The sequence below is a fragment of the Coptis chinensis genome, chromosome 9, assembly GCF_015680905.1.
Source record: "Coptis chinensis isolate HL-2020 chromosome 9, ASM1568090v1, whole genome shotgun sequence".
In the NCBI taxonomy this organism is placed as follows: domain Eukaryota; kingdom Viridiplantae; phylum Streptophyta; class Magnoliopsida; order Ranunculales; family Ranunculaceae; genus Coptis; species Coptis chinensis.
In genome coordinates this window covers 64442135-64586313 of record NC_141464.1, presented here as the reverse complement: position 1 = coordinate 64586313, position 144179 = coordinate 64442135, and the positions used below count along the sequence as shown (strand labels likewise).

At 36.6% G+C, this 144179-nt stretch overlaps 5 protein-coding genes and 5 long non-coding RNA genes across 11 annotated transcripts; 5 read left to right on the top strand and 5 right to left on the bottom strand.

The window, feature by feature from the left end:
* Nucleotides 1-33656: 33656 nt before the first annotated feature.
* Nucleotides 33657-46138, bottom strand: LOC147477336 (protein GAMETE EXPRESSED 2-like). 2 transcript variants are annotated; one of them, XR_015208193.1, is made up of 7 exons: nt 46059-46138; nt 45704-45862; nt 44879-44989; nt 36271-36570; nt 35903-36027; nt 35104-35321; nt 33657-34966 (listed from the first exon to the last, which is right to left on the bottom strand). XR_015208193.1 is itself a non-coding variant. In XM_086583286.1 (7 exons), the coding sequence occupies exons 4-7, from the start codon at nt 36391-36393 to the stop codon at nt 34382-34384; spliced, it is 591 nt and encodes a 196-aa protein (XP_086439412.1). In that variant the 5' UTR covers nt 36394-36570; nt 44879-44989; nt 45704-45862; nt 46059-46138; the 3' UTR covers nt 33661-34381. The 2 variants fall into 2 exon arrangements, 1 of the variants encoding a protein (XP_086439412.1); XM_086583286.1 differs by lacking the exon at nt 35903-36027 and having other exon boundaries at nt 33661-34441; nt 34777-34966.
* LOC147477337 (uncharacterized) lies at nt 42820-43610 on the top strand. Its single transcript, XR_015209333.1, has 3 exons — nt 42820-42906; nt 42988-43086; nt 43175-43610. It is a non-coding gene; the product is annotated as an uncharacterized LOC147477337 (long non-coding RNA).
* A 10645-nt stretch (nt 46139-56783) lies between the features above and the next one.
* Nucleotides 56784-60923, bottom strand: LOC147477335 (uncharacterized). The gene is made up of 2 exons (XR_015209415.1): nt 60661-60923; nt 56784-57022 (listed from the first exon to the last, which is right to left on the bottom strand). It is a non-coding gene; the product is annotated as an uncharacterized LOC147477335 (long non-coding RNA).
* A 1893-nt stretch (nt 60924-62816) lies between these two features.
* LOC147477334 (uncharacterized) lies at nt 62817-63161 on the bottom strand. Its single transcript, XR_015209433.1, has 3 exons — nt 63108-63161; nt 62947-63027; nt 62817-62865 (listed from the first exon to the last, which is right to left on the bottom strand). It is a non-coding gene; the product is annotated as an uncharacterized LOC147477334 (long non-coding RNA).
* Nucleotides 63162-67243: 4082 nt separating this feature from the next.
* LOC147477333 (uncharacterized) lies at nt 67244-69313 on the bottom strand. The gene is made up of 2 exons (XM_086585978.1): nt 68341-69313; nt 67244-68241 (listed from the first exon to the last, which is right to left on the bottom strand). The coding sequence occupies exons 1-2, from the start codon at nt 69311-69313 to the stop codon at nt 67244-67246; spliced, it is 1971 nt and encodes a 656-aa protein (XP_086442104.1).
* Nucleotides 69314-71889: 2576 nt separating this feature from the next.
* On the top strand, nt 71890-73642 carry LOC147477332 (uncharacterized). The gene is made up of 3 exons (XM_086585977.1): nt 71890-72274; nt 72368-73395; nt 73541-73642. Exons 1-3 carry the CDS (start codon nt 71890-71892, stop codon nt 73640-73642), a joined length of 1515 nt encoding a protein of 504 aa, XP_086442103.1.
* A 20801-nt stretch (nt 73643-94443) lies between these two features.
* On the top strand, nt 94444-95317 carry LOC147477331 (uncharacterized). Its single transcript, XR_015207350.1, has 3 exons — nt 94444-94805; nt 94870-95136; nt 95232-95317. It is a non-coding gene; the product is annotated as an uncharacterized LOC147477331 (long non-coding RNA).
* Nucleotides 95318-107747: 12430 nt separating this feature from the next.
* Nucleotides 107748-108416, top strand: LOC147477330 (uncharacterized). The gene is made up of 2 exons (XM_086584856.1): nt 107748-108072; nt 108168-108416. The coding sequence occupies exons 1-2, from the start codon at nt 107845-107847 to the stop codon at nt 108366-108368; spliced, it is 429 nt and encodes a 142-aa protein (XP_086440982.1). The 5' UTR covers nt 107748-107844; the 3' UTR covers nt 108369-108416.
* A 2901-nt stretch (nt 108417-111317) lies between these two features.
* On the bottom strand, nt 111318-112114 carry LOC147477329 (uncharacterized). Its single transcript, XR_015209404.1, has 2 exons — nt 112076-112114; nt 111318-111980 (listed from the first exon to the last, which is right to left on the bottom strand). It is a non-coding gene; the product is annotated as an uncharacterized LOC147477329 (long non-coding RNA).
* A 7500-nt stretch (nt 112115-119614) lies between these two features.
* On the top strand, nt 119615-124831 carry LOC147477328 (uncharacterized). Its single transcript, XM_086585976.1, has 4 exons — nt 119615-120176; nt 120244-120314; nt 122337-123491; nt 124754-124831. Exons 1-4 carry the CDS (start codon nt 119615-119617, stop codon nt 124829-124831), a joined length of 1866 nt encoding a protein of 621 aa, XP_086442102.1.
* Nucleotides 124832-144179: the final 19348 nt, after the last annotated feature.

Sequence of the window (144179 nt, the reverse complement as noted above, 5' to 3'; positions counted from 1 at the left end):
AGAAGAGACACTGCATGCAAAAACTGGAGGAGTATCACCAGATATTGCAAAGACAGTACAACCGTAGGGTCAAGCTGAGGCAGTTCTGGCTGTGTGATCTGGTGCTCCGCCGAGTGACGCCTAGTACCAGGGAGGAGAAAGATGGGAAGTTGGGCCCAAACTGGGAAGGACCATATACGGTGGTGGATATCGGAGGGGCGGGCACATACAGATTGCGGACGCAGGAAGGCAAGCTGATTGAGAAACCGTGGAACGTGAGGATGTTAAAAAAATTCCACGCTTGAGCGTAAGGGAAATGTAATACATGAATTTGTGGCTGTATGTAAATATATAATACACCAGCACTTTTGAGAAGAAATCGCCATTTGCGAAAATAGGAGACTTAAATAAAACCTGAAACTGAGGAGGCCAGTGAGACAGGGGCGGCGCTGGAACAAAACCAAATTTGAACCCAGCACCTCCCGAAAGCTATGAATTCCACGGAGCGGGGCGAGAGACACGAGACACACATGGGGCATAGAGCCTGAAGAAGGGGAGAGACAGCGGAGGAGATGGGGCCATTGCTGATATGAGGCTCGGGAGGAGACGGGGGCAAGAGGAGCGTCCCCAGGAGACCTGCCGAGAATACCGAGACCGCAGAGTGGGATGAGCCCTCCGCGGGGGAGCAAATCACACGTGGGGCATTAGAACCCCGTGTGGAGAGAGACAGCGGGGGGAAAGAGCCCTTCGCTAACATGTATCTAGAGGGAGTCGAGGGCAGGAGGAGCTGCCTCATGCGACTCCTCGTGGTTATAATCTGCGGAGTGGGAGGAGCCCTTCGCGGATTACAAAGACGAGCCCTTCGCTGACATGTAGCTAGAGGGAGTCGAGGGCAGGAGGAGCTGCCTCATGCGACTCCCCGTGGTTACATAATCTACGGAGTGGGAGGAGCCCTTCGCGGATTGCAAAGACTAACGACCAATGTGGGAGGAGCCCAAACATAAAGAGAAATATTGGGGAGGGGGAGCACTCCGCAGAGATGCTCACCCACCGCGAGTCTATTACTAATACGATGAACCATTCGTGGAGCACATAAGCCGGATCACAACTGAGGGGATAGCCAGACTCATAGGAAAGGGCTGAGGGCGGGTGACAGGAGAGAGACGAGAAAGAGAAGAGACACAGGAGAGAGACGAGAAAGAGAAGAGAGTGACTGGAGTTTCTGGTAACATAAGCCATTATTAATCAAGGGTAGGAGACACAGGATTGGTTGGGCACATATACAAATCAGAAGAGATAGAGATGGCAAACATGCTGAGCAAAATCGAACTTCATAGGAAAGAGAGTAGTGTGCAAGCATAAACGTAAACATAAACACAAAAAGAAATGATCAAACTAATGTAAGGCCGTAATTGGCTCGAAGTGGACAAAGTGACTTATTAAAAAAGACAGGGTATTTCTATTGCTTTTAGAGTGGGGAGTCAGCGGCGGTACGGACAACCGACACGTCTTCAGAAGGTTCTGTAGGGAGGGTCACAGCAGCATGCTCCAAGCTTCTAGTATGGGTCTCTTCGGTGGCCTCGGCTGTCGGAGAGTTTTCTTCGTGCACGGGGGAGGGGTCAGCGGCTGGGGTGGAAGGCTTGTCAGGCAGAAGCCGCCCTTCCTGGGTGAGTCGGGCAAGCTCTTCTTGAATCTTCTTGGCTACCCTTTTCTCAGCCAGGGTCTTGAAGCGTTCGTGGAGAATACCCATGTCGTCTTGATGTTGCTGCAGCAGAGTGGCGGTAGCAACCTCATGCTCTTGGCGGAGTAAAGTGACGGCGGCTTGGTGCTGTTGGGACAGATCAGATAGGTGTAATTGATAGTGTTCAAGGAGCTGTTCCCGCTGACTGCTGAGACGATCATTCACCGAATCCATGTAGGATTGATAAGATGACTCTGTGGAGTGCAATTCATCTTAGGCTTTAAGTTTGGCCAGATTAGCAGTGGCTAACTCAGCTTGCAGACTGGCATGGGAAGCCTTCAGACCACAAGGGCCATTGACCTCTTTCTCCAAGGCAGCAAGTTTGTTCTTGGTGCTGAGAAGGCCGCGGATCATGAAAGAAATGTCCAAGCTCACCTAGAGACAGAAACATAGAGATTGGTATAAAAGGAGGTGCGGTGGGTGTCAAACGAACCCCCATCGGCATATGCGATGTCCCTAGGCAGATGGGAGTTGTAGAACAAGGAAGAAGCTACAGCCGCATTATCTAGAGCGGAGTCAGCCGTGGATACTCGGCGGTTCCGCACATTGAAGACGGGGCAGAAGTCTTCGGCAAGAGCCAGGTTAGAAACAGTGGAGGCTAGTGGAATCGGTTCTTTACCAGGCCGACGAATGCCAGGGGAAGAGACCGCGGACGGAAGAGAGGGGCTAAGGGTGGAGGGTGCGTCGGGCACAGAGGACCGCAGAGGGATAGGGACGGGCCCTTCAGAAGTTGAGGTCTGCTGCCTCTTGGACGGGGGCATTTCGGCAGGTGCCACCACCTCAGACGGGGAGACTTCGGTCACCTCATCTTCCTCAGAGTCACTGTCGAAAAGTTTCTACTTGTGTACATCCATGTCGTCGGTAGGAGAGCTGGGAGAGATATACTGGTCGTCCCAGTTGGAAATGGATCGATAAGAGGGGATGTCTTCGGGCGCGGAGTCGGCAGGAGAGTCACCAGATCGGGGGCGTTGAGAGGAGGTGCGAGGACGACGGCGGTGGGATGAGGAGACGCGAGATCTTTTTCAGATAGGGGGAGATGCTCTGGGTTTCCGTTCTTTGGGAGGAGGGGGGCGGTAGAAGGGATAAGAGAAACCACGGAAAGTGTGCAGACTGGGTATTTGTAGCAAAGGGGTAGCGGTGGTAGGATGGATGCCTAAGTGACTGGCTTGATCGGGTCCGAGATCGCGGAGTCTTTGGAAAATGGGACAAGACACGTCGAGGTAAGTTAGGGATTTGGAATCTGGCCGCCAACCTGCTTAACAGAGAAGATCAGAGCATTAGAGCATAACGTTAATAATGCAATAAGAGAGAAGGGAAGTACAAAGATACTCACCACGGGGGATGAAGGCGAGGTGGTTAAGAGTTAAATCTGAAGGGAGGTCCGTGGACAGAAATTGTCCCGATACGTACAAGGGGTAATGGTGCCATACTTTGTCAGAAGAGGTAATACGGAGTAAGAGGGGCAACTTCTGAGGACGCACACAAAATGATTGGTAGCCCACACCGACATCTTTAGTGCTTTTCTTAAGGAAATAATGGGAGAAGATATCGCGGCTGGTTATTTTTGGCTCGCCAGTTCTATTGTAAGCGTTTGCGGTATACATAGTTCTCCAGAAATTTCCTATACCTTGGCAAGGGGGAATGTTGAAATGATTACATACCTCGACATCCAAGAGAGTGAGGGGTAGCCGCAGCCCGGCAATAATTTGCCCCACCGTGATCACAAGGTGCCCGGGTCGGTGGGGAACAAGATGAGGGTAATGGGTGGTGGATGGCACATGTTCTAGGGTTATGTTGGCCGGAATGCCATATGCAGCCCTAATCAAACCTAAGTCAGGTATGGGCGCATCGTGAGGGGAGGTAACAAAAGAGGCTGGGGAGGAGGTGGAGGGGCTGCGGGGGCGGGGAGGAGGAGGGATGCCATCTGAGGTGAACGGGAAGGGGAAGAGTCGTCGGAGTTAGAACCCGACATCGAAAAAAATGGAGGGACAAGTGCAAATTATGGAAAGAACACTATATCTAGTTGAACAAAAGTAATATAGGCCTAGAAAACGTACCAAAGAGAGCAAGGAGAGTAGATACACCGTAGTTGAAGTCCGAAAGGAGGAGAGAATCACCAAGAAACCAGCAGTGAGCTTGCAGACCGGAGGATGAGTGGAAGAGGGTGAAAAGCAGTGGAAAAACAAAGAAGATGAAAAGTGAGGTGAGGAAGGGGGAGAGGGAAGGGTATTTAAATAGGGAGGGGCAAAAGAGTACTTTCAGAGGTCGTGGAGCTCGAGGAGTCAGTGGAGCAGCCCAGCCAGTACGAGACACGTGGACGCACAAAGATCGAGAGACGGCTGAAATTGCACGTGATGAGTGCAATAAAGTGCACACGCAAACCAAGGAAAAGGAAGGGGCGGTGGAGAGAGAATAGCGAAGAGTGTTCTCGACCCCGGATCCGTTAACAGGACCGCGGAGTCGAGAAGGGGCATTTGTAATAGCATGAGGTGCACCTCTTGGACCGAGTCCGCGGTGCAGCTGATAGGGAGTAACCTATGCAAGGGAGAGGAGGAGCAGCGGATCAAGGCCGCGGAACCCTAGTCCACGGTGGCAAGTGTACGGTCGACTTCGGGTCGTAGGATGACATGACAGGTGGACGGTCCTGAAGAAGGAAAGGGGAATATAAAAAGGAGAAGATGTGGAAAAGAAAGGGAGAGGCCGCTGGAAAAAGAGAGAGAGGAGGAGGAACAGAAAGAAAAAGAGAAGAGTGAGGGAAACATTTAGGCATTCAAGGAATAGTGATTTAGAGGTCTATACATGTTCAAATTATCTTTGATGTGTAGATCATGGTCTTCTGGTTTTGCTATTTACCTTAATCTATTCAAAATTCTGAACCATTTTATAAAGAAGTACTAGTTTGATATGAAGAAACACAAATGGTATTGTACTCTTTGCATAAATGATATTTTCTTGATACTGCAAGCGACTTCGATAAAATGTGTAACGGCTAAACGCCTAAACAGAGGATTTAGAAGAAGAAGCAGAGTTCCTGTCGAGGGTTGGAAATAAAAGAAATTTTTTATAGTGTCTGCAGAATAATCTTGAGATGTAGAATATGAACTTTGACATAATTGTGTTTCATTGTTTGTACTGTTTGGTGAAGAACTACAAATTTCATTCAAGAGACAAAGATGCAAGTGTATATGGTTGTTTCCATTCTCTGCCACTAACTTGGTATATTAGAATGTATTCATGACTTAATATAATATATATAATCTACTAGGGGTGTAATACGGGCCGGGTGGGTCAACTGCGGGTTAAATAGTGATGGGTCGGGTCAGGGCGGGTCTAGGGGATACAAATCCAGTGGTCCGGGATGGGGCGGGTTGAAGTGTCATGTCTTAGTATCATCACCCGGCTTGTTGGGTTAGCTTACGGGGTGGGTTTTGGGCGGGTCATCCGGGTCGGGTAGAAATTATCATTTTAACCCAATTTCACCAAAAAAAAAAACTTTCAAATTATGCAATTAACATATTTCCAATTCACAACATAGTGAAAAAAATGGATTCAATCAATGAAAAATAAATAAAAATAAAAAAGTTGAACTCGAACCCAAAACCATATCTACAAATTTGAAACTTCTTTCTCGTGATTTACCATGGTATTCGTTACTGCTGAACCCCATATTGTGTTGGGCAGACCCCAAAAACAAAAACAATTATTACAAATGTGCCATTGGCCCCAAAAGTTGTTTTGTATTGGGCACCTCCCAAACCAACGTGAATTTCACTTGTTGCAACATTTTCAGCCCTTCTCTTCTCTTCTCTTCTATTCTCTTCTCTTCCACCATCCTAAACCTTAAACCATAAAGAAAACTATATCCTAACACTAACACTAAACACTAGAGCTGAATATGCATGTGTACAGGGCTGAATGAGAAAATTCGAACACCCTAGGCTTAAACGACTTGGCTAGGTCTTTCATTGTGGACACCAAACGGTATGGTCACACCATCTGGACTGAGTCCAAAACGATGTGTCCATGTCGTTCGGGATTTGGACTTAGAAAAAAATTTACGTTTGTGGTCACACCATTTGGAGTAAGTCCCAAACGATATGGCCACACCGTTTGGACTAAGTCCCAAACGGTCTTGCCATATCGTTTGGAATTTGAACTTGGAAAAAACATAAAGTTCTGTTTTTTGGCCTCTTTACCGGTGTGTCCATGTCGTTTGGGACTTAGTCCAAACGGTGTGGCCATGTTGTTTGAACTGAAATTTGGCGAAGTTCGGATTGTTTTTTCTTAACTTCCATATCTTCAAACACACATATTCTTCAAACACGCAAAATACCAAAAATCAAAGTACAAGTGATTCAAATAATTCATTCCCATATCATTCCCAAAAATCAAAGTAAGTGTGTCAGAATTTGGAGATGAAGGGTATCGAGACGGAGAAACAGTATCAAGGTTGCCTTTTTCAATCAAAACAAAGAAATCTAGAGTTCAATTGAGCGGTAATCGAAATCGAGGTTTAAGCAGTAATCGAAATCGAGCGGTTCTCGGGTTTTGAGTTTTGAGTTTTGAGTTTTGAGTTTTGAGTTTTGATCGAGCAGAAAAATTGAAATTGAGGGGTTTATTGGAGATGAAGGGTGATTGCTGGTTTCTCGGTTTCTCGCGTGTTTTGGTTGGGGGGTGTATTGTTGCAGGTTGTGCCCAACACAATGGGCAGGCCCCGGTCCAACTCGGGGTCTGCCCAACACAAATCGTGGTCTGGCAGTAATAGGACTCTTTACCATTTGTAAATTGATTATTTTCCATAGCATGATAAAATGAAGATGGGAGCGAGGATCTATGGTACAAAACAATAAAATATTATAAACTAAAAGAATTCGAAATTAATACAAGGATGAATAATTCATCTTCTCCAAAATTCAAAAGTTGAATTTGAACTTTTGATATTTGTCAAATGTTCAAACTTGAATATTTGAAATTGATGTTGAACTCATAAGTTTGTGTTCATATCTCCCAAATTCCTACAAAAGTTAAAAGAAAATATAAACAAAATACAAAAATATTATACTTGAGTCTTGAAATTGTGCGGGTCAACGGGGTTGGGTCAATGGCTTTTGACACGGTGTGGGTTGGGCGGCTTGACGGGTCGGGTTTGAACATAGAACCAACACCCATAGCCTGACCGCGTAAAAATGGTGGCAGAGCGTGGCGGGTATGTTTTCGGGTCGGTACGGGTTTGGGTGGCGGGTGAAGACCGGGTGCCCTACCGGATGATGGGTTAACGGTTTTTTTTACACTCTTATAATCTACTATCTATATACTAAAGTAGAGACCTTTAAAGGAAGATTTTCTCTCTCATACGTGCCACTCTAATATAAGAGTTAGCCTTTTCTCTATCATATGTGGCACTCTAATATGAAAGATAGTATTTTCTAATAGCCTACAATTCCACGTACATGGAACCTCTTTGGAGAGCTTGAGTATATTTCTAATTCTTTTATTTTGAGAGTTTGAGTGTATTTCCAATTCTTATATATTTGATCAAATAAAAAAAAAAATTGTTAAGAAATAGGTGATTTGTAAAAGGTAATTTCCTATTACGAATCAAAAAAATTTAGTGTTCCAATTCTTATATATTTGATCAAATAAAAAAAATTGCTAAAAAATATGTGATTTGTAGAAACTAATTCCCTATTACAAATCATACCATTTTAATGTCAATGATAAAACACCGACTTATTTCGAATATATCCTTAACACGGCCTTAAAACATAGTTAAAAACAATTATACAAAAAATAACATCACAAAATATATAATAGAAAATGAAAAAAAATAATAATGGTAAAGCAATAATGATAAATATTTTAAAAAATATATAATACTGAATGAAACTAACGTCAAAAAATAAGTAATGGGAAACCGAAAACTGGATGCAAATGCATCAAACTAACCTCAAATAATATTTAACGGAAAATTGGAAACTGGATGCAAATACAAGTATTAAACTAATCTTAAAAAGTAATTAATAGAAAATTGGAATATGGATACAACTGCATTAAACTAACCTTAAAGAATAATTAACGGAAAATCAAAACTTGGATGCAAATACATCAAACTAACATAAAAAAAAAATTGTCAGAAAATCGAAAACTGGATACAAATGCATTGAGCTAACCATCAAAGATTAAATTAACGGGAAATCAGAAACTAGATGTAACTGCATTGAACTAACCTCAAAGAAAAATTAATTATAAATTGGAAACATGATGCAAATGCGTGGAACTAATCTTAAAAAATAATTAACGGAAAATCGGAAACTGGATGCAACTGCTCTGAAGTAATCTCAAAAAATAAACTAGATGCAAATACATTGAACAAACCTCAAGAAATAATTAACGGGAAATCAGAAACAGGATGCAAATTCATTGAACTAACCTCAAACAACAATTAACGGAAAATCGGAAACTAGATGCAAATGCAACTTTATCAAATAATAAACGAGAAATAAAAAACTGGATGCAAATGCATTAAACTAATCTCACAGAATAATTAACGGAAATCAGAAACTGGATGCAAATGCATTGAACTGACCTCAAAGAACAATTAATATGAAATTGGATGCAAATGTATTGAACTAACCAAAAAGAATAATTATCAAGAAATCAAAAACTGGATGCAACTGCATTGAACTGATCTCAAAAAATAAATAACGGAATTTGGAAATTTGATTCAACTGCATTGAACTAACCTCAAAATATAAATAACGGAAAATCATAAACTGGATGCAATTGTATTGAACTAACCTCAAAACATAGTTGGGTTATATGTTGTGGGAATGTCTCGATAAATATAGTTTTGTATTTAAAATGGTGTTTATCTTATCTCTTTTCGTATGATTGGGAACTCCTTGCTATTCAAGTAGCTTATATATATATGAACTTCACCTTATTAGGTAATCTCACAAAACTTCAATCAAACTTCTTTTATTAAACAACAAAATGAATTTGAAGGGTTTTATCAAAGGTGAGTGTTTTTTTTTAATGGAGAGTGAGGTTTTCACGTTATAAGAAATTTGGTTGAGTGATCAATATAATATTACTATATAATAATTTTGTATATTTGCAAATATTTTTTAGAATAATTAATATAACAACACCTGTTCGTAGATAATCTTTGAAGATTTCACATAGTGAGTCATGCATAATTTAAAGAATAAATAATGGGAAATCGGGAACTGGATAATCTTTGATGATCCCACATAGTAAATCAAGCATAATTTACTTTTTATGTCATGTTTGCAAGGACACTATAGATGGATCAATAGAAGTTGAAGTTGGTATTACACACCATATTGGATAATTAAAAAGAAATCGGAAACTGGATTCAAATACATAACTAATCTCAAAGAGTAATTAACGGAAATTGAAAATTTATGCAAATGCAATAAACTAAACTCAAAAAGTAATTAACTAGAAATCGGAAACTAGATACAATTGCATTAAACTAATGTCAGATAATAACTAACGAGAAATTAGAAATTAGATACAAATCCTTGAAAAATATTTAACGAAAAATTGGAAACGGTATGCAAATACATCAAACAAACCTCAAATAATAATTAATAGGAAACCGAAAACTAGATGCAAATGTATTGAACTAAACTCAATAAAATAATTAACAGAAAATCAAAAATTGAATGCATCTGCATTGAACTAACCTCATAGAATAATTGATGGAAAATCGGAAACTAAATGCAAATGCATTGAAATAATCTCAAAGAATAAATAACAAGAAATCAGAAACCAGATATAATTGCATCGAACTAATCTCAAAGTATAAATAATCAGAAACTAGATGTATTAAACTAACATTAAAGAGTTATTAACGGGAAATAGGAAACTGAATCCAAATGTTATGAATTAATCTCAAAGACTAATTCATATATATTTGATCAATTAAAAAAATGCTAAAAATTAGGTAATTTGTAGAAACTAATTCCCTATTACAAATCATACAATTTTAGTGTTTATGATAAAGCGCCGACTTATTTTGAATATATCTTTAACACGACCTCAAAACATAGTTAAAAACAATTATACAAAAAATAACATCACAAAATGTATAATAGAAAAAAATAAATAAATAACGGCAAAACAATAATGACAAATATTTTAAAATATGTATAATACTGAATGAAACTAACGTTAAAAAACAATTAATGGGGTATCGAAAACTGGATGCAAATGTATCGAACTAACTTCAAATAATATTTAACGGGAAATCGGAAACTGTATGCAAATGTAAGCATTAAAGTAATCTTAAAAAGTAATTAATAGAAAATCGGAATACGGATACAACTGCATTAAACTAACCTCAAAGAATAATTAACAGAAAATCAAAACTTGGATGCAAATACATCAAACTAACATAAAAAAATAATTGTCGAAAAATCATGAAACTGGATACAAATGCATTGAGCTAACCCTCAAAGATTAAATTAACGGGAAATCGGAAACTGGATGCAAATGCGTGGAACTAAACTTAAAAAATAATGGGTTAGTTAGACTTTACTCCCCAATTTGAGTGATCCAACGGTCAGGGTCAGATTTCTTCATCTGAAAAAAAAAATTCATCTCGTAACCGTTGGATTTTGCAATTGGGGGGTATTACTAATATTTTTGAAAACGGGGGGGTGGGGGGTGGGTTCGGGGTAAGTCTAACTAACCCAAAAATACACTGGATGCAAAACCTTAAGAAATAATTAACGAGAAATCGGAAACTGGTTGCAAATTTATTGAACTAACCTCAAACAATAATTAACGAGAAATCGGAAACTATATGCAAATGCAACTTTATCAAATAATAAACGAGAAATCAGAAATTGGATGCAAATGCATTGAACTGACCTCGAAGAACAATTAACAGGAAATTGGAAATTGGATGCAAATATATTGAACTAACCGAAAAGAATAATTAAAGAGAAATCAGAAATTAGATGCAACTGCATTAAACTGGTCTCAAAAAATAAATAACGGGAATTGGAAATTGGATGCAACTGCATTGTACTAACCTCAAAATATAAATAACAGAAATTCAGAAACTGGATGCAAATGCATTAAACTAACCTCAAAACATAGTTGGATTATATGTTGTGGGAATGTCTCGATAAATATAGTTTTGTATTTAAAATGGTGTTTATCTTATCTCTTTTCGTATGATTGGGAATTGATAAAACATTAATTTTCACGTTTTGGCTTTACTTTAGTCCGAGATCCACAGTCCGAAGTCCGAAGACCAAAGTCCAAAGTCCAAAGTCTGTTAGTCGTCCGTTTAGTCAAATTACCTTACTCACGTGGGTTTGGTAGGATAGGTCGAGTAAGGGATCGTCCATACCTTAGGGCTCGACAAGGTTTACAACTGGATTTACAACTTTTGGTGAGTAGGATTTTAAGTTATTTAGTTAGGTTAAGTAAATTAACGGTAATGCAAGTAATATAAATTAATAACGGTGATTTTGACGTAAATAAACAAAGATAGAGAAATAGGGAAAGGGTTAATCATACTCATACAAGAATCATTTTCAACAGTTTATACTACCACATCACTACAGCTCTAATCCATCTCGAGTTCATAGACAAACCCGAGACGACGACGAGTATCGATCCCTAGTGAAATACACGCATCTCTGAGTGCATCTCACTAGCATAAGGAGTTGAACTAATATTTCATCTCTGGAATATCATTTCAGCTATTGGTTCGGTTCTACATCAGCTGGACAAATTGGAGAGCTGTCTGACACCATAGAGTCGTGCACGAGACATTTTGGGTCTCTCGCGAGACTGTTCTGGAGCATTAGTACTCCAAACTTGTACAGTCTCAATCATTTTGGGACCGGATGTATAATCTATACGTAATTCCTAAGTAGTGATTCTAGAACATTGAAGTATCAATCCAGATTCTCACACGAGCAGCATAACCCTCCCCGGGGGGATTTAGCTCATGGTCATTGGATGAATAATTAAATTTGTTGTATACAATAAATAAGTAAATGCAGAACATGAATTAAACTTGAAAAGAAATGACTTTTATTAAGAAGAAAGACTTACAGTACTGAAGCTGCTGGAAGGAAAAATGACGGAATGTAAACTACATACTGGAATGAAAGCTACAGACTATATCTAAAACTAACTAACTAATGAGCCAAAGCTAAAGAAAAAAAAGGTAAGGTCCCCCTTCATATATATAGGCTCCAGACCTCTCGTGAAGCCCCCCTTCATTTTAAGTTTTGGCCTTTTCTCAAATTGAATTCTTCAAAACTTTGAAATACAAAGTTTTGTCTTGACATGATTTAAATTGGTTTTTGTCTTTTTCTTGTTTGTATTCTAACTAAAGTTTTGTTTATGAAACAAAACTTGTAATTAATGTTTTGTCTTTAGCCAATTTAATTCAAACATTGAATTTATACGTGTTTTTTCCTTTTGCAAGGTGGCACAAAATTATGACCATCACTTGCCACCTGCCTATGCTGACTCGTCAATCCTTTTGGGCCCATAGAATGGGTCCACGTGGTGTGTCCAGTGGTGGCGCCGATTTTGGCGTTTTTACAACTTTTTGTCTTTGCGTAGAGTTCGTCGTCGTGGTTGCTCTAGCAGTTCACTAGCCGAAGTCGGCATCCAGGTTTGAAAGATGTGAGCTTCGGAAGTTTGCTGCTCCGTTACATGTGGACCCGTTCTGTACTGGTTTTGTTCATTTGGAAACTTCGGCTCCAGTCAGACTTTGTTGGGCTTCACTGGGGCTGAGTGGGAATACTTCAAGAATTTCAGTATTCCCATACTTCGATGCATGTTTTATTATTATATTCACGTTAACTGTGGAAACTTACAAAAGTACGTAAATATAATTATTTCATAATTATTAAACACATAATTGACCAAAATGTTATGTCTCTCGGGGTTTAATATTACAGTTTTAGGTGCTTATCACACCACCCCCAAACAGCACTTTGCTTGTCCTCAAGCAAAGAAGAGACATTAAAATGATCAGTGGCCAAAAATGTGTTGTCCTAAGCTAAGTCTCATTTCGCACAGTGCGGTTGCATTGACTATATGCAACAAGGCCTTGAACCACTAGGAATTCCCTAGTGGACGAGTTATAGCCTCGTGAGAGTTTTCCAGAAAAAATACTCACAAACTTCATTTATACTACAACGAGTTAGTAACAAAGGCATGTTTTCTTAATTAATCTCAGATATCTATACATCTCACTAGCGGGGGAAACAAGAATTAATTCTTTCGAAATTCAAGTTAATATACATACAATAATCAAAACATCTACATATGAGCATGCATGCAGTGATCTTTTACAATGAAATGTATGAGCAGGGTCGTTTCTGGATCCTTTGGATAACGTCCTTAATTAGGTTCTCACAGGTATGTGTCGAAACACAATTTCTCTCTTATTTTTCCACTCAAGTTTTGCTAACTCCAGTGTGCAGTAGGCACATGTTTCCTCACATACTCAATGATAGTTAAAGGAGCCGAGGTCGAGAATTCACATCTACTACTTATTATCATACCACCCTACTCTTAATTGAGCTAGAGGTCTTTATTAGGTTTTATGGGGCTTAGGTGGTAGTATAGAAGAAATTGGAATGGAAAATTCAAAAAATGATAAGTATGAGAGAATAAGGTCTACGAGATATTTATATTAGAGAAATCCTTATTTTCTTTCCTGCTTCTAACATGTGTTTCCATACTTGGCTTTTTTAAGCTTTTGTATTCCCTTTTGATTTGATTTTGGAGGAAATTCTAACCTTGATATTTCTTTTGATTTTTGGAAACATATTTTTCTTTTTCTTTTTCTTTTCTTTTGAAGCAGGTAACTGATTTTGATTTGTAACAAGTTTTTCTCTTCATTTTTCCGTACTTCATCCTATTTCTCATACTCATCATCTAGCTGGGTTTATTTATTTGTGGTTAATAGATGGGTAATGAATTTTTTTTTGGTGAAATAGAAAGGATTAATGAAAGGTTCAGTGGGGCGACTAGCGGTAAAATTTTTTACAGGTGTGAATTTTTGGCTATATCGATCCAAAGAAGGCCTAAATTCTCACCTAGGATTCGGGTAGTGATCAAATAGACGTGTGAACTTCTCTATTCGGAAAAACTACTCCTCTGTATCATTACTCACATATCACACATTTTGAGGCTTTTTGGTTAGATTCTTACAGGATATGAAAATTAAGTTGTCTAACCGTGGGTCCCAGAAACTTACTGCTGTGTACATTTAATGATCGTCAGTGCATGAATGCTCATGAAAAGATGTAAAAACTATTGCATACGTATTAACTTAAGTTTCTAAGAATAAGTCCTAATTCAAATGCTAGGGTGAGATTTCTAAATATTTTTCATCACAGAAAGAAAACGAGAATTTGTTACTAAATACATTTATTTAGACATAAAATAAAACTATATACAACTATGCATGCTTAAATTTTGCGAAAGGTTCTCACCACCCCCAAACAGTCGGACGATGTGTCCTCAAAGTGTCAAGAGGAAGAAAGAATATACCTGAGAGACTTTTAGCAAAAATATAGCTGACATCTTCCACAGAAATTTATGGTAACACACTATATATTATACATCATAAAAGTGAAAGCACACTGTTAGGTTATTTTTTTTTTAACATCAAAACAAAAGACAAATATGTACATCAACTCACATTGCCCCAATTAGGAACTGGGGGTAGGTCCATCCTTGCTTCTTCTTTGTAGAAATATCATTCCTTTGCATCACGCCAATCTATCATAGCCTTCCAGACTTCGCTCCACTTCCTCTTTTTTGAAGTGTTCAGATGAGCTATCATTTTATCGTCATCAGGGAAGCAACGAACTTTCTTTAGATACCTTGCAGGGCGCCACCATACCTGAAATCGCAAAGAACGAATTATCTTATTTGTTGGACACATAGAGGCTACCTTTATCCAGTCATGAAAAGTGGCCGCAAACTATGGGAAGTATGTCCTAATTATCCTGCATGCTGTAACTGGCAAAGTGATATAGTGTTGCCGTGTAGGATAGTTGCAAACATCAGATGATTTATATTGTCAAATGGTGAATCCTGAAGGTGTACCCCCTGGTTCGTAATGGGAATTTGAAGTACCTTGGAGATGATTTCCATAGTTAATTCACGCTCGAATCCGTTTGCACGGACAAAGAATTGCCCGTTTTGGGAATAACCGTGTTTATAGAATAGCAGGACCAATTCTCTAGAATAAAATGCCTGCTTATGATGTAATAGAGGGAACCATCCTCGATGTAAAATTTATGTGTCAAAAAAAGGATGAAAAAGACCGTTTTAGAAATTTTTCATAAAATTTTGCTCTGGCACGAAAATTCGAGTAAGGGCCATTAAAGATGGAGTGATGACGAAAATTTAGTGGAAAAGAGAAGTTGAATTTTAGAGGTGTCTATCCTTGCTATAAATAGGCACCAATCCGAAGATACAAAAAATACGAATCGAGGTGTCACAGGGTAGTTAGACCACGTGTATCTTCTAAAACATGGCACAAAAGTGGATGTAGTGTGGATGGGAAGAATGGGGCATGTGACTACAAGGAGTTTTTTTTTCCCGTAAATAGCGTAAGTAGAAGGACAAGGAAGATGTAGATATAATATCATAATAAGATGTAACAACGTACAGAGATGTAAAAATACACCATAATGACACGGGGAATAAAATGCAAACTTAAATATTAGATAGGACTATATGTCACATTAACAACATTACTATAATAAAACAATCGAGCATGAAGACTTGAGTAGCATATTCAATCTACTGCTGCTCAAACTTTTCTAGTGCATCCATGAAACTTGAAATTTGTATTGAACTAAAAAACGGTATTTAGAATAAGAAGTGTAAAGGGAAGAAGATGAAATGAGTGAATGTGAAGGATGTGTTGAACTTATTTATAGAAAGAAAATTTAGCCGTTTTCTGACCGTTTTTAGTGCGTTTTCATGACCATTTTCTGCCCGTTTTGCAAAACGTTGGTTGACGGTAAAATTTGTCGTTAAGTGTAACATCAAATATATATATATATATATAATATTTTTACATTAATATTATTACTAATATTATTATATATGTTTCTACCTATATAATATAATATTGGAGATAACTAATATACTATTTGACAAGGCAGAAACTTTGGAAAATGTAGAAAATAACAGACATCATAGGTTGAAAAATAAAAATGCAAACACGTAAATAAAATATCCGACATAAATAATATACAAGACCAGGAAAATAAACTGTCTACTGAGAATCCTCGAGGGCTGCAGAAGAATCCTCGAGGCTGTAGAAGAAGAACCAGGAGTCTTGCGACAGCGTGCAGTACGAGCTCCCATGGAGGCTAACTGCTCCTGGATATCACCTAGAGTATCCATCACCTGAGCTTGAAACTGGTGCTGGTTTGCCATTAGCATTCGCTGGAACTGGTTATGGTGAATAGTCATATGGTCCTGAAATGCATTCATGGAGGCTCGCATTTCTTGTTGAAATTCGCCCATGTTGTCTGTCAGCGACTCGTGGCGAGTGGTCATATCCATCCTTAACTCGCCCATGGTATGTTTCATCGATACCAGGCGAGTGTACATGTCTCTCATGCCACTGTTCATAGCATGTAAGGCATCCATAAGATGGCTCATCTTACTCATAGCAGTCTCATCAAAGAAGGGTGGGTAAGATGGACCTACGTTAGCGTGCTCAACTGTCATTGATGATGTGGGTTCCCATGGGGCCAGTATGCATTTCTTGAAGACAAGCATATTCTCATATGGTAGCATAGGGAGTAACGGGGTGGGAGACAGGAAACCCAAATTAATTATAACCTGCGTTACAAGAACGGCAAGAGGGGCTGACTTGAGAGTGGCATGCGTAATGATATCAAAAAGAAAGGTAACTATGTAGAAGTTACCCTTGCGCTCCTAGAGGATCTAGAGTAGGTGGAGGAATGTCTTGTTGATGTCTGATGGCTTCGAGGTGCCAATGACGTTCTGTCCCAGCCATTGAGTCATGGCCAGCTGGTTTCGTCGCACCGAGCGCTGATACGCGCATTTCCCATCCATATTGTACTCTCCCTCAATTAGCATGTCGAGCATTAGGTCGTAAATCCGTGGATACATGGACTGCTCCTGAGTCAGCATGTGGTCGACCAGAGGTATGCCCGTGATCTCGGAGATCAAAGCGAGTGTGACTTTACGGCGCACACCGTCGATGGTGACCCAAAAATGGTCGCCATTAAAGTTATCATTGTTGTAAAACTTCAACACCAAATCCTTTGAATATACTCCGCCATTTGCATACAACAAATACTCCCATCCTCTAGATTGTATTTCCGTATCAAAAAATGGCGCAAACATTCCACTTTCAAATAGTGATCCAAAACATTTTCCACCGAAATTTGCCTGTTTCCGGCCATTGGGGGTCGTAGGAAGAGGATGGGTATAGATTTGAGATGAGGGGAAGAATTAGAATTGGCTGATGGAAGGGAATTGGATTCGGAGTTGTGGTGGTCGCACGTGAGACCTGGATATAACTTGGGCTTGTCTCGTGCGAGACTTAAGCGGGGGGCAACTAGATCCGATTTTTGTGGGAGACGAAGGTTGTAAGTGTGATGCGTGTGGTTGGGTGTCTCAGGTTTAAATGGGCCGAGAATATGAGATTTGGTTGGGCCCAAAAAAATTTCCAAGCCCAAGTCAAGCCTAAAGCCCAATTTAAGCCTAAAAAAATCTAAATGCTCACCCACGACTCGTTCGGACTCTGAATTGGATGAATGAGCTATTGAACTGATCAGCACGAAAAATGTCATCCAATTATATGAGTCATTCTCAAAGGTCACAAGAGTTTTTTATAAGAAGGAGGGGTGTTTTATTTATAAACAAGGTTTTTATTTATATACAAGGGAGATTAATATGAACAACACTTGATGTCCAGAAGAGTCATCATCTAAATTCATAGGCAACTATCATGTCGGCTCTGGAGCGAACCCAATCTAGCCAGACTGTGGCTTTACCTCTATGGATTATGGGGTTAGGGGCAGGACGGTACCATCTTGGGTCGTGCGTGCTACAGTCTAATAATATTTCCCTTATTACATATGGCTATCCTCAAACTGCCCCAAAGGGAACTCAAACTAACCAATTCTAGGGGTTGGTCTGGTGGAATCCATTGCCCGTACATGTTCCAAGTATGCAACATCCGAGGTTGAACACGAATCTCTATGTGCACAACTTAATGCACGGGGAATTTTTAAAAGGCAACAATATATACATATCTACAAGATGAGTCTTTTAACGTCAGATCATCAAGACGAATCAAGTATTTTAACATCAGATTCTCAAGACGTTTATGAGTCTTTTAACGTCAGATTCTCAAGACGATTCCCAACCTGTAGGAGAAACGGCGCGGCGACGAAGTTTATCCTGCGCAACTGGTGTTAGACAAAAGTATACCATATACTGGCTAGTATCGGATAGGAAGTCAAGACCTGGATGGAAAGGTGTTTGATAATGCATACACCACCTCATCCTTCATGCACATCGTTTATGAGCAAAAGTACTACGACCATTACCTATTCGTGATGGGTGAGACTTACACCAAATGATTAGCTGAAGTTCGTGAGGCAGAGAGTAGAAAAGGGAAGAGAAGGAAGGAGTTGAAATTTTAGGTACCCATCGTTTACCAGTAGGAACGTTTGCTCGTGTTGCAAAAGACATTTATACTCAGTTCTGCAATAGAGTTTTTTGTGGACTATGGTTCCGGCGCTTGCAACCACACACTTCAAAGAACTTTTGAGAGCATAAAATAGAAGATGGCATGGCTACCAAAATGGCATACCCTCTACAGAAACAAGATTGAGTAAGCCAAACGAAACATCTAGTCTATGTAGACCGGATCCTGAAGAAGAGTCTGTTCAACATTTGGGGAGCGTAATTTGTGGTAATGTTTGAGGCGTTGTCCATTTACTTGAAATTTACTATTATCTTGTGGATTAAGCAAAGAGATTGCCCCATAATTGGTCACAACAGACACAATGAAAAGACCAGACCATCGTGTTTTCAATTTACCAGGAAAAATGTGTAATCTGGAGTTGTACTGTAAAACTTTTTAGCTAATTTTGAAATCTTTACGCAAAATGTGCTTGTCGTGCACTCTTTTCATATTAGCTTTGTTGGATTTTGAGAGATCATAAGCATCACTCCAAATCTCCTCAAGCTCATTTAATTATAGTTTTCGCTTCTCGCCTGCCGCGTTGATATTGTAATTGAGGCTTTTGATGGCCTAAAGGGCACGATGCTCAAGTTCAACTGGCAGACGACAAGATTTTCCAAAAATAAAGCGACAAGGAGACATCCCAATAGGTGTCTTAAATTTTGTTTGGTATGCCCACAAGGCATCTGATAAGCAGAGAGACCAGTCTTTTCTTGATGGATTGACAGTTTTCTCCAGAATGGACTTTATCTATCTGTTGGAGACTTCCACTTGGCCACTCATTTGTGGGTGATATAGAGTAGCAATTTTGTGAGTAACTCCATATTTCTTCATTAAAAACTCAAAAATTTTATTACAAAAATGTGTACCCCCATCACTGATGATAGCTTTGGGGACACCAAAGCGAGTGAAAATGTTTTCTTTTACAAATTTCATGATAGTCTTATGGTCATTTGAGCGACATGCGAGTGCCTCAATCCATTTAGACACATAGTCTACAACGACTAGAATGTAGAGAAAACCTTGAGAAATAGGGAAGGGTCCCATAAAATCAATGCCCCAAACATAAAAAATTTCCACAATTAAGATAAAATTTAGGGGCATCATATTGTGTTAGGTAATTCGACCTAGGTGCTGACAATGAATGCAAGTTATGCAATATTCGTGTGCATCGCGAAAAAGGGTAGGCCAGTAAAAACCACATTGTAACACCTTGGCCACAGTTTTCTTTCCACTGAAATGACTATCGCAAGATTGTTCATGGCAAAAAGATATTATGTTGGTGTGTTCCTAGTCGGGAATGCAGCAACGAATGAGTTGGTCGGAACAATACTTAAAGAGGTAGGGTCATCCCAGAAATAATAGTTAACAGTCAATAAGAACTTTTTACGAACAGGACGTGACCAAGAGGAAGGAACTTCCTTAGTAACTAGGTAGTTAACGATATCCGCGTACCATGGAAAGGAGAAAATAGAGTACAAATATTTGTCTGGGAAGGAATCATAGATGGCTTCAGAATCACTATCAATGTCACCCACCAGCCTTGATAAATGGTCGGCCATGACATTTTTGGTTCCTTTCTTGTCTTTGATTTCCAGGGTGAATTCTTTCAAGAGAAGGATCTAGCGGAACAATCGTTGATTTCGCATCTTTTTTCGCGAGTAAGTACCAAAGTGCGGCATGGTCAGTATATACGATGGTGGATGATCCAACTAGGTAAGGGTGAAACTTATCCAAAGCATAGACAACAGTTAGGAACTCTCTCTCAGTTGTTTTGTAATTACGTTGAGCGTAATTAAGAGTTTTACTAGCATAGTAAATGACAATGGGTTTGTCATCACATCGTTGGCCTAGTACGGTGCCAATAGCAAAGTCGCTAGCATCACATATCAGCTCGAATGGTTAAGACCAATCAGGGGGTTGAATGATAGGAGCGGTAGTCAAAGCGGTTTTTAAAGTTTCAAAAGCTTGTTTGCAACTAAAATTGAAGTCGAATATCGTATCCTTAAGTAGGAGATTGGTTAAGGGTCGAGCAACTTTAGAAAAATCCTGAATGAATCGCTTGTAAAACCCCGCGCGGCCTAAAAAGGCACGGATATCACGAACTGTTCGTGGGAAAGGTAGCGAAGCAATTTTAATAATTTTAACTTTATCAACCTCTATCTCGTCTTTTGAAACAATATGACCTAGAACAAGTCTTTTGGTAACCATGAAATGACACTTCTCCTAATTAAGTACCAGATTTTTCTCTTCGCAACACGTTAACACTTTAGAAAGGTTGGATAAGCAGTCGTCAAAGGAATTTCCATAAATGGAAAAGTTGTCCATGAAGACTTCCATATAACGTTCCACCATATCACTAAAAATGTGAAGCATGCAGTGTTGGAAGGTGCCTAGGGCATTGCAAAGACCAAAAGGCATTCGTCTGTATGCAAAGGTTCCAAAGGGACATGTGAAAGTTGTCTTTTCTTGATTGGCAGGATCGATGACAATTTGGAAGTAGCCGGAATAGCCATCAAGAAAACAGTAGTAAGCATGACCGACTAAACATTCTAGTATCTGGTCAATGAATGAGAGATGGAAGTGATCTTTACGGTTTTGGTATTAAGTTTGCGATAGTCAATGCAAATTCTCCATTTTAATAGAATGCGAGTGGAGATACATTCACCATTTTCATTTTGTACAATTTGCATGCCGGACTTTTTGGGAACAACGTGGACAGGACTAACCCAGTCATTATCAGAGATAGGGTATATGATACTCGCATCAAGTAAACGTAAAATTTCCTCCCTCACCACCTCTTTCATGGCGGGGTTAAGGCGACGTTGCGGTTCTCGTGATGTCTTTATGCCGTCATCCAGATGTATGCAATGCGTGCATACACTAGGGTCTATTCCCTTGATATCATCTAAGGACCAACCGATAGCGGAGCGGTGTTCACGAATGACACGAATCAAACATGCTTCTTCGTCGGTAGTCAAGTGAGAAGAAATTATTATAGGGTGACTACCATCGGGATCAAGATGCACGTACTTCAAATTAGAGGGTCGAGGTTTTAAATCCGGCGTTGGAGGAGTGGGGATCAAGGATTCATGAAGGGCCATCTCTTCAATGGAAAAGAGCGAGTCTAGTTCTTCTAAATCAGTTGGCAACACAATAGTAGGGTCAAATAGTGGTACTGCATCTAATAATGTGTGGACATCCTTAATGTACGAGTCATCATCAAACTCAGGATTATCAAAAGAAAGAAATTAGTGTACCTTGTCTGGGGGAAAAGAGTTTGCAAAATATTCCTGTGCCACACTATCAACCAAGCTAATCTCACCCTCCATTATAGGATCGGAAAATTGTTTCATTAATTTGAACGCGTTGACTTTGACAGAAAGGTTCCCGAAATACAATGTCATTGAATCATCTTGACAATTTATGAGAGTGTTAGCAGTTGCAAAAAATGGACGACCCAAAATGATTGGAATGGAGTCACAGGCTACTTCGGTATCTAGAATGACAAAATCAACTGGGTAGTAAAAATCTTGGACCTTAACTATGTTTTTTTCTACTATGCCCTTTGGGTACTTGATGGAGCGATCCGCGAGTTGTAGAGTCATATTGGTAGGTTTTAATTCATGAAGACCTAACTACTTAAATAAGTAGTACGGAAGTAGGTTAACACTGGCGCCTAGGGCTAAAAATGTGGTAGCGGTATACTGGTCGCCCAACGTGCATAGTACAGTTGGTCGACCTGGGTCTTTGTATTTAACCACACCATTGGTAGTAGTAATCGAGAAAAACTACTCAGTGAGGAACGCTTGTTGAGAAACATTCGTACGTCGTTTGTTGGTGCACATGTCTTTCAAAAACTTGGCATGCTTGGGCAAATGCTTAAGCGCATCTGGAAAAGGTAGGTTTATGGTCAAATTTTTAAAGGTTTCACAGATCTCATCGAAATGTTCGCCAGGTTTGTTCTTTGCCAAACGGGCAAGGAATGGAGCTTTTGGGCAAAATCGCGTATATGGATCAGTGGCGTCTTTCCTGAGGGACATAGATGTAGATTTGGAAGGAACAACTTTGTCTGCTATAGGTTGCAAGGTAGGAGTTAGAAGGACGTCAGTCATGGCTTCCGTCGATTCGACGTCTGGTATACGTATGTGATTGTTGATGGTTCGGCCAGAATGAAGAGTGGTGATGGAATTTACCTCACCTTGACTAGGATTACTAGATCCTGGTGCATTGTTGAGTTCAAAAGCAGTGTTTATGGGCTTTGGGTTTGGAACTGCTTGGCCAGGAAACACGCCCTTTTGACTTTTCTCCTGTGCTAATAGCTGAAGAGACTGTTGGATAGATGCTAGGATTTGATTTTGTTGATTCATGTAAGTCAGAAAAGTTTCAGCTGTTTTATCGGTAGTGGATTGTACCAGTGGAGCAGCAGGAACAAGTTCACAGTTATTGTTTACGGGTTGATTTTGGTAGCCATATCCTTGATTAGCGGGAACAAGGCTGCGGTTGTTTTGGTACCCTATATTTGCGTTGTTGGGAAAATGATTTTGCCCTTGCTGGAATTGCGGAGGATTTCCTTGACGGTAGGAATTGTAGTTCACGGGTGGTCGTATAGGAGCGTTGTTGACACCCGGAGGAGCTTGTTGTTGAGCAAGGGGGCCCCAAGCCAAATTCAGATGTTGTCACCAAGGTGCATTAGGGATGTTGAAAGAACAAACCTCTTCGGATGGTTGGGGAGGGCACTCGTATACCAAAGGACAATAAGAATCGGCGTGCTCATAACTTAAGCAAAGAGGACATGGGGAAGCGTTGGCAACCATGACCTGTTTGGGTTTTTGATCATTTACTTGAACCAAAAGAGCATCGACTTTTTTGGTTAGGGACTCGATCAGATTTTTTAATTCTGGATCGGGTTTGACCTTGAACATAGACGTAACTTTGGTAGGAGTGTCTTTAGAAGATCTGGAAGAATCAGTGTTACCCCAATGGGTGCTTCGTGAAGCCTGTTTCTCAAGAAAAATGTATGCTTCAGTAGCGCCTTTGCCCATGAAACAACCGCCGTTCATGATATCTAATGTTTCCTTTTGATAGTCAGAGAGACCATTAAAGAATGAACGGACTAAGACAGCGATGTCGAGTTAATGATGGGGACATTCGAGAAGCAGATCAGTAAATTGCTCCATGCTTCCGAAAAGGATTCCTAGGGGTGCCAGCAAAAGAATTGAATCTTTTGAAGCATTTATGTAGTTTTCTTCTGAGTATAGAACTTTATCATGAATGCTTGTACGAGTTTGGCCCATGTGTCAATGGATTGCGGCGCTTCGCCTGCGAGCCAAACTGAAGCTTTATCATCTAAGGTGAAGGGAAACAACCTAAGCAAGACTTGTTCATTGGTAATGGTCGGATGGCGAAAAGTGATAACTACTTGTTGCATCCGACAAAGGTGATTGTACGGTTTTTCATGGTCTAGACCATGGTAAACAAGTAACAAACCGAAAATGTTTGGTGGAATGCAAAAATCTCCTGCAATCTCATCGAGTTTAATGCAGGAAGTAGGCCCTTCTTGTAAGGCAGTATAAAAATCCAAAAGGGGTTTCTCGACTGTGGGATTTTCTTAGGCCATAATTAAGGGAGATAATGGCAACAGAGATACTTGACGAGGTTCGCTTACGGAGGAAGAATTATGTCTAGGAGATAACTGAAGTAGTTGTTTATTGTATTTCCGACGACGATATGTAAGTTATAATTCCTTATTAGTACCAGACCGTAGTCTCATACAAACACGAGTTTTAATTCTAGGCTCATAAGGAACAAATTATGACAGGGGGATTGAGAATTAAGGAAGGAGGGAGGTGAATCACATCTTCCTGAGCTGTTGCTAACTCGAGCAGGTAAGCTAGAATAACGTGTGAACATTCCAGCAGTCAGGTCACCTGAGAGAATTGAGGGAGGTTGTTCGTGCTAGCACGTTCCTTAATTAGGCAACCTCAATCTTTTCAAGTTTCCTAGACACTGATGGAATAGGATGATTATTTATGATGGTGTATTATGCGGGGTATTATTAAGATGATTATGATGAAATTTTAAAATATATATATATATATATATATATATATATATATATATATATATATATATATATATATATATATATATATTTAATTTTTAATTTTGTAATTTTTTTAATTTTTTAATTTTTTTGTTTACGTAATTAATGTATTATGGAGACGAAATTACGAAACATGCAATTAAAAACGATAGATGCCAAAATAGAAGACTAAACGTACAATTAACACATGCTAGTTTTACATAGGAAGTCTACACATGCAACTCTATATTACTTATACGTGAATAGAAATACGTCCTACACATGCAATAATCTAGAGCTACTGATACATGTAATTATATGCGAGCTAGGGGAATGTCGAGAACGAACTCATGCAAAGTAATACCTTGTACGTGAATGGATGTAATATACACATACAAAAATAATCTAAGCACATGATTTGAAACTATGCAGACATCCAAATATATTCGAATCATATTAATCGTATTAACGTGAATATATAATGACGAACCACATTTACATGCAAAGAGTTCTCATGCCAACACACAAATATGAGGGGTAAAACAGGTTATAGCAAAGAACCAAATAATATCGTCGACAAAGTTTAAGGAGTTTAAGAATTCAAAACTTGGTGTCCCGCGATTCCTCGTACAACGATCGAATTAACTCCTGAGCTTGTGAACTTACTAGATGGTGGATAAACAGGACTAGAGAGTCCAAAATAGTACTGAGAAAGAAAGTAACTTATACCTGAAAATCGGAGTGTTGATACTCCAGGTTAGTCTCGCACGTTACTAAAATAGTCTCGTCTGAGACTGTTTTATTAGTTCAGTACTTTAACTTCCTACGGAATACTTAGACTGTACTAATAAAGATAAACAAGATCTGGTTCACAAATATATGTTAGAAGAAAAAAGAAAAATTGGGGCAACAGGTATGTAACACGTTAGTATCGCAAAAGAAATTGAAATAAAAAAGATGAGGTGGTAGGGGAGGGGGTTTTTATGTGATGTATTCCAGTTATTACGTTAAATGTCCAAAGTCCTTCACCGTGCAGCGGCGCCATTTGATAAAACGTTAATTTTCACGTTTTGGTTTTACTTTAGTCCGAGATCCACAGTCCGAAGTCCGAAGACCAAAGTCCAAAGTCCAAAGTCTGTTAGTCATCCGTTTAGTCAAGTTACCTTACTCATATGGGTTTGGTAGGATAGGTCGAGTAAGGGATCGTCCATACCTTAGGGCTCGGCAAGGTTTACAACTGGATTTACAACTTTTGTTGAGTAGGATTTTAAGTTATTTAGTTGGGTTAAGTAAATTAACGGTAATGCAAGTAATATAAATTAATAACGGTGATTTCGACGTAAATAAACAAAGATAGAGAAACAGGAAAAGGGTTAATCGTACTCATGCAAGAATCATTTTCAACTGTTCATACTACCACAACACTACAGCTCTAATCTGTCTCGAGTTCATAGACAAAATCGAGACGACGTCGAGTATCGATCCCTAGCGAAATACACATATCTCTGAACGCATCTCACTAGCATAAGGAATTGAACTAATATTTCATCTCTGGAATATCATTTCAGCTCTTGGTTTGATTCTACACCCAATTTGGACAAATTGAGAGAGTCATCGACACCATAGAGTCGTAGCAGAACATTTTGGGGTCTCGCGAGGACCGCTCGAGCATCGAAGACTCCAAACTTGTACAATCTCAATCATTTTGGGACCGGATGTATAATCTACACCTAATTCCTAAGTAGTGATTCTATGACATTAAAGTGTCAATCCGGATTCTCACACGAGCAACATAACCTTCCCCCTGAGGGGGAGGGGGGATTTAGCTCATGGTCATTGGATGAATAATTAAACTTGTTGTATACAATAAATGAGTAAATGCAGAACATGAATTAAACTTGAAAAGAAATGACTTTTATTAAGAAGAAAGATTTACAGTACTGAAGATGCTGGGAGAGAAAATGGCAGAATGTAAACTATGTACTGGAATGAAAGCTACAGACTATGTCTAAAACTAACTAACTAATGAGCCAAAGCTAAAGAAAAAAAGGTAAGGTCCCCCTTCATATATATAGGCTCCAGACCTCTAGTGAAGCCCCCCCTCATTTTAAGTTTTGGCCTTTTCTCAAATTGAATCCTTCAAAACTTTGAAATACAAAGTTTTGTCTTGACATGATTTAAATTGGTTTTTGTCCTTTTCTTGTTTGTATTCTAATCAAAGTTTTGTTTACGAAACAAAACTTGCCATTAATGTTTTGTCTTTAGTCAATTCAATTCAAACATTGAATTGATATGTGTCTTTTCATTTTGCAAGGTGGCACAAAATTATGACCATCACTTGCCACCTACCTATGCTTACTCGTCATGCCTTTTGGGCCCGCAGAGTGGGTCCTCGTGGTGTGTCCAGTGGCAGTGACGATTTTGGCATTTTTACAACTTTCTGTCTTTGCGTAGAGGTCGTTGCCCTGGTTGCTCTGGCAGTTCACTAGCCGAAGTCGGCATCCAGGTTTGAAAGATGTGATCTTCAGAAGTTTGTTGCTCCGTTACATGTGTACTCGTTCTGCACTGGTTTTATTCCTTTGAAAACTTTGGCTCCAGTCAGGCTTTGTTGGGATTCACTGGGGCTGAGTGGGAAAACTTTAAGAATTCCAGTATTCCCGTACTTCGATGCATATGTTATTATCATATTCACGTTAACTGCAGAAACCTGCAAAAGTACGAAAATATAATTATTTCATGATTATTAAACACATAATTGACCAAAATGCTATGTCTCTCGGGGTTTAATATTACTGTTTTAGGTGCTTATCAAGAACTCCTTGCTATTCAAGTGGCTTCAATATATATGAACTTCGCCTTATTAGGCAAATTCACAAAGCTTCAATCAAACTTCTATTATTAAACAACAAAATGAAGTTGAAGGGTTCTATCAAAGGTGAGTTCTTCTTTTTTAATGGAGAGTGAGGTTTTCACGTTATAAGAAATTTGGTTGAGTGATCAATATAATATTAATATATAACTATTCTGCATATTTGCAAATATTTTTCAAGATAATTAATATAACAACACCCGTTCGTAGATAATCTTTGAAGATTCCACATAGTGAGTCATGCATAATTTAAAGAATAATTAACATAAAATCGGGAACTGGATAATCTTCAATGATCCCACATAGTAAATTAAGCATAATTTACTGTTTATGTCATGTTTGCAAGGACACTACAGATGGATCAGTAGAAGTTGGTATTACACACCACATTAGATAATTATAAGGAAATCAGAAATTGGATTCAAATACATAACTGAGATTAAAGAGTATTTAACGGGAAATCAAAAACTTTATACAAATGCAATAAACTAAACTCAAAAAGTAATTAACTAGAAATCGGAAACTGGATGCAATTGCATTAAACTAACGACAGAGAATAACTAACGGAAAATTAGAAATTGGATGCAAATCCTTGGAAAATATTTAACGGGAAATCGAAAACGGTATGTAAATACATCAAACAAACCTCAAATAATAATTAATATGAAACCGGAAACTATATACAAATGCATTGAACTTAACTCAAAAAATAATTAACAGAAAATTAAAAACAGAATGCAACTACATCTACTATCTATATACTAAAGTAGAGACCTTTAATGGAGGATTTTATCTCTCCTATGTGGCACTCTAATATGAAAGATAACATTTTCTAATAACCTACAATCTCACGTACAAGGAACATTTTAGGAGAGTTTGAGTGTATTAACAATTCTTATATATTTGATCAAATAAAAAAAATTGCTTAAATATAGATGATTTGTAGAAAGTAATTTCTTATTACGAATCAAACACTTTTAGTGTTCCAATTCTTATATATTTGATCAAATAAAAAAAATTACTAAAAAATAGGTGATTTGTAGAAACTAATTCCCTATTACAAATCATACAATTTTAGTGTCTATGATAAATCACCGATTTATTTCGAATATATCCTTAACACGGCCTCAAAATATAGTTAAAAATAATTATACAAAAAATAACATCAGAAAATATATAATAGAAATTGAAAAAAAAAAATAACTGCAAAGCAATAATGACAAATATTTTAAAATATATATAATACTGAATAAAACTAACGTAAAAAAACAATTAATGGGGAACCGAAAAATAGATGCAATTGCATCGAACTAATCTCAAATAATATTTAACAGAAAATCAAAAATTAGATGCAAATACAAACATTAAACTAATCTTAAAAAGTAATTAATTGAAAATCAGAATATGGATACAATTGCATTAAACTAACCTTAAAGAATAATTAACGGAAAATCAAAACATGGATGGAAATACATCAAACTAACATCAAAAAATAATTGTCGGAAAATTGAAAACTGGATGCAACTGCATTGAGCTAACCTTCAAAAATTAAATTAATAGGAAATCGGAAACTGGATGCAACTACATTGAACTAACATCAAAGAAAAATTAATTATAAATTGGAAACATAATGCAAATACGTGGAACTAATCTTAAAAAATAATTAACGGAAAATCAGAAACCGGATGCAACTGCACTGAACTAAGCTCAAAAAATAAACTGGATGCAAAACCTCAAGAAATAATTAACGAAAAATCGAAAACTGGATGCAAACTCATTGACCTAACCTCAAACAATAATTAACGGGAAATTAGAAACTAGATGCAAATGCAATTTTATCAAATAATAAACGAGAAATCGGAAACTAGATGCAAATGCATTAAACTAATCTCACAGAATAATTAACGAGAAATTAGAAATTGGATGCAAATGCATTGAACTGACCTCAAAGAACAATTAACATGAAATTAGAAATTGGATGCAAATGTATTGAACTAACCGAAAAGAATAATTAATGAGAAATCAGAAACTTGATGCAACTACATTGAACTGATCTCAAAAAATAAATAACAGGAATTGAAAATTGGATGCAACTGCATTTAACTAACCTCAAAATATAAATAACGGAAAATCAGAAACTGGATGCAAATGCATTGAATCAACCTCAAAACATAGTTGGATTATATATTGTGGGAATGTCTCGATAAGTATAGTTTTGCATTTAAAATGGTATTTATCTTATCTCTTTCCGTATGATTGGGAACTCCTTGCTATCCAAGTAGCTTCAATATATATGAACTTCGCCTTATTAGGCAATCTCACAAAACTTCGATCAAATTTCTATTATTAAACAACAAAATGAAGTTGAAGGGTTTTATCAAAGGTGAGTTTTTTTTTAATGGAGATTGAGGTTTTCACATTATAAGAAATTTGGTTGAGTGATCAATATAATATTAATATATAATAGTTCTATATATTTGCAAATATTTTTCAAAATAATTAATATAACAACACCCGTTCGTAGATAATCTTTGAAGATTCCACATAGTGAGCAATACATAATTTAAAGAATAATTAATTGGAAATCAGGAACTGGACAATCTTCGATAATCCCACATAGTAAATTAAGCATAATTTACTTTTTTTGTATGTTTGTAAGGACACTACAAATGGATCAGTAGAAGTTGGTATTACACACCACATTGGATAATTATAAGGACATCGGAAACTGGATTCAAATACATAACTGAGCTCAAAGAGTAATTAACGGAAAATCAAAAACTTTATGCAAATTGCATTAAACTAACGACAGAGAATAACTAACGAGGAAATTATAAATTAGATGCAAATCTTTGAAAAATATTTAATTGAAAATCGGAAATGGTATGCAAATATATCAAATAAACCTCAAATAATAATTAATGGGAAACTAAAACTGGATGAAAATGCATTGAACTTAACTTAAAAAATAATTAACATAAAATAAAAAACCGAATGCAACTGCATTGAACTAACCTCATAGAATAATTTGTAGAAAATCAGAAACTAAATGCAAATGCATTGAAATAACCTTAATGAATAGTTAACTGGAAATTATAAACTGGATATAATTGTATCGAACTAACCTCAAATCATAAATAATCATAAACTAGATGTAGATGTATTGGACTAACCTTAAAGAGTTATTAACGGGAAATTGGAAACTGGATCCAAATGCAATGAACTAATCTCAAAGACTAATTAACGAAACATTGAAAAATGGATGAAACTGCATTGAACTAACCTAAATGAATAATTAACGGAAAATTATAAATTTTATGTAACTACATTGAACTAAGCTCAAAAAATAATTAACGGGAAATCGGAAACTTGATACAAATGCATTGAACTAACCTCAAAGAACAATTAACATAAAATTGGGAATTGGATGCAACTGCATTGAACTAACCTCAAAGAATAATTAACGGAAAACCAAAAACTGGATGCAACTGCATTAAACTAAAATCAGAAATTAACTAACGGGAAATCAGAAATTTGATGCAAATGCATTGTAATAACCTCAAAAAATAGTTAACTAGATATCGGAAGTCGGATGTAACTACATCGCTCTAACCTCAAAGCATAAATGACAACTTTTTTTTTAGCATTTTCACAATAGTAATTACGAGTAATTAGGAACCCAAAACGAAAGTGAGTTTATAAAAACAAACTCTTACATGTATGCAAACTGTATAAAAATTGTAAACTATCGAACTAACCTAGAAAAACAATTAACGGAAAATCAGAAACTGGATACACATGTATTGAACTAACCTCAAAGAGTAATTAACGGGAGATTGGAACCGGGATGCAAATGCAATGAACTAATCGCAAAGACTAATTAATGAAACATCGAAAACTGGATGCAACTGTACTGAATTAACATTAATGAATAATTAATGGAAAATCATAAAGTGGATGCAATTGCACTAAACTAACCTCAAATAATAATTAACTGGAAATCAAAAACTTGATGCAACAGCATTGAACTAACCTCAAAGAATAATTAATGAGAAATTGGAAACTGGATGCAACATACTACATTAAACTAAACTCAAAGAATAATTAATGGAAAATCAGAAACTTGATGCAAATACATTGAACAAATAACCCTAAAACATATTTATATTATATGAACAATTATTGTTCATACTCTAATAAGTGTTCTTATTGATCATATATTATGTTTAGGTATAAATATTGATTGTTCATACCCCAAATAAGTATGAACAATCGCTTTTCATACATCATGTATAAAGTGATTGCTCATACCCCAAATAGGTATGAACAATAATTATTCATACTCCAATAAGTGTTTTTTTTTTATCATACATTATGTTGAGGTATGAACATTGATTGTTCATACCCCAAATACACTACAAGAATACTGAGCATTTGCCACGGCCATAGACTGTGGCTAAAGCCCTTTTGCCACGGGTTATGGCCGTTACACGACCGTTGCCAATGCGCCTGTGGCTAACCTTTTGCCACAGCTATTGGCTGTGGCCAAAGCTTGGTTTTTGCCCACGGTTTTGGACCGTTCCATAGGCCGTGGCAAATACCCCTTTTGCCACAGTTGTTAATCGTGGCCAATGCTTAAATGAACCGTGGGGATTGGTTTTCTTGAACTAGATCAATACTTTAGCCACGGTTCTAAGCCGTGGCAAATATTTTGAATTGGGTAAAAAAAATATGATTCCAGCACCTTTATACAACACCTGTAATTCATACAAAGATATATTATTCCATTCAAACCCACAAAAATCATAATTCTTCACAATTTAACATTTCATACACAATGTGTACTTGACATGAACGTTTTTACATCATAGATTCCATTTGAAATCCAAACTAACATAGAGAAAAAAAATATAGTACTCTTTAAGAAATTTGAAATATTATTAGGACTCCCCCAAAAAAATGAAAACATCACCAGACATAGCGCCCAAACTCGATAGACTATATTCCTAGCCATCTAAACAGCACCTCAACTTCTTTGGATCAAAGTCCCAGATATTCGGTTAAGCTTGCTTGTACCTCATCATGTTGAATGATGGGGCCGAGGCATTGAAGATATAGCTAAAACCATATAAAATCAATCATTAGAACTTGAACTACACACACATCTTCACAGAAAAATTAAGTCGATATTTAAGATTTAGTCATCATCAAATAGAAAGATTAATAGTACAAAACACTAATAAATATCAGCACCAGCCTCTGCTCACTAGGAATGGTTTAGAGCCTCTGAAGTTGCTCTTGTAAAGGCCTCACATGAGTTTTATATACATGAGCATCCCCAATAACATGGATAAAATCACCAGGAACAACATTGGGGTGTGAAGGAAAACAAAGCCAATTACAGAAGTAACTAATGAAAATTATCACATTACTAAACCAATCAAAAGTGTACTCGACAATAGTAAAACTGGGAAAGGAGAAAAGGATCTCTTCAACCCCTATATCTTTCTTCTCTCCTTTTCGTTAACTTGTTCTCTACCAAAACTACCAAGCCTGCTTTTAGATGTGTGATTGTTAGGAAAGTGCAAAGAGTACACAACATTACATATGCAATATCATCATTGTAAAAGAGACCATGCCTAGCTATTCTAAAGTCGATTATTTGGGGACTCCCATAAATAATTCTTGATACTACTGATATTGTGATACATCATTAGTTATCGCACCGATCAGGAACATGCAATAAGCTTAAAATTGCTGACAAAATAAATTCAGGTTTTAAAGATGAACAACACATACCACAAACACGAGCAATCATGCATGTGAGAATAGCATAAGATGCAACGTACGTTGAAAGGCACACCAAGACCCAGGTCTCAAGATCTCTAATACATTTGACATGATAGCTCTTCGTTGGCCACATAAAACTGCCAAAAGTCTAGAGAATAAAGGAAACAATAAGTAAAAATTTACATCAATGTAATAGCCTAGAAAAATGACCAAGTCCAAGTAGGGATAACACATTGCAAACATGTGGCAAGGTGGAAGGGCCATCAATTTGAGATCAGCAGGATTCCAATTTGTGAGAATAATCCACCGGTCGTTAGGCTTATTCTTTACCCCTCTCAATCATGTTCAAAGAACTGATCAAATCCTTGTCGTGTAATCGGCATGCATGTTAGTATACCTAAAAAGCAACTCCTTATGAGGATCCATGCAAATAGGAAAGTGAAAACATACAAAAGACTCGGGTTGCTCACCTGGCACCAAAGTGTCTCCATTGGAAACCATAAATGGGGCTTAAATCACCATCTTCCCAATCACATAATATTTTTAATGTCAGTACTTCTATATCCAAAGTTCTATTCTCTTTCACCAATCACATAATATTTTTAATGTCAGTACTTCTAACCAGTTGAAATGAAAGCAGAGAATAAGTTCATATCAAGACCAAAATATTATCTATCCACGTTGTACATGTAAGAAAAGTGTAGTTGATACCTGGTCTAATGTGCAACATTTCCTTAGTATCGGACCAACAGGTAGACTATCATCACTAGGTAGTTCTTTCATTTCATTTCATCTTTTCCAGAAAAATTTCCATTTCAGCAATGAAAGTAACTAGATTATCAAGAACAATTATTTAAAAAAAAAGTACATATTTCACAGTGAGCATAATTATTTGCTATCTGAATTATCAAGATTAATATACAAACTGCACAGTCACTTCTAACCTAAATTATACTCGTAAATGACTCAATATAACTCAATCAAATTATAAAGAACTCAATCAAAATAGTATAATTTGATGAAGTTCTCTAAATTCAACCTTCCTGATACTTAGAAATGCCACTTCTTTCGCTATAAAGAGAGGTTTATCTATTACCCACACTTGTGTTTCAACATCCAAGTCCTTCAGCCAGTTTTATAGCACCTATCATGTTAACATTGTGTCAATACCAAGGTTTGTTGGAGACGAAGAGTCAGGAAAGGCTGGAGGACCTGGGGTAATTAGCTAAAGTCACATAACCAAATTTTTGAAGGAAAGTCAAACTTAAACAACATAAACATGTAATGAGAAGAAGATAAAGTAGCCAACAAAAAAAAATGGAAGTAGACAATAGAAAGCTTTTGTGAGATGGCTCAATCCACAAGGGTTACATTAAAAGTGCCTTGTGGTTGAAAATCAACTTTTAAAGGATATGTTAAGTATTATTAACAGTTCAAGATTCCATAAAACATCTAAGACAGCTAATTTGATAAAGTTCAAGACAAGAAATATGATTGAGTGCATACTACCCAAGATATTTAATCGATTGAAGGACAAGGTTAATTACTTCAACACAGCCTATTAAGATCAAACTCTTCTCTTCTCCATTCCCTCTGTCAAGGGAAAGTTCACGCCAAGTAGGCTGCCAAAATTGCATTAGCATGGGAGAGAGAAAGACGGTGCCATTTTTTGCACTCAGATTGATAGAGATATTCTCTAGAGGATCTGAATAATATATCTCAATACCAGCGAAACCACTGCAAAAGAGCGGAACTAGTATAAATATAAGGACATATAGAAAAGTATGATTCTGAAATAAATTGAAAGAGTACTAAATCGAACTGGACCTCGAAGTCTAAGGAAGATGCTTTCATACTTTGACACAAAGACTTACCCAAATTTAGGACTCAGCACATCTTCAGTTGCTTGCAATTGAACAGGCAATGAAACAAATTGGGGTGCTGTAATGAGGACATCAATAAAGACAGTGCCAGAAGCACTGTTGTTATTTATATCTGAAATTATGTAAGAGAAAGTATCATTCCCGAAAAATCCTTTGAAAGGAGTGTATCTAAATAGCCGTCCATATTGGAGAAGCGACCCATGATTTGGCTGCCAAAATTTCAAGTAACAGCTGTAAGTGCTAAATTTGAAGCATTGCATCATCTGCCTAAGGGTCCATAATTGGTACATGTACTTTGCATTAGTATTTAGTAAATATTATGTATGTGATGAATACACAAAAACTATAAGTCTATTAGAACTTTAATAATAAAATCTAGAAATGTAGAAAATCCTCGCAACTAAATATCATATCATCATAAGTATAAAAGAAGCATGGCCAAAAACACTTGACAATAATTGGAGAGCATCCTGGTTTTTGGACTGCAGAGGCTTCCATTGTTAGAGGTGCCAGGTGGAAGGTGATTGTTTCTATTCCAAAGAACACTTGATAGGTATGGTAAAAAGGCAGTCAAATTAGTTTCAAATAAAAGAAAAGAACCGAAAAACAATAATCAGCAGTTCTCAATTTGTTTAAAGAAGCCTCCACTCAGAACAGGGGAAACAAGGTTCTAAAGTGGTTGCAAGGTGCATAGCCTACATGCACCTAAGGCACCTGGTACCACTACCAGCATTGTTATTTGAACAATGTCACCACTTCTATCAAATTTATGCCAACATTGGAAACTCACCATTGATGTTTCAACAATTCTTGCACTGCTATTAGCATAGTGATCATTTCCAATGACATCAAAAGAAACTGATTCATCCTCCTAAACAGTTATTGTGTCATTGCTGGCTTTCAGAAAGTATTCGCCTAAAATACACCAAAAATCCTAGTTGTTAATATCAGGAAAGAGAATAAATGCAATTTACCTGATAAAATAACAACGTCAATGGCCAAGAATTATTTCAAATTTCAATTTCTCTCTTTTTGAACACCTATTTAGTTGTGATTTTAAGTATGCCCTTTAATTATTAGGTGGGGGGTATCTCTTACACACCTGAAAAAGGAAAATAAAAAATGCTAAATGATCACGCAAGTTTTATAGGAACTTACTTCCATAAACATGGACCCAGAATGGACAAGGAAGCAATTGATTGCCATCAAACGCAACGTACAGCTCATATACACCAACCTCGTTAGTTGTATAGTGGCCAATGTACAGTCCATTCTCAACATCAAACAACCAGAGTAAGAAACCAGAACTAGAGCTGAAATGAAGAATCAACTTTTCCTGTTGGAAAAGAACGGGGTTGGAAAATGGATCCACTAGCTGTACAACTATTTCACTTTCTTCTAACTTGGGCACTTGTGTAGCAAATTGAACTACCTTTGAAAGAGTCACATCAACCCCACCTGCAGCATTTAACAATGACAATCATCATGAAGAAAGTAGGAAAATAGCTCTGTACTTTTAAATGCCTGATGTTTTTCTGGAAATTGAACAAATATCATCCGAATGCAGAAGAAGGAAGTAAATGTCAACAAGAAATTTATTTCTCACTACTACATAAATGCTCATTAGCCACGGTAGGTCAAAGCGCATATACCACTGTTTCTCTAATAACAGTGGCTAATAGGCATATGCCACGGTAAGAAAAACTTTTCTAATTTCGGTACAAGCAAAAGCCACTAGTCTCGTAAAACAGTGGTATATAGTATGTCATATACCACGGAACAAACCAATATCGCCTAATTTGTATTTTGATGTTCATATACCCCACGATGTGAACAAAAAAGGTGGCTAATGTCTGCAAAAAAATAAGCATACCGTGGACAAAGTCGGTATACCAAAACCCCACGCAAAAAATTAATATTAGAAAGTAGGGCCAAAAACCGTCTCGCGCTCAAACTTACTCTTTTCAACTTCCAAAACTCTCTCTAAACTTCTAACTTCAGACTCTCTAAACTTCTATCAGTCTCTCTTTTTTCTTCAACTTCTATCATCTACTAGTGTTCTTCTTCAACTTCTATCTCTCATCGTCACCAGTAAAGCAGCAGAATAGTAGTGATTTTATTCTACAGCTCTCCCCAATTTCGGCTATCAGGTATTGTTTTTTGCTCTATTTAAATTCAATTTTGGCTGTAAAGTAATTGTTTTTGCTTTATATCATTGGTAGCTATTGATAGGGTTCACAAAAAAAAATAAGAAATTGCAATTTTTCTTTGCAAAATTTGGACTCGAAAATTTGGGGATTTTAGTATAAAAATTGCAGACTTGTTATGGGACTTTAAAAAAAATCAGAGAGTAGATAGGTTATGTTCTTTTGTGATCGAAATTCCTTGTCGCATAAGTAGCGACCTGCACGAATGGTGTAACGACTGCCCGAATAGAACATTGATACCTTGTACTTTTTAAAAAGATTAAGCATTTACGGGCATATCTGATTTAGTGTTGGTCTTTGTCTCTCATTCCCCTACTATTGATATGAATTGCCATACTTGCCTTACGCTATTGGCCTTGAATTGGATTATGAGTATTTTCTTAGAATGGCGGAGGTGCCCCTTCCTTAGTCGATATGAGTATTTTCTTCAAGATGCATCTTCAATTGGATTTTCTATTATTGATAATAGTTGATTCATATAAAAATGACAACCATGCGGTGTGTCTATACTTCCGTACGGTGTTCACTTGGGGTGGTGTATTGTCTGGTGATAGTGGCTGATTGTGAAGTATTGTGCGATTCCTTAGATTGTGAAGTATCTGGTGATACTTCTGGTACCATTCCTTAGACTGATTGTGAAGAGTATTTGATAGTGGATAATCTGAAGACTGAAGAGTATAGATTGCACATTCTAACAAGTGCCTGAAAAGTTTGTAACTCCTAATGAGAATTTGTAAGTCCATAGGAACTAGCAACCACTAGCATATAGAGACTCTGACTTGAACCATGACCTCCTAGGTTCTAGACAGCATGAACAATCCCCTACGATAAAGATGGATGATATACTTTTGGCTGTAAATTGTGCGAGTCTATGCGTCAATCACAATTGTAGTAGAAGTTCTTATTAGAACCCGCTTAAAAGTAAACAAACAGAAAATGGTTTGTTGCAACTGTGTGGAGGGTGTGTTATGTTATGGAGGGTGTGTTATGTTATGGAGGGTGTGTTATGTTCAGGAGACACAGTTTGTTGCAACTGTGTCTATACTGTGACAGAACTGGTTTGTTGCACCTTGATATGTTATGGGCCATGACCAACTAGGTGCTAGGCCAGGTGAATATAGCATCTTAAGTCTTTTGATCTCTATCCCTTTAGAAACAGATAATGATTAGTTGAGGAGTTATCATATTATCAAGCAAAAAAAATATATATATTAGTTTTGGAAAATAAAGTTAGAACTAGAACTAAAGTACAAAATAAGAGAATCCATCCACATGTTTGGGCTGCCGAAAGGTGAGCAAAACGACGGAATCTGAGAGATAACCCAAAAAATGTAGTCGACTAGCCGGGATATGGGGCCATTCGTAAGCCAAGGACTGCCTTCCTTGCTTTGGTTGCTGCTTCATCAACAGAATCTGCTTCAACTAGAGTGACTGATGAAACTAGATCAACTACTGAAACTCGCTCTATTGCATCTCCTGAACCGCGAAACCTATCGCATTCTTTTTTTAAGGCTAGCGACACAGCTAGTTCTAATAAAAAAATATCTTCTTGTGCTGGCACCTTGGATGAAATCCATGTTCTTTCAAGGGTTCCAGTTTCTTTGGTAGCTTTGGGCAAGGCAGTACCTTCCATAGCCCCAAAAAGGCGAAGGAAGAAATACATTGAGAGGAAGTGAGCGAGGGATACAATGTGTTTTCACTTCCGGAAATCACCTTAGTTCTTGACCTTCGGCTTGGTTACCCGAGAACTAGTCTCGTCGTAGTGCTTTCATCAGGCCCGACCCGAGCTCAATCCCCCACTGCCCCAGGCTGATCCAATCCATCGATTGCTTTCCTTAAGAAGCAAGAGAGAAAGAAAGAGAAGGAAGCCGAGTTGAACATAAGATAGAGTTTTAGTTCCAGTGAAAGCCCCTACTCCTAACAAGTTGGAAAGTGAAGTTCAAGTCAAAGATAAGTTTCTTATTTCTGATTTTTTCTTTTGTTCAGTCATGGGCTGTTAACTGATTGGTCATAGGTTCGAACATTGATGGCTTCTAGCGAAGAGTTGAGGAGAGATATCCAATTCCCTCCCTTTTAGTTCTCTAGGGTAAGGTCCTCTTGAATGGTATTACTGAGATCCAAGGACACAGGAGTATCATTGGCTTGGGGGCGGTGCATGTGAAGGATGTATCTATCGTCCAAGTGCTTCTCTTTGAGACTCCATCGCCTTCGGGGAGGTATCTCGCACCAATGGCATCTACCCGGTTCCGTGACTTTGCCCATATTGTCTCGGAAGATGTATGGGGCTTAAGCCACTTCAGCGTCATAGTAGGAACATTTTCCTCCGTCGTCCACAACGATAGTAGCTGGAAAAGAGTAGCACACATTATGCAATGTCTTCTTATATTCAATCGTTCTTTGTTGTGGGCGGGGGAGCGAAAGACTTGTCCGCAGGGCATTGGGTCCAATAAGTTTACCTTCCGAAGCTAGTCGGCTTGTTAGCGGCGTCTTTTGAATTTTGTCAGATCATTATCAACTGTTTTGGCCTTTGCATATTGTCTATCAAGACTCATATATATAGTCATATTTTATTCACAATACATGGACAACAACATTACATGTTCATTCCCCTCTACGCATCTTGCATTCCTGCTCCAAGAGTTATTATCAGCTTTTTTTTCTTTTCTCATGAGGTCTTTAGTCCTGCTTTGGTCATCATAGCAGCAGTTTGCTAAATTTAGATTTAAACTGCGTCTCCGTTAGTGTTTATAGTTTATATTGAAGTCAAGAAACTCTGTTACATGGTTAATAAATATGTGGATTGCTTCCAGCATGACATGAGCATTCGAAGGAGTGTGCGGGGAGGAGGGATTCTCACAAATCTCTCTACTCATGCCACTCATTTATGAAGCATAACTTCTACTACTCGGTGTTCTCCATTAAACCCATATATTATTTTTTATTCCTACCCATATATTGTTTTTTATTCCTAAAGACAACTAATTCCATGTTTTCCAGGAAATTAGCAAACTTAATTCACAGCGGCGAGCATCAAAAGTATATAACCACAGGACGGGCAAGACGGGATTTGCTGATATTGGAGAACAATTGGTGAGTACATTGTCTGTCTCGACATTTATACACGTAGGCACTTTGTTAATTTGTTTGGGTATGATAAACCTCTAAGAGTTTCGAAGACATGCACCGTATTAATCCTGTCGTTTGCGTGATTATTTTGTAACCATAGAAAAAAGAGTTGGGACCATCCTTTAATGGAAAAAATCGAAGGCCTTCAATATGGAAAAGAGCTTACTCAAAAAAAGGAAAATATATTGAAGTAGCTACAGAAAGAGTGCATCCTGGTCGCACTCTAGCAGTTGGAAAGGGGATCACTCCCACCACATATTTCCACGTTAACAAACGTGGCTCAAAGGAACATGTTACGAAGTTGGAATCGACAATTCAGGAGCAACGGGACCAAAACTACCATCTTCAGGAAGATGTTAGGTTGTTGTTGGATAGAGTCAGAAGGTTGGAGGACAACGATAATTCCTTACCATCTGAAAAAATCTCTTCAAACAGCAATACGAGTGTCAATATTGATCATACGATACACTCATCTGGCAAACATCAATCTGGTAGATTAGTTAAAAATGCTCAGCAAGTAAGTTACTACTGTGAATGTTTCTTTTATTTTTTTTATTGGTAACCTGCCATCTATTTGCGCATCCTTCATCGTTGCATCTAGTGTTTGTGCAACAACAGTTTGACCCAACCATTTTATGCATTCCGACCTTCTAACTACAAATTTTATTTTTCTGACTAATAGTTGAAAAAAATTGGGAAGGCAGCCCAACCTCCATCAAAGCCCAAAGCAGATCATGGTAACAAAGCAAATAAGAAAACACAAGAAGGTCAAACACCATTTTCGAGGCCAACATCTGGTCTAGGACAGGCAAGTAGCATTTTACACGTGATATACATAATTTTAATAATGTTGCGTGGTTCTAAGATTATACTTCAATTGTAGGGCCTAGAGTGTAATTTGGCTCAATCTGATCGTGTGAACAAGGCAAATAAGAATAAAACACGGGGTCAAACACCATTTCAGGGTCTAACATCTGGTCTAGGAGAGGTAAGTAGTATTTTACACGTTATATATATAATTTTAAAATGGTTCTAAGATTTATACTTCAATTGTAGGGCCTAGAGTGTAATTTGGCTCAATTTGATCATGTGAACAAGGCAAATAAGAAAAAACACGGGTCAAACATTTGGTCTAGGGGAGGTAAATTGTAGTTTATATGTAATATGTTATTAAAATATAATGTCGTGTGCTTATTATGATACTTAGACATTTATATAGGAAAAAGAATGTTATTTGGCTGTGGTTGGCCGATCAAATATTGTTGCTGAAGGCTTGGTATACGAGGGAAATAAACGAAAAGAAATTCACGGTTACCCTTTGGGACTCGATAATGTTCGTGTTGCGGTTGTATCGCTTGTTTCTGAAGAAGCTGGCCATCTTGCTCTTCCTATACAAGTGAATGAGGAGCTTAGATATATCGCAGATGCTCTTGGCGCACAAGTTCCTTGGCCAAAGGACCATGTCTATTATAAAGACGACATTGAGGTAAATAACAAGATTCTTTTATATGAAGTTATATGATCGATTTCTGAATTTGGCTTCTCTTTTAATAATTGGTTGTTCTGAATTTTTAATTTAGGGAAGTAAAAATCAAACTAGTGATAGTCATAATCAAGGTGCAATAGATTCGTTTGTGGGATTCCTCAATATGGCGCTTCGAGGGGGACCAAGGTTCGATACATTTTCCAAGGAGGAGGAGAATTGTTTGGAGATAATATGGGTAGTTTCATTATGGAGAAAAGCGATATAATGGATGTATGTAACATGGGTTGGTTAGATCTTTGCTATTTTGGTGGTATACATGAGGTTAGAATATCTACAAAAATTCATTGTTGGTGTTATCGTAAATCTTAGATATTCATCTTTAGTTTTAGTAATTGTGATTGTTTTTTTTTTTTTTTTCTCTAGGATTCTTTATGGCTAATTTGTGAGTTGTCGTGATGTCGCCGGATTTGTAAACCCTTTATCTTTCACAAGAGCTAATGGGAATGAGAAAACTCAAATTATCGTGGAGAGCTTGCAGAATACAAGTGGAAAAAGAGTTGTTCTTATCCCTTATAATCCAGGGTAAGGATATTGTCTTATATTTTTAATACTATCCATGTTTTATCATTTTCATTGAAATGTATATTGTAGTTTTAATGTCTAATTTTTCTTTTTTAACCACACATGCCTCTGATCTTTTTGTAGTGGACATTGGGTTTTGATTGCCATTAATTTATCGCGGATGACTTTTAATTGGTTGGATTCGATGTATAATCTACCCTCTAATGATATGGATATCTATTTTAACAGGTTTGTCATGAGTGTGTATGTATATGAAATAATTAGATCATTACGTGCTTATCTTTTACTTGCTAATTAGGTTTTACATTGATCTTATTTTGAAGTGCGGTCATGAAAATAGAAAGACTTGAAGGGAAAGGAAGTTAAGGTCCAGTGAAGTGGGAGAATATTATGGTAATAAACAAATTCTTATACATACATACTGTGTGTTTGGAAAAATATATACTTATGAATATTTTTCATGTTTGTACTTAGGGCCCGTACCAACATGGTAGTAAAGAGTGCGGGTATTACGTAATGAAGTTTATGAGAGAAATAATAGAAGCTTGTTCAGATAATTCTTTTGAAAATAAGGTATAATTCGTCATACACTAGCATTCTATATTTTGTGTTACTCTTCCTTATTTAGTTATTATATACTTTTTGATTTTTGATCGTGTAGATGACAAATCTATCCCTCAAAGCTACATACACACAAGAGGAACTTGATGTTGTTCGACTTGAAATTCTTAGATTCATCCAGCATAATGGAGTGTTTGAGCCAAGCGTCGAGTCTTAGCTAGGTTTTGACCCATTCCAGTTAAGGTGTGGTGCTTGGTCTCACCATTTTTTTTTTATATTTTAGATAGAACAAATAGATTGCTTTTTTGATTGATGCAACAAGTTAGGTCATTATTATTTTGATAGAACAAGTAAATTTGGATGTTTCTTTCATTATTGATGACTCAAAAAAGTTCAAAACTCTTTTAGCAATTCAATGTCTTCATGTTGGATGTCTAAATTTATTTATTTTGTTTGTGTTGCACTATGAATTGTTCATTTGAGCAATGTGTTTTTAAATCCAGAGTGGATATATATGGTGAAAATGGGCAGGTTGCAGGTTGAATGAATATGATTAGAATCAAATAATTAGGGGCTTTTATTTTATTTTTTTTTTAAAAAAAAAGACTATAAACCACGGTTTGTATCCAACCGTCGTATATATCATATTTATTTCCCACGGTTTGCAATGACTATACACCACGGTTTAATAAGAACCGAGGTATAATCAGTTTATATAACCCACAGTTTGTATCCAACCGTGGTATATATCATCATATTTCCCACGGTTCACATCGAATATAGCAGACTTTTTGGGCTATTAACCACGGTTTGTAAATTCTAATACCACTGTTTTACTAAAAACCGTGGTATATAAGAGATATTTTTCCCCACGGTTTTGTTAGAAGTATTTGTCACGGTGGTTGTTACCACGGTATGAAAACAGTGGCTAAAGGCTTTTTACCACTGTAAATAACAGTGGTATATGGGCTTTTCTGTAGTAGTGTCTGAAGCTTCTCTAAGTCACAAAACAGTAACTTCCAAACAAAATACTTGAAAAAAAAACATATAATAAGAAACTATTAGAAAAAAAGAATGTGTATATAAAAATATAGGAATACAACATAGCACAAAAAGGGTGTTTTACAAGTTAGTAGAACAATAACTATACTTCAGTCAGAATAATGGAAATTAGAAGAAACTATACAATTGAATAAAGCATAGTACATATGTTGACGTCAAAATGGCTAAGACAAGGCTGATTATAGAAATTAACAGGAGTACCTGGTTGTACTTCCATCAAAATGACATCATTTATTGGAATGTTTCCACAAAACACTCGAATCTCATAAGTCCCAGATTTTTCAGGTGTATAAGTGACGTCAAAATCACTAAAGCAAACCTCAAACAAATGAATTAGAGACCAACTTACACACAACAACAGGTGGTAACGGTGATATGTGCGATAGTAATACCATAGTCTCCAAACATCTTTTCAAAAGATAATTTCCAACAAAAACAGACCAAACAACACTAGAATGCTTTTTTAACCAATGACACAATTCATCGGTATCTTAGTATAAAAAAGTGTACAAGACATTCGTTCAAATTATCATCTTCAATAGAAATCAGAGAAAACAACACAAGTACACCACATTTCCACATTATCGTTTCTTTATTGAGATTCACGCAGACACATTTCCACAAATCAAATAATTTTTTATGTTAGTACTTCTAACTTGGAAATGAAAACTGAGAATTTGTTCACGTTAAGACCAAAAGATTATGAAAGCACTTGTGCATGTAAGAAATGTGTATTTTGTACCCGGTCTAATGTGCAACATTTCCCAAGGAAAGGACCCACAGGTAGACCATCACTAGCTTGTTCTTTTACATTCTTCAAGTCTCGTTGCATTTTTGAAAGCCCCTTAAAGTCCTTCAAACAACAATCAGAAAAGTAGTAAGCAAACCTAAACGAAATGAATTCAACCAACTTACACACAAACAATTGACTAATTGTAAGAAGTAACAGCATACTCTCCACATATTGTCTAAAAGATTATATCCAACAGATAACATATCTTTTTTACCAATAGAAGACAATTCATTATTATCCTAAAGATAACTATATACTAAGAGTTTATCATGCTTTATAATAAAGACCATTGCAACCAATCAAATTACATTCAATACTATCTCGCTACTAAACACCAACAAACAGCATAGTAGGCTTGTTGTTTTGTTAGCTAAGAAATTGCACAGAAGCTTATAAATAAGACCATTGGTCCATCATATAACTATGGAGAAAAGGAAAAAAGATGATAAAAGAAAACGTGGAGAGAGGATAACCAAGATTCTAAAAGTTTCTCCACGAAGATGAAGAAGCCAAAATCGACTTCGAATGCTCCAAAGATGATTTAGAAGAAGAAAAGTGGTGGGGTAAAGGTATGAAAAATGTTGATGGAAAAGCAGACAGTAGCAATGGTGGGTAGGGTGGAGGTTGCAGGTTACTGGTGATGGTGATGGTGATTGTGCACGCATTTTAGATCCTAGTTATATCTATTTTGATATTCACTAAAACAGGTAAGTTACTGCATCGTATCTCAGAAAATGTTAAAAAAAATATGTAAAACAAATGGTAGAAACATACCTCCTCAAAATTGAGATTTAATGAAATCGATAGAATATTGATCAGCTCATCGTCCATAACAACACAAGACTTGCAAGACGCGAGAGATAATATGAAGCGCTCATTAAAGTGCCCAGTTACTTCAGAATGGGATTCGGTTTGAAATCTCTCATGAACATCCTGAACAAGCAAGGTTCTATTGGTAACAATGTCGGGTGGCATAAGAAACATCATAACAACATATAGTATTCATGGCACTTATTTCATCAAATGAATAGTATATAACAACATAAACAGTTAAAATTAGAAAACCCTAAATTAGCATCTAACCTCAAAATAAGTAAAAACGAAAATGAATATGAGAGTGAAATCGAACCTGGTACACGTGACCCTAGCGTGAGAGAGAGAGTACGTGAGAAAAAAAAACTAAATGTTTGTCCTCGATCTTTAGCCTGGGTAAAAGAGATAGAGAGGGGAAGGGAAGATCTATTAGAGGAGAGAAGAGAAGCTCATGTCTATAAAGGAGAGAAAGAAAGGAACAAACCTGGAGAATGACTCGAGTCTTCTTCTTCGATTTTTGGTAGTTGTTTCGCAGCTCCTCCTTATTTTCACGAGGGTTTTCATTAGATCTTAACCGAACATCAAAAGCCAAGTCTAATCTAACGGTGGACGAAACTATGGACACAACCGTGGCCAAAATGCAAAATAAACCCAAACTACACAAACAATACCCGACGGCCACTTAAAAACTTGGCCACGGCTGTGGGCCGTTGGACCCTGGCAACAGCTAATAACCGTGGCTAAACCTAGGTTGTACCTGTGGCCAAAGCTCAATTTTCTTGTAGTGATAGGTATGAACAATGATTGTTCATAGCTCATGTTGATGTATGAACAATGATTTTTTATACCCCAAATAGGTATAAACAATGATTGTTCATACTCTAATAAGTGTTCTTATTGATCATACATTATGTTGATGTATGAACATTGATTGTTCATACTCCAAATAGGTATGAACAATGATTGTTCATAGCTCATGTTGATATATGAACAATGATTGTTCATACCCCAAATAGGTATGAACAATGATTGTTTATACTCCAATAAATATTCTTATATATTGATCATACATTATGTTGAGGTATGAACATTGATTGTTCATACCCCAAATAGGTATGAACAATGATTGTTCATAGCTCATGTTGAGGTAAAAACAATGATTGTTCATACTCCAATAGGTGTTTTTACTGATCATGCATTATGTTGAAGTATGAACAATGATTGTTTATATGAACAATGAGTGTTCATAGCTCATGTTAATATGTGAACAGTGGTTGTTCATTGTTCATACTATATACACTGGGTCGTTTCGGTTGGGCCAGGCCGTTTATTATTTCGTACCAAGAGTATACTTGATATTTCATCTACCCGAGTCGTTTTTAATTTCCCGTCAAGAATATACTTACATTTCATTTACCCGGTCCGCGATTGAGTGATAAAAAAAAAGGTGTTCTCTGAAGTTATTTTTTCTCTGGATTTGTCCTCTAGAGTTACTATGTGTAATTTTATTACATGTTGCCGTTATCAGTTTTCATCTTCAGCCTTCTAAGTTTATACGAGTATGCGAACCGTGCTACGCATCGGTGTTTTTTCAAATTTTTAAACCTGTCGCTCTAACATTTATCTGATAGTATGATTTTTTGAATTCTAGTTATAATCTAAAAAATAATATAAAACATTAGGAGGGGTTGAATATAATTTGAGTGACATGAATGAGGTTTTCTAAATTATTTTAAATAATATGAAGCTAAGTATAATTTCAATAAAGTGAGAGAGTTTTTGATAAATTATTTAAAAAGGAGGGAGCTTATTAGAATAATTAAGGGAGGTGGTTCTAAAATCATAAAATAGAGAGATTACAAATACACAGTTCGGTTGAGAAATTTTGCTCCTAAAGATCCGGCTATCAGATAGTGTAGATATTTCCATGTAAGTTGAAGAATCCAAATAGAAGGAAAACTCTATAATTCTAATTTTGCTTTCATGCCGTGATACCTAAATATCAAAAAATATAAAAGCTGCCTTTCTAATTAAGATTCGTGAGACTCGAGTCACCAGCGCTGAGTATACTGTATATATAGGCTAAATATATGCTAAAAAAAGGTCATAACTTTACCCTGTCAATATGAAGGTCATAGATTATTCGGGTCTAAAGAAGGACAGGATCAGCTATTTGCCAGAATCAATTCGAAATCACGTTGTCTATTTCCTCCCGACCAAATATGCAATTCGTAGCGTGATTCTTTCACACCGATGGCGATATATATGCTCTTCTCTTTCAAATTTGCAAATTGATCAAAGGAACATTGGTAGAGAGAAAGGAAGCCTGATTTTAGAAATTTTGCCGATAGGATACTATTTCTTAATGACGGATCAGATATAAGAAGGTTCAGCCTCACATGTACTACCCTTGATGACGAACTTGTATCTCCAGATCAAGTGAATGCGTGGATCTCTTTTGCTGTACAACACAATGTCCAAGAGTTGCAATTTTGTTTTTTGTACAGTTCAGTAAAACTTAAAAAGCTTCCTTGTTGCCTCTTTACGAGTAGTACCTTAAAGGTATTGAGTTTAAATGGTATCTCTGATCTCAACTTTCCCACTATCATAAAGTTTCCAATGCTCAAAACTCTCAGAATTGTAAATGTTAGGTTTACTGAAGAAAATGTCACTACCAAACTTTTCTCAATTTCTATCTGTCCTCTGCTTGAAGACTGTCAATCACAAACTGCCAATGGAGTGGCCGTTTTGATACTCTTTCAATCTCAATCCCTGGCCTCAAGTACTTGGTAATTTCTGATGTTCGGATGGAACTGCAGTACTTGCTGCCAGCAGTTGGAAGATTAAAAGGTGACGTCCCCAACGTGAAGCTGCAGTCTACCCAAAATCTTCGGAAGATTGAGTATTGCCTCTCTGTAGCACCAAGCATTAGTCCCTTTAACCTTATGTCTTTGGTCGATGCTGCTTTCAGTTTTTCTGTTCCATCCAAACATTTGTTCTATAATTTGGCGAGTAAGATTCTAACAGGGCTGCATAATGTTGAAAAGCTTTGTTTGTGCAGTGGCTTTATTGAGGTATGGATCATTCTCATTTCTCTATATATATATTATAGCTCTCCCCTCCTCAATTGAGGGAGAGTTTTGAGAGTGTCCACGTGGGCAAAACTAATTACGATAAAATAGGGAGAAACTTTTTTTTTGTCTAACCCCAAACTTAAAAAAAAACTGGGCGATAGATATCTGAAAAAACCCACGATTCAATTTTACGCCATCCATTCCGAAAACCCCAAAATCCAACTTCCAAAACCCCAAAACTTTCGCATTTTAATTCTTTGAGTCTCCAAATTAAGAATTAACTAAATTAACCAAGCTAATGCTGATAAATATTAGTGCTGGCTACTCGAGGTTGCATGGAGCAAAAGAAATTGATATTGAGAAGGCTGCTCAAGTGAACAAGGGTTCTTGGTTAGTGCATTTCAACTTATCTTTAGTTCTCCCAACTCTGTTTGCCAACTTATTATCTGCAAGCTACTTGATGTAGAAGTGGAATTTAATGTTATTTCTCTGTTCTCACTTGAATTGTAGTTTGGTTTTGTCTCGGCTTTGTTCTCTCTATCTCTAAGATTATAGTCTAGAAATTAGCATTCAAATTTATTGGAATTCTGATATCCGAATTCTTTCCACTTAATTTATTGGATTGTGTTTTTTTTATTGGACTAAAACATGAAATAGCAGTATGTATTAGAGTTCAATTTCGACTTGATCGGTCTCGAGATGTATTGTTTCCTCATTAACGTTTTTAGTAAACATTGTTTATCAATCGAGCTTTCATAAACATAACGCACCAGCATGTCCACAATGGTTTCAATATCTCGGGTCACTTTTTTGTGATGTACGTCACATTAACCTAATTAACCGATAGTTAGAAGTGGCATCAAGACGACATGTTATCCTTAATGTCAATCCAGATAACAAAATCAGGTGACTTGGTCAAGTCCCTTTTATTGTCATTGACACCCCCTCAAATTCAGAAAACCAAGTTTCACTTCACAATGAGTTGAAATCTGCTGATGCTATTGTTTTGACATATGCATGTGACCAACCTCTTTCTTTAGAGAGTTTGTCTTCTTTTTGGCTTCCATTGCTTAGGCAATTACAGGTAATGTTTTATTTATTAATAATGTGTTTTTTTTTAGAGAAGGGTATTTGTTGTAATTATGTTTTGATGTGTAGGTGAAGGTGCCAGTGATTGTTGTTGGATGTAAGTTGGATGAGGTTGAGGATACTACGGGTAGACAGGAGAAGTTGTTGTTGTTGATGCAAGAGTATCCCGAGATTGAGGCGTAATCTTGAATGTTCGGCATGGAATCTTTTTGGTGGGTTATGTTGTTGACAATGTAGTTTTTTTTTAAGTAGTTGGGCAGTTTGAATGATGTGTTGTTAATTTACAGGTTTGAAAGTATTTTATTATGCTAATGTTGCGGTCTTTGTTCCCGACGTCACCGTTATTTGATAAGAAGAAACGTAAATTGAAGCCTAGATGTGAGAGGCGTTAAAACGGATATTTAATCTATGTGATCATGATAAGGATAATACTTTTAGTGATATTGAGTTTAATGATCTTGAGGTTTGTTTTCATCGGGTGATTCCTCTACCGAAAGTACCTTGAAACCCTTGCATGACAAGCCGTTGTTTCAATTCTGCATAGTCGGCCGATAAGATTGTCCCGAAGGAGGCTGCACTGTTCTATTTAGTTGCATTGATGAACCTTTTAACAGTTGTTCACTCGGCTTCAGAACTGTCTGAGAAACTGCTACAGGCGACCCAAGAGGTTGAAAAGTGAAATCACCAGATTGTTGTGAAGGAACTAGAGCAGACCTCACTATTGATCGGTAAGGTGTTGGCCCTATTGGCCCAACTGTTTGATTAGGTGCCAAAGGAGAAGACTGGTTTGATATGATATGTAGGAGTAGAAGCGCGAAGCCCGCGCGATGATTTTAGGAGTAGAAGCATAACTCCACCACATGGTTTATGGAGTAGAAGCGTAAGTCCACCATATGGTCTTAAGCGTGGCTACAATGAATGGGATAATAGAATCGAGGTGGATCGGGGTTTCAGCCCCCGCATGCAATGATTTTTGCGATTGGGGAGATGTAGGCGAGGCGATGAGTTCAGGTTTCTTCATCAAGAGAACAATGAATCTGAGGGCGAAGGAATCCAGGTGGCATCCCAGTGAGAATCTTGGGGAAGTAGACATGAGAGGGGAGGATCGTATGGGCATCTTAATAATGTAGAGTGGGATTACTCAAGAGATATGCTTTCTCCTAACAAGAGTCCGAAAGGAACAATAGATCTTCGATCGGTGTGTAAGTTTTTGAGAGGCAAATGTCACAGGGGCTCATCATGCACATACATCCATGATGATTCTATAGCGATGGCCGTGGAACGGTGAAAGGATCCATGAGAGGGACACGGATGTATACTCGGGGCGTGACCATAGGCGTGACCCACCCAAGAACAACATCACTCTTTGTATTTTTTTTTCTTCCGAAATTGCCGTAGGGGATAAGTTGCGCGGGTTTTCTCATGAAGGTGAAGTTCTTGATAAACCCAAAGGAAGGTCTCATGAGACCCGGCCGGGGCCATAATTTGGGTGATGAGAATAAATCATGGGGAGGTCCAAAATGGGGTGACGAAGAACCTCTCACCACACGTGGTAATGTAGAAGGAAGTTCACTAGACGAATCTGGCCGTGTCCAGGGTAATGGATGGGGTGATCAGAGGTATAACTATAAACCAGTTGTTTCGACTTGGGATGATGAAGCTGCGAATGACGTACTACAAGGAAGGTCTGCAGATGTAAAGAGGCAGAATAGTTTCGGTTATGAGAATAAGTCCGGACGAGGTCTGAAAGGGAGTGATGAAGTAGGTGATTCAGCTCATCATACTGTAGGAGGAAGGCCACTGAATGAGTGGTCTACACGCATTGGAGATAGCGGACCGGATGATCGGTATAAGCATAAACCTGATTTGGGGTGAGAGGAGCATCTGCATTTCCCTTTGAATATAGCATCGCAACAAACAGTGATTTCTGAGTTTCTTTATTGTGTTTTCGACTTATTATTGGATCATCAAAAAAGGTGTTTGTAAAGGTCCTAAGGTGGATGGAGGCACACTTGAAGGTACAGATGCTGGGATAGAGCCGACTGGTACATTGGCCGTAGGAGTTGATGGCAATGCAAAGCCTGGGAATGGCAGTGGAAGTGTTAGACCAGGACGTAGTTGCACCTTTTTCCCCCATGCATATAGATTTTAATTTGCATTGTTTTGATGTTAACTTAGACGTTTCCCTTAGTTTAATGTAAATTTGTTTTTATTCTTTTCTATATTTTATAGCATTTGTCAAGACTACTATTGTTCCTCTCGGTAGCAACAGCTTTTTCTGATCAATCGAGAATCGGTGAGAGAACTTCGGATGCTAGCGGTGATTCTCACCAAATTCTGAACCATTCTCGAGAGCGGTCTTACAAACAAACTCAAGATATAAGGTCCGAAAGGTGAAGGCTTTTAAGCTATATTTGGTTTTCAATAATCTTGAATGAAGAAGTCGAACAGGGGTGCTTCTATAGTAGGTAGTAGGCAAATATATTTAAAGATAACAGTTTCCCAAAGAAGTATTGTCTGTTGAGTTGGCATGTTCTTAACAATCTTAAATATATATATGTAGACATGTAGTGGAAGTTTGTAACATGAATGCGTATGTATGTATCATAACGGGTTCTTTTCTTTTTGAATACAATCAATTCATAAAGCAGGTTATGAGAATTTCCTTTTTTTTTTGCTATGCCTTACTCTTCAGACATTGTCCCGTTGTCTAAGCCACATACAACATGGTTGGTAAGTATGGGGACACCATACACCTCTAAGTTTTACTCTGTTTGATGTTTAGAAGACGAGATAACAGATGAATCCAGCGTGGGTAGGCATATATTCTTATTGTTGTTGTGGCGCTGTGCTAATCAATTTAAACTCTAAACTGTCTGGATAAGTGGTTAACCATCTTTGATCCCAAACCAAAAAGTAAGCATACCAAATTAGCGGATCACGAATTTACATTTTCAAAACTTGATTATTGCATATTGTTAAACTAACAAATTGCATTGGATATATGTACGTTATTTTGATAATCATAATCAAGTAACTAAACTAAGTAAACCCTGCCGTTCTTTTTACAAAACAAATGAAATGAGATGCACAAACATAATCGAAATATACGTGTAATACAATTGTCTATAGTTGCCATTAATGGATTACTAAACTAAGTAAACCTCCCGTTCTTTTTACAAAACAAATGAAACGAGATGCACAAACATAATCAAAATATACGTGTAATACAATTGTTTATAGTTGCCATTAATGGATTAGTTAATTGATATGTATTAGTTATTGGATATAGATATGGATATGGATTAGTTAATAGATATGGATACGAATTAGTTAATGGATCAACAACAGAATTCTTATGCTATACAACTGCTGTCATATTAAAATATATATAAAGACATCAATATTTATGAAGCATTCAACAATAACCTATTGAAACCATACGCCAATATAGAGAAAGAAATCCTAAGAAAACACATCAATATTCACGAAGCACACACCATCATCCTTCTACTGCAAGTTTGTTTTTTTTTTACTGGACTGGAGGTTTTTCCCTGGTACACATCTTTCAAAGGACTCCAAATTCTTTCCACTAAAGGTTAGTATTTTTTTACTGTTAGTATATATTTTTTTGGTACATAAGAAATACAAACACACTTAATCAAAGTTACTTTTGCAAAGGTAAAGTAGAATATTCATGTAGCAATTCAAATTGAAGAACTTTCTCTTCTTAATTGCCTTCCTACAGCTCTGATTTAATATAGTTCCAGAGGGACACGGAAACAAACGATTGAGGTTTTGGATCTCTCTGTTGTTTGTTTGTTTTGAATACTTTAGTGTGTTTTGGTCAGCAAAAGCGTCCCTTCTTTTTGGGAAGCAGGTCAAGGACCGTAGTCAAACTCTTTCAAGCGGCTACTGCTTCTAGAATGAAGGAGGCAGGCTGAAAAGACTACTACGACTACTGTCCATTGTCGTCATCTCTCTCTTGCCAAGATAACAGTTTCCCAAAGAAGTATTATCCTGTTGAGTTGACATATTCTTAACAATCTTAAATATATATATGTAGACATGTAGTGGAAGTTTGTAACATGGTACATATGTATGTATCATAACGGGTTCTTTTCTTTTTGAATACAATCAATTCATAAAGCAAGTTATGAGAATTTCCCTTTTTTTTTGCTATGCCTTACTCTTGGACATTGTCCCGTTGTCTAAGCCACATACAACATGGTTGGTAAGTATGGGGACACCATACACCTCTAAGTTTTACTCTGTTTGATGTTTAGAAGACGAGATATGAGATGAATCCAAAAATGGATAGGCATATATTCTTATTGTTCTTTGTGGCGCTTATGCTAATCAATTTAAACTCTAAACTATGCGGATAAGTGGTTAACCATCTTTGATCCCAAACCAAAAAGTAAGCATACCAAATTAGCGGATCACGAATTTACATTAACCTTCACAAAGAAATGGTTCAAGAACCATGTATAAGCATTAAGCATTGAACGGGGTTATTAGCTTTAGTGATAAAAAGTAAATGTAACACTACCACGTGCACAAGAAATATCACTAAATTCATATATTTGTTTGATTCTCTACTTTAACTGACTCCTTTTCTTTCCAGGCTTCCAGCAGTATTCTATTCTACATGATTTCGGTTGACGAGAATTTATCCAGCAGAAAGTGATGGACACCAACAACAATCCAACTTGAAAAACTACATCTAGTATTTGATCAATTCAATGGAAGTCCAAATAAAGAGATAATTAACAATTTGAAAGCTGAACTAAATTAACACGGTAATGTTTCAGAAAAAAACATAGTTACTTGGTTTCGCAACATGCGTGCTAAGTTGAAAAGAAAAGCACTGATTAACGCAGAGAATGATTTGGATGAAATTCAAGTAGAAATTCAAATTTCTCCAAAGAAAACCAAGCCTAATAATATGGAAGAAACTTTTGGTGACATTGTTCCTTCACAAGAAAGTATGTCTTAACTTACAACGATTCTGACAAGTACTTTATATATTTATCATACTAATGTTACTCTTAAATTGCGGTCAAAGATCAAGTATCAGTTAGAAAAATAACAACTACAAAGTCTACCCCAGTCAAAAGAAAACAGAGGAGGAAAACACAGAAGAGAAGTTATAAATCTAATCGTCTTAGTAGAATGAAACATTTTGGTAAATATTTTGTTCTTATGTATTCAATTTATTGTTCTTATAGCATCAAATACTTTATTAAATGACATATTATTATTTTTTAAACAGTATCTATGCCCGGAACAAGTGAAGAAGAAGCTAAAATAAATAGAGCTAAACGAAAAGAGATGCTGAATTTGAAGAGCATTGGAAACAATAATTACATTGACGATGAAAGTGATGATGATTACCTATCACAAATGAGTGGATAAGATTCCGACATTAAAGTGGACAATGAAACTGAAGTTTCCATTTCATGTGGAATAGATGTCTCACATAAAAGTAATTTTCTTATAACAATGTTTTATATTCTTATTATAATTAAATTATTTAATTTTTATTAACTTTTTGCCTTGCAGGAAGTTGCTTTGAGCCTTTGGATTTTGGATGTCTAACATCCATATGTTCTCACTGCGGAGCTATTGTCTGGTACGAAGAAAGGAATGATAAGAGCAAAAAACCTATTAATCCTAAATTCTCAATATGTTGTCAGAATGGAAAGGTTCAATTGCCTCTTCTAAAAGATACTCCAGAATTTTTGAAGAATCTTTTGGATTGCAATGGAGGGTCAAAATCGTTAAATTACATGGAAAACATCAGCATTTACAACTTAATGTTCGCGTTCACATCTACTGGTGGACAAGTTCAGAGCTCAGTTAATGATGGAAAGGCACCCTTTGTTTATAAAATAAAAGGGCAAAATCACCACAAAATTGGAACATTGCTTCCAGCTGAAGGAGTACGTCCAAGGTTTGCACAGTTGTACATACATGATACTGAAAATGAAGTCACCCATAGGTTGAACTCTCTTAGTAAGAAAATTGTTAAGAGGAATCCAAAATATGCTTTAGATTCTAGCATTGTTGAAGGATTGATAAATATGTTGAATGTTACCAACGAACTCACCAAGACTTATAGAATGGCAAGGGATAGATTTAAAGAATGTCATGTGGCTGACGTCAGCATACAATTGATTAATAGAAGACAGAAAGATGGAAGACTTTATAATTTGCCATCATCAAAAGAGATAGCTGGTCTAATCGTTGGCAATGGTGATGAATTTAACGAAACCTGAGAGATGTTATTGTGGACAAGAAAGGATTTGGCTTGAAGAGAATCAACGAATTGCTTCCAAGTTTCATGGCAATGCAGTATCCACTTTTGTTCCCCCATGCTGAAGACACTACTAAAAAAATGACTTGTGATGACGGCTTTTAGCCGTCATGAAACAGGTTTAATGACATTTTTTCATTAAAAAAACTACCGTCATTATAGAGCCCGGCCATAAAAGTTAACCAAAAGCGTCATAATTTTGATGACGGTTCTAGAGAAGCTGACATCAAAGCTCGAATTTAATATGACAAAAACTCATTTATAAACATCATAACTGGATCCTTTTGCATGACATGTTTTACTTAACCGTCATAATTTATTAGAAAAAGTGTCAAAAATAAACCTTCATTTATGACTGTTTTTATTTAAGTGTCATCCCGAGAAACAAAAGTGTCAAGAAATTAACACTAAAACTGTCAAGAATTGGTATGCCACACCTACGGTTCTTTGGAAGCCGTCATTTTTTTTTTTTTTTTTTTTTTTTTTTCCTGTAAAATCTGAAAATTCCTATAAACCAATACATTCGACACCACCAATACATTCAGACACTTGACATCTAGAGTCCATTACGGAAACAAGAATCATACTTTTATTACTAACATAAATCATTCCAAGAACTTGTTCATATTACATGATTTATTCACGGAGAAAAAATTTAAATAACTTAAGCACTTGATTCAAAATCAAGTCTCATAATCCAACAACAATGTAATTTACATAACCCATCCAACAAATTGCTAATCAACCGATCCATCTCAAACAAACTTAATTGAGCTACCGTGTTATCTCACTTATAACCTAAAAAACAATATGAAGAAGAATGTGTTAGTTTGTTTAATAACTAAACTAAAAATATAATCATATAACAACTTCTACACAGTATTAAAAAAATACACAAACAATGTGTTAGCACACTAAGTCAATAACTACTAAACGAAAGAGATACAATCAACTATGACAGAGAATCATATTGGTTAAGCCCCAAATAACGTACACTATTGTAGGATATATCTGATATGTACTAACTAGCCGAAGCACTAAAAGGTATAGGTGCTACCACTCGAAAAAGGGAACTCAATCGCTAAAGCAAAGAATATAGGCAAAACCCGGAGGATACTTAAACATGAACCTCATTCTCCTATCTTAGGCCTTTAGGTGGCATAAAAGCCTTGGAACGGCTGCCGCGCCTGATTCGACTCACCATTATTAGATTAGGCCTCTTTGTCTGTGCATTACCCTACTTCCTTAATCCAAATAGCCATAGGAGAAGCTGAGCTAGCTAACCTAAGTCCGTAGCTAAAGTTTTCAAACAAGAGTTCCATTCCCCTTACTCGTATTGCAGGCAAATCTCGTTACTAGTAGTTCGGGTTAGACCACTTGCTCTTGGAGTCTAAGACTTCTAACTCTTTAGCCTCATTGGACTCAAGGACATATCAAAGATGAAGTAACCGTAAGAAGGAAAAAAAAAACCTAACTGGAGGTAGTAACTCTTTTTTAGTGAAATACGACCCGATACTAGAAGAGATGGAGTAAGGAATTTCCAATCGGAAGCATTAGAAGAAAGGATGACTCACTCATAGGGATAGAGGCAATGAGAATGGTTCAATCTAAGACTAGCAAGTGAAAACAAGAAGCTTACAGGCCTTATTACACTCACTGGGAAAGAAGGACGGAAAGGAAGCAAAGCAAGGAAAATGGACAAGAACTAGATCATTACCCCCAAGAGGGGCCATCTCCCTCCTCGCTAAGAGTCCAATGGATCGGAATCAAGATCCAAGCAAGAAGGGAGGATCTGTCGGACTCGGGCTAGCTACCTATTACAATCTCTTACTACACGAAGGAGGAAGATAAGAGCAAGAAGGCTTTTTGACTCTTCTATAAATGGTTTGCTCACGGGTTAGTTAGGCATAGAGGAATCAAAAGAAAGAGCTAAATACGCCGGGATCCCCACCGGGAAGCCTTTCACTCCTTCGGATAAGAAAGAAAAAGAGGATGAAGAGACAGAGTGAAATTGGCTAACCTATAGGCAACTGTTAAGCCAATCGAAAGGAAGATCAAGAAAAGCAACCGTTCTCCCACTATTCGCCCTTCACTCTTTTTCGCTTCTAATTTTGCAAGGGCATCCTTTAGGGTCCGAACTTCGGCCTCAAGATTTCTTCTGCTCTTACCGACTCTGCAGCTACCTTTGCCTTTAAGATTCGGCTCTCGGAGTCCATTCCGTCATCATCATGAAAATGGAGGCCTTTTTCTAACCCCTTCCTTCTCCCTCGATCCAAACAACTCATTGAGCCGCTTCAATCCCTTTTGCTTATAAAGTGATCGATTCATCGAGTATGCCCCATTTCTACTAACAGAGGTAAACTGGGGCGATGGCGGACCAAAGCATCCTTCGTAAATCATTAGGGTCAAGGAACGCACGCATGTGGGGGTCATCTCGGGGAGTGTGCGGTTCAGTCTCGATTTCGCGGAGGATGGTGAATCATCAGCAAAGACAAAGGGAACTTGGTTGGGAAACACTTCGCCATGGTGCGATGGGCGACGGAGTGCTCGTAGCATGATCGTATCTTTTTCGCTAAAAGCACGATAAGCTCGGTAGAACTCTTCGACCGAGTTCATTAGGTGCGGACGTTTCTTGTAGTACATCTCGCCGCTTCTCGCAAAAAAGAATCAGATCTTCTTCAATGAGCTTGAACATTGCTTTGACCTTGGAATCCATATCATTAAAGTGAACATCATTGATCGAAATCCATTACGCATCCATTACGTGCATCATTGATCGAAATCCATATATGTTCTGATGAACATTACTAACCCATTATCTACGATATGCCTTTATGGTGCAACCGAGCAAGTATATAAAACCAAAGTGTGTTTTGAACCTTGATACAAAAGAATACAAATTTCCAAGAGGTACCAATTTCATGATAAAAGCGACTTGAGAACACAACAACCTGGTTTCGATGATGAGAGAGCAGATGGAAAGGACTGACAATGGATAAAGATAGACAAACTAATGCATCTGAAACCTCTCGCAGCTAAACCTTTGTATCATATAATCCTTTAGCAAGGAAAAACCTCGCGACTCGCTCATTAGAAAAAACAGACAAATGCATTTTTTTTTTTTATCTATATGAACGTAACAAGGATCGAGAACACGCAACATTCTCAAATAGAAATGTAGTCAAACCGGTAATGGGAAAGCAATACCGTAAGATTTTCTGAAGCCATTTTGAATTCTTTGGTATATGGGCTGTCCCACCACCATGAATACTTTGCGTCTTGAGTCGATTATTGAAGGAGTGCAGCTGGCTCACTGTATTGAAGGAGCGGGCATCCATCCAATCTTCACTTATAGACATCAAATGGCCTTATTTCCGTTTGCTAACTACTTCTAACGAGCAAGTTAGTAGCCTACCAATTTGGATGTTGGACAAAGCGGCAATAACCGTGCTTATCCTTCTAATAAAAAACTAAGCCTAATAACCTAAGAAACCGATTCACCCACTACTGCTACTACTAGTATAGAAGAAGATCTATTAACACGCCACAACTACCTATATAACAAGTTGCCTCGACCTCGTCTCCACGACGCCAAATAGAACTCAGTAGCTTCATGCCCCGACGACGACTGAACTACTACTGCCTTAGCTGCCTAGCTACTAATAACTTGGCACCCGTCCTGCCAATATAATAGAAAGAGTATAAGTAGGATTCCACTCAGGGCACACTTGTTAGCTACAGTTCCCATCTGTCTTGTAAAGAACTCGAACTCCCCGCAGTTATGGGACTAGCTCCCCTGGCTGTAGCAACTACAGTTACTCTTGCTCCTAAGCTTCAAAATCCTTACTTTAGGGGATTAAGGTAGCGTTAGCTACTTACTTGTATTAGAGTCGAACAAGGCCTTTATCCTTCCTATTTCATATCATACTTGGGAACTACTATCTCTAAGTCTGGAATAGCGGCCTTGGTTCAACTCCTAGCTCGAAACGCTGCCAACTCCTTACTTAGATTTTCGGGGGTTAAGGTAGTTTACTTTGTCGGGCTGATAAGTCGGTGTGAAAGCCTAAGATTACTAGTTTGTTTAACTGAGGTTCCCTGCCTAAGTCCCATATCTTAAAGACTATAACTCAATAGCAAGCTGCCTTTACTTGGCTTCAAGTCCCATAAGAGAAGGAAGAATAATTTGGAAGCTAGAGAGTAGTGCCTAGCTACAAACTCAAAAGCCTGGATTTGGCTATTAGTCCCTATTATTCTAAAGTACCATTAGAGCTCCTTTTCCGACAACAAATAACCCTTTAGCTAATAAGCAAAAGAAAGAACAACATAAAAATCAGACCTAAATTCAAAATGTATGGTGGAAAAATTTCAGACTAAAGCTTTATATACAACCCCCAAATACCTATCAAACATAAAAGATATATAAATGGTGCACATACCTATGCCGAGATAAATTTCTCGATGTACTCGATAAACTCCAAACGAATTTCAATAAGGTCTGCGCTTGCATATGTCCTAGTGTTAGCCAACTCCATTAGCTACATAAGTCAACAAAGAAATTACAATCATCTCTGTTCTTTTTATATACTTGCAATTAGTATGAGAAATAACAACTATTAACCTTTGTTTTAAGTGATTGATTAGGGTTCTTCATAAAGTGTCTCATGAACCGCATGACATAATATCCACATTCAAAATCTCCTAGTTGTTTTAGGGCACTACACACCAACATCAAAAATTGTTGATCAACATTCGATCGATAATGGACTATAATTTACATTGTATATTCATGTAATGCTTATTTACCTGACACATTTGCCATTTTAGTTCCACTCTCTTTCCTTCACCCAATGCTAGTGTTTTGATCCCACTAAAGAAGAATTTCAATATGTTAAAAGATGTAGGCATATATCAGTATCATACAAAAATTAAAAGTAAAAGTAAAAATCAACTCACGTGTTCACCATCACTTTTAGGTTTATATTCGGTTCACATCCAATTGAATCAAGATAATATACTTCTTTTGCACTTACGTCAATCATTACCAAGACCCAATGATTCCTAAAATCATATATAGAACAATAGCATCACAAAATAATATAAAACAAAATTAATGAGATCCAACATATCTTAATTAACATAGCCAACATGTTTACCCTGGGTTATAAGGAAGGAAAATAACTTGGTCTCTTTGTCTTGCCTGTAATCTATTCAAGACAAAACGGCTCATCTCTTTCTTATCAAAGATAACGGCTGAAATCAGGGATAGCAAAATCCAAACCTTTGTTGAGAACTTTCATATTTCTCAAACAAATATCTAAAAAGGGAAAGTAAACATTAGTACATCTACACATCGAAGAGGAGTAATCAAACAACCCATCAATCAAAAATATTTGACACACGATATAAGCAATAATGCAATTGGCATTCAACAAATTCTTAGGTTGACAAACATCCATGATCTCATCTTTGGCGATAAAAATTGCAACTCACGCTCAAAACCCTAGTGTCCATTTGACTTATGTGATTTCCTTTCATTACACTTCCCACCAAAACCCCAAACTCTTTCAGCGTACATTCATCGAACTCATCACATTCAACTTCATCAGTCTAACAAAAAAAAAAACAACTCATAATAAGAATAAATAGTTATAGGAAAAAAAAGAATAAATAGTTATAGATATATGTAAAAAGTGTTAAATGTTTTACCATATTTTCAAGCAGCACAAAGTCACGAGGCCAAGCCACATGGTACCCAACCGCACCTCCAACAGTGGTAATGTCATCATAAAAAATCGGTCTTGGCAAAAGGGCAGTTGCAAAAATTGCACGTATAATTTGAACACGCACATAACCTTTCCCCAATCTAACATCATTTATCATTTCATCTGCTCCTGACCTCTCAATTAGACTAGCATCAGCAACAACATTGCCTTTTGACTCCAAAATTAACTTACACATTGGAAACTACGACAAACATAGCGATAATAGTAAGTTTGGGGACAATAGAGTACTATGGTCACTAATTATGGACATTACACAGAGTTTACCTTCGCATTTCCTGATTTAGACTTAGAGATTGGCATGTCCTTTTTGGCTTCAAGAACCTTTTTATTGTCCTTCTTGTTTAATAGCCTAACAAGCATAATAATAATGTTTTTAATAATATGGTGAGTGTATAACCTTTAGTAAACATGTTAATATCAAGTACCTGCTCATTTCTCGACTTAGGTTTTGATATTGCATTATCACAAAGTAGCACAAATTCCCGAGGCCAAGCCACAATGTAACCAACCGCTCCTCCAACAGTGGTAACATCATCATCAAGAACTGGTCTTGGCAAAATGGCGATTCTTGAAATTGCACATTATAATATGAACACGTACATATCCTTCCCACAATGTAACGTTATGGATCTTCTCGTCTAGTCCTGACCCCTCAATGAGACTAGCATCAGCAACAACATTGTCTTTTGACTCCAAAGCCAGCTTACACTTTTGATATCAATGACAAATATAACAATAATGATAAGTTCAAATATCCTAGAATACCATGATAACTCACTATAGAAATTACATAACATTTACCGCCACAATTCCTGATTTAGGTTTTGGGATTGCCACATCACATTTTGAGCCCATAGCCTAATAAACACACAATGAAAATCATACACTAATATTGATAGTACAACTATTTATTGTAGTTTACACTAAAATAACAAGTACCTGCTCATTTCCTAGAGTAGGTTTCACGACCGCCACTTTGCATTTGGTTTTAGCAACACTCTTGTTTTTCAAGCCCATAGCCTAACAAAAAAATAAAAGTAAAATTGAACAATTATATACATAAAACAACATTTACGGTTTAAACATTAAGTAACATATACCTGCTCCTTTCCATATTTAGGTTTTGAGATTGCCTCGTCGCTTTTTGATTTAGCACTACTCTTTGTCTACGCATTGGATAGTTTGAGTTATTAAATATAATTACCTATTTGCATTATATAATCACAAGTGTAAAAATTTACCTGTTTGCACTTCTTTCTCACATTTGCTTCAAGTTCAATGTTAAGACATTCATAATTTGTCTTGTTGTTAGCACCATTAGATAGTTGGTCACCCAATGGGCTTGACATTCGCTTTCTTCCCTCATTTTTAGAACTGTTGGAAGCAACTTTCTCTAGTTCTGGCACGTTGGTGGTAATTCCTTGTATAATACCTAATTCCTCTAATTGTCTCACTCTTTCCTTTAACTCCTTGTTCTCATCTTCTTTCTTACGGATCCTGGATTCCATCTCGCTCTATGTGCCTTGACCCCCTTTTCGGGATATTGAAGTAAGTTGTTGGAGTGACATACTTTACCTCCTGCTCTTACCCTTCCACAATGTTCTGGAGTCCCTAGTGCCTTCGCAAGAACATCGTCGCTTCCTTGGGTTACTAATTTCCCATTAGCCTCTTCTTTTTTTAGTTGGTCCTGCACGTCAATTGAACTTTTACTTAATTAAAGTGACAATCGGAACATAAAAGAAACTTAAGGGGGTCTTATACTCTATCAGTCCAATATATATCATCGTTAGATAAGCCATTGATCAGAGTACTTGTGCAACCTCTGGAGAAGGCCTTTATGAGGGCCTGGATTGGCTATCAAACAACATTGCAAACATTTGACCATTTGACCATCAGAAAACAACAAGATCAGAAAACAAGGACACAGGAAATCAAGACCAGAAAATCAAGGACACAGAAAATCAAGATCAGAAACTGGATGGGAGTCTCCCAGCAAGAAACATAGATGTCGAGCTCGAAAAAATCAAGGGGAAGGGAGCTCGCGGACTGTTGATCAATCTACTTCCTTCATGATGGGGGAGAGAATGGCAAAGAATCTAAGGAGAGTGCAGCAGCAAGAGAAGAGCAAACGGAGAAGCAGAATGACAACATATGTCAACCCACCTCAGTACAAGCCATAGGCAATAAAACTAAGGAGATGATGCAAACAGAGAGTACATAAGGTAGGGACTCAGGTGAGACAAAGGAGCTGGGAAACGGTGTTAGAAATACCAGCACACACCTACTACATGTTTGCTATATCTAATAGTATTACTACACATTACACATAAGTACATATACTCAAATATCTTTAAAAGGATATAAACAACTTACAATTTTTTCTGCCACTTCCCTCATATCATCATCATAATATCCACCATTCTTGTCTTGACGAGCTAAAAGCCACAAATTAGCTCTATCATCCTCATCAAAAGATTCTCCCAACTCTTCTTTCTATTATAAAACATATAAATAGGAAGTCCAATTAATTGTAGAGTATATGTTACGTTCAATATATAAATTGATATTTAAAAGATTTGTGCAAGTACTTACCAATTTATCTTCTAGGCCAGCATATCCAAGCCTGCTAATTTGATGGTTATACTTATTCATTTTCCTTCGTGCTGATTGTAATTTGCTTCTCTCCTTTCAAAAATGGTTTACATGCATTCTTAGTATATATATCTCACAAGTACGCATGAATAAACATAACCAATTTACTGAAAATTCTATTCTAATAAAATTTATGATATACCTGGAACTCTCCCGTTAATCTCGATTTCACAAATGCATGCCAGTCGGGTTTCTTTATCTTATATTTTTTAGGTGGATTTGTAAACGCATCTTGATCATCTTTAAAAGGGAAGATAAACTTCTTCGTAAGCATATTCTTGAAGGTCCTCCAACGAACTCCAATTGATTTCAAAACTGCCTTCCTATACTTAACATCTATATTGAATCTAATCTGAGTAATGAACAAACCAAAAGAATTCAAGATACAAGCATGATAAGAAACAAACCAAAAATAAGGAACTATACAAGATATATTTACCAGAATGCCGGCCCACAAAAGATTTAGAAGCTCCTCAGGTGCTTTTTTCCATGTTTGAAAAGCACTTAAAGGAATTAGGGCCCTCGCAAGAGCACCTTCCCAACCAGAAAGCTTGTTGCGCACCTTTTGACCTATAGGCTTACCTTTTCCATTAAATTCAACAATAATTATTATGCCATCCCACTTACGAGACAAGGCATGCATTATGGTCGCACCTCTCTCACTTAGTGCTTCAGTGTCACTTAGTGTTTCAGTGTCACTTAGTTCTTCTTCGTCTTCGGAATGGACAACCTCTTCTGGATCCATCGCTGAACTATGAATAACATATAGTAGTAATTAGTACGTAAGATAAACCATATTATCCACATTCAAACCATATTATCTACATTCAAACCATATTATATAGAGTAGTAAATTGAATGCAGTAGTAAATAGACGATTAAAATGAATAAATAGAAGATGGACTAACCACTTTTAAAAAAAAATCTCAATCACTTGAAATTATTAAAAACACTTAATAAAAGTCTTACAACCAAAAAAATTGCAATAAAGAGAGGAAAAACAAACACTAGGTTTTAGAAGAATCATTCTCGACCCATTTTCCCTCACAGTCTTTACGTGAGAAAATTGGTTGAGATTCATCATTCACATCAAATGAATCAACACTTGGCACGACTTCAGGCTGAACCCTATCTCCAATATCCCCATCAAACACGTCATTACCAATATCACTAACATTATAACATCTTTTAGGAGCTGTTAGAGCAATCGACCATTTAGGATCAAGTTGATCGGGAACATAAAAGACTTGCTTGGCTTGAGAGGCTAAGATAAAGGGATCAGATTTATGCCCAACTCTACCAAGATCCACTAGTGTGAAACCCAGATCATCGGTCTTTATGCCATTCCCGCTGTTAACCCAATCACACTTGAACACCGGAATGTGAAACTGAAAATAATCAAGAAGCCATATTTCAACGACAACACCATAGAAGGACATGTTGGAAAAGTCCGGATTTTTGTCCTTTGCACTTGCAACTTGCATTGCTCCCCGCCACCAAGCTTACACCACTATTTTGATTCACTCGTGAAGCATCACGACCTTTGTGGAAAACCGATAACCATTGATGACATAACTCTCATATTTCAATGCATGCATTCGAGGTCCCTGAGCTATCCAAGTTAACACACTTGAGATTTTGTTATTCCGGGATGCTTGGCTCTTTTGAAAGCTATATATTATGTTTAAAGTTAGTAACCAAGGCGTACACAAAATTATTACTTAACAATAGTTTATCTTACCCTTCCTTTCAGCCAATCACTAAAAGTACGGATGTGTTCTTCTTGTAACCAAGTTGGTTTCTTTGAGGAACGGGGGTGTTTTTTCTTTAGGTACTCCATGTGCTCCCTATTAAGTTTTAGAATGAATTAGTTATAGAATTTCTAAGCCAATGGAATAATCAACACGGAAACACTTAAAGAAATTTACCCAATATAAGGTTCAACAACTTTTGTGTTTTCAAGTAAGACATAAAGATGTGCTTGCTCTAAGGCAAGCGCATTACCATCAACTGCGTAGTGGCAACACCCCAATCGGAGTGATTCCTTCCGAAGCATATCATCGGGTGTGATTTTAGAGTTGGCGGGGAACTCCAAGTGGGTCCAAATCAGATAAGAATTCACTACAAAACTCAATTGCTTCCTCTGCAATATAATTTTCAGCCATGCAACCTTTACGGACGATTGCGATTTAAATTTACATAACCCCTTCAACACACTCATATACCTAAGACATTATAAGACAAAAGGATAGGATGATTCTCCATTTTTCATACATTATAAAGACAAAAAGTGGGATAAAGTTTTTTACCTCTCAAATAGGTACATCCATCGGAAGAAAACTGGACCACAAAGTTTAACCTCTCTAACGAGATGGGACAGTGAGATGAACCATGATGTCAAGAACGGCGGTGGAAAGTATTTCTCCAACAAACATAGTGTGACGACGACATCCCTTTGAATTTTACTCAACTGCATCACATCTATTACTTTCGCACAAAGTGCATTAAAGAAGAAGCACAGTCTAATAATTGTATACCTCACATGTTTCGGCAAGACAGACCGTATTGCCACTGGAAGCAATTGCTACATCAAAACATGGCAATCGTGTGACTTCAGCCCTTGTAACTTCAAGTCTTCCATTGAAACACGTGTCTTGAAATTAGAAGAGTATCCTTCTGGGACTTTCATCTCATGCAATTTTTGGCAAACCCTATGTTTTTCAGCTCTAGACAATGTGTAACAAGCTGGGGGTAAGAATGTCCTAGTTTTACCAATCTTTGGTGCTAGTTCATCCTTTCCCATGTCCTGAAGGTCAAGACGACCATTAACAGTGTCCTTTGTTTTCGAGGGAATGTTAAGCAATGTACCAATAATGTTGTCACACACATTCTTCTCAATGTGCATGACATCCAAAATGTGTCTGACAAGCAAAAACTCCCAGTAGTCCAATTCAAAAAACACTGACTTCTTCTTCCAACATTTCTTAACAACTTCGTCGACTCCATCATCAACCTGTTTTGACCTTGGTGTGGTTGACCTCTTTGCTTGCCCTCCTACACCTCGTCGCTTTTTTTTACCCACTCGCTTTACTGATTGTCCTCCTGTGACCTTTTTTCCCCCTTTTGGCGTTACTGATTTGCTTAAACCTGTGTTCTTCACTTTTTTCCCCCAAGAGACTTTGATCATGCTAACCTTTGCTTTTACTTTATCACCATCCAACACTTCTGGCTGTAACTCAAACTCTTGCTTGCCATAAAACGCCTTCCTTTGTTTTCTAAATGGGTGGTTCTTTGGGAGGAATCTTCTGGTGGCCATGTATACATTTTTACAAGAATGCTTTAATCTAAACGAACGTGTTTTTTCACCACATACAGGACAAGCATAATACCCTTTAACACAACAACTAGATAGATTAACAAACGCGGGGAAATCATTTATTGTCCATAATAACACAGATCTCAATGTGAAGGTTTCTTGTCGATAAGCATCATAAACATTAACCCCAGTATTCCATAGAACTTTTAAGTCATCAATCAAAGGCTGCAAGTATACATCTATATCGTTTCCTGGTTGTCGTAGACCTGATATTAACATAGTTAACATCATAAACTTTCTTTTCACGCACAACCAAGGTGGAAGGTTGTAAGTGATCAACATAACAGGCTAACAACTGTACTTACTGCTCAAAGAACCATGTGGGTTGAATCCATCTGTAGAAAGGGCTAGACAAAGATTCCTTGAATCTGCTGCAAACTCTGGCCACATAGCATATACAGACTTCCATGCTGGGGAATCTGCTGGGTGACGAAGTTTGTCATCAACTTCTCTTTCATTGGCATGCCATGTCAAATCCTCAGCAGTTTTTACAGACTGGAACATCTTTCTGAACCTCGGGATGGGTGGAAAATACCACATAACTTTTGCGGGCACACCTTTGCTTGTCTCAGTCATATTCTTATTCTCCTTAAACCTTGACACTCCACAAGTAGGACATGTAGTGCGATCCTTATTAGCATCACCTCTATATAGTATGCAATCGTTAGGACATGCATGTATCTTTTCATACTTCATTCCATAAACGGACAACATCTTCTTCACCTTCCCCATTGAAAAGGGTAGTAAATTACCTTCAGGAAGCCCGTCTCCAAACAATCTCAACAACTCAGAAAAAGACTTGTCAGACCACCCACCCTTCGCTTTTAGATTGTACAATTTCACCACCATTGATAACTTGGTATACTTGGAACACCCTTCATATAATGGTTCCTCAGCATCTTTAAGTAGTTTTCCAAACTCTCCAGGATCCCCTGGATATTGTTCAAGTCCAGCTTGTAGCAATTTTTTTGTGCTCGCTACATTGTCTGGAGTTTCCATCCCGTGAACGAAGGCATCCTGTCTATCAAAACAAGGAGTTGCACTAAGAATTTGCTCCCCATGAAATACCCATCTCGTGTATTGCTTATCAATACCGTGATGGAAAAGGTGATTTCTAACCACCTTTTGACTTAACTCGCACAGATTGACACAGTGCTCACATGGACATCTCATACAAGTCTCCTCATTCTCTGTGGGGTTTGCAAATAAAAGAAAATTTGCAACCCCTTGAATATATTCATCTGACAACCTATCCTTGGACATCCACGATTTGTCCATTTAGTATCTAATAAGTATGTGACAAGAAATTCTCAAGACATCCAAACAAAGCACTCAATTTTGCTAAACATATAAATAAATAAAAATGCAAAAGTATATAAAGGAAATAACTTAGATGAATTATGACCTTTAAATTAAATGTTTTAGGATAGTTTCACCTACAGTTTTAATTGACCATATTAGCTTAAATATGAAACCAACACTAAGAACTAAAAGGTTAATAAAATCAACCTCAAGTAAGATATACAATAGCAGCTCAACAATTAATCTTTCCACGTGTGTGGTCTAGTATACAATACAAGTTATCAATTAGTCAAAATTCAGAAACCTTACTTTTAGAGTCAAGGGAGAATGGTATAGAGGACATAGATTTCAATTAATTCAATTTTTTATGATAAAGTTAGAGTCACACAAAAGCTAACAACAAGAAGGATTTCTCTATCAAGGTGAAAAAGTTCCTCACTACCTAAACTAAAGCTTAATAATATCAATACCTTATCACGTCATTAACTGTTACTCATGTGGAGAAAAGGATATGTAGAGAAAGAGAGAGTACACCATATTTAGGAATTCCAAGCAAAATGAACGAACGTGGTGATTGACAAGAGAAAGCAGTTCCTTTTCAGAAATCCCAATTACACTAGACATAATGCGCATTAAAGTAAGAAAAAGGCACTTTAGTGGCAATAATAACTGAACCCGACATTACATACATTTTAAAGAGACTCTATCTTTCCATGATCCAGCCCCACCTTCTTTACAACCTTCTATGATTTATAGTTCCACTGAAAAGCTAAAGCTGTCACTCACATGGGATCCCTTTTTACATCTTAATGGATTGGTTTTTCTGTGGTATCATCTATTAGTCTATAGTCTATTACATTGCTTTTTTAGAGATCATAGTTTTGCATTTTGACGAGCCAGATTAATAAACTCACAAGACCAATGTACATGGAAAAAATTGCACCATGAAGAGTTGGGATCAAGTTAACAAATTCATGCATATCCTATCTGTTTGCTAAATAAAATGAATCACTACATTTTTTTTTTCAATGAAGTTCATTCGGCAAGTTTAATTGTGGAGTCAAATACAAATACGTTGGGTGCAACTGTGTTTCTCTTGAAGTTAGTGTTCTCCGTTAGTGTTTTCAGTTTCTAGAAGGCAAAATACGAAATAAATACGAACATAGATTAATACACATTGAAAGAGCTATATCACAGTATGAAAGTATCAACTTACTAAGATGATGGAAGTAAGCATGTAAACAAGAACTTAACCAATTTAAACACAACAATAACATGCGTGCAAATTTGAAACAAGAAAAAAGAAACTTACTTTTAGATTTTAGAAACCTTCTGTTGTAGCAGTAATCAGACTGATCCCTTCTCAAGCAAGTTTAAGCTCCTCAAGCAAGTTTAAGTGCAGCGAGGAAGTGAGTGTGCGAGAAACCAATGAGACAAAGAAAAAGAAAAAGGCGTAACTGGTAGGGTTTGCAATGGAAGGGGAAGAAATATAAATAGGCAAACCCTAACATCAATCCCTTAATATCCGGCGAGAGGGAAAAATAATTGGGGTGAGCGGGAGAATTTTCATCGCGAAGGGAACTTGGATTTGTCATTATTGCTGTTTCCATAATTTTTTTTTTCGATAAAGCTGTTTCCATAAGCGGGAGTCTATTGACGGTTAACTTGTTGATGGTTTAATAAATGGTCCAACCCAGCCCAACCCATCGAGTCCCCAAAAAATTGTGAGAATGGTGACGGTTTATTCTATTACTAATTTGACTGTTTTAGGAAACACCATCATATTTTTTTGACACTTGTGTCATACACGACATAATGTTCCAACAGCCATCATAAAATTATTAAATTTTTTTGACGTTTGTGTCATACATGACATAATGTTGCAACAGCCATCATAAAATTATTATATTTTTTTACGCTTGTGACATACAAGACATAATGTTACAACAGCCGTCACAAAATTATTATATTTTTTTGACGCTTGTGTCATACACGACATAATGTTGCAACAGCCGTCATAAATTTAATATATTTTCTTGACGCTTGTCTCATACAGGACATAATGTTGCAACAGCCGTCATAAAATTATTATATTTTTTTGATGCTTGTGTCATACACGACATAATGTTGCAACAGCCGTCATAAATTTAATATATTTTCTTGACGCTTGTCTCATACACGACATAATATTGTAATAGCTGTCATAAATTTATTATAATTATGTGACGCTTGTGTCATACACGACATAATATTGTAATAGCCGTCATAAAAATATTACTAAATCACCTTTCTTGACGGTTTTTAACAAAGCCGTCAAGATAGATAAAAAACAAGCGTCATAATATGTCATTTTTTTAGTAGTGAGATGGATACAGACTTGACATTCCATATAGAAACAATGCAGTAGTTGGAAAAAGAAAAAATATTAGCATGAGAGAATTCTATGCTTTTAGATTACAACTCAGACGCAATGAAGGCTAGACTATAGTTCGTGGGAAAAATTGAGACAGTAACTTTGTGTAGATGCTTATACAGCTGTTGAACAAAATAGAATGGATTGGGTTCAAAATAATCAACAAACGATTTGGGCAGAATTGTATCAAGGATTAGTAGATGCAGTTGTTGTTGGTGACACGAGGCCTGGTACTGTAGGCAAACGGTTAGTTCTTCCTTCATCTTTCACAGGTGGTCTGCGGTACATGGTACATAACTATCAAGATGCCATTGCAATATGCATGCACACAGGTTCCCCAGATCTCTTCATTACTTTTACATGCAACCCTAAATGGCCAGAAATCCAGAGATGTATTGACATGATAGCTCCTGGTTATAAACCAGAAGACTTTCCCAATATTGTTGCAAGAGTTTTTGAGATGAAATTGCACGAACTGATGACTGATTTACAAAAGCGCAAGAAATTTGGGAAGGCTTGGGCAGGTAACCTATATACTATACTGTTTTAATTAATTTAAAAATTCATAATATTTTATGAAAATATTAATAAATACGGGTTTTGTTAATGTTTTGCAGCATTATACACTATTGAATTCCAAAAGAGAGGCTTACCGCATGCTCACATTTTACTTTTTCTAGACAACGCTTCGAAGCCTACTACTCCTTCACTAATCAAGAAGCTCATATCAGCAGAGTTACCTGACCCAATTGGTGACAAAATTGCCTATGATTCAGTATTAGAATTCATGATACATGGGCCATGTGGAATAGAAAACTTAGATTCCCCTTGCATGAATGAGAAAAAGTGTACTAAGTTCTATCCAAGACCGTTTAGTGAAGAAACAACTATTGACGACAATGACTTCACAGTTTACAGGAGGCGAAATAACAATAGAAAGGGAATGAAGAAGAATATAGAAGTTGATAACAGATGGGTTGTTCCACACAATGTTGATTTGATAGTTAAGTACCAAGCTCATATTAATGTGGAACACTGCAACAAAGGAAGATCAATCAAATACCTTTTCAAATACATTAACAAGGGAAGGGACAGGGCTACTGCAATTATTATTGAAAACATGGCTACAGACAAAGATAGTACTCATCAAATAGTAAAGGACGTTGATGAAGTTGCAAATTTCTTAGACTGCCGATTCTTATCTGCTTCAGAAGCGGTTTGGAGACTATTGAAATTTGATATTCAGTACAGAAGACCAGGCGTTGAAAGGTTACCATTCCATCTTGAAGGTGAGCATTTGGTTTATTATAGTGAGAGAGATGATGCAAGAGATATAGTAAACAGGAAATCTTCATCAAAAACCAAGTTCACAGAGTGGTTTAAAGCAAATATTGAGTATCCAGAATTAGCTAGGGGTCTTACGTATGTCGATTTTCCTACTAAATTCGTATGGGATAAGAAGGAAAGAAAGTGGAAGCCAAGAAAAAATGGGAAGAAAATTGGACGTGTCTACTACGCACATCCTACTTCAGGAGAGAGATTTTATCTGCGGCTGTTGCTGAATATTGTCAAAGGTCCTTTGTCTTATGAAGATATTAAAACTGTTAATGGAAAAGTTTATCCAACTTTCAGAGCAGCATGTCAGGTATATTTTATTACATATTCCGTATTAACTTTTTTTTTTATATTGTTTTCTTGCCTAACTTTTAGAAGTTCAAATTGATTCATATGTATTGAATCTATAGATACACTTGGTATTAAGGATATTGATTTGGAAGATGAATCTATAGATGTCGAGATACTTATACAATGAGCAAACTGACAGAAAATTTGATGATGTTTCTTACAAGTTTGATAATCTTATCAAATGTGCAAAACAGAAACTTGAGTGAGTAATAAATTATTATTAGCAGACATATATTTTCTATTTATACTACCATACATTGAGAGTGAAATCCCACCTTTCGCCGGAAAGTTCACTTATCGGACAATCGATCGCGCTTTTGGACCTCACGGAAGTGCAATACGTTTAATGAGAATCGTCGGGATCTATCCCAACAGAAACCGAAGAACAAAAGCAAAACAACCAAGGAAAATAAGAGCTGGGAATAAATAAGTAGATATTCCATATACCATTTGAAATTCTTGAAACATGTTAGTTCCTTTATAAGTAGAACGGCTATTAAAAAGAAATTTGATCATAAGAATCATAAACAATCGAGGAAAGATGTATCTTGAACTTCTGCTGCCACCCGAAGTCGGTTTCCCACAATCGTCTACTCCTTCAGGTGTGCCTTCAAGCCCAAGAATACGATTACAAGCACTTACAAAGTGTCTTGCATAATCATATGTCTGGTTCTCTAATGTGTTGCTTTTCACCCTGTTGTCCCTAGGAGCGTGTGACTCCTAAACTTATTTTGCTAAATTGTAAAATAGACAAAAGAAACAAGTGAATTCTGTTTAGTAACTGATAGATGGGCAAACAGACAGATATTGTTACGTGTTTCAAATATAAGTAAAGTCATAACAGAAAACCGGGGTGACGAGTATTTTTATTTCTTTACAAGAAGCACTTGCTCTAATGTTTCGGCAGTTTATTGTAGACATTTGCTTCTGTGACCATAGTAGTGTTTGTATAATAGAAGCGTGACTTCAGTGTTCAGATGATGCTTCACCTCTGCAGTTCTTAACTATCTCACTTCCGAATGAACTGTGTACCTTTTCTCTAATGTGCCAGCACAAAGCTCCATCAGTTATTTCTATCTCAAGCTTGCTACTACGAAGATCTTCTACAGTGACCAATCTCTCCTTGGCTATAGACTTACATGCCATAACCTCTCCAGTCAACTTATCAGAGATAATACCAAACTGCCCCCATCCCAATTGATCTCCCAATTCGTATCCAAAATTGTGTCAACAAGATTTGTGAGCTAATAAAAAGAGAGAACCCCGGTTGAGTCACCAGTGAACGTGAAATAGAAATCGAGAATGTTCTCTGTCCAAGTCGACATATTTTGCATGATAAAAGCTCCTAATGCCCGGTCTAATGGGATGTCTTCCACCGATTCGTGAAACCAATCCCAAAAAAAATAGTTATTCCAATTAAAAGGCCATTAAATGCAATGAATATTTGAATACATTAGAAGAAAAATAATAATAACAAGACAATATTATATATATATATATATATATATATATATATATATATACAACACTTCTTACTTTTTTTTGTTTTACACGTTACATGGGAGATTTGATTAATGTACTACTGCTGAATCTAACATTCTAATATATGCTGAAAATCAAGGACTCTGCTGAATATATCCTCATTATATAAGTACACGGTTGGTTGTGAACTAATATATATGTATCCTCATTATCGAGAATTCATTTAGATGTAAAAACATTTCATCTGAAAAAGATATTGAAAAAAAAAATAGTACGTATTAATCATAAAACCTCAGCTTATTTATCATTAATATATGCATAGTTGCTAATTTTTCATTTTTATATCAAGGCACATGGATTACTTGAGGACGACAGCGAATGGGATGACGCTATAGAGGAAGCAAGTCATTGGCAAGTTCCAAAATCTTTGAGACAATTGTTCGTCACATTGATTTTGTTTTGTGGGGTGACATATCCTGAAAAACTTTGGGGAAACATCAAAAGCACCTCGGAGAAGATATTTTGTTTCGATATAGAAAGAAGAACAATAATGAGAATCTCCAACTCACTGAAGAACAGATTAGAAATGAGACTCTCTGTGAGATTGAGCAAATTATGGCTGAAAAAGGATTATCTCTCACAAATATTCCTGATTTCCCGAAATTTAATATGTCTTCAAGGATCTCCACAGATAACAGATTGATTGCTGAAGAATTAGACTACGACTGCAATGAGTTGCGAAAAGAATATGAGATTCTTAACAATGGAATGAACGCTAATCAACGTGAGGTATTCAACTCTGTTAATGATGCAGTTCATTCTCAATCAGGAGGTGTTTTTTTTGTGTACGGATGCGGAGGAACTGGCAAAACATATCTTTACAAAACAATTATATCTAAACTTCGGTCTGAAGGAAAGATTGTTCTTGCGATTCGTAAAATGCAGGATAGCTGCGCTCCTACTTCCAGGTGGAAGGACTGCTCACTCTAGGTTTAAAATTGTTATTCCGACTGAAGAAAACACCAATTGTGACATCTCTCAAGGGACATTATTACACAACCTTATCAGACGGGCTGATTTAATAGTGTGGGATGAAGCACTAATGACTCACAGACATGGATTTGAGGCAGTAAACCGTACACTGGAGGATCTTTTTAAATCACAAGGCAAAGAATTTGGTGGTAAAACATTCCTAATGGGAGGAGATTTCATACAGATATTACCAGTCATTCCAAGAGGCACAAGAACTAATGTTGTTGATGCTTCTATCAACAAGTCAAAATTATGGAAAAACTGCAAAGTTTTTCACTTAACTGAGAACATGCGACTGAAGAATGGAAATATAGAATCAACTACAACAAAGTCTATTGAAGAGTTTAGCAAATGGGTTTTAGACCTTGGAGACGGAAATCTTCCTACTTCTAAACTGAGTGACGAGGTGGAATCAACTTGGATCAAAATTCGAAGACACCGCTTATATTCGGATAGTGATAATCCAGTAGAAGATATTGTGCCATGCATATATCCGGATTTGGTCAACAAATATACAGATATTCAATATCTTAAAGAAAGAAGCATTTTAGCCCCGAGGAACGAAACAATTGATGAAATTAACTCCACAATAATTTCAAAACTCCCAACAGACCTAAAGAGATACTTAAGTGCAGACTCATTAAGTCCAATTCAAGGTAAAAGTGCTGAACAAGATGTTTTATACCCGACAGAATTCTTAAACACTCTAGAATTTTCCAGCATACCGAACCACAAACTGGATTTAAAAGTTGGTGTTCCGATAATGTTAATGAGAAACCTTAATCAGAGTCGAGGACTGTGCAATGGGACTAGGATGATCGTCACAAAATTGGCTTCCAAAGTGATATATGCGGATATTATTACGAGGGAAGTAGGAGGTCCATTTTTATTCCAAGAATAGTTTTGTCCCCAAGCGATACGAAATGGCCATTTGAATTCAGAAGGAAGCAATTCCCTGTTAAAGTTTGTTTCGCTATGACCATAAACAAAAGCCAGGGACAAACATTCGAAAAAGTTGGAATATATTTGCCAACGCCAGTTTTCACTCATGGCCAGTTATATGTTGCAGTTTCAAGAACAAGCTCACTAGAGGGACTGAAGTTTTTAATCAGAAGGAATGGGGACGAGCCCGAAGGACATACACAAAACATTGTATATAAAGAAGTTTTCAATTCAATCTGAAGATTATTAAACTCAAAGGTATTTTCTTAAAACAAATGATTATAATATTTTATGGTTTGTGATGAGGTGATAAAACTTTCTTTGAAACTTTACAATGCACTGTATGCAGGACATAGAGATGGCAGTGGTAGATCAAAGCAGAGCAGAAGTGAGAAAAAGAGTCGCAAGGCAATGTTGAAACTTGGAATGAAAGCCATCCCTGTTGCGAGCTACGTCACAGTCAAGAAGAGCAACAATGTTGGTCACTGATAAGAGCCCAAAACTGTAGTTTTAACCCCTTAATAATCATACTGTTAGACCAATTATGTGAATAATAAGTAAGAGTTAATACTGATTACGCGTTTTTATGCATTTCAGGCTTCAAAGTCCATTATGTGCAGAAATGTGCCACTTTAGCGAGATAAAGGAGCAAAAGTCAGCAGAACTTCCGAATGCCATATCTTTGGACTCAGACCTCGGATTGAGGCCTACCTTATGTCAAAATGACCGGCTCGGAAAGAGCTTTGCAATGGTCTAAGCCTTGACCCAATCAGAGGAGCAGAAGTGGACGAAAAGTCTATGGAAAACAACTGCAGCTGAAGAGGCCTTTTTGGACTGAAAGAATTGGGTTTTGGGCCTGATTCTCTGGCCCAAAACATGGCTCCAAGCCCATGCACGATTTTTGGATCTGGATGTATAAAAACAAAAGCTTGACTCAGTGTTAATGGCAGTCAATAGTAGTTAGATAATAGTAGATAGCTTAGAATAGAAAGTAGCCATTAAAATAGCTTCTAGATCTAGTTTTATTTAATTGTTTTTGATTAAGTGTAGTTTCAATATCTAATTCATTTTATTAGATTAAACCTTGAATCTTGTTCTTCATTTGATTAGATCAATAAAGTAGTATTCTTTATCCATTTCAATTTTTGTCATTCCAATTCTAGATCTAATTTCAATTCCTGTCCTTATTTCAATTTAGTCATTAAATTAGATTTCATTATTGTTAAATTAAGTAAATTTCAATGCTTTATATTATGTTTAGTTTTAATATGAATGGAAATGATTGCGGAATGATTCAAGGCTAAACCTCCATTAGAGGGGGTTGTGAAGCCTTGATGAAAGCTTGATTCCGATTATCGTAAATTAAATTCGTTATTTTCTATTCCACTCTAGAGGCGATTAGTTCACCATGAGAATGGGTTTAATTGTTCACATGCTAGTTATGAATTGGTAGAAATGCCATGTATAATTAGGGATTAGGAATAACCAATTGTTCTCGAAGGCGATTCAATTCGGATTACTGACGATTTCGTCGTTAGTGGATTAAGTTGAGTTAAGGTGGAATCAATCCCCTCTAACTCCTTATCATAGAATCAACGTAGCATTCCCTTAGTATTCGATAACCGACTAGTTGCATCTTGTGGGTAGTTGCATCGTAGTATAATTCCCTTCGTAAAACTCTCATAGACTTAAAAACGACTAGTTAGATTAGAAAACATCCATGCTAGGGAACTAGGAGTGGAACGAACTTCGTACTCCATTTAGTGCAATTCGCATTGAGAGTAGAAGCTTTGATAATCAAACACGTAAAAGAATAGTTCTAGTTTACTTACGTTGTGAATTCATAGTTCATTTCGTAGGTAGACTATTCATTTTATAGTTATCAAATGGCGCCGCTGCCATCTTAGTTGCACTTTAGCATTGTTTTCATAATAGAATTAGTCATTTTTAAGTCCCATTTCACCCACCCACCCTTGTTTGATTCATACTGTGGTTGCCGTTTCAGTTTTGGAAAAATTCGCGAGGAAATACACCGCGCCAGCAAAGCAAAAAGCGCGACCACCCGCTAAGTTCTTGGAATTTGATCAATCAATACGCCGCCGGGCGCTACAAAGAAAGAGAGCGACCAGCTAAGTTCTTGGAATCTCGACTTTGACCGAAGCGCGCCCATACAAGATAGAGGCGCTTTAGCGCCTTAGCTGAAATTTCCGGATTTCCACAGTTTGATTCGAACTTCGAGTTGTCAAGTTTTTCAGTGTTCTATTCTCTTATATACACTGAACACGCGTACACAAGACGCTATTCATAAGCGAAGCAAGGACGCAATCAGGTATTCCTTTCTTCCACACCTCGCATCTCCTGTTAGAGGTTTATACTAGTACATCAGAATTGTTTGGAGTGTTGCATGTTTAGTTAAGCTCGACTTAGTCTTGCATGAGATTAAGGTCTGGCCGAACAAAAACACCTAACGTAAATACACACCAACATCAACAAACAAGTCTATCTAGTATACCACAAACTACACCTCTAGCTACTATTCCACACACACCACCTGATATAATGGGGAAGAAAGAGACTCTCTCTCGGACTTCTACAAAGCCTTGGCGATAGCCCCAAATCTTGCATCGTTCTAGCGGACCCACCGGGGATTTGAGAATCCCTCCAAATATTTTTAATTTGTTACCCATTTTTCATGGTTTAAACCATGAAAACCTTACCAAAGACACATCGTAGGATTGAACAAGTCCTAACAACATTCCACCATCCTACGGTTGGTTGGTTGAACAAATTAAATTAAGGGTATTCCCTTTCACCTTAGCCAATAAAAGGCGTCTTGGTTAACTGCCCAAAGCCTAATTATGGGACTCGTGGGCTAAACTTGTTCATTTGTTTATGGAACATTTTTACCCACCCCTAAAGACGGATGAGATGCTTTCCAAGATTCATTTCTTTTCGACAAAATCCTCATGAATCATTTTCAGAGGCTTGGAATCGTTCACCGATCCGCTAATAGAGTGTCCACACCATAACTTAGCAAAAGACACGTTAGTTCGCGTGCCTTTTCAAAGGACTTCAACATCACCATAAAGAAGTCCTTGACATTATGAATGGGGGTAGTTTCTTAAGTAAAGGAGCCTCGAGGCTTATAAATTTTAGAAGACCAAACTAAGAGAAATAATAATTGGGGGTAGTGATGATATCCCCCATTTCGCCTAGTTCTTCTTCAACAGTTAAGGCCGCCAAGATGTTTGAAATTAAACACGATTCGAGCTTAAAACTCTAATCGAATCACTCACTAAAAGGTAGAGGCCATTTTACGTACAACAAAAGCCTATCCCCGTCATGAATGTAAATTCAAACCCATGTAGTTTCTGTTGGAGCCCCGAGCATCCCGATTCCCATCGGCCCTATAGCCTATGAACGGGCTTGTTCCATTAATAGTGAACCTAACGCCCTTGGAGACAAAATCCCAACCGGTTGGCGGAATAACCAAAACGTCACACCTCAAGGGTACAATCATCAATATGTTAGGCCAACGCAGAGCTTTAACCAAGCTCCACTACGACAAGGGATGTGGTCGGGGTAATTTTAATAATTATAACAACCAAGTGCAACCTCGACAAGGTCAAGCACAAGGTCAAGGTAATTATAATAATTATAATGCTAATAGAGGTATCGTTCGGTAAATAATAACTATCAAAATCCACCAATAAATAATTCAATTCGGAAATAGTTCTAGTAACACCACCCGTGAACACTACACCCACCCAACCGGATCGTCTTGACACCTTCATACAAGTGAGCCAAAACTTTTCCAAACCATGGCTCAATCTAACCAACGGCTTCTACAATCCATTAATAATTTAACCCAACGGTTGGCTCAAGATAAAGCCCAACCCAAAGGTGTGTTTTTCAGTAACGCAATACCTAATCCTAAAACAACAAACACGAGCCTTTGAGGTCACCGATAATATTAGTAATGAATATGAAAATGTAGGTGAGATAAATGCCATCACCACTCTCCGTCGGGCAGAGTGGTTGATAACAAGGTAACTATGCCTATAGTTACCCCACCAAGATAACCCTACACCTACTATTTTACTAGATACCGAAATAGAAACTGAAGAGCCTACCACCGTAGAGGTACTAGTTACAACACAACCTAAGAAACGTAAAGCCACGGTTAAACATCCGGTGATACCATTGCTAAATATAGAGCGAAAACCACCGTTTCCACAAAAATTAGCCATGTTAACTAGAGATACAAATTACGAGGAGATTAGGGGCGTTTTCAAGAATCTAACTATAAACCTTCCTTTCCTCGAAGCTATAAAAAGCTACCACACCATGCTAAGTTTCTTAAAGAATTGTGTACTACTAAAGTAAGACAAATATACCAAAAGGCGCTTTTTTAGCGAACAATTCCCAACCTTATCTGAACATAATGGAATTGTTAAGTACAAGGACCCCAATTAGATCCTCTTGCACAATGCACCTTAGGAGATTCCTATATCGACGACCGCTTTATTAGACACGGGGGCTAGTGTTAACTTACTCCCATTTTATTTGTATAGACAAATAGGTCTAGACAAGATGCAACCCACTAAAATGGCGTTGCAATTAGCGATCGGTCTATTAAGTATCCTAAGGGTGTAGTCGAAAAACGTGTTGGTAAAAGTGCAGGATTTCTACTATCAGGCTGATTTTGTAGTCCTCGATATAGAAGTCGCTAACGACTCTGTCCGATTATTTTAGGGGCGCCCTTTCCGGCAACTGCCAATCGCGGCTCATTAATTGCCGTGATGGTTCAATGTCCATGTCTTTTGGCCATCTTGTGTTGAAGTCAATGTTTTTAAAACAAGGACACACGATTACCCGATTCGCCTCTATGGATGGAGAGGTTAGCATGATCGAGAGCTTTGCTCGAGATTATTTCAACAAACACGTTCCCGATAGTCATATGCCCAAAATTCTTTCCTTTGGAAAGTCGGACTCCAACATTTGCATTCCTACACTAGTCAATACACATATTAGTGATGAGGGCCGGGATAGATGACTTTCTCAAAGATGTAGAGGACTACCATAGTAATGTGGATATGACCAATCTTGATGAGGAATTTGATGAGTTTCTTCAAGTAGGTGACAATTCACCCTATCAAGAACTAACTTGCACAACATCCACCTCGATTCCCCTCCTTCCACCCTTTCAAAGGAATCTCGAGTTTGCACTCGATCCTTTTGTTTCTCCCCGTGCTTCATAATTTTTTAAATCCTCCTAGCAAGCGGATACTTCAGGAAGGACAAACTACTTGACACCTTCATTTTCAGAATTGGGGAGGTCCCTACACACACAATGAATGAATGAGTTGCTAAAACCACATCCTCGATTATTATGCGGGGCTGTCTTTCTACAACTTTCCATATCCACCATATTCTCCACAACCATTCACTTTTCCACACTTATTTACTAAAACACCCACGATTCAAAAAGTAAAAAGAAGGCATGATAGGTTATACAATAGGGTTATCCGACTTGGCTTTCATTTCACTAGGTTGAGTCATAGGGAATCTTGGTGTTTCATTGTGTTTGGATATGTTTTCTGTGATATTTATTTATGGAATGATCCACAACTATTTAGGTTGTTGATATATGATCATTTGCATGTTCATAGATATGTTTTAGATAAAGTCTTGAGTATCGACTATAAAGCGACTCAAATTTCTGTGTTGGTGCATTTCCTTTCATTCCAATATATTGGTGAGTGCACCATTAAGGTAACGGGCCCTCCCTATGGAGTGTGTGGCTGTAAGTACCGGATCCTAAGTCCACGGTTCACATAGTTCACGTTTTCCACTCTTGCATGTTTTTTCGGATTTTTGAGTCATGTTTCTCTATGGTGTGAATTATGTCTTTATTGCTTATTGTTTTTCCTTCTAAAAATAAAATAAAAATAAAAAATAAAAATAAACATAGTAATCTAGGGAAGTCGGGAATCGACTCTAAAAGACCCATTGCTAAAAACAAATTTTCTAAGCCGTTGTAAAAAATTTGTTTGGGGTGGGGTGTTAAATGTTTTCGTACTAAAATGTTTATGTGCCATTAGAGTTGCTTAGGCCGTTTTATTGTATTACGATTTGGATTGACATAATCTATTAATTTAGATTTCATTCGTTAAGCAATAACTTACGTCATGCACGCACTCGCCGAGGCGTTTTCCACTATCTCGTATGTCACCCGAAGTCGGAATAGAGTGTTTTATGGATCATTGGATAGGAAATTCTCTCCTGATCATTTCCATATCTCATTCAAAAAAATCGGACCCGTAACGGCGGGAATTTTGATTTGAAATTGGGCGAAAAAAATCGAAAAAATCAAAATTTCGATTTTGGGCTTGGGCCCAACCCTGCCACAGCGCCCATGGAGAGCTGGCCACGCTCTTACCTTCTCACAAACAGTTCATCGTGCGTTCTTCATCTTCCACCGCCATTAACGCCAAGCTTAAAGCTTAAACCTAAAACAAAAATCAAATAAAAGAAAACTAAAACAACCCACGCCAAAAATCAAATCCCAACCCCAATCGACTTCAAACACCAATCAAAACAAACTCCACCAATTTAACCCAAGAAAAACCACGAAAAAAAAAAAAAATTGGTGTCGCTGCCACCACCACCACCACCACCACCATTTCCTTGGTCGGTCAAGTTAAACCACCACTACCACACCTCTACAAACCCCAAACCGTATTCAAACTTCAAATGGCTCAACAACGCCGAATCATACCGGAGCAAGTTTTCACTGCCGACCATTTCGCGCCGTTTTACGGTGACAAAATGGCTAGTAGAGACTGGAATAGTCTCTGGTACTCGACCGAAGATTTCTACCATGAAGACTTGGTCCGACGGTTCTACAACACCAGGGAGTTGGAAGGGAGTAGGATTTTTGTGTTGGTGAAGAAGAAGAAGGAGGGAGTTGACTCATTGGGTTGTTGGCTGAGATTCTAGGCATTCGCCTAGAATCCATCCGAGGCCACCTTTACAGAGCCCCGTTTGACGGGTAGAGCCGTTGATGGGCGCATTGTCATCAATGGGAGTTACAATCCAAACTCCCATTGTGTTCGCCAGCATCCTCGGGACCAACCAACTGGCCTTATTCGGTGGATTGGTCGGAATGTCCTAGGCAAGGACAAGGTCGGTGACATCGGTCCGACCTGCCCTCCGTCCTATGGGTACTCCGGGAGCGAAGTATGATTTCTGCATCCGGAGTTTTCTTGAACATTATTAGGGGTTGAGGAAGGTCTTTGGCACCTCTCCCCGTGCTTATTACTAAGATCATGCTGAAGATGAAAGAAACTCCTGCATCTGAGAGGATTTACATTACCCTGCACCGTAACCCGCGTATCTATAGGGAGTGTGTCCAACAAGTTTGGAGGAGGGATGAGGATAGAGAGGAAGAAGAAGAGGATGGTGGAGCTGGGGGACAGCAGGATGATTCGGAGGAGGATGGGACTTGCTTTGATACGGATGCCTTCCAGAGGTGTTGGTCTGATGCTGAGCGCATGGCTATGCTTCATAGGGGCATGCGTTCACTCAACACTCTGTCTGTGCAGATCTCGGACTCGACGGGGACCATTCATCACAACCGAGATCCGCACCCGGAGGGAGGATGAGAGATGGGAGCAGGCGAGGGCTGAGATGGAAGCCCAGCGCCAGTTTAGAGTGGATATGCTAGCACGCTTCCCACCTCATACAGACTCTTCCTCTGAGGACACAGCTACGAGGCATGGCGTCGCGTCGGCGAAGGGCGACTGCTCTTGGACCTTCCGAGCCCAGGGAGCCACCACTACAGATCAGGTCCCTCAGCCACCCACTGGGCGAGGTGTTTAGAGAGGATGAGGAGATGATAGTCGTAGTTATTTTTGTTTTATAAGTTGTTGTTTTATTTATTTTGTTGTTTTTTATTGTAATGTAATTTTTATTCTCGTAATTTGAATTTTGTAAGTGAAAGGACCTCCGAATGAAAATTATAATATAAGGGGTTATTTTCAGTATGTGTGCTTGTTTCATATTGATCCCACCTTCCCAACTTGTTTGGGGGTGGTTTTATCATTTCAAGCTGTATTTTTATAAAAACCTAGTGTTAGAATTTACTGCGGAGTAAGGTGAAAAGATGGAGTTTAGGCCTATCTATGATTGAGAATCATTGTAGGATGAAATCTAGATTAAATAGGTACATTCAATCATAAAATCCAAATAAGAGATACTGGGTTTGAATCAGAATCCAGGATATGAGTTGTTTCCGTTTTCGAGTTTGGAAATTTTAGGATTTCCGGAAACTGCCGTAATTAGTTTTGGCAACTTTCCGATCCATTCTAGCAACTTTAAACCTATATAAACTTGATACAATCTACCCTCACAACTCACACTACACCTAAACCCCATCACTCACCCTTCACACCGCGATTCCCATGTTTCGTCTCCATTTTCACAAAATCGCAACTCGAGCGCGCTGCGTCTAGTTGAGGCTTCAGCGCCCTACACTTCGGTCGTCAGAAAAATTTGCTTTCGAAGGCGCTTCAAGCCAAGTCAAAGCGCGACCAGCGCTAAGTTTCTTGGAATTCTAAAATACAAAGCGCCGCTATTCTATTTTGGCGCCAGCTACGACTTCTCGGACCAGAAAAATTCCAGTTTTTTAAGCGTTGTGCCGGGTCGTTTTGCAACTATTCGAGCGTAGTTTTGAGATGACATCTCCCATAATAATACCGGAACAGTCCGCCGAAGATTTGTTCCAAAGCACTACTTTACGGTGCTTGGTTTTGTGAGGTGATCACATATGTTGGTTGGGAACCTCTTATGGTAAGACCGGGTGAACTTTATTCTTCAAAGACTTGCATCTTATTTCTATAATAACTGCATTTTCTTTGAGAGACCGGATGGAGAACAAGTGTTCTCCATCAACATTGACGATGAACCAATGGAAATTACCGGGTTCTTGCTAGCATTTGTTCTTGGACTTGCTATGCCCGGCCGAGATACAAGACCCATGGTGCTATTGGGTCGATAATATGCATGTCTATACTTATGAGTCTTTTGCACGAGGCTTATGGGGCAGGCATTTTCGATTGAGGACCAAGGGGACTATAGCGTTGCCCTTTGGTAGCCCGGGTCCATGAACATAGGAACTGTTATGTTTTGGATTATGCTAAACATTTTAGGGAATGGCGTTTTTCTTACGTGAATGGCGCCACTTGCGGCGTTTTCCTTGCTTTAGCCAATGGGCGCCGGTTCTATGACCTTCCCGGGACTTTGATGTCTAGTTTAGCACGAGCCCATACCATGAGGCATAAGTACCTTCTTATGCCCGTTCTAATTTCACGTATTATGCTATGTTTCTTTCATTTTTTTGTACACGTTTCACGGATTGGATTAAGGTAGACACGGTGCGACCCACCAATAGTATTATTCGATCTTTCCGTGTAATGACTTGGCATGGGTGGCGGATACAACCTCACCAGGTTGCACCCTACACCCCATCAGACCAAGTGGCACTTAATAGGTTAGCAACCATAGATGATACATGGCGTGAAGCACGGCAAATTATCATAGCATGGCAGATCGCTTGAAGGAACCTCACTTCTTTATAGAAGTAGAGGATGGCGAAGATGACGAATAACAATGGGAGTGGAGGTAAGTTTTAGTTCTGTTAGTGTGCGCTTATGTCCCAAGCAATTTAATTATGTTAACCCCATAATGGGTGGAACTCTTATAGAGTTCGCGTCGGTTTTATTTCCTATATTAGTGCGTTCTAACCTTGTTTTGCGGATGTTTCTGAATTTCACACGCTTCAATGGTATTTTTTCCTACCCTCTTTATTTACAATGCTTTGAGGACAAAGCATGCTTTTTGTTGGGGGGCATAGAAACACGCGTGTAATTAAGACATCTGCTAGGATATAAATATATAATATGCATTAGTTTTCTAGTTAAAATTTCAAAATTTAAAAATATAAACAAATAAGTTATGCTATACACTTAGAAATATTGGTATTGTTTCTTTCTCCATGCTTTTAACAATCTAGAAGTCTCACATAGCTTTTGCATCAGAATAATTGTTAGAAACTTAGGTTAATACGTAGGTAATAATCTTTGCATCTATCTATAAATATATTACATGAGTATCTATGATTGTTAGCAGTAAGTTTCTGAAATCTAGGCTAGAGTACTTATTCTACAAATCCTGTGAGAATATAGCCTAAAGCCTTATATGAGCGAAACATTTGAGAAATGACACAAGGGAGAAGTAAAATCCGGATAGAGAAATCACACGTCCACTTGCTTGATCACTAAACCATATCCTAAGTGAGAATTTAGGCCGCTCTTTGGATCGATATAGCCAGAAATTCAAACCTATGAATTATTTTCCGCTAGTCGCCACTCTGAGCCTTTCATTAGCCCTTCCATAAACCACAATTCCTTTACCCTGTTACAAAAAAAAAAAAAAAAAAAAAAAAAAAAAAAAAGAGAATAAATCAACCTACCCAATTTAGAATAAGTCTGAGAATAGAATGAGTGAAGAAAGAAGAAGAGAAAAACCTGTGTAAACAAAAATTGTTAGTTGCTTCACAAAATAAAGAAAAGAAGTTTCCATCCAAAGAAAAGAAAAATAGAAATAAAATAAAAACTCCAAAAAAATAGAATAAAAGGGAGTCAAAAGCCAAAGAAAAAAAAAAAAAAAAAAATATGGCTAAGGATGGAAACAAAGTGTAGAAGCAAAAGTAAATAACAAGGTTTTCTCTAGTTACATAATATGAAGACTCTATTATCTCAGACTTGTCCTTTTGAATATCCATTTCCTTCCTTCTTAAACCATCTCCTAATCCCCGTAACACCTAATAAAGACCTCTAGCTCAATTAGGAATAGGTTAGTGTGATAGTAAGTGGCAGATGTGTTTGATCGACCCCGGCTTCCTTGTTGTCATTGAGATTGTAAGGTAAAGTGTGCCCACTATACACTGGAGTAGCGAAACTTGAGTGGAAAAATCAGAGTGTTGTTTCTTGACTATTATTGTGAGAACTACTTAAGGACGCTATTCCGAAGTTCTCGAAAACAAACACGCTAAACATTTGATAGTACTACTCATTGTATATATGTTTATTGTAGATGATTGATTATTATGCATATATTAACTTAGGGTTTTGATTGGTTATTCTTATGTAATTGCTAGAGAGATGTATAGATAGTTGAGCATGAATAAGGAAACAATAGTTTTATTTTCTTAGTCGTTGTAGTATAGATGAAGTTTGTGAGTACCTTCTTTGGAAAACTCTCACGAGGCTATAACTTCGTCCACTAGGGAATTTCTAGTGGTTTAAGGCCTTGTTGCATATGGTCAATGCAATCGCGCACTCAAACGAAAGAGTAGTTAGAACTCCATTTTTGGTCACTTATTCTAATTTCTCATCTTTGCTTGAGGACAAGCAAAATCTTTGTTTGGGGGGTGGTTTGATAAGAGCCCAAAACTGTAGTTTTAACCCCTTAATAATCATACTTGTTAGACCAATTATGTGAATAATAAGTAAGAGTTAATACTGATTACGCGTTTTTATGCATTTCAGGGCTTCAAAGTCCATTATGTGCGAAATGTGCCACTTTAGCGAGATAAAGGAGCAAAAGTCGTGAGAACTTCGAATGCCATATCTTTGGACTCGGACCTCGGATTGAGGCCTACCTTATGTCAAAACGACCGGCTCGGAAAGAGCTTTGCAATGGTCTAAGCCTTGACCCAATCAGAGGAGCAAAAGTGGACGAAAAGTCTGTGGAAGCCAACTGCAGCTGAAGAGGCCTTTTTCGATTTGAAAAAGAATTGGGTTTTGGGCCGATTCTCGGCCCAAAACATGGCTCCAAGCCCATGCACGATTTTTGGATCTGGATGTATAAAACAAAAGCTTGACTCAGTGTTAATGGCAGTCAATAGTAGTTAGATAATAGTAGATAGCTTAGAATAGAAAGTAGCCATTAAAATAGCTTCTAGATCTAGTTTTATTTAATTGTTTTTGATTAAGTGTAGTTTCAATATCTAATTCATTTTATTAGATTAAACCTTGAATCTTGTTCTTCATTTGATTAGATCAATAAAGTAGTATTCTTTATCCATTTCGATTTTTGTCATTCCAATTCTAGATCTAATTTCAATTCCTGTCCTTATTTCAATTTAGTCATTAAATTAGATTTCATTATTGTTAAATTAAGTAAATTTCAATGCTTTATATTATGTTTAGTTTTAATATGAATGGAAATGATTGCGGAATGATTCAAGGCTAAACCTCCATTAGAGGGGTTGTGAAGCCTTGATGAAAGCTTGATTCGATTATCGTGAAGTAGTCGTCGTATTTTCTATTCCACTCTAGAGACGATTAGTTCACCATGAGAATGGGTTTAATTGTTCACATGCTAGTTATGAATTGGTAGAAATGCCATGTATAATTAGGGATTAGGAATAACCAATTGTTCTTGCGAAGCGATTCAGATTCGGATTCGACGATTAAATTCGTCGTTAGTGGATTAAGTTGAGTTAAGGTGGAATCAATCCCCTCTAACTCCTTATCATAGAATCAACGTAGCATTCCCTTAGTATTCGATAACCGACTAGTTGCATCTTGTGGGTAGTTGCATCGTAGTATAATTCCCTTCAGTAAAAACTCTCATAGACTTAAAAGCGACTAGTTAGATTAGAAAACATCCATGCTAGGGAACTAGGAGTGGAGCGAACCGTGACTCCATTTAGTGCAATTCGCATTGAGAGTAGAAGCTTTGATAATCAAACACGTAAAAGAATAGTTCTAGTTTACTTACGTTGTGAATTCATAGTTCATTTCGTAGGTAGACTATTCATTTTATAGTTATCAGTCACATGCCTTTAGCTTAAGCTTTTGAAAAATGTTATCTGTGAGAGTGAATTTTAGATTTTCTTTTTTATTAATGCTTTCCTAAATGATTTTTCACATTAACACCAAACGTATTTAAGAGCCCAACATCAGATACCTATGTCATATTTGGGGAGGCAAAGATTGAGGATTTGAGCTCACAACTGCAGACCCAGGCTGCGGAGCAGTTCAAGGCTCCTGATCTCAGTCATGTTATCTCCAAACCAGAGTCATCAGCCATGGCTCAGGACGATGAAGATGTGGATGAGACGAGGGGGTAGAGCCAAAAAGACAGAATTAGTGATGATGCGGTGGTGTGTCAAGATCAAAAAGGTAGTGAAGGCTCAAAGGCAGCGATGGTGATATTGTTTCTACCATCATGGAGCTAACGAACTAAGAGAGCCTTTTTGGAGCATATTCTCATGGTTGAGACAAGTATAAGGTTTTTATATTTGTTTGGCTTATATATATGTTTTTTTTCAGCTTTTTTTCGGTTACTTATTTTTATGAAGCCCGACTGTTTTGACAAAGTTAGCTTAAAAGCAACTATTGCTTGCATAATTATATGTATCTTTACTAAATTACTATTATAGATTGTAAACTTATGGGGGCTTTCATTACCACTTGCAGACTGACTTCAATGGCCACCGCTGGAACCCGATGGGGTGTAGTTATGTCTCATTCAACAATGCAGTGAGAAGACCATTTTGGAAATGAAGGTGTGCTGTGATTGGATGATTACTATTTGTCTCGAATTTCTACGAGAATGTAGACAAGTGTAGCTTAGCTCCGTCTACTTTGGTGATCCTGATTCTCTTATTAATATATTCTATATACCAGTTATAAATAAAATAAAATAAGAAAAACCAGTGCTACCTTATATCAAGCTCCTCGATTTACGAATCGCTTCGAAAGCGGCTTTAACAGATTAATTTGCCATGCCAAGATGAAGTACCTCAAATAATGTAGGTAAAGTTGTCTGTATAGTCAGAAGAGGGGCCAATAGGACCAGTAACAGCATGAGGGCTGCAAGCAAATACAAAAGTAATTGTCAAATATGTACAAATACTGGACTACCACACACTCAAAGACCGACTTACCACATCATCTGAGTACCGTATCCATAACCCTAAATACGTTCCATAACACACCAAAGCAAAAAGCACAACGGCCTGAAAAAGGAAAGTGGAAGAACGCATTACCAATTAGGTGGTATAAATTTAACTTTCGTATATCAAAGAGGACCAAGGGCTATTGTTCATCTATTTTTAGAATAAATGATCCGATTCTTATAACTAAGAGGTCCTTGCTAATTGATTATGTATAGTAATAGTATACATTAAGATAGAGGTGCCAAAATTGCTTAATTTTCGCAATTTTGCAAGTAGTAGATGCAAACGATCCATACATCATCTAGGTTCAGTCCTGTATAATAGCTCATCGGGCCGTTTGCTGTTTTCTCATCAAGAGCTGACTGCATACATCCATCAGACCATGAGCTTTATAAGTTTGAAGCTTTTTCTCTTAAGATAATACATAACTCAGAAAGCCTTCGAACTCTAGCCTTGAACTACTTGAATTCTTTGAAACAACGGATTTCCTGCCGATCGGTTGAATGCAGATTCCCCAGTTGCAACTAAGTCACAATGCAGCAGATAGTGTATGGAAACTGGATCCGTCCGATTCAGCATCTCATGTGTTACTCGGCAACATCCTTGCATCGACAGGTAACTAGGGTGAGGTCGCCAGAGTAAGGAGATTAATGCGAGTCCTAAGTTAGCGAGTTTCACCTGAAACAAATGATCAACACAATAACATACCCAATAGTACTTCACAGATTAGTAAGTATATATGTATCTAAAAACAAGTTCACTTACATGAAACAGGAAGTTGTTATCAATCAGCACATCCTACAGGCCTACATTATCGATGCAAGTATTATATGGTATTGTCATCAAATGGGAAGATTTGTAAGTACTATTCTCCATACACAAAAATGCTCACAATAATTATGTTCAACTAAGGACAGGGAACCCCCCAAATTAAGTAGGAACACTTTAGTAGGATATCTGATGGCATCAATAATGGAGGAAGGGAGCTTTATAGTTTGGAACTTCTCATCACACAGGTCAAGGACAAAATCAGCGTTTCGTCCAACTTTCGAGAATCCTTTTCTGCTGTAATGGTTCTTGGCACAGTCGGGCATCAGCCCTTTGAAATAAACTTAGCCAGGGAACAAATTCATCGCAAGGCTGACAAGAAGAATGGATCAGAAGTCGTTTCTTCTCGATAAATTTTGCATCCCAAGGCTATAAATGGATAATTATTATGCAAAACTTGAATGTAAAGTGTTCTCACAAACTAATAGATATCAGATTTGCAGGCATAGCCAGTACCCAATGATTCAAAAAAGAAAAAATGTGAAACGAGACTAGAGATAGAGAATGAAATCAGCCTCTCAATATTGGATAGAACAAGATATAATCCATCTCTATCTGAGTTGGATCATGTACTTCAGATGATTAAAAGATTGGAATGGGCATTTCTCCGCGATAGCGTAGGACTTGAGGCAGCCTACATCACACCCAGGACCAGTTTACTAGCATATTCATCAATGCAACATCCCTCATATTTTTGGAACTACTACTCACACAACATTTAAACGAAACAGGTCGAATGCTGCAGAACCAACAAGTGTCCCAGGACCTAAGCCTACAGATCATAACAAAAGATGCACTTAGGTGCATACAATAACCAACATTTATTGTACACAGTGGTTCTGGGATTTTTCAAACTAGGTGCAAGCTTGAGCCAAATGGTGACTTTGTCCCCTTGGTGGACTTCGTGGACCTGGAATATGAGGAAAAAGCCAGTGACAATGAGGCTGAAGCAAAAAAGGGAACCAGTGGGGTTGAAAGTGAAGCAACTCGAATGGAGCCTGTAATAAAATCACAATGACAGGGAGATGGGGCAGTAGTGGTTACTGAAACACTTCAAGAAGCCAGCCAGACAATGCAGCGCCAACCAACAGTCCCTAAGGTGGAGAAGGATATTTCTCTTCCAACGGCTACTGTTTCGATGGCATAGGATCCTATCTCTAGCTGAGTTTTTTTCTGATGTCTCCAGAGAAGGCACAATAAAATTAAAACAGAACTGTATGTTCATTGACGAGTGCCTTTTCATGTGTCGTGATAGTATACGCAGTCGACAATGAAGCTGCAAACAAACTCTTTTTATCTTTTTTTTTGGTGAACTGTAAACAATCTCTTGAGTCTGCAAACAAACTCTTGAGTCTTGATGCAGCATAATAGGATTTGTGCATATTACCATTTGTTCAAAGAATCTTGATACAACAAATCCTGTATATATAACTTCAAAACAAATCCCATGCAGAATACATGTGTACACTCTTCTGATGCTTCTTTTCATTTCACCTCACAATTTCCATGCATAAAGAGAGATACACAAATACAAATCCTAACAAGAGGAGCTGTCAACCGAGCAAGATGGACCATCAGCTTTCAGTTTCCCAACCATTTCTTATAACAAGGTAATTCTTAGAAAACATATGGTTGCACACAAGATGCCTCGGTCATGCAATTCAAGCAAAGCGTATTCGTGCAGAAGCTGGACTGCTGGAGCCTCCTCTAGCACTTAATGCAATAACTGAGCCTTTCATGAAGAAATTATGTAATAAATACGGTCCGAACTTCTCGGAGCATGAGTATAAGCTATAATGACCAGTTTGATCTTTTGCAGGAAGAACTTTCATGCTTACAGAGTCGCATTTAGTAGCTATTCTTCGGCTTAAGGAACTTATAAGTTCACTTTCGTGGATGGTTCCAGGTCGCGGGGATGACAATGCATCTAGCGAAATGGTAATGGCTTTGCCCGCCAAAGAGGAGGCCAAGTGTCCCGAAGTTTAAGAACACTGAATAGCACCTAGAGTTTGAGATGTTCTAGCGAATCTCTGTACAAGTTTAAATTGTTGTTAACTCAGTTAGATTTGCACTAAATACGGGCCAAACTTGGATTGGTCCGGCCTTTACCATACTAAAATCAATTCTATTTTATATACTTATCCGTTTCTAATTCAGATAAGTATTCCTTAATTCAACTTCTACCTACGTTCAGTTTCAAATTTAGATAAGTATTGCTTAATTAAACTTATACATATGGTACAAGTCCAAAGCAAGTATACTTCTAAAACTAGAACACCTTCGGAACTTATAAATACAACACAACCGATTAATATAATTTACAGAAAACTATAGAGCTACTACAGAGAAAAGGTACACATGACAATAATTTCTTTTTCAATCTTATTAGATTTTTTAATAGTATTAGTAAACTGTTGTTATTTTAATCCATGAACTCAGCATAAATAATACATCTATCCATGCATACATAACAAAACGGTAGTATATTCATCATAATTGTGATAAGAATTGTAATTCTAATTGCTGGATATACTGTAACAGAACATTATGACTGGAAAATTCAATTTTTTCGATGAGTTGAACGACAAATCTGACAATTGGAAGGTTCGAGCACACATAAGCAGAATGTTGGAAGCTGTTAATCTATAGGACAAGACACAATCATATGGTATACACATGCTGCTACTTGACGAAAAGGTAGAACAGACTCAAAAAATTACTTCTTTTATATCAAAAGAATTTTTGAATTTTAATCCACTTATATTACATTGTGCAGTCGAATCAAATTCATGCAAAGATTTCACCAGGAATCCAACACATGTTTGAAAAGAAACTGATAGAAGGAGACATATTTGTAATTGATAAATTTGAAGTCAAAGAAACAACCGGAAGATATCGTCCAGTAAGATCTACGTACACTATTTCTTTCACAAAAGATACTATAGTATCTCCTTCGAAAGAAATTGGGACGACATTCAACATATATAATTTTTCGTTCGTAGAATTTGAAGATCTTATGAAAACAAAGGATATCTCAGTTTTTCATACCAAAGGTGAGTTCTTTATACATACCATATTGTTTATTATAACTAATTTCTAACAATGTCTACAAATCAGATTTCATAGGAAAACTTATTAGAGTCGGGCCAAAGAAACCTCAAGGATTTAGGGAAATCACAATACAAAACGAAAGGTAAACAAAATCTACATAAATTATTTTTTAACTTAATTTCTTACACAGCTAACTATGTAAATACATAATCAGGGGAAGTGAGCTTACTATAGCTTTATGGGGTGACAACTCCGATAGACTGGCAAATATCAGCAATCAAGAAGAAGATATGATGCTCATCATCACATCATTATACCTGAAAATGATTGGAAGTAAGTACAATAGAAATCATCAGTTATATAGACTGTTAAACATATATAATGGAAGTAAGTACAAATCTAATGTTTTGAATTTTCATATTTTACAGAGGAATACAAACTTTGTTTAACATCTGCGACAAAGTTGTACTTGAATTTGGAACATTTTGGCCACGTCGACCAGATGAGAAACAGGTGATATTCGTTAACAAAAGCATTACTATTCCTCACAAAAGCATTAACAAATATGACTTATCCCTAATTTGTTTTTCATAGATATTAAATTAGAAATACAAGAGTTCAAATTGAACAAGCAGTGACAGACGAGCCTACTTCAATGAAGGAACTTATGAATCAAGACAGAGTCTCAATTTCAGAACTAATTTCACTAGGAAAAGAAACACACAATCAGGTATACCAAGTAAATGCCTAAATAATACCGTGCTGAAATTAATAAAAACTCAACTAATAAACATATTTTTTGCAGGGAAAGCAATTCACTTGCAGGGCAAAGTTTGTGAAGATATTTGGAAACCAGTGGAGCTACAAATCATGCGAGAACTGCACTTATAAGCATGTTGACAAAGGATCGGAACATTTTTGCACTAATTGTGAAACAACATACAAGACTCCACAAGACAGGTAAAGAAATCACTAATAAATACTACATCTTCGGTTTTATAATTCATTACTAATTCCAACTTTAAAACATCAACAGATACCTACTTAAACTATGCATACAAGATGAGGGGAGATCAAAGCGGCTTTTTGTCGTCTTTTTGGTAAAAGGCCCGAGAAAATAGTCGATTTTTTCCTATCCAAAAAATAATGGAGCTGACTTCCGAGGCAAGTACATTACTAAATCTGAAAAATTATTTTATAGAATGATATAAAGTTAAGTAATTGAACCGTACCTACATTTATTTTGTCAAAAGCAGGGAAAAAAATCTTGAAGAAATAAAGGAAAAGCTCGAAAAGAATGGGGAAGGAGTATATTTTCAAAGTTAAAATTTGAATGAGTATAGTATAAAAGAAAAGTTCCCTTCATTCAAATTCTACGGATATATTAGAAGGCGATGAAGACTCTGTTGAAGAAAATCGCCCATCAAAAAAACCCCGTAAAGATTCAGAAACAGAGGAAAATGAGGACAACAAAGAGATCAAAGGATGAAAAATATCGCCTTAGGATGGAAGATTACTAAGAATTCTATTAGGATTTATTTATATTTCATCAACAACATCTGTACTTTAAGATACATTAATGATGTTTAGGTTTTAAACTATTTGAGGTATTTAGTAGTGTCTTTGGATTAATTTACTTTAATTAATTAATTCAATATGAAATTTGTGAGTTCAATTTGAAATCTTTAGGATAATTTATTTGTCCAAGTTTGTGTACGCAAGTCCTACATCTTGCAATTGCTGCATGCCATGAAGTTGTGTCATGGGAAATTCTTAACATGATTTTCTGGAAAAGTTCAAAATATGACTTCGTAATACCAATTCCAGCTTCAATAAAAATTTGAAATGGACGCATTTAGAAAACAAGCGAACAAGTTCAAAGAACAAGTCGCGAAACAACAACAGGAGGTAATAAAGCAGTTTAGTGGGACTGGATACGAACATTAAGACGTGGTGGTCATTGATGAGGTCGAGCTTCAAAGACATCAACAAATTGAAAAACTCTACAGATCAACTTGATCAGGCAAGGTAGTAATACATATATAAACATATTTCTTCTACACAATTTATGGATCACTTGGATTTTTTTTTTTTTTATTATTCAGGAGTTTCAAAGAGATATAGTGCGAGCTACTGAAGCATTTACTACACTTGGTATTAAGGATATTGATTTGGAAGATGAATCTATAGATGTCGAGATACTTAATTCTATGGCTGTTACAAATCAGCACTTTACAACTGCCCTTGGAACCATCAATCCCTCTGCTCTGCACGAGACGGTTGTTGAAGTGCCTAATGTAACCTACAAGGATATAGCGGAAATTGGGAACATTAAGAGGGAACTTAAAGAGACTGCAATATCCAGTGGAGCATCCTGAGAAGTTTGAAAAGTGTGCAATATTGCAGAGTACTGTTGATGGCATCACTGACAAGCTCCCAGTTTGGACCCATATCATGTACAAGGACAACAAGTGCCTAAGAAAATAAATTTAGGACTTCCGTTCACACAGAACGACAAGCTAAAAAGGTAATTAAAGTGAAATTAACAATCACTTGATCTTCAAACAGAGACCTCGGACTTCGGACCGGACGCTGCAAAGAAAGCGTCGCTTACAAATTTACGCACCCAAGTTATAATATATAGTTAACAAGTTGTAATAATCCTACATAACGACTTCTTCTAACAAAAGAATCCTATTTATACTTAACCTCCTAAACAAACATATCTAATAAGAATCCTATTAATACTAAACTTCTAATGACATAATAAAACCTAAACAAACCTATATATAAAAAAAAAAACTCACGATCCTACTAACACAAAACAAAAAACAAAGGTAAACTTTCAGTTTTTTCTTTTAGTCTGATTTACATTAGTTTTACATATATAACTGAGTTTTTTTTTTTTTTTTTTTTTCATTGCATGCAATAGAAGATATTCAATCAAGGCTTCAAAAAGAGTTAACAAAAATGGACAAGGTAAACAATTTCTTTTCCAGTATCTTATTTAATAATTTTGTTGATTTCTCTTTTATGATTCAACTGATGATAATATTAAAGTTTAAACACATGAGATATTACCGTCTTTTAATTCAAAATTATATTGAACTATATTGAACTTAAGACCTGTATTAGTGTAACAACCACTCACTATTAACTGTTCTTGGAACCCCTCTTACCCCTCCTCTTTATAATTCTTCTCAATATTGTGAAATTAGTGGAACTGTGGGAGAGACAAGTCTCGAGTTGAAGATATTATTGATGAAATTATTGGGAGAGACAACACGACAATTATTGATGAAATTATATGAAATATAAGAGCAGACCAAAGGAGAACATATCAACTTTCAAATCATCCATATGATTAAAAATTTATTTTAAAGGGGAAAGGTGTGTGTGTGTATAAGGTACGGTATAGTGTATATATGTAACTAGAGTATAAGAAAATGCATGTTTTTATATCAAAATTATGTAATGCTGGAACCAAGTTTAGTCGTATATATATACCTGCACTTATTCACTATAGCCCACTTTGACACACATTTGGTATCCTCCTACAAAGCCTACAAAACATGTATACTATATAAACTAATGTAATTTTTAAAATGCAGCTCATGGAGTATGAAACCAAACACAAAATTTCACTCAAGACAGCATTGAGAGAAATTCTAATCAAGGAAAAAATTCAGGGAGAACCAGTTTACATATCAAAGATTGAAAACAACCGATACAGCTACTGCAGATGTCATAATAGATTTGCCGATAATGAGAGAAATCTTCAAAATCCAAATTATCCTATAAGCCAATCATTTTGGGGACGTATCAAACTAAGAAAGTGGACTCGAGAAAATCTTGTGGAGAGAAAGGCTATCCGCTTTCTACAGCAGATATACAAATTTGAGCTTTTAGACGTCAACCACAAAGAAGTCATTACTAAATGTGAAGAGCTACATGAAGCAAATACTAGAGAAAAACAACTTTATCAAGATATTGAAAACTTGAGAAAAGAAAATGCCTATTTGAAGTTAATAAATGAAGCATTGCTTATAGGAGGACCAAATTGGGATATGGACTACCTAAGCATCCCAAATAATTCATCAGATTTGGATGAGGATTAACGTAGTGTTTTTCAAGCTGAATTATATATTGGATGATCCATCAAATTTATATTTTTGTTTTTTCAATTTGAATTATCTATAGTTCATCATAACTTAATGAAATATTTATTTTAGGACATATACAGAGTCGTTCAGAATTTTCTTTTGATGACATTAAGAACCTGTTTTGGCTTGAATCCACCTAAGGTCATCTGAAACAAAACCTTTTGCTCATCTCGTGTTAGCCTACCCCCATATGTATGACCACCTAAGTCGGTCTTTACAATCATAGATACATAATTGCCAGTTTTATGTATGTATTGGTAGCATGACAGTTTTACAGATAATGGAATTAAAAATGCAAACATTATCCGCATGATAACCCGAAACCCTCGCTTCCAATCCAACCCACCATGAACAAGATCAGGAAGAGTTAACCTCCCACCAAAAATCTCATTAACAACTATATAAAGCAGCAAAGCACTGCAAAGACTTTTCGACCCCAAACCACTCTACAACCAAAATCTCATTCAGCTTCTGACTTTAGCAAAAGCAAAGACACTAAGCCCCACTAAACCCCAAACCACTCTTCCACCAAAAATCTCATTAACGGCTACAGCTGCAGCAACAGCACTCGCCACACTCGACCCCAAACCACTCTCCTTCCAAAAACTCTCCCACCAAAAATCTCATTGATTGCTACAGCTGCAACGGCAGCACTCACCACACTCGAACCCAAACCACTCCCTAACAGCAACCCTTTCTCAACAGAAAGCAAGAACTCTCTTCAAACACTGCTAGATAAATTTGTAAAGGAACACACTCACTCTCTCAAGTATAGATCGAGCTACACAGTTCAAACAATACTCAGAGGAATCATAACACAGAAAATGGAAACAGCTCGCATAGTTATATCATCAACAAAAAAAAAATAGGTAACATTCGAAACTGACACCTCACAAACGGTTTCATTAGCTTTTTACCACCTCTCAGAAAAACTAATGAAATGGTAAAGCACAAACCTGGCGCAATGCAGCATTGGCATTTTGCTGCTAATTTTTTCCACGACCAGCGAACAACATCCATAATTACATCCCATAGAATGCGTATGACCTCAACGTCAGGCAGCTTAGCATCCTTAACACGTTGCTTCACAGTGTCAATGACTTCAGATATGTCAGTCTCCTCTGCTATCTTGGTGGTCAATGCAGCTTTCATTTCCTTGAGTTTGATCTCAAATATTTTCTTCTCATTGTATTCGACCAACCCAGTCAGGCCTTCCTTGCTGAATAGAAATAGACATAACGCAACATAAAGCACAATTAAAACTCAGTAAATCAAATACCACTACAACATCACATGAATTTATATGAGATCAAATAAATAGTTAAGAGTCTTTTCTACTCTGTAAATATACCTCTTACTTGACCTAGCAACTAGGTAGGATTACACAATCAAGACTACAAAGAGCTTCTATATAAAAGGACAAGAAAAGAGACTTGACTGTTTTTGTAGATATCTTGAAACGAGTTTATCGAAAAAAAAAATTTAGTTGAAAGGAAGCTGCGTGGGAAAAAAAGATATCAATTCAAATTTGAATTGAATTTTAGATTCAATACCAAGAATTTGTTCGCCCAGCCTACTTGGTAATAGTATACTTATGGGTTTCTAAACCCAATAGCTTCTACCTAATTAAAAAATATATATCTAATTTAAAATAAGGTGTTTTAGCTTTAGATCGTCCCAATAATATGGGTATTTGCATTGGACCCAAAGTTTTACGTTTCTTAGCTTTAGGTAACCCTATCGTTAGTTAACGATTCATTTACCAAGTTTGACCGTCTATTGTGGTGTGTGCGGTGTTATGCCCTTTCAAAATGCAACAATTACCCCTCACACGTTTTTGCGTGCACACACCATAAAACTCAAAACCAAATTTCAAAATACCGACCGTGTCATAATCCATGCTCCTAATAAAGTGGAGGCTCTTAAAAAGGAGAACCTCGATGTTCCAAAATATCAAAATTTAAGAGATATACAAACTAAAACCTACTGAAAAGTGAACTTCCAATCACTTAGTAAAACATAATCTATTAACCTAAAAAAACAATTTAACTACACATATCCAAAACCGGGTAGCCTACTTTCTTCCTCTTCTCTATTATTTACAATTATTTATTGACTTCATTTTTATTATGTATATTGCAGATAATGGTATGAAAATTACAGCTTATGTAAAAAATAAGGCTAAAGGAAATTCTAGAAGCGGGGACTTAACATTCAACAAGATCCGGTCTACAACACGAATTAGAGAGCGGACGATTCAAAAAGCACGTGACATTAAAGATACCAAAAGACTTATTCTTTAATAGTGAAGACGTCATAGTTAAAGAAATTGATAGAAGCCCAACATATTCTGTTGCAAAAGCAGAGAATTCAGCAGCTTTTCACGCAATACAGTTTATAAAGGATGAACGTGATATGGAAATTGAAGACTTCAATTTCAAAGAACTTATGAAGAAAAGAATAGAAGTTGAAGAGAAACAGAATCAACTCGATATCCTCAAAAATATTATCCTAGATTGTTTGGTTGATGATAAACATAACAAAGATAAAATATATTATCTCGAAGAAAAAATTAAAGGAATGAAAGGCATGTAGAGTTCCATAATAAAGAAAATAAAACCATGAGGATTAGTACTTTAATACCAAAACTTTATTATGTTGGTCACATAGTATTTTTTTAATGGCTGAGGTTTAACACTTTTTATTTATGAAAGTTTGTAACTATTGAGTCCGTTAATTTTTAGTTTAAATTTATAATATTAGCACACTCGCTTTTCAAATTCGACTATTTCAAGTTATATTGTGTTCGATATCGAAAAAAATATAAGTCATTTGTCACCTTTGGAGTAAGTATTCGTATCATAGCATTGTTTCGTTTGCTGACCTTCTAAAAGAAGTGAGTAATTGTAAATAAGTGGATGCACTGAACATTCAACAATGTAAATACTGGACAGTGTCTTCCAAATATTAATGAGATAATGAGGTCCTCCTTCAGTATTCTAATGCCAAATACCAGATGAACTTTAAAAAAAAACACCATTGGTAGTGCGAAAGAATTAGGCAGTCAGCAACATTCTTAGATGTCTAGATTTTTTTAGTATTACCGGGGCAGTTTTGCAATTCCATTATATAAACTCTCCTAAATCACCACAAATTACCACAAGAGCACAATCAATTATGAGTTTCTTTATAATCCTAATGGGGATTCCAGCAGTCGTACTAAATAGTCCAAATGATGTTTGAAAAAGATCCTCCAGTGCTTCCTTGATCTCTTTTGACTTTGGGTGCGTAATGTCACCAGCAAATAACTCATGTATAATCCAATCCTCTGCTTCCATCAAGCTGCAGCCAGGTTTCTTTCTAACTCCTTTTTCTATAATCAGGATTTCCATGGATCTGACAAACACCAAACAGTGCTCCACACACGCCTCAATAGGCATCGTCGCTGCAAGGTTTAAGGCTTTTTCCAAGTGTCCAGCACGACCAAGAAGATCTACCATTACTACGTCACCCCATTTTGGAAGTCACTGCCCATGTGGCAAGGCTAACAACAATTCCAGCACAATGGCTTGGTGGAACACTCAGCTGCAATGTGCCTGATAACAATGCCAAGGAAAGATAACATATCCATATTAAATTTTTTGGATGTAAATAGAGGAGGAAAACATAGGGTAGGAAATAAAAATTATATTTTGTGGAATTAAGGTTTGTTCTGATATTTTACATGAGTACAGAACATCATGTAGCTTTAGATATATAATTTCAATATCAAAATAATGTTTATTTTCCGGATAAGTTAGAAAGCATCCTTATTACAATAGCTTTGACCAAAATTGAAAAATACTTAATAAACTTGGATCAAGTGTTGACACACTTAAGTTGTGACCGGAGCCGCTCTGTTCTGTACTCACTGAGTAATAAGCAAAATTTCTACTGCAGGCATTAGGGCTCATCTTTGCTAATAACATGTGGCAGAGACAATTTTGTTTTAGTTCTGCATAATAATGTGGTGAATATCTTTGATCTGCCCTTTCAACATGATCGTTGGTTAAATAGCTATTCCTGCTCTTTATACTCCCTCTAGATTGCCCAAAATCCATTTCCACAACCATCACATTGTCTTCAATTAAAAAAATAATCTTTTACTTACTACAATGTGAACATAACATTTTTTTTCTTGGCTATCTTATACAAAAACACATAAAAGGATCACTATGGAGATGAGAACAGAGCAATATTCAGGAAAGATTGAAGTGTCATTCAAACCTATGTTGCAATAAATAATTAAAAAGCTAAATCTAGATCAACCTATTTACAAAGTTCAATACATAACAGCATGTACAATGCAAGCATCAGGGTGAGAAATGATGTAGTTAGTGTGGAAGGTGCGTCTGAAATCATAAGTTTTAAAGGATGACTATCAAAATTCATTGAAAAGACTGGAATATCAAACAACAAACAAAGTCAAGTTTTTTTTTATTTAATATGATTTTTATATGTTATATATCACTAACTTTTTAAAGTTTATGTTAGAAGAATTGAACCACGTCGAGGAATATCCAGTACAGATATTAGAAGTATTATTTTAGACAATACCAAACTCATGATCAAGGAGAATAAAAAACGGTACTCGAGTCTCAACAAATTGAATAAAAAGGTAAACAGATTTAATATTTATATTTTTTTGGTTAATTGTAATTTTAAAGTGTTTTACTAACAATAAATTGATCTATAAATTTCAAATTTCAAAAACTTAACCCTCTAAAAAATATATTGATTATGTAAAGCCTATGATTCTCTCTACGTAATTATTTGTTCAATCTTGGAGATGAGACGACTTATCAGACATTTTTACACTCAAATTTTTAGTAATAAATGTAATCATTTATCTTAGAAGAGATAAATTGCTCTAATCAGATATATTACAAAAATAAAATCAGAGATTAACCAATGGGTTTTATCAATGTCTACTGCTTCCATTTTAATTTGAATGAGTGATTAAAAAAAAAATCATATCTCATAGCTATGTATAGTTGCTAATATTTTTTAAAATAATTTAATATAACGGCACCCGTTCATAGGACGGGTTCGAAAACTAGTTGTATCGTATACTAGTTGTATCGTATATGCAATGTCATATTGGTTAGAAAGTAACAACTTACACATACTATTAAATTGTCTTCAATGTTTCAGAATCTTGCAAGGGATAGAGATATGTTAGCATGTTTTCCTGCCTCGTATTGCAGCCTAAAAGAGTTGCATCTCAGAATGTACAATGCCAATAACCACGCCCAAGTGATAACCTTCTTATTAAGGAGTTATCCCAACTTGCAAACTCTGCGCATAAATGTAGAAGTACTAGAGGAACATTTAGCAAGCTATGGTCACTAATTAATTTTTGGAAAATTGTGTTTAATCTATATATGAAATTGTTGCTGTGAGCAGGAAGCATACACATTCTCAAACATGGAAAACATGGAAGAACATTGGCAGGCGAAAGAGTTGTTTCCTGACGATCTAAAGCACATTAGAGCAGTTGACATTGATGATTTTAGAGGGTCAGAGAGCGAACTAGACATTTTGAGATATTTGCTCGAGACTGCGAGCGCCTTGGAGAAAATAAATATCCAATACTGCAATAGGATAAAGCGAGATAAGGACACCCAGATCAGGATAACTGAGAAGTTGCTATCTTTAACTAGAATTTCTCCACGTGCTGCAATTGCTCTCATTTAACCAATTTGGGATTTCAATATTGACTGAATTCGTTACATCGTTAATCGTTTGAATCTTTCCATCACGAACTTGAAGATGTGAGCCCAGAAATAAGTCGCTTTTTCTTTTGTCATTCTAGATTAAGTTACGAAAATGTAAGTCACTTTCTGCATCGTGGCAGCGTCTTTGCAAATGATGTGCAGGTACCAAGAAATGCAAAGTAGATTGTGGGTGGAAACTTGAGATTGTGAGATATTTGGCTTGACTGCAAGCGGCTTTGATAAATTGTGTAACGGCTAGAAGAAGAGGATTTTTTTTTTAAAAAATGTTATTGGGGTTAAAGCAGACCTGCCTATTTTTATAGCAAAAATCTCTAAGAGTCGGATCATTAAAACGAGGCACACATGCAAAGACACAAAATTGACAGGCTTCAAGCCTAACGTACATGACACCGATAACACAACCATGAACAATCGAACCTAAGAAAGTAGAGACATAAATCCTACTTCCTAGTCATGATTTCCTTCACTATCGTAGGACGATTCTTCCTGAAATGAATTTGTGCTTTCTCATAGCTACAAAAAAAACCTTCGCAAGCAAAACAAACATAAGTCAGTCCTAAAGTATCATCCCAAAACTCTTTGGCGTAGTCCAAAAAAAAAAAAAAAAAAAAATTTTTTTTTTGGTTATCGAGTTTATATTTCTCATCATTGCGTCTAAATAATCTTGAGACATTGGTTATGATTTTTCAACATTTTCTAATCAATTTAATTATATTGTATTTTAATTTTCGTACTGTTAATAATATATACAACGGTAGAGAATGATGGAAACAATAATCCTTAGATATATATTATAGCTCAATCCTCTTGGCTCTATTTTTAGAGCCTTTAGAGAGTGTCCACGTCATACAACTAATTACTAAAATTTAGAGTGAAAAACCGGAAGTTTCGAAAACTTTTGACGAAAAAATAGGAGAGCAAAAGATAAAAAAGCGCAAGATCAGTGATCGGTGCTTTCATCTTAGGAAACCCTCATACATAAATGGCTTTTACCTTTCCTTCCCTCAACCGCATGCAAAAGGAGGATTTCTTATAACTGAAGCCACTGGGGTTTCTGATACTGCTCAAGGGTAATAACTTTACCTCAATTAAAATCGATTTCACTTAAGATCTCTGTTTCGTAACTTATTGGTCATGAATCCAGCTTCGCATCAATTTCAAATTCCTCACAAACTATCAGTATGTTTGTAGCAGCTTCCCCTAAGGCTAGATTCCATTCGATGAGGATATATTTGGTGGAGTCATCTGGAGATTTGTTGCAAGTCAGAAGGATATTGGACAATAAGGGCTCAACTTACTTCATTGCTGAGTTAAGAGGTTATTCTCTCAGTTAAAAGTTGGAATACTATATATGCTTGGCGACTTCGCCAATTTGAGGATTTGGTAGACCACAATGGGAAACAGTTAGTTGATGACAGTACTGGCGACTTAGCTACAGTGTTGCATTATGGATCACGGCACATCAATCCTGATGGAAATGGAAATGTGCCCAGAGAATTTGGAGGTTGCAGCATGAGATTTCAGTGAAGCAGAAACACTAGAACATAATGGAAATGCATGATTCATTTGAAACTCCTCAAGATTTTTGTGTTGTCACTAAAATTTTACGTGTAATTGGCTTATTTTATGGATTGTTTTTATGTTTTTTTTTTTTAAAATTTGTTGATGGAAATGTTAGCTAATGTGACTAATTTGTTAAAGGGAGAAATTTTTTGAAGTTTTGGGGATGATTAATGCTTTCTGCGACCTCGAAATCGTGTCATTTTTAACACCAAGCCTTCTTATCTCGATTGGTAGAGCGTGGCTTTTAACCATGTGGTCGCGTTGGTTCGATCCCCGTATAGCTTACTTTCATGAGTTTATACCCAAAAAAAAAACAATGGCCTTACAGTTCTTTAAAATGGATTTGAGTATGATATAAGTTAAGGTTTGCCTTAACACATCCAAATCTTCCGAAGTCAATGCGGTAGCAGCCACTGTCCCGACCTTTTCTTTCACTAAACCCACCTTATATGCCCCCGTGGTTTCCCAACAAAGTCTTCCTCCCGCTACTTGGTAGCCCGGTCATCATCGCTGGGCGGTGACCTATAAGGCCTCCTAGGAATTTGACACCATTGAGACAACCTTACTGGCAGGTTCTACAAAGTCTTCCTCCTGCTACTTGGTAGCCAGCTGTGTCATCGCCTGGGCCGGTGACCTATAAGGCCTCCTAGGAATTTGACAGGCAGGTTCTCTTTTGGTCGAAAGGGGGCTCTAAGGCTCCCATCACCCTCTTCCTGCGGCCTCCACCATTGATTTACTACTTGATATGGGCATAGGTTCAAGTTAAACTGACCCACAAGTAGCCAACACTACTACTCATAACAATGTCGAGTACTCTTGATTTGTAATTGAAATTGTTTTAAAATTTAGCTTAATAGTATGGGCTTATGTAGTATACAAAGTTTATATGGAGACTTACGTAGTAAGAAATTTAGAATTTTATGTAGTTGCATCGATTGTAGTTTTCTTCCGATGAAATTTTTGGACTATCGTTTGTATATTTTACTCGACTTCTATGTTAGATAAACTTTCTATGTGAGTTCTTAACTTATGAGTCAAGGAATGCGACTACTAATAGATGAAAGTTCAGCACAGGGTTCAGAAGAAGATGCCAGGTTTACCACAAAGAAATGTTCAATTTAATAGTAATAATAATAATGCTTATTCAACAACATGCTCTACCGGATCGATTTCGAGTAACGGAATCTGGTCTAATCATCGGGATGATATTGGTTTTGATCAGCTTCAGAAGGTATACTATATTTAATTGTTGTGTGTTTTTTAGATTGAATTAATTGGATTGGATATTGGAATTTTTAATTTGTTGGATATAAGAAATTGAGAATGTGAATTTGATAGAGATAATACAAAGTGGTTTTTTTTACAATGGTTGAGTCTTTTATAATTTTCTGATATTGTGATGTAGTTCGAACGAAGCCTCATCTTGTGGCAGGAGCTTTTGAAGATTGATAAGCGTGACGTTATTGGAGCAAGCTAGGAAGAATTTGTATTGCTCTAGATGTAATGGGTTGCTGCTTGAAGGTTTTTCACAAATTGTTATGTATGGAAAGTCTCAGCAACTTGAAGGCGGGCATGTGGCGAATGGAAGAATGTCAAGTGTGAGTAGTGAAAGTGATGTTGGAGTTACTACAAAGATTTCAGTTTGTGAGGACGACAGCCAAGATCCATCTGTTCACCCCTGGGGAGTTTTGATAGCAACTCGAGAAGGCATACTTACACTTTTGGACTGCTTTTTAGAAGCCAAGTCGCTCAAGGCACTTCAGAATGTAAGTGTTAATGTCTTACCCTGGTCATCCTATCAGACACATGTCGTCTGAGTTATGGTCATCCTCATTGTTTGACATTTTTATGTTTGATTCAGGTATTCAACGGTGCACGTGTGAGGGAACGCGAACGTGAACTGCTCTATCCTGATGCCTGTGGTGGGTGTGGTCAGGGATGGATAGGCCAAGGAGCAGCTAACTACGGCAGAGGGCATGGAACCAGAGAAAGTTGTGCTTTGCATACTGCCAGCTTTGTATGCAAGAAGGTATTTGGGGAATACCCATCTGACCGGTGTTGATCCAGTCTATACGAACTGCTTATTCGACAACATGATTTCGAGTAACGGAATCTGGTCTAAGCATCGGGATGATATTGGTTTTGATCAGCTAAGAAGGTATACTATATTTAATTGTTGTGTGTTTTTTAGATTGAATTAATTGGATTGGATATTGGAATTAATTTTCTGATATTGTGATGTAGTTAAACCCAAATTCAAATTCTTCATTAATGATTCTAACAGTTGGAGAACAACTTCTTTTTCAACTCCAAATCAGCAATCGTTGTTGTTACTGTACTTATGAGTTTGATTTGATATATTATTGATTCAAGTAAGTAAGTTTGAATTCTGATTTACTTTTTGTTAGTACAAGTAGAAGATTTGAGCTTTTCATTTCATAGATCTGTGTGAAAACTTTGTCTAAGTTTTATCATAGAATGTGTAGTGATCGGGTTAGCGTGCATCGGATTAGTTTAAGTAAGTTTATTTTGAGTGTTTTAAGGATTGAAATGAAAGGCTTTTCGTGGCATGTATTAGAAAGATCTATGTGAGTGAGTATTTGAAGATTAGTTTGGCGTCGGGGAAAATGATTGTTTTCGTTTCGTTGATTATCCGGTAAAAATAAGTGACAATGTGGGAGCACATAAAGAATAGAGCTTATGATATGATGGTAACTGATTTTGAGTAGTTCGGACTATGTATGATCTAATTGAAGTCCTCGATTGTTTGTGTAGCTTTCATTGTTAAGTGAGTTCACACTTAGTAGGAATTATTAACTTCAAAGGAAATTACGAGACTGAGTATGTTCTGGAAAGTTTAACAACTTGGTTATGTGCGATAAGCTGATAAGCCTATAACTACAAAGTGTTGATGGTTAGCACGTTATTTTTCACCAAAGTTTAATGATCCACGACTTACTTACTGAATGGGAAAAATAAACAGAAAGGGAAACATCATCAATTTTAAAGATTGATAAGCAGACGTTATTGATAAACAGAAGGCAAGTCGCTCAAGGCACTCCAGAATGTAAGTGTTAATGTCTTACCCTGGTCATCCTATCAGACACATGTCGTCTGAGTTATGGTCATCCTCATTTTTTGACATTTTTATGTTTGATTCAGGTATTCAACGGTGCACGTGTGAGGGAACGCGAACGTGAACTGCTCTATCCTGATATCTGTGGTGGGGGTGGTCGGGGATGGATAAGCCAAGGAGCAGCTAACTATGGCAGAGGGCATGGAACCAGAGAAAGTTGTGCTTTGCATACTGCCAGCTTTGTATGCAAGAAGGTATTTGGGGAATACCCATCTGATCGGTGTTGATCCAGTCTATATAATAAATGTGGCATTAACATTTGGGCTTTGGACCGTGGATCCTCTACTTATCCCAATGTCCCAACCTGTTATAATATTAAGGCTATAAAGGGGAAAAAAAAGCGGGGGGATTGTGGAAGGAGGAAGTGAGGAAAAAAAAATGGGTTGGTCTCACCCGGACATTAGTTTCAAGATGTTTTGAATCGATAAAAGGGTTTGTAGATATCATAATTTTATCATCCGGGTATCAATCATCCGGTCATTTAGCTACTTGGGATTCTTCAAATATCAAGAAAGCCATTCGATGGGGCCTCTCTTTTTTGAAAATGTAAGCACACCCTTATCTTTTATTAATGCATTGGTTTATGTGAATACAAGATTTTTAGTTGCAATAGGTGTCAAAAATTGAACTTTAGGTTTTATTCTTCTTTTTGATACTCAATTCATTACATCTTTTACGGTTTTACAAATAATTGTTTACTACTACTCACTACATTTGTCTCTTATCATTGCATTGTTATCGATGTAAGCAACCGCAACGGACTTATCTTCACTCTTTCTTAATAGTGTGTTATGTTTGTAAACAAGATGTAGGTGTTCAGTTGCATGAGAAGCTCGGATGATTACCAAGGCTCCGTAGAGGAACTTGATGCGGCTTTCTCGAAATGAAATCCGTTCCTTTTTCCCCGTGTCGGTATCATTTCAGTTAGCGTTGATTGTGGATCTTCATTTATGATCTTTCTAAACCTTTGCTGATTCTACTTCTTACTCTGGAACACCAGGGTCTGACGGACCTATCATCTGCAACTCTTGCTAAAGCAAGAGACTATGTTGTAAGACATATAATTCATACCTTGCCACTGCGAGATGCTCATCTGAATTCTCTCTTGGCTGCAATTGTTGAGATGGATCTTGATGACCTCCGGAGCACAGAATATGATTGTCTTAATGTATACCTTGAAAAGCTGACTGTTCCAGACATTAAGATGAAGGTGACTGATTTCAATGTATTGTCACGTGATCTATAGACCCATTATCCAGTCTATAGATAATGGGGTATTTATGACTCAGGAGTTTGAGCTGTTGATGGTGATGGTGATGGAGATGGGGCCCTTATTGCTATTCCGGAATGTGACTCTCTCTTTGCTGATCTCTGTATAAGTTCATCACCTATGTGTGCCAAAGAAGTAGGTACAGGTTCTTACCGAAACAGGGTTTTATTGCCATCCCTGCTTACATGGGAAGGTTTGAACCGGGGAGAAAGTCATAACTGACCTTGAGCATGTAATGTAACTTAAGTGTGATTGTACTTTATTTGCCTTGCTTTTGTTTTACCCATTTCAAAGTTGGTCTTGAAAAACGGTTAATGGTGAGCTGATGTGTAATTCAATTTGAAATCTTTATGATAATTTATTTGTCCAAGTTTGTGTACGCAAGTCCTACATCTTGCAATTGCTACATGCCATGAAGTTGTGTCATGGGAAATTTTTAACATGATTTTCTGGAAAAGGTTCCAATAAAGTTTACTGAGAAACACAAGGAAGCTAAGACTATTCAGTGTTACGTGGGTACAAGTACTACCGAATTGACGGGAATACTGGTGGAGAAGACCGTGCTGCTTCCATTGAATCCTTCAACAGCTGCACATATGATGAAGTTGGTATTACAAGTCTTAATATTTTCATGTATAGAGAATCTACTTATAGACTTCAGTTAGTCGGTTTACAAACAGTTAGTTAGTCAGTTACAAGTATGTCAGTTGATGCCAGTGAACAGCTGCCATGCTGACAGGTCTTCATTCTTCTTCTTTATTGTCCTGTTCTGTTCGTCAATTACTTCTAATTGTTCATTAGAAACAACTTACAACAAGAACTAGATCCTTATTAAGTTACAGAATCTGCAAGTGAGGTTATTCCGGCCACTTCTATTCTTTCTTCCACAAAGCATCGCTTCAGCTAATATGCCTTATTATTCTTGAAGAGAAAATAATCTTTTCCAGATGAATAAATAATCAATTTTAAACACTTCTCCTTCCATAGCTCTTCGGGCTTCTAAGACACAAGATTTCGTAGTAAAGAGACCTTTATTAAATCAAGCAATTCGAATTTGCCAATATAATAGAGAAGGTGTTCTTATTAAATTTCTCCAGCTCTCATCTCTGCTTCTATAAATAGCCATTTAAATTTCTCACAACACAATGACACAGCACCTTCATTTGTCCAACTACATCAGCATTGCCAATTACAAAGCCTTCATTAACATCAGCATTGCAGAGTGCTCTAATGCACCTACTCATATGTCGCACCATTTCATGCGGGGCCTGGAAAATACACAATTTATTAGACTACACAAGAAATTGGAGTCTCAACTAAAAAATGGTGAAATTTAAATCTGAAGGAGGCACGAGAAGTGTACCCAATCATGACAAGCAACCAGAAAATGATCAGCTCCACCCGGCCTCGTTTCCAAAGAACTCGAAAAAAGAAGGTACATGAAAATCCAGAGTCCTGCAGTTAAACTACATCTTTGTGACTCGGAGGGTAGTCGACTTTTAAAGTTGAAATATTTGAATGCAAAATGTGACTCGCTTATAACCGCAAGTCTGTCATGGTTCAAGTTCAACTGGAATGTTAACAAAGCGAAACGAAGCAGCGTAAAATCAGATTCCAACTCTAGCATTAAAGCTTCAAGGGACTCTAATATGCATTCATTCTATACAATAATCTTGAGCATCTTATCAAAAACTTTTTCAATGTCTATCCTTAAGCACCAAATTGCTTACCTTGGTTTTTGTTCGGTTGAAGGCGGGTCTTGCACCTTCCCTCGTAGGTGTATACTTTAAGCATCTGTTCCATCAGTTCATAGCTCCTGCAAATATTTATCATCTTGAAGTCTTCAAGTAAAGAACTCTTTATTTGGGGTAATTTGATTATCGAAACAAAATTCCTTTAACCTTTTGCTACATACGGACTCTCTTATTGATTCTATTAGCTAAAGCGTCTTCGCTTAACTTCGCCGCCTACTATAACCCCCCTACTCAATTGTATAGTAGGGTAGGCTAACTCAGCCGCTTACTTCTCCGTTTCCGTATGAATGGCGGTTCTCGACGAGGGAATCGTTCGACTAGAATGAAACTTTTTACATTCAAATTCTAACAATTATTTTTCTAAAGGACGGGGTAGCTGCAACCTTACTCATTCCACTACCAATAGGCAGAGTCCCCGAATTCGTATTCATCTTTGCTGCGTACCATAACCATAGGCTCTCTATGGTATGTGTATGCAATATACATATACAGATTCACTGAATTTACCTGAAACTTTGGAGAAGGGAACACATTCCAAAATCTAAGTGTTTCATCTCCTGCTCCAGTGACAATGGTCTGAAAGAGGAAGATAGTTGAACATAAAAATCTTAAAGCCCCGAAAAAAAATACAAAAAATGAGGTAAAGCTTGACTAAACCTCATCCAAGAAAAAAAAATATAAAGATAATGTAAAAGAAGGATAAGAGAAGGGGAAAGAGTTACTAAATTACGACCATCGGGGTGATATGGCAAGATAGAGAACTCAGACGTATGGCGATAAGTGTCGCCAACTGAAATGGAGGATATATTAGTACATGAGTGGAGACAACATAAACTTTTAGTTGTTTCAAAAGCTCAAGGGACAAAAATCGAGTACCTTTGACATAGTTCGATATCTCCAAACTATTATTTGATTTTGGGAGTAGCCATGGGTGTGACAAGTTCATTGACATTCTTGGACCACACAAGATTGCATACCTAAAGGAAAAGCAGCCCTTATAGCAATAGCAAACGGTTATCCCGGGGACTTCAACAGGCCTTACAAGCTCATAAAATGGCAATTCTTCACGTTTTCCTCAGACAGGGAAAGCCATTCTACAGCCCCCATCCTGCTTTTCTAGCGAAAGGAAATCCATTGACAACACGACTTCGCTCTGCTCATCCTTATTCTTATGAATTAAAAGGGGCGGATTTCACTGGGGTAATTTGATTATCGAAACAAAATTCCCTTAACCTTTGCTACGCACCGACTCTCTTATCGATTCTATTAGCCTAAGCGTCTTCGCTAACTCGCTCGCCTACTATAACCCCTACTCAATTGTATAGTAGGGTAGGCTAACTCAGCCGCTTACTTTTCCGTTTCGTGCGTGAATGGCGGTTCTCAGACGAAGGAATCATTCGGGCTAGAATGAAACTTTTTACATTCAAATTCTAACAATTATTTTGATTGGTATGAATTTGTTAGAAATTCCATTTTTTCCGTCAGTATAGCTTATTTCGGAATATTTGTAGCGTTTCTTTTATATGGTCCCGCTTATTCATATTTGAAGAATTTTAACTTAATCCATTTTTTTATTAAAATAGGTCCTAGGAGAATTTTTTGGGACAAAATACTAAATGTAATATATAATTGGTTATATAATCGAGGTTACATAGACCATTTTTATACAAAAACCTTAACTAGGGATATAAGAGGATTATCAGAACTAACTCATTTTTTTGATAGACAAGTAATTGATGGAATTACAAATTGTATTTGGAAAGTGTCAGTACCTTCGGCTTGCACACTCCATAAATCTGCCCGATAGGCAGTCATATGCCATGTGTCCACATCCACCACAGTTGTGGCATATCATCAATCCCCCCGTGCAATCCCTGCTCATGTGCCCAACCTGATGGCAGCTCCGGCAAACAATGTCTCTGTGTTACTATCGAGTGTATAATGTATAATAGGTCTATAAGCTTAAATGTTATAGATTTTTTGTTGGAGCCGAAGAGTCGAAGACAAGGTGATATGTTTATAATGCAGCCTAACCCCACAACATGTAAAACATAATATACTTAATGAAAATGAAATCGAGCACATAAAAATGTCCACACAGAGAGCAATAAAGTTTGAAATTATAAACAAGATGTGAAAAATACATGCGACTTTTTAAAAGTTACTAATGCAGCCTAAGAGGAGTCGCGAACTCTCAAGGCAAGATTGCAAAAGGATGCAAGACTTCAGTCCTTGCTTCAACTGAGGAACAATCAGAGGAAGGCAAATAACTGGACATGTCATCAGAACTAAATTTTGTTCTTAAAGGGGGAGAACTACTCAAACGTACGAGGAAAAAGATATGGCTCTCCGACAACAATCTTAAAACTTATTTAGGTATTTCAATGTCAATGACTACACGACCCCTTACCAATTCACACCCCACAATTCTACATCATTGACTTTAAGATTCCACGAAGATATTTTTGAAGTAGCTCACAGCCTAGAATTTCTAAATTCCATTACGATGTTGACCAACTAACATGTATTCATGAATATTAACTTTTAGTCACACGACCATCGAGATAGAAAAATTACACTCTTCCCTGAGTAAGCTTGAAAACGATCTAACTCACACAATCATAGGCAGAAAGAACCTTGGGGTTTAAAGTTGAACAGAGGTGGTAAGGGACGCCCACTAGGGAGACGAGTGTTTGGATCACGAAGTTCATCAAAAAATGGATGGACACAGGCATCTAACTGCATCAACATATTTTAAAATAGCTAATTTCATCATAAATGAATTGAAGGAATTAACCAACTGTAGAAAATTTAACTCGATGAACTCTGATATCTGGAAAGAAACAATGAAGATAGAATAATGACGACGTGAGTACACCAAAGTTTTGAGAAATCTTGAAGGAGTCTCGACACGAGAACCATCATACGGTGGCATGCGTTTATGGAATATCTGCATAACATTTTTCAGCAAGGACATAACCCACGACCATATGTCAATTTCATTTGTGTATTCTTTTCGCACCAAAAAATAAAGCTCGTGCTCGATAATAAAAGAAAGAAAAGCAAATGTATGATATTTTTGGTTCACCTTTGACTGTCATATATGGAGAAAGAAACACATGTTATCAATTACAAATAAAGAACTAAAAAAATATCTATATAGAAATCCATATATAGTGAAAGCACTTACTAAATATGAGAAGCGAAAAATACATACAACAACCCTGAAGAGCATTAATGCATAGGCAGATCAAAGATTCTTCTGAGACTTGCATCTTTTCTAACATCCCGATATAAAAATAATACAAAGACAAGCAACGGTGACATTGAAATAAGATGATCGGAAATGACTCGGGTGGGAAGTCACGCCACAATTTTGAACACAAAATAATGTACACTCAAGTCCCAGAGATTGAAGGAAGCCTTCCTATATTGTCAGGGGCATTCATTCTTATCGCAGAATCCTTCCTATGTTGTCAAGGGCCTTCATTCTTATCGCGGATTATATCAGAAAGTATCTAAACCAGGGTATAAGCCTAGGCCAATCAAGAAGTATAATTCTTTCGTTGTGCAGTGAATATAGTGCAGCATAGCGCATGTACAATCCCAATGATAACAAAATTCCAGGCCGTAACTTTGCGTAATGTACAATCGCAAAAAGTGCCAGAGACAGTATTGGGGAAGCAAAAAGAAAGTTGGGTTTGTTTGAGCTGGAAATATCTTAAGAAACCTATAAAACGATGTTTAACACTCATACCAATTCTTTTATAGTTGACTTCAAACGATCATAATAACACACAAACATCAGTTACAAATCACAGAAAATAGTGATTTACTTTACTGTACAGCTCAGGACGATTTCTCATATATATTTATACAAGGTATTGCAAAATCAAAATATTTCATACATTCTTAAAAACCTACAAAAAGAAATTTTACGTGAAAAGTGACAAGCAGATAAAAGAAAGAAAAAATAATAAATCATTGCATAAATAAGCATACCAATAATGACTTTGAAGGTAATCATAAGGAGCTTTCACAAAAAAGAAAAAGTGTAAGCAAAACTTTATACCTTAACTGGTCTTGAATTGCACTGCTCATCTGTGATCAAGCAACATGTCATGCTTTCAGGTGTGGTTTTTGATGTTTGTTCCAATAAGAAAGCGATAAAATAAGAAAGGATGATTGCCCGGAAGAGAAAGCGATAAAATAAAAAAGGATGATTGATGCGATAAAAACTGACTTGGTCCTAACCAAACCAAACCAAACTGCGATAAAAAAAAACGAGAAATAATATTTCCTAGAGTACTACATGAATTTCCTAAACACACCCAATTTGCACTTATATAGTGTCCACTTTTTCCTAAACTCTTCCACCGATAGAAGTTTAAAAACTTATAAATTAATACGTATTCTATATTCTTCATCTCCAATTCACGCATCTTCATCACATTCATCTTTATCCCTCTCTTCCTCCATGTCTATCATGAAGCGTTGGACACCAAAACCAATTCAAAAAAGATTTTTGAATGAAATCTTTGATGGAGAGACCTGTAATCCATGTAAAGATAGAATACAAAATATTACCAATGATCTCATACAACATGGTCCTATTTCTGAAAAACAAATACATAATTGGTTCAAGAACAAGAGAACTAATTTGAAAAGAAAACAAAAAGATATGGTCACATGCCCAGAAGAACCAAACAAGCGAAGTATGTATGCTTTTATAGACCGAATTCTAAAGCTTGGAAGTAAACTCTACCTTTTGTTGTCTATGTAATTGAAATTAGTTGCCCCCTGTCTATTTTGAAGATTAAACAAATTGTTTCGCATTTATTGGGCAGCAGACTCCTGTTTTGATCAAGTAATTTTTTTTTTGTGTACAGCAACGAAGGAAAAGGCTGGAAAGAAGATGAAAATAAATCCATCTGGCAAGATTAATCCAAAAAAAAACAGAGGTATGATCAAAATATCACATAATTTACCTTTTAGTTTATTATTTGTGACTGATTAAATTTTTTAAACAGTTATTACTAAAGAAAGAGCTAGAGAACGACGGTTTAAACGAAGTCAAATATTAAGAAATAAGAGACTTGGTATTTCTCCAAATCAATTCCATTCATATCAAATGGATGATGTTGATATAAATGACGACGATTACCTCTCACAGATTAGTGGGACTGATTCTGAAGATGACGATGTCAATGATTTGAATCTAGAAGTACCACGTATTTGTGATTTGGAAGTTTCACATACAAGTAAGTGTTCTGACACTAAATTATACCGTATTGCTATTTTAGTCTATGCAATAAAATAATCTAATAATTGTTTTGCAGGAAGTTGTTTTGAGCCTTTAGATATTGGTTGTCCAACTTCAATATGTTCTCATTGTGGAGCTATTGTTTGGTATGAAGAAAGGAATGATATGATCAAAAAACCTACGAATCCTAAATTCTCAATATGTTGTCAGAACGGCAAGGTTCAATTGCCTCTTCTAAAAGAAACTCCTGAATTTTTGAGAAATCTATTGGATTGCAAAGGTGGACAAAAATCTTCAAATTACATGGAAAACATCAGCATCTACAACTCCATGTTTGCGTTCACATCCACTGGTGGTGCAGTACAGAGTTCAATTAACGATGGAAGGGGGCCCTTTGTTTATAAAATAAAAGGACAAAATCACCATAAAATAGGAACTTTGCTTCCACCAGAAGGAGTCCGTCCAAGGTTTGCACAGTTGTACATACATGATACGTAAAATGAAGTCTCACACAGTTGAACTCACTCAAGAAGAAAATTGTAAAGAAGAGGGCAAGAGACGAAGTTAGATCCTAGCATTGTTCAAGGACTGATAGATATGTTGAATGTTACCAACAAACTCATTGAGACTTACAGAATGGCAAGGGATAGATTTAAAGAATGTCATGTAGCGGACATCAATATAAAACGATTAATAGAAGACAAAAAGATGGAAGACTTTATAATTTACCATCATCAACGAGAGGTTCTTTGGTTTAATTGTTGGTAATGGTGATGAATTTAATGAGCACGAGATGTTATTGTCGACAAGAAAGGATTTGGATTGAAGAGAATCAATGAATTACTTCCAAGTTTCATGGCAATGCAATATCCACTTTTGTTCCCCATCTTTGAAGATGGATATAGAATTGACATTCCATATAGAAACAATAAAGTAGTTGGAAAAAGAAAAAATATTAGCATGAGAGAATTTTATGCTTTTAGATTGCAACTGAGACACAATGAAGGCCAAACTGTGGTTCGTGGAAAGAAGTTGAGACAACAGTTTTGTGTAGATTCTTATACAGCTACTGAACAAAGTAGAATGGAATGGGTTCGAAATAATCAAGAAACAATTCGTGCAGAATTGTATCAAGGATTAGTAGATGCTGCTATTGCTGGTGACGCAAAGCCTGGTTGTGTAGGGAAACGATTAGTTCTTCCTTCATCTTTCACAGGAGGACCCCGTTATATGATACAAAACTATCAAGATGCCATTGCAATATGCAGACACACTGGTGCACCAGATCTTTTCATTACTTTTACTTGCAACCCCAAATGGCCAGAAATTCAAAGATGTATAGACATGGTAGCTCCTGGTTATAAACCCGATGATTTTCCCGATATTGTTGCAAGAGTTTTTGAGATTAAATTGCATGAACTGATGACAGACTTACAAAAGCGCAAACGATTTGGAAAAGCTTGGGCAGGTATCCTAGATTTACTATTTTTTTAATAAGTAATTTATACTTAACAAAATAATACTCATTTTACTTTGATATAATTTTTTTAATGTTTTGCAGCATTATACACTATTGAATTCCAGAAGAGAGGTTTACCACATGCTCACATTTTACTCTTTTTGGACAACGCTTCGAAGCCTACTACTCCTTCTCAAATCAATAAGCTCATATCTGCTGAGTTACCCGACCCAATTGAGGACAAAATTGCATATGAATCAGTTGTAGAATTCATGATTCATGGACCGTGTGGTGATGAAAACTCAGCTTCCCCTTGCATGGAAGAGAAGAAGTGTACTAAGTTCTATCCAAAACCTTTTAGTGAAGAGACAACTATTGATGACAATGAATTCACAATTTCTGAGGCGGAATAACAATCGGAAGGCAATGAAAAAGAAAATAGAAGTTGATAACAGATGGGTTGTTCCACACAATGTAGATTTGATAGTAAAGTACCAAGCTCATATTAATGTCGAACATTGCAACAAGGCCAGATCAATTAAGTACCTTTTCAAATACATTAACAAGGGAAGGGACAGAGCTACTGCAATTATTGTTGAAAACTTGGTTACAGACAACGACAGTAATCATCAAATAGTAAAGGATGTTGATGAAATTGCAAATTTCTTAGACTGTCGTTTCTTATCTGCTTCGGAAGCGGTTTGGAGACTATTGAAATTTGATATTCAATACAGAAGTCCAGGCGTTGAAAGGTTACCATTCCATCTTGAAGGTCAGCATTTGGTTTATTATAGTGAAAGAGATTATCCAAAAGATGTAATAAATCGGAAAAATGCTTCAAAAACAAAGTTCACGGAGTGGTTTACGGCAAATGTTGAGTATCCAGAATTAGCCAGGAATCTTACGTATGTTGATTTTCCTACTAAATTTGTATGGAATAAAAAAGAAAAGAAGTGGAAGCCAAGGAAAAAAGGGAAGAAAGTTGGGCGTGTGTACTACGACATCCCACATCGAGAAAGATTCTATTTGAGGCTATTCTTTGAATATTGTCAAAGGCCCTTTGAATTATGAAGATATTCGAACTGTTAATGGAAAAGTTTATCTAACTTTCAAAGCTGCATGTCAGGTATGTTTTTAATGACATTTTATCTTTAGTTTATATTGGTTTCTAACATAAATATGTTGTACATAATCTATAAATTAAAAACAATAAGGACTGGATAAATATGTTGTAAATGCATTAAAATAGACCTAATATTGACTTCTACTCCTACAATGGACTGACAGTAGTAATTTTAGTCTTTTAGCAATGTTCATCCACATGCTTTCACTGCAGCTTAGGAAGCTTAATATTTTGAATGAAAAATAAAAATTTCAAACTAGCAATCCACAATTTCAGATCCTCAACACAACCCCAATCGAAAGCTATATGCCAATATTTAATCAAGTAGCAAAGGTCAATACCTGATTTTTCGGACTTAGCTTGGATGTTGAGAGAAAATCCATTTAGTCCCTTCCTCCATAGGGATTTTTCACTGTTAGAGACATGAGTTGTTAGGTGTAACTATCTATGATAAGAGTAGAAAAACAACTCGGTGAATCATACATATCCAACAATGATTGGTCTGAGGCTTGGTTGCTCATTGAAGCTCATGTAGCTGGAGCTCCAAAGCTATGATATGTTTGGCATTTTAGAGAAGCAAACTGTTCACTGTAATCTAGAAGAAAATAATATAGAACAGTTCTTGGGATGTCGAGGCACTAGGGCATAGATACAAAAGAATGGGATTGTTAATTTCTACGAAATAATGGATATGAAAAGTTAGTTCAACAGCTTATAGCTCCTTAGGGATGCGATCAATGATAAATAGTTATCTTTATAGGCACTAGGGCATATATACAAAAGAATGGGATTGTTAATTCCTACGAAATAATGGATATGAAAAGTTAGTTCAACAGCTTATAGCTCCTCAGGGATGCTCTGGAGCATAGGCATCCAAGAACTGCGACACCCCTTATTAACATCACTTAAAGGAAAGTAATACATAGAGCCTACGTTCATATCACACTAAGATAAGCTTTCATTTCTATTATCGAGTCCAGAAATAGATGCTTTTATGATAGCTAAAGTTCACTTTATGGGATAGATACAAACCTGACAATTTCTAACTTGATGACGACATCCTGCCGTTTGAGACATTTAAGGTTCAAAAACTGGAAAAAGTAACCATCAAGTATCAAATATATAGTTTTTATAAGATTGCCCTAGGAAAGATAAAGAGGCATTCACTTACCAGTTTAAATTTTCAATACAATCGTTATTATCACCCAGCATGTCATTTTCCAGATCTTCTGATATTGGGTTATTATGATCCTTAAGCACCCCCTCCAATGGTACGTCATCATCTACATTCCCAGTTCCAAGATTCTTAAACTACAAAAGAGGAAGGCAGAATATCAGTATTACATTGAGAATAGAATATAAAAGAATTGGAGTAAATCACCTCTAATAAGAAAAAGAATCAAGATAAAAAAAATTACTATCAAAAATATTTACTGTATCAAAATCAAAAATTGAAATTACCGACTAATTTATATTTTGTATATTCAAATTCTAATGTATCATTTTGTTAAATTCTTCTATCAAGGAGCATGGACTACTAGAGGACGACAGCGAATGGGATGATGCTATGGAAGAAGCAAGCCATTGGCAACTTCCAAAATCTTTAAGACAATTGTTCGTCACTTTGATCTTTCGCTTTGTGGGGTGACTTATCCCGATAAACTTTTTGAGAAACATCAAAAGCACCTCGGAGATGATATTTTGTTTTCGATGAGTAAAGAAAAACAATAATGAGAATCTCCAACTCATGAAGAACAGATTAGAAATGAGACTCTCTCGTGAAATTGAACAAATTATGGCTGAAAAGGATTATCTCTCACAAACATTCCCCGATTTCCGAAATTTGATATGTCTTCAAGGATCTCCCACAGAAAACAGATTGATTCTTTGAAGAATTAGACTACTTTTTGCAATGAGTTGCGAAAAGAATATGAGATTCTTAACAACGGAATGAACGCGTAAAGCGTGAGGTATTCAACTCGTTAATGATGCGATTCGATCTCAATCGGGGAGGTGTTTTTTTAGGTATGCGGATGCGGAGGAACTGGCAAAACATATCTTTACAAAACAATAATTTCTAAACTTCGGTCTGAAGGAAAAATTGTTCTTGCAGTTGCGTCGTCTGGGATAGCTGCACTCCTACTTCCAGGTGGAAGGACAGCTCACTCTAGGTTTAAAATTGTTATTCCGACTGATGAAAACACCAATTGTGACATCTCTCAAGGGACATTATTACACAACCTTATCAGGCGAGCTGATCTAATAGTGTGGGACGAAGCACCAATGACTCATAGACATGGATTTGAGGCTGTAAACCGTACACTGGAGGACCTTTTTAAATCAAAAGGCAAAGAATTTGGTGGTAAAACATTCCTAATGGGAGGAGATTTCAGACAAATATTACCAGTCATTCCAAGAGGCACAAGAACTAATGTTGTTGATGCTTCTATCAACAAGTCAAAATTATGGAAAAACTGCAAAGTTTTTCACTTAACTGAGAACATGCGACTGAAGATTGGAAATATAGACTCAGCTACAACAAACTCTATTGAAGAGTTTAGCAAATGGGTTTTAGACCTTGGAGATGGAAATCTGCCTGCTTCTAGATTGAGTGATGAAGTGGAATCAACTTGGATCAAAATTCCTGAAGACTTGCTTATTCCTGAGAGTGATGACCCAGTAGAAGATATTGTGTCATGCATATATCCGGATTTGGTCAACAAATATACAGATGTTCAGTATCTCAAAGAAAGAAGCATTCTAGCCCCAAGGAACGAAACGGTTGATGAAATTAATTCTACAATAATTTCAGAACTCCCGACTGAATCGAAGACATACTTAAGTGCAGACTCACTAAGTCCAATTGAAGGTAAACATGCTGAACAAGATGTTCTATACCCGACAGAATTCTTAAACACTCTTGAATTTTCCGGCATACCAAACCACAAACTGGATTTAAAAGTTGGTGTTCCTATTATGTTAATGAGAAACATTAATCAGAGTCAAGGACTATGCAATGGTACTAGGATGATCGTCACAAAATTGGCTTCGAAAGTGATATATGCAAATATTATTACAGGGAACAAAGTAGGAGATCCAGTTTTCATTCCAAGAACAGTATTGTCACCAAGCGATACAAAATGGCCATTTGTATTAAGAAGGAAGCAATTCCCTGTAAAAGTTTGTTTTGCTATGACCATAAACAAAAGCCAAGGACAAACTTTGAAAAAGTTGGAATATATTTGCCAACACCGGTTTTCACGATGGGGGCGGTTATGTTGCGGTTTCAAGAACAACATCACGAGGGACTGAAGTTTTTGATCAAAAGGAATGGGAACGAGCCTGAAGGACACACACAAAACATTGTCTATAAAGAAGTGTTCAATTCCATCTGAAGGTTTTAACACTAAAGGTATTTTCTAAAACTAATGACTATTATATTTTTTATATTAAAATAGACCTGACACAGCTCTAATTATGTTGGTTTGTGTCGCAGTGTACCCTAAGTTAAACATAGTCATATGAATGCGTAGACTGATTTCAATGTATTGTCACCTGATTTATAGACCCATTATCCAGTCTATAGATAATGGGGTATTTATGACTCGGGAGTTTGAGCTGTTGATGGTGATAGTGATGGCGATGGGGCCTTTATTGCTATTCCGGAAGGTCACTCTCTCTTTGCTAATCTCTGTATAAGTTCATCACCTATGTGTGCCAAAGAAGTAGGTACAGGTTCTTACCGAAACAGGGCTTTATTGCCATCCCCGCTTACATGGGAAGGTTTGAACGGGAAGAAAGTCATAACTGACCTTGAGAGCGGGGAGTGACTTCGGGGCTTGGAATGATTACTTGAGCCGGTAAAGCGATTACAATTGCACTTCCATTCAGTTCCACGAAGTCAATCTATATCACCGACCTAATACTTAAGGACCGAGTTTCCTTTCTTCCTTCCTCGGGTAATATCTTCTATTTAGTACGAGCGAGTGTAAAGAATGGATTATAGGTTTAATTACCTCACCCTTACCAAGTCGCCACCGGTCTTTGGATCACCGCAACAAACCGGGCGAGGTATTATCAACCGGATCCAAGCGAAAGGGGATGCTAGGACCGATACATTCAAGAAAGTTAAAGTGTTGGAAACCGATGCTACGAGCATATCCGACAAACAAGAGAAGAAAGAACATTGGTTGCAAAAGGGTATCGAGGCGTGACAGGGAAGGGTGGCCACAAAAGAAGGATTTGTTCCAATGCCTTTCGACCCACAAAGCTAGTTGGAGAGTGAACCGGAGCAAAGAGATTGGAGCGGTTACAAGTCGACCAATCTACTTTCATGGATGACGCTGCTCTTGGGTTAGTTCATCGAGCTTCGGTTATTGTTATGCATGTATTTAGTTCTATCTTTCTTTGTCCTTCTGATTTTTTTTCGTTTCTCATCGCAGGTTATTGGAGCGACTGCAGTCTGCACTAAACACAATCTTCTATTTAGTACAGAACAGAGTGTAAAGAATGGATTATAGGTTTAATTACCTCACCCTTACCAAGTCGGCGCACCGTCTTTGGATCACTCGCTGAATCCGAATTTAACGAGGTATTACCGACTTCTGGATCCAAGTGAAAGGGGGATGCGACATTGCGTACTTCACCCAATACAGGGATGCATCACATCTTTACAACCACATAGCCAGATGCTTATCAGGGGTGAGGCTTTCTATTTTCCTATTTACTATTGTTATGCATGTATTTAGTTCTATCTTTCTTTGTCCTTCTGATTTTTTTTCCGTTTCTTATAGCAGGTTATTGGAGCGACTGCAGTCTACACTCAACACAATCTTCTATTTAGTACAGAACAGAGTGTAAAGAATGGATTATAGGTTTAATTACCTCACCCTTACCAAGTCGCGCACCAGTCTTTGGATCACCTGCAACTGACCAGAACTGACGTATTATCGACTTCTGGAAAGTTAAAGTGTTGAAAACCGATCCTATGAGCATATCCGACAAACAAGAGAAGAAATAACATTCATGGATGACGCTACTCTTGGGTTAGTTCATGGAGCTCAGCTCCCAGCTGACATTGCGTATTTCACCCAATACAGGGATGCATCACAGCTTTACACCCACATAGCCAGATGCTTATCAGGGGTGAGGCCTTCTGTTTTCCTATTTACTATTGTTATGCATGTATTTAGTTCTATCTTTCTTTGTCCTTATGATTTTATTTCGTTTTTCATCGCGAGGTTATTGGAGCGACCGGCAGAGCTTAACAACCGTGTTGTAAGGTTCCGGTCCCCGCGACTTCGAGATGGAAAAACTACACTCTTCCCTAAGTAAGCTTGAAAACGATCTAACTTCGCACTCATTTGGAGCTCCAGGCAAACCGGTATGAGCACTCACAAACAGGCGGAGAAGATTCCTAATCGGACTCACCGCCTTTAACATTACTTCTGATTCGTCGAGACGGATAAAAAGAATTTGGAAGGCATAGGCTCCTATTTCTAGATGAGTTTTTTTCTGATGTACAAGCTTCATTAATGGTAGGAGGAGTAAACATATTAGATTCAAGCATCGAGAAAAACCCCATTCTCAGAGACGTGGTTGTGGATATTTTCTGTATTCATGCTCATGAACTCGGGCAATTACAGTCAGCGATATTTTCTGTTTTGACTTTAATTACGATTTCCTCAATAGACAATGCACCTGTACATTTCTAGACACACAATAGTAATTAAATTCATACACATAGGTGCAAAAGAGGAAGCTCCAAAAAGAAATGTCGGTGCACGAGTTTCAGTTTGAACTAGAAGTGTTTGCAATGATGTTAATTTATTGCTGACCTTCTCTCCAGAGTCAGTGTAAGGTTTCGAGTCACACAAATCCCGCAGAGGTAGAAGGGAAAATAAAGTCCCATTTGCAACATAGAGTCGGCAAAGGTCACCCAACGAAAGTACTTTTGTAGCATTGTTCGACAAGTCGCTAGGCGATGTCCGCAATATCAACACCGATAAGGGAATCGGAGGTACCAAGAAGGTCCAAGAGCATACACAGCTTAGCACCTACAATGGGATGGAGAAACAGTAAATATTGTGTAATCATTGAGACATAAAATACGAAGTAATACGAACAAAATAAATTAAACTATAAGTACTATCGGTACCGTTTTTCTGTAATTAATAAAACTAAACAAATGGGAATGTAAAAGTAAAATTGAATATTCTAGGAAATTAAATCTTTTTTTTTTCTTGGAAGAATATTCTAGGCAATTGATATATATATATGTAACATGAGTGTACCAAAGTGTCTTAACAGGTAGTCTCCACTATCAAAGACTAATGCCTCCACTTACTCACGGAGGAAGCTTAAACCCTGTTATGCTCAACAAGCTAGCTCAACATTCAACAACCATTGCAGATATTAAAACTCAATGTCATGGATCCACGTTCAAAACACCCTCTCATACATACAGTGTCTAAGTGACTAAGCCCACAAAAGAATCCCAATTTCAAAGTTACTATTTTACATCAGTTTATTCAGAACGAAAGTAGTATAAGAACTATAACCTGGAGCAGCACACAGTTGAAGTGCTTGAGAAATCAAGCTTGGATGATTGGGCGAAGTCAACTGGGAAACGTGTTTGGGCAATAGGACCTCTGCTTCCTAGCTCAACTCAAGAGTATGAGCGAGGAGGGAAGAATCCTGGAGTTTCACCACAGACGTGCATAGACTGGCTTGACGAACACGCCTCCCATTCGGTTCTCTTTGTGTCGTTTGGCTATGGGCTGATAGGAGTCAATTGGACTGCCAGAGCTCATGAAGGAATAGCAAGGAGTTCATATAACTCGCACTCATTTGGAGCTCCAGGCAACCAGTATGAGCACTCACAAACAGGCGGAGAAGATTCCTAATCAGACTCACTGCCTTAACGTACTACAGTTGCGTCAGAGACAGATAAAAAAGAATTTGGAAGGCATAGGCTCCTATCTCTAGCTGAGTTTTTTTGTCTGATGTACAAGCTTCATTAATGGTAGGAGGAGTAAACATATTAGATTCGAGCATCGAGAAAAACCCCATTCTCAGAGACGTGGTTGTGGATATTTTCTGTATTCATGCTCATGAACTCGGCCAATTACAGTCAGCGATATTTTCTGTTTTGACTTTATTTACGATTGTTTAAAGGGACTTTTTAGGTCATGATACAACTTCCGTCATGATACTTATGTTGGCCAACAACAACTTTTTACGTACCATTCCTAAGACGATCTCAAAAATTTATCGACTACTATTGTTAGACCTGTCGCAAAACAAATTTTCTGGTAACACATTCCCAAGCTTTGGTCCAGATGCTTTACTTGCTTATGGACACGTCTCTTCCAAAAGATTGTCTGATGAGGTTCCAGTAAACTTTAAATTAGAAACAAAGATACTTGCATTAGGTCAAAATGATTTTTCAGCTCCCTTACCTCGAATCTTAGCGACCGAGCGAACTTCGAGCACCTCGATCTCCATAACAACAATATAATCGGAGAATAGCTAGAGTTCCTCTACCAAATGTCTAGCCTTCAAGTTCTTAATCTTAAAAATAATTCTCTTGAAGGTCGAATCACAAAGACACCAAGGTGGAACCATATACAAGGGTTGAGCATTAATAGACGAAGGAAGAGTTGATTCCTTCCATGGGAGAGCACCCATTGTTAGCAGATTCTCTGCGAGAGGTCTCAGGAAAGAATCCACACCTAAAGTTTTATCTTCCTTATGGTTGGATTTACAATGGGGCACTGGAATGACGAGTTATCAATTTAATCTAGAATATATTTTTTAGGTACCATTCCTAAGACGATCTCAAAAATTTATCGACTACTATTGTTAGACCTGTCGCAAAACAAATTTTATGGAGACGTCTCTTCCAACAGATTGTCTGATGAGGTTCCAGTAAACTTTGCATTAGGAACAAAGATACTTGCATTAGGTCAAAATGAGTTTTCAGCTCCATTACCCCAGAATCTTAGCAGCTTGAGCGAACTCGAGCACCTCGATCTCCATAACAACAATATAATCGGAGAATAGCCGAGTTCCTCTACCAAATGTCTAGCCTTCAAGTTCTTAATCTTAATGGTTTGATATAGTCAGCTATGTAAGCTAGCCTTAACATTGAAAAAGATTAACTAATTTCACTAGGAAAAGAAACACACAATCAGGTATACCAAGTAAATGCCTAAATAATACAGTGATGAAATTAATAAAAATTGAACTAATAAACATATTTTTTGCAGGGTAAGCAATTCACTTGCAGGGCAAAGTTTGTGAAGATATTTGGAAATCAGTGGAGCTACAAATCATGCGAGAACTGCACTTATAAGCATGTTGACAAAGGATCGGAACCTTTTTGCACTAATTGTGAAACAACATACAAGACTCCACAAGACAGGTAAAGGAATCACTAATAAATACTACACCTTCAGTTTTATAATTCATTACTAATTCCAACTTTAAAACATCAACAGGTACCTACTTAAACTATGCGTACAAGATGAAAGGGGAGATCAAACAGCTTTTGTCGTCTTTGGTAAAAAGGCGCAGAAAATAGTCGAGTTTCCTATCCAAAAAATAATGGAGCTGACTTCTGAGGCAAGTACATGACTAAATACGAAAAATTATTTTATAGAATGATACAAAGTTAAGTAATTGAACCGTACCTACATTTATTTTGTCAAAAGCAGGAAAAAAATCAAGAAATTAAGGAAAAGCTTGAAAAGAATGCGGGGAAGGAGTACATTTTCAAAGTTAAGGTGAATGAGTATAGTATAAAAGAAAAGTTCCCTTCATTCAGCGTTACGGATATATTAGAAAACGATGAAGACTCTGTTGAAGAAAATCGTCCATCAAAAAAACCACGTAAAGATTCAGAAACAGAGGAAAATGAGTACAACAAAGAGATCAAAGGATGAAAAATATCTCCTTAGGATGGAAGATTACTAGGAATTCTATTAGGATTTATTCATATTTCATCAACAACATCTGTACTTTGAGATACATTAATGATGTTTAGGTTTTAAACTATTTGAGGTACTTAGTAGTGTCTTTGGATTAATTTACTTTAATTCATTAATTCAATCTGAAATTTGTGAGTTCAATTTGAAATCTTTATGATAATTTATTTGTCCAAGTTTGTGTACGCAAGTCCTACATCTTGCAATTGCTGCATGCCATGAAGTTGTGTCATGGGAAATTCTTAACATGATTTTCTGGAAAAGGTTCCAATAAAGTTTACTGAGAAACACAAGGAAGCTAAGACTATTCAGTGTTACGTGGGTACAAGTACTACCGAATTGACGGGAATACTGGTGGAGAAGACCGTGATGCTTCCATTGAATCCTTCAACAGCTGCACATATGATGAAGTTGGTATTACAAGTCTTAATATTTTCAATTATAGAGAATCTACTTATAGACTTCAGTTAGTCGGTTTACAAACAGTTAGTTAGTCAGTTACAAGTATGTCAGTTGATGCCAGTGAACAGCTGCCATGCTGACAGGTCTTCATTCTTCTTCTTTATTGTCCTGTTCTGTTCGTCAATTACTTCTAATTGTTCATTAGAAACAACTTACAACAAGAACTAGATCCTTATTAAGTTACAGAATCTGCAAGTGAGGTTATTCCGGCCACTTCTATTCTTTCTTCCACAGAGCATCGCTTCAGCTAATATGCCTTATTATTCTTGAAGAGAAAATAATCTTTTCCAGATGAATAAATAATCAATTTTAAACACTTCTCCTTCCATAGCTCTTCGGGCTTCACAAGCAACCGTCTGTGCTTTAATACGCCTCCACATCAAGAACGAGCTCCTCATTGATCATCACCATAATGACAGCATACACACAACCATTTAAATTCTGGTGATCAATTCATTTGCCCAGACAATATATTTAGTCAACGAACCGAACATGCTCGAAACTTTTATTGGAATAGTGAAAACCTGAACCTTAGGTTTGATATAGAGGTAGGTGTAATTGTGTAAATAGCTCAGCCATAGTATGCCTTTTCCTCCATTAACACCAAGGCGGTTCTATTCATTTCCACCAAGAAGAAATCCAGTTATCGTCATCAATTATCATTACCCGACGATGTCTTGAGCGAATGTATGGAATAGTAGAAACCTTAAATTTTTTTGGAATAGTACACGGACAATCACCGATAATCTCTACAAGAACACAATCCGTCCTCGAAAATGGTGAAACCTGTTCCGTCCCTCACAATAATTTCTCTCTTAAATATCTTTGATATAAGCTTTATAAAAGAATGGCAATCATTACATGATCGAAGATTCTTCACCACCGAATTGACTTTTCCCGGGTGTGCTCATAAGCCCAAAAGCAACAGCAATCTTCTCACTATGATGTCTCATGAAGTCTCTTTCTCCTCTTCATTTATATCATGCAGCCACAAAGGTCATCGGGGTTTGTGTCCAATCCCACTTAATTTCTTGGCAAGCTCCTCCGAAATGTGTTGATCTCGCGGCAAATTGCGGATGTGAAGTGTCACCTGCTACAAATTCATGGATCACATTCCCTACCTCAATTGAACTACACCCTGCTGTTTTAGAGATACCTCTCTCAGCCATCAACTCCCTGCAAGTCTCCACATCGCTCCAATGATTCAGAGATGCACGCTGTCTTTGCAAGCAACACAGTTTACAATGTGATAAGAAACCTTCTAGAAGAAATTTAAGTACTGGGTATGTTAAGTGTAAGATATCAAAAGAGTTATGGACACAGATCAGTGCCATGACCTGAAGAGGCTTCTACCATAAGAGAGGAGTTGTGATACCCTTATAATTGCCATCCAAGTATATGGGAAATTGTGTAAAGATGTCCATCTCAGTCTGATACATTAGGGGTTTAACTCTTTTAAGGTCAATAATGTAGGTGGTGAAATACTGCAAATCCTTTGCAACCATGGATTTGATCGAGGTAGATAGAGACCAGCCTCACAAGAAACTCATAATTAAGCAGCCAAAGGGGAACATTAGTGTGGACTAGGTTCAAGAAGAAAGTAGTTCTGGTCTGCAAGAAAATTATAGGAAGACTAAGACGATGAAAGAGCTGTCGAGCAGTGAGAAGCTCAGAAAACAGGAAGGCAAGTGGTTGTCTGAAGAAGCAGAAGCAAAGAGAAAAGCTAATGAGGAGAGGCGATTGTGGGAAGAGGAAGACAAGATGAAAGCAGAACTGATCGTAGGTTGCTAGGAAGGGAACGGGCCACAAAGAGGTGGTCCGTGGTTGAGCTTGGAAACTATGGCGCAGAATATGCACCACAAAGTAAACGCCGTAGGGGAGAAGCAGGGGAGATACTATTTTTTAATTTTTACCCTACATTTTCTAAAATTTAGTAGGATTTTATGGTTTTTATCTAAGCATCAACAAACAGTGATTTCTGAGTTTCTTTATTGTGTTTTAGTGGAGTATCCTGAGAAGTTTGAAAAGTGTGGTATATATCTCCTTCAAGAGGAATGCTTTTCTAAGTTACAAAAGTACAAGAATGCAAGGTAATAACAAGAAGAAGAGTCTGTATCTCATGCGATGAAGGTAGCAAATATCCTAATATTTTGGAACTACTACTACTCACACAAAGCATGTATATGAAAAACAGTCGAATCTTTGAGAACCAACAAGTGTCCCAGGACCTAAGCCTATAGATCATAACAAAAGATACACTTAAGTGCATAAACAAGATAACCAACATTTATTGATAGGCCTATATAGTTTCTCTTAATACGTAAATATGCAAATGTTGTTAAATGCAAATGGAAAGGTGGCTGAGATAACCACGGTAATACAAGTTAGAAAGTTCATACGTGGAGGGGGGGAGGGGCATCAAAACACTAATCCTCTTAGTGCACCCAAAAGTACAACACAGAGTAGTGGGTGAATTCAATATACAAATTTTAAATTATTCTGACTTGCCACTTCATAAAGTTACATTTTACATTTTTTCAATACAAAGGGTTATGGCCCCTTATTGATGTACTTTACCAAGCTTGTGAAGGTGAATAGATTGTCCATGTTTAATAGATTGTCCATGGAAGGAGACTTTTCGATAGATGCAACTATTCTGAGACCACATCGTTTCACCTACCCCGCCATGGGAAGGGCTATTCATAGATGCTACTTCATTCATCTATTCATCGCTATCATTCATCGATTGCATAGTCGTCATCTAGAGATATTACGCCACACAAAGCCAAAGATGGCAATGTCAGGAAGAACAAGGACTCAGAATTATGGCAGAATATGTCAAATATTATTCTTGCTCTTGGACCTCCATCTTAATTCTAATTCCTCCATTGCCTAATGAATGGCCCATATCATCACCATCAGAATTTATTCAGAGTCTTCAATGCCTTCAATATTCCCAATCTAACACGTACGAATTCTACTTATATGGGAATTAACATCTTTATATTCAACCCACCATTTCAATCCTGTATAGCCAACATATACCTCAACTATTCAACCAAGTGATCACCAGGCCAACCTCAGTTTCCTCTCTATATTCATGGAAATCTCTGGCAATTGAACACTACTAAGTTTCATTAATAATGACGAAAAGAGCTCACAAAATTTAGAGAGTAGTCACGAATAGCAGATGGATTTTGCAGAGAGGGGATACCTTAAAACGAATTCTGGCGATGTTGGTGCCATATTAGCTTACAGTAACATGCTCTTCACAACACACAAGGATCATAAAGTTCGGGTATGGTTACTCCAAGAGGCTGCATTGGTGGCAGTTCGGAGAGGGATGATCCTACTTCAAGAAGCATCTTGGGTTTGGATTCAATATTGTATCCGAACTTCACTGCCTGAGGAAGATCTCCTGGACTAGCAAGGAAGTATACGGTCTAATTCCCAGGCCTACATAACGACTTCTTCTACCAAAAGAATCTTATTTATACTTAACTTCCTAAACAAACATATCTAATAAGAATCCTATTAATACTAAACTCCTAATGACATAATAAAACCTAAACAAATATATATATATATATAAAAACCCCACGATCTTCCTAACACAAAACAAAAAACAAAGGTAAACTTTCAGTTTTTTCTTTTAGTCTGATTTACATTAGTTTTACATATATAACTGAGTTTTTTTTCCTTTTTTTTATTGCATGCAATAGAACATATTCAATCAAGGCTTCAGAAATAGTTAACAAAAATGGATAAGGTAAACAATTTCTTTTCCAGTATCTTATTTAATAATTTTGTTGATTTCTCTTTTATGATTCAACTGATGATAATACTAAAGTTTAAACACATGAGATATTAGCGTCTTTTAATTCAAAAATATATTGAACAATATTGAACTTAAGACCTGTATTAGTGTAAAAACCACTCACTATTAACTGTTCCTGGAACCCCTTTTTTTACACTACGACAATTAAAAGCCGAAATTATATGAAATATAAGAGTTTTAACTATATTGAACTTAAGACCTGTATTAGTGTAACAACCACTCACTATTAACTGTTCGCGTGGGTACGGATCTCCTGAGATTGATCCTTCACTCATGGACAGCTTCAATACTCAAAGAAAGATGTTCCGGTATGTCGCATTTGATGGGCTTAGTGCTCTTAGGCTCTTAAATAGACTAGACTTCTATAGTTCTTTCTACGTCCATCGGTACAGCTTCTTAGTCATCTCTGGATTTCATGTTACCATGGGCAGGACCGATCACTACGCTTAGAGTATAGGCGCCACAGGCTGAAATAGTAATCACTTTCTTTTTCAGCTATCCTTACCTAAAGGCACCGGCCGGTAGGGTAAGTCAGACCTATACTAGGAGTCTCAGAACCAAAGAGATTTAGATGCATAACTGGCCGGGCATCCGATTCTATTATCCGGGATTCAATCCAGAAGAAGGAGATACTATGAAGCTCATTAATTAGAGTTTTGATTCAAAAGTAAGCTTCTCAATGAGAGACAAGTCTCGAGTTGAAGCTATTGAGTTAATCAATCAAACACGACACCAAAAAAAGAATGCTCAACATTACTCAATTATATACTTTTCTAGAACATACAATGCAAATTAAACACTAATTAAGAAATTATAATCAAGAAAGCAAATTAATAATGCGAAAAAAGATACTAACCTGTGCAATCATTCTCAGGTGAAACCTTCCTTAAGTAGACTACATCCGAAATCTCCCTTTCCTCTGTGAAGACATTAGATGCGTAAAATGTAGAGGCTGGCACATCTGTTTCCCAAGAACTCAAAATCTATCTCATCATGCTCTGAGTTTTGAGATGATAGCTGAACATCATTTGTGCACATTTGCAGAAATATAAGAAATTTGGAATACTTCCCAAGTGATTAAGTAAACAAGAACTTTTGGTGAATAGGAACCACGTCTGAAAATGGTGAAATTTCTGAAACCAAACAAAGCTGTGATTGTTCTACAAGGCCGATACGCAGGTTGTAAGGCAGTGATAATCAAATCATATGATGATGGAACACGTGACAGACCATATGGACGCACCATCTTAATTTGCATACTGAAGTGTCCAAACAAGTAAGACCCCTTTGACTGAAACCCAGAAGTACCTGATACACAGATCCAAGTTAAACACTATCAGTACACTCAGGTTTTCCCAACAAAAAAACAGGAAACATACTTGAGTATTGCTCTTACAGTCTTACCAGTGTATTTGTCAAGGAGGAGCTGTTAAATAACACGAAACACAGAATCCCCACTGAAGAAGCAGCCATCTTTACTTCTTTTGGAAAAATAAGATGAGAGCTAATGTAACATGAGCAATGGGGGGTCTGAGCAACTACTAATATTCTTCTCATAAAGTAATCTTTGTCAATATCATAAACCCTTGAAAATTGATCACTATTGTTTTGCTCCTCTGCCATTGAATCAAGAAACGACCAAGATTTTGAAGTGTGAGTAACATCCACATAATCAATTTAGTTTGAAAGGAACTGCGTGGGAAAAAGAGGTACCAATTCAAATTTGAATTGATACAGTACCCGCTTAAAACATAAGTTATAATTTGTTGGGCCCAGGCCCAACAGTAATAGTATACTTATAGGTTTCTAAAACCAATAGCTTCTACCTAATTGAAAAAAAAAATCTAATTTAAAATAAGGTGATTTAGTTTTAGGTTGTCCCAATAATATGGGTTTTTGCATTGGACCCAAAATTTTACGTTTCTTAGCTTTAGGTAACCCTATCGTTAGTTAACTATTCATTTACCAAGTTTGACCATCTATTGTGGTGTGTACGTGTTATGCCCTTTCAAAATGCAACAACAACCCCTCACACGTTTTGCACATGCCCACACTATAAAACTCAAAATCCAAATTTCAAAATACCCGACACGTGTCATAATCCATGAAACTGATAGAGTGGAGGTTGCAAAAAAGGAGAAGTCCACTGTTCCAAAATATCAAAATTTAACAGATATACAAAACTAAAAACCTACGAAAATTGAACTTCCAATCACTTAGTAAAACATAATCTATTAACCTAAAAAAAACAATTTAACTACACATATCGAAAAACCAGGTAGCCTATTTTATTCCTCTTCTCTATTATTTACAATTATTTATTGACTTCATTTTATTATGTATATTGCAGATAATGACGTATGAAAATTACAGCTTATGTAAAAAACAAATGCTAAAGGAAATTCTAGAAGCAGGACTTAACATTCAACAAGATCCAGTCTACAACACAGAATTAGACAGCGGACGATTCAAAAGCACTGTGACATTAAAGTTACCAAAAGACTTATTCTTTAACAGTGAAGACGTCATAGTTAAAGAAATTGATGGAAGCCCAACATATTACATTTGCAAAAGCGAGAGGATTCAGCAGACTTTTCACGCATAATACGGTTTATAAAGGATGAAGCGTGATATGGAAATTGAAGACTTCAATTTCAAAGAACTTATGAAGAAAAGAATAGAAGTTGAAGAGAAACAGAATCAACTCGACATCCTCAAAAATATTATGCTAGATTGTTTGGTTGATGATAAACACAACAAAGATAAAATATATTATCTCGAAGAAAAAATTAAAAGAATGAAGGGAATGGAGAATTCCATAATAAAGAAAAGAAAACCATGAGGATTAGTACTTTAATACCAAAACTTTATTATGTTGGTCACATAGTATTTTTTTAATAGCCGAGATTTAACGCTTCTTATTTATGAAAGTTTGTCACTATAGAGTCAGTTAATTTTTAGTTTAAATTTATAATATAAGCACGCTCACTTTTACAATTCTACTACTTCAAGTTATATTGTGTTCGATATCGAAAAAAATATAAGTCATTTGTCACCTTTGGAGTAGGTATTCGTATCATAGCATTGTTTCATTTGCTGACATTCTAAAAGAAGTGAGTAATTGTAAATAAGTGGATGCCCTGAACATTCAACAATATAAAAACTGGAAAGTGTCTTCCAAATATTAATGAGATAGTGGCACAATCGATTATGAAAATGGTGAAATCTAATGTTATCCCTCAACAATCTCTCTCCTCATAATCACAAACGCACCACACATCACAATGTGGAAATCCTCACACACTCTGAGGTTCTTTACAATCCTAATGGGGATTCAAGCAGTCGTAATAAATAGTCCAAATGATGTCTGTAAAAGATCATCCAATGCTTCTTTCATCTCTTTTGACTTTGGGTGCGTAATGTCACCAGCAAATAACTCATGTATAATCCAATCCTCTGCTTCCATCAAGCTGCAGCCAGGGTTCTTTCTGACTCCTTTTTCTCTAATCAGGATTTCAATGGATCCGATTAACACCAAAGAGTGCTCCACACACGCCTCAATAGGTATCATCGCTACAAGGTTTAAGGCTTCTTCCAAGTGTCCAGCACAACCAAGAAGATTTACCAGTACTACGTCAAAAAAAACACCAATAAAATTAATATCTAATCAAAATTTTATTGTTGAACAACAAAATAAAGTAGAAGGGTTTTATTATTAAATGTGGTTTATTTATTTATTTTTTATTTTATTAAGAGTGAGTTTTTCATGTTAAAAGAAATTTGGATGAGTGATCAATATAATATTCGATCATATCTCATAGTTATACATAGTTGCAAATAATTTTCAGAACAACTTAATATAAAAGCACATATATATAGTTTGTCTTTTCGCTATCACTAAGTTATTGAAAATAAAATAGATTTTAGTATGATCTCTGATTTATCATAAGTAAAAGTTAATAGATAAATACAGTATTAATATATTTTTTTTACTCATACATTAAAGCAAAAATAAAAATATATGTTTTTTTCAAATCATAAGAAAAAAAACATTTTCATATAACGGCACCCGTTCGTAGGACGGGTTCGAAAACTAGTATATATTATAGTTATACCCTCTTGGCTCTATTTTTCAAGGCTTTATAGAGTCTCCAACTTTTTGTAAACACTAATACTAATTACGAAAAAATATAAATTCCAAATCCTTAGATATATATTATAGTTATACCCTCACCAATTTATTTTTTGGAGCACTCACACAGACTTTAGTTTTTTTTAAATCCCATCTAGAGTTTCACAGAGTCTCCAACTTTTCCTAAACAATATAGTTAATTACGGAAAAAAATAATAAAAATAAAAATAACTAAATTGCAAAAAAACAATATTTTCAACCAAAAACGATTTTCTTAAAACCCTTACGCTACAAAGAATAGCTTCCACACTAATCTCAGATTAAGTTTAACATAACAAAGTTTCTTTCTAGAAAATGATAATGAAACTATGAAAGAACAAAAGAAAAAATGAATTGAGTTGCTTGAACATTTACTTTATGCATTTGTTAACCACACATGTGACTGGGAAAAAAGGAAAAAAAGTAAACTAATCATAAAATAAAATAGTGTACACCAAAAACAAATAAAATTGTATTGTATGCACTATATATATGGGCCTAACAAATAAAGTTGGATCAATTTGAGGTGTCATTCACTGTGGGATTTAGACATTTAGTCATAGTTAAGGATTTCGAAAAACCACATGGCATAATAATTACAACATATTCTAATTAAATTTATGAATTTTTTAATTCCCAATTTTAGCAGAGTAACGAGATTCAGTTAGAACGGACGTTGGCTTAAATAGATTATATAACTATTGATTTAGTTAAAATGGACGTTGGGCTTAAATAAATTATATACCAGACCAAACCAAAACAAATTACATGTGGAAAATTAAATTATACAAAAAATAACATCACAAAATATATAATATCAAATTTTAAAAAAAAAACAATAATAACAAATATTTTAAAATATATATAATACTGCATGAAACTAACGTCAAAGAACAATTAATGAGAAACATAAAACTATATACGAATGCGCATCGAACTAATCTCAAATAATATTTAACGGAAAATCAGAAATTGGATGCACATGCAAGCATTAAACTAATCTTAAAAATTAATTAATGGATAATCAGATTATTGATACAACTGCATTAAACTAACCTCAAAGAATAATTAACGGGAAATCAAAACTTGGATGCAAATACATTGAACTAACACCAAAAAATAATTATCGAAAATTCGGAAATTGGATGCAAATACATTGAACTAACCCTCAGAGATTAAATTAACGGAAAATCGAAATTTGATGCAACTGTATTGAACTAACCTAAAAGAAATAACTATAAATTGGAAATATGATGCAAATGCGTGAAACTAATATTTAAAATTAATTAACAAGAAATCGGAAACTGGATTCAACTACACTAAATTAATTTCAAAAAATAAATTGGATGCAAATGCATTGAACTAACCTCAAGAAATAATTAATGGAAATCGGAAACTGGATGCAAATTTATTGAACTAATCTCAAACAATAATTAACGGGAAATCAGAAACTAAATGCAAATGCAACCTCATCGAATACTAAACAAGAAATCAGAAACTGGATGCAAATGTATCAAACTAATCTCAAAAAATGATTAACTAGAAATCGAAAACTGGATGCAAATGCATTGAACTGAGTTTGAAGAATAATTAACAGGAAATTGGAAATTGGATGCAAATGCATTAAACTAACTGCAAAGAATAATTAACAATAAATCGGAAACTGGATGCAACTGCATTAAACTAACCTTAAAAAATAAATAACAGAAAATTATAAATTGGATGCAAATACATTGAACTAACTTCAAAATATAGTTGTATTATATGTTGTGGGAATGTCTCGATAAGTATAGTTTTGCATTTAAAACGGTGTTTATCTTATCTTTTTTCGTATAATTGGGAACACCTTGCTATTCAAGTAGCTTCAATATGAACTTCGTCTTATTAGACAATCTCACAAAACATCAATCAAACTTCTATTATTAAACAACAAATGAAGTTGAAAGGTTTTATCAATGGTGAATTTTTTTTAATAGAGAGTACGTGGGGTTTTCATATTATAAGAAATTTGGATGAGTGAGCAATATAATACAATATTTGTATATAATAGTTATGCATATATAGTTGCATATATTTTTTAGAATAATTAATATGACAGGACCCGTTCGTAGATAATTTTTGAAGATCCCACATAGTGAATCAGGTATATAATTTAAAGAATAATTAACGGGAAATCATGAACTGGATAATCTTTGATGATCTCATATAGTAAATCAAGTATAATTTATTTTTATGTCATGTTTGCAAGGACACTATAGATGGATAAGTAGAAAGTTGGTATTACACACCACATTGGATAATTAAAAGAAAATCGAAAAGTGGATTCAACTACATTTGGTCGAGCTTAAAGAGTAATAAACGGGAAATCGGGAACTTTATGCAAATGCAATAAACTAAGCTCAAAAAGTAATTAACTAGAAATCGGAAACTGGATGCAACTGCATTAAACTAAAGTTAGAAAATAATTAAATGGAAATTACAAATTGGATGCAAATCCTTAAAAAATATTTAACGGAAAATCAGAAACGATATGCAAAAATGCTACAAATAAACCTCAAATAATAATTAACTTTGAATCAGAAACTGGATGCAAATAATGCATTGAACTAACCTCAAAATATAATTAACAGAAAATCAAAAACCAAATGCAACTGCATTGAACTAACCTCATAGAATAATTGACGGGAAATCAGAAACTGGATGCAAATGCATTGAAATATAAATAACCTCAAAGAATAGTTAACGGGAAATCAGAAACCGGGATAAAATTGCATCGAACTAATCTCAAAGCATAAATAATTAGAAATCATAAACTAGATGCAGATGTATTGAACTAACCTCAAAGAGTTATTAATGAGAAATCATAAACTGGATGCAAATGCAATAAACTAATCTAAAGACTAATTAACGAATATAGAAACATCAAAAAATGGATTCAAATACACTGAACTAACCTCAATGAATAATTAACGGGAAACCATAAATTTGATGCAACAGCATTGAACAAACCTCAAAAAATAATTAACAGGAAATAAAAAACTTGCTGCAAATGCATTAAACTAACCTCAAAAAACAATTAACGGAAAATCGAAAACTGGATGCAACTGTATTGAACTAACCTCAAAGAATAATTAATGAGAAAATCGAAAACGATGGTTTTGGATGCAATTGCATTAAACTAAAATCATATATTAACTAATGGGCTAGGAAATAAAAAATTGGATGCAATATCCTTGATGAATATATAACGGAAAAAATCAAACCTGGATGCAAATGCATTGAAATAACCTCAAAGAATAGTTTAATTGGAAATCGAAAACCGGATGTAACTACATCGAACTACCCTCAAAGCATAAATAACCGAAAATTGGAAGCTAGATGCGAACTAACTTCGAAAAATAATTAACGGAAAATCAGAAACTGGATGTAGATGTATTAAACTAATCTTAAAGATCAATTAACGGGAAATTAGAACATTGATGCAAATGCAATTAACTAATCTCAAAGAGTAATTAATGAAACATTGAAAACTATATGGAACTGCACTGAATTAACCTTAATGAATAGCTAATGAGAAATCATAAACTTGGTGCAACTGCACTGAACTAACCTCAAAGAATAATTAACGGGAAATCAGAAACTTGATACAACTACATTGAATTAACCTCAAAGAATAATTAATGAGAAATCGGAAACTAGATCCAACTATATTGAACTAGCCTCAAAGAATTATTAACGTAAAATCGGAAACTTGATACAAATGCATTGAACTAACCTCAAAACATAGTTGTATTATATATAGGGAGAATATAATATCTCGACAAGTATAGTTTTGCATTCTGTGTTTATTATAATTATTTTATTATAATTGTGAATGGCTTGCTATTTAAGTAACTTCAATACTGTTTTCGCCACATTGAACATTCTCACAAAATTTCAATCAAACTTCTATTATTAAACATAACAACAACAACAACAAAAAATCGATGGGTTCTACCAAGGTTTGGTGTTTTCTTTTGATAGAGAGTGGTGCAAGAAATTTGAACAAGTGATTAATATAATTTACATATCTCATAGCTATGAATAGTTGCTAATAATTTTTAGAATAATTTAATATAACGACACCCGTTCGTAGGACGGGTTCGAAAGCTAGTATATACAACGGCAGCATTTAAAACGTTGCAGTGTTTTCATCATTCGGAGTCACATTCGGCAGCATTAGGATCCCTTATTTTTTGGGAGGGGGGAGACCCTAATTTCCTAGCTAGTGGGGGTAATACTACTTAATCCTATTTTCCCATCTAAAAAAATAAATAAATTCTACTTAACCCTATTTTTTTTCAGTATTATACATTCCATAAAACTACTAGAGTCCAAATAGAAGTAAAACTATTACTTCTTGAGAATTTATATTCAGAACCAGCCGACCAAGTAAAGCATTAGGCATTACTTTAGAATAGGAAAAGTTGTAGTGTTCTTCAGATCAAAATATGGACAGGATAGGCTATTTGCCAGACCCAGTTCGAAGTCACATTGTATCCTTCCTTCCAATGAAAGATGCATTCAGAAGCACAATTCTTTCAATAGGATGGAGAGGTATTTGCTCTTCTCTATCAAAATTAGAATTTACTCATCAATATCACCGTGATCTTTTCTCAAGGAAAACTTTTAAAGACTTAATCGAGAGGACACTTTATCTTCACGATGGATCAGATGTACAAAGGTTCCGTCTTGAACCAATTGTTGATGGTGAAACTATATGTGCACATCATGTCAATGCATGGATCTCTTTTGCTTTGCTACACAACATCCAAGACTTGGAACTTCGGTTTTGGTTATCAGTAAAACCTGAAAAGCTTCCTTGTCGCCTCTTTACAAGTAGTACCTTAAAGGTGTTAAGTTTATCTGAAATGCGTTCTCTCAAGTGGCCTAGAATCATTAAATTTCCAATGCTCAAAACTTTCAGGCTTAAAAATGTTAGATTACCGGATGAAATCACAGCAAACAAACTTTTTTCGAGTTGTACCTTTCCGGCGCTTGAAGATTTGTCAATCCGAAATTGGGGGTTTGAAATTGACACTCTTTCCATCTGTGTCCCTGGTCTTAAGTGCTTAGAGCTACTTCTACCTAAGAAAGGCCTTAATCTGAAAGTGTCCATCCAAAATCTTCGAAAGATTAATTACTTAGGATCTGTAGCACCAAATTTTGAATCTTTGAACCTTTTGTCTCTAGCCAATGCTAATTTTCAACTTTCTTCGCCGGATACTTTTTTCTCAAATGACACAGACGGAGAATCTAATTCCGCGAGTAACATTCTGCTGGGGCTACATAATGCGGAAACACTTTATTTTGGGTGTCGGTTTATTGAGCTCTGTTTAATTCTTATTCTTACATATTCTGATTTGTTTGATTAGAACACAACTAACAACTTACACTTACCACTGAGATTATGTGATTATGTGCTTCAGCTTCTCACGTGGAATCGAGATCTATTAGCATTTGTACCTGCCTCATATAGCAGCCTAAAGCATTTACAGGTCCAAATGTTCAACACCAAAAACAATGCCCAAGTAGTTACCTTCTTACTAAGGAGTTCACCCAACCTCCAAACTCTGCATATACACTTTATGGTATAACAAGTCAGTTTTTTATTATTATTATTATTATTATATTCAAGAAAAATAGTTGTTTTACTCGTGAAAATCTTGCTCTTGCTTAGGAAGCATCGGCAGAATTAAACATGACCAACATGGAACAATACCGGCATCCAAAAAAGTTGTTCAATGGTGGTATTTTAAAGCACCTTAAAACAGTTGGAATCAGTGGTTTTAAAGGGCGTGAGAACGAAGTAGAAATCGTGAAATTTTTGCTTGGGTCCTCAAGCATCTTGGGGAAAATTATCATCTGCTACAGCATGTATCCAATTCGAGATGCAAACAGTCAAGCCGCGATGAGTGAGAAGTTGTTATCATATACACATGTTTCTCCCCATGTTACAATATTACTCTCATAGATCAGTTTGATGTAGCTTTAAAATATATGCTAAACGATATTTTGGCATTTGCAATACACTAAGCTTATTTTGTCTTCTGAATCTTTGATTAAGAGCTTGAGTCCTCTATCAGAATATATAAATTGCGACGATAACTTCCCTTATGTTCTCAAATCGTGTTTCCAATACACACGAATACATCTATTCTTTCCAGGTGTATAGTTTCAGATCCTTTGATGTTATGTGCACATAATGTGAAACACATTCATACGAGTGTCAATGCACTTGTAGCCATATGATGTTTTATGTGCACGTACTGGATCCTATTTTGGCAAATGGCTACAAGTACATTGACCCTTTTGAATGCTTGGAGGCCAATGGAACTTTTGAATGTGCAAATTCCAATGCTTCCGATTTG

Coding starts and splice junctions, on each gene's coding strand:
- LOC147477336 (XM_086583286.1), bottom strand. CDS start 36,393: ATGTTGAGAATGGACTGTACATTGGCCACTATACAACTAACGAGGTTG. Junction 35,322..36,270: donor CTGGGTCCATGTTTATGGAA/GTAAGTTCCTAT, acceptor AAATTTTGGCAG/CCAAATCATGGGTCGCTTCT. Junction 34,967..35,103: donor GTGCTGAGTCCTAAATTTGG/GTAAGTCTTTGT, acceptor GCTCTTTTGCAG/TGGTTTCGCTGGTATTGAGA.
- LOC147477333 (XM_086585978.1), bottom strand. CDS start 69,313: ATGGACAAATCGTGGATGTCCAAGGATAGGTTGTCAGATGAATATATT. Junction 68,242..68,340: donor CCCACATGGTTCTTTGAGCA/GTAAGTACAGTT, acceptor TGTTAATATCAG/GTCTACGACAACCAGGAAAC.
- LOC147477332 (XM_086585977.1), top strand. CDS start 71,890: ATGGATTGGGTTCAAAATAATCAACAAACGATTTGGGCAGAATTGTAT. Junction 72,275..72,367: donor ATTTGGGAAGGCTTGGGCAG/GTAACCTATATA, acceptor AATGTTTTGCAG/CATTATACACTATTGAATTC. Junction 73,396..73,540: donor CTTTCAGAGCAGCATGTCAG/GTATATTTTATT, acceptor ATGAATCTATAG/ATGTCGAGATACTTATACAA.
- LOC147477330 (XM_086584856.1), top strand. CDS start 107,845: ATGTATGGAAAGTCTCAGCAACTTGAAGGCGGGCATGTGGCGAATGGA. Junction 108,073..108,167: donor CGCTCAAGGCACTTCAGAAT/GTAAGTGTTAAT, acceptor TGTTTGATTCAG/GTATTCAACGGTGCACGTGT.
- LOC147477328 (XM_086585976.1), top strand. CDS start 119,615: ATGAAAAAGAAAATAGAAGTTGATAACAGATGGGTTGTTCCACACAAT. Junction 120,315..122,336: donor CTTTCAAAGCTGCATGTCAG/GTATGTTTTTAA, acceptor GTGTTTTTTTAG/GTATGCGGATGCGGAGGAAC. Junction 123,492..124,753: donor GGAAGCAATTCCCTGTAAAA/GTTTGTTTTGCT, acceptor TTCTCATCGCAG/GTTATTGGAGCGACTGCAGT.